Source organism: Nelumbo nucifera, chromosome 1 (assembly GCF_055504915.1).
Source record: "Nelumbo nucifera cultivar China Antique chromosome 1, China Antique-T2T, whole genome shotgun sequence".
Taxonomy (NCBI): Eukaryota; Viridiplantae; Streptophyta; class Magnoliopsida; order Proteales; family Nelumbonaceae; genus Nelumbo; species Nelumbo nucifera.
In genome coordinates, this window is record NC_142649.1 from 4,405,755 (window position 1) to 4,512,419 (window position 106,665).

Here is a 106,665-nt window from a genome sequence, read left to right on the forward strand (position 1 = left end):
TAATTTTTGTCAGAATGGGTCATCTGTTTGTTCAAACGGTCAGACCATTTGACCCGGGACCAGACCCCTGATGGGTTCGTTGTCCGGTTTGGTTTAAAAAACCTTACTTTTAACCCCACGTATCAGAATTGCTGCTCTCCATCCATTATTGAACAACCCACTCAGACCAAGAGGCCCATTGGTCAGTCCTTCCAAGTTCCAACCCAACCCGTGGGTCCAAACCCTTGCTCCTTTGGTCCAAACCCTTGCTCCTTTTGTCATTGATGGAGCATGGACCCCCTTTGCAGAGGAAGCAGAAAATGTAAGCAAGAAGACCAAAAAAAATACTCAACTTGGCCCAAAGTATGTGGCCATTTCAAAATCGAATGAAAACAAAAGGCATTCATGTTCTAAACAACCTCCAAATTGTACACAGTTCTACATCTACATCCTTATCTTCTTCTGTAAAAGCTCTGTATACGTACAACTGTACAACTGTGCTGAAAATGAAAAACAGAGAAGCTTCCACACAAAACCATTGAGCTCTTTCTTCTGCAAAAAGAACTGGAATTTGTTTGATTGGGTGATCATTCTCTGTCTACCTAACAGAAAGAAGAGAAGATGAAGAAGGGGTGGTGGAGAAAGAGAAAGCTAAAGATCGCTTTTATGGTGAGCCATTTTATACATATAACACTCTTTTATTTCCGGAAAGAACCCCATTCATCAACACAAAAAAAAAAAAGCATAATCAGCTAGGGCTCCTATATTCTTCTAGCAATAAAGGTTTTCACCTGGTGACGCACCAAATTTGCTACAGTATTCCTTGTGATGAAGGGGAATTTGGCCCAATCTCGCAATCACCCGACACGTGGCAAAAACAAGCAACTCGGGACAGTAGAGCGCCCGAAGCAAACACCGAAAGCAAGTCCAAGCTCACTACTGAGCCCGAACTCCAGACCGCCCTACTAGGAGCCCGAGCTCCCCACCAAGAGCCCGAGCTCCCTACTGGGAGTCCGAGCTCCCTACCAAGAGCCCGAGCTCCCTATTAAGAGCGAGCTCCCTATTAAGAGTCTGAGCTCCCTATTAAGAGCGAGCTCCCTATTAAGAACCCGAGCTCCCTACCGAGAACCCGAGCTCCCTGCAAGGAGCACAAACTATATTGGGCCCCAAGCCTCGCAAAGCTGTGACCCGAGCTGGCCCATGGCAGCTCGGAACACTCCCCAAACCGAACTCAAGACATTTCGCTCACTCCAACACTTCGCTTCCGAAACACCAGGCCGACCAAACGTACCTGACGCCAAGGACGTCCGTATCCAAGGGCGACGCACCTGACTGATTTGGAATCTGACGCCTGACAGCCGCACTTCAAACGGCCTCCTGCTACCGCCACCTGCCACCGTCGTTACTAGCCGCAAAGACGGCTCCGACAAAGGAGCAGTGGCAGTTCTGTCCGGCCAGAGGAAATGACATCCGAACTGGCAGGAGTTCAGAAGTAATCATGCCCGATCTGACGGAAGCCTAGAAGTGAATGCGCGAGGTGGTTATAAAAGGCTCCTACCCCCAAGAAACGAGGTATGCTAACTTTTGCGCTATCTAGTCTATCTTGCCTTTGAAAAACTCTAACTTGAGCTTCGGAGCCCTTACGCCGGGTTCTCCCCGGAGCTTCTCTTCTCGCCGGGTTCTCCCCGGAGCTTCGGAGCCCTCAGCCGGATAGTGCATCATCAATTGGCGCCGTCTGTGGGAACGCTTCAAAAGGCCTCCCTCCAAAACTCTCATACCCCTTTCTTCTTTGAAAAACTCAATACTCATGGCCTCATCCGGCAACGCCGGACGCGGCACAGAGACAAACACCACCGGGGAACAGCCTCAAGTTCTCGTGGTGTGTGTTGGGCATTTCACCATCCCCCTCTTGGTGGATGGAATTCCCAATCTGAATACGCCACAAACAGTGGCGCCTGTAAACCTACCTGCCGCAAACACCCCCTTTCCTCTCCCCATCGAGACTACCTTCACTGAACCAACCGTCGTTCCCCTGGCAGCTAGCCAAAATCGGTTGGACGACCTAATGCAGTGCATGCGGGCAATGCAAGCCCAAATGCAACAATTCCAGCAACACCAGCTTCACCAGCACCAAGTGTTGCACAACCTCTCCCAGTACCACTATCAATAGCAGTTCCCCCAACTGCCACCGAACCAACCACTACTTCCACCTCGCCACCCTGCTCCGAAGCCGGTCAAGGCCTCTCCGCAGGATGGGCGCCTCCACCAAGGAAAGGCCTCCAGGCCCCAGAACCCCCCAAACAGCCAAGCCTCGTCCCCAGGCCGAAGAGAAAGAAAAGTCATCCCCGCCTCGCAGCTCGCAGGCGGATCGGGAACCTCGCCCGCGAGATCGGCACCTCGGGGCTCCAAACCGGAGTCCCCACTGGTGGAAAATCGATTCGGCGCACTGGCAGCAGCGGGGGCCCATCGAGCTCGGCAACACGAAGGCCAGTAGCGCCAGTACAAGGCCCACTCAGCAGCAAAGGCGCCGCCGAGGTCGACGAACCGCCACCCGCGTCTTGTCAGAGCTCAGAGGCAAAGGCGAGACGAGCTCGGACGAGGTAGGAGTTGCCCCGATTCTCTCAGTTCCTTCCCCCCTCACGTCAGAACTCCTGGCAGTCCCCTTGCCCAGAGATTTCAATCTCCCGCCTCTAGACAAGTATGACGGGTCCTTCGACCCCAACGACCACGTGAACGCTTTCCAGTCCCAAATGCACCTCGCCAGAGCCAGCGAATCATGCATGTGCGTGGCTTTCACCACCACCCTTAAGGGGGTAGCCCGCACTTGGTACAGGAACCTGGCCCCCGGGTCGATAAAGTGTAGGGCTCAGTTCGTGCAGGTCTTCACTGCACACTTTGTCACCAGCAAACGGTGCCCCATAGCAGAGGAAAGCATCTTCGGGGTAGTCCAAAGGGAAGGAGAACCCATATGGGGCTACATCAAACGATTCAATGAAGCATGCTTACAGATACCGCGGTTAGACCCCGCGGTGCAGCTCGCCGTAGCAAAAAGAGGGGTGACGCACAAGGAGTTCAAATGGCACATGGTAGCCAACCAGCCCGCGACCGTGGCCAAGTTCCTCAAGCTCGCGAATAAGTTCATGAGGACTGAGGAGGAAATCAACCAACGAACCGAGGGCGGAAACGAGAAAAGAAAGAGGGACGGCGAGCCCTCTAACTCAGCCGACCGAAAAAAACCCAACCCAGGACCCAAAACCGAACCAGTCGTTCCGAGCTCCCCTGCCAGTTCGGACGGATTACACGCCACTGAACACGAGGTGGACCGAGATCCTAATGACGATTAAGGAGGCCCCGTACGTGAAATGGCCACCTCGCCTAAAGGGAAATCCGAACGAAAGAAACAAGAATTTGTATTGTAGTTTCCCTAGGGACCATGGTCACACTACCGAGCAGTGCAATAACCTCCGAGACGAAATAGAGGGACTCATCCGTCGCGGATACTTAAGAAACTTTGTACAGCACAACAATAATAGCAATAAAGCGGATCGGCCAGGCGAGCACGAAAAGGACGCCCCCGAAACTAGTAGCAGGCCTGCCGAACCGATGCAGCGACAGCCTCCGACAGAGAGGCCAATTCGGGGAACCATCCATGTAATTGTGGGAGGTTTGGTGGTAGCGGGGTGTACATCGGCGGCAGCCCGGACTTCAGTTCGCGAAGCGGTCCTCGAGGAGCGAAACCCTCCGAAAAGGCCAAAGACCGAGGAGCCAATCCTCTTCACAGAAGACGACACGCGAGGAGTTCGCTACCCTCACGATGACGCGCATGTCATTAAACTAAGGTTCAGCGACTTCGAGGTTAGGTGCATACCCGTAGATTCGGGCAGCTCGGCGGACATCCTCTTCAAATCGGCGTTTGATCGGCTACAGCAGCCGAGGAGCGAACAAAGGCCCGCAAGCACCCCCCCGGTGGGCTTCAGCGGAGAAGAAGTCAGGCCCATTGGAAAAATAACAGTGCCTGTGGAAGTCGGCACGTGGCCTTGTGCGGTCAGACTCAACCACGACTTCCTGGTGGTCGCGACCCCCAGCCCCATAAAATGCCATAATAGGGCGGCCAATCACGCATATCCTGCGGGCGATGGTCTCCACCTACTACTTGGCCATGAAGTTCCCTACGGACTTCGGTGTGGGGGTAGCGCGGGGTGACCAGCTCGAGTCCCGCAAGTGCTACGTTGCCGCCCCAAAGGGAAAGACCAAGGCGGCCGGTGACCTCGATCTGGAGCGGCCCGTGGAACAAGGCGAAGAACGAGCCTCGCCCACAGAAGAAACAGTCGCGATCCCAACCTCGCCTACGGACCCAGCTCGCGCACTCCAAATTGGTGCTTCCGTCAAAGAACCCCTATGGACCGAACTGGTAAGTTTTTTACTCCAAAATTTAGATATTTTTGCATGGTCCGCGGCCGATATGCCCGGTATTGACCCTGGTCTTATAACTCACAAACTTAACACTGACCCTTTAGTCAGACCCGTTAGACAGAAGAAACGGAACTTAGCCCCAGAGCGCAGGAAGGCGGTCGACGAGGAAGTCGAGAAGCTCCTCGCGGTAGACTTCATAAGGGAAGTCCATTACCCAAGCTGGGTGGCCAACCCTGTGCTGGTGAAAAAGGCGAACGGCAAGTGGCGCATGTGCGTCGACCACACCGACTTGAACCGAGCTTGCCCGAAACACTGCTTCCCCCTTCCTAGGATCAGCCGCCTAGTGGACGCGACCTCGGGACATGAATTGCTAAGCTTCCTGGATGCCTACTCAGGCTACAACCAAATCCGGATGGACCAGTCCGACGAGGAAATAACCAGCTTCATAACCGAGTTCGGTCTATACTGTTACAAGGTCATGCCCTTCGGGTTAAAAAATGCCGGGGCGACCTTCCAAAGACTTGTAAATAGGCTGTTTCGGCCCCTGATCGGCACAAAGATAGAGTGCAATGTAGACGACATGGTCGTCAAGAAATGGTTTTCATGAGAACTAATAAAAGACTTGGACTCTGTCTTCCAAATCCTGCGTCAGTTTAGCATGAAGTTGAACCCCAACAAATGTGTCTTTGGCGTCACCTCGGGCAAATTCCTAGGCTACGTTGTCAATCGGCGCAGTATCGAGGCCAACCCGGACAAGATAAAAGCCATCCTAGATATGAGACCGCCTCGGAAAGTAAAAGAAGTTCAAAGGCTAAACGGCCGCATAGCCGCTCTAAGCCGCTTCATGTCCAAGTCGGCAGATCGCTGCCTACCCTTCTTCAAAGCAATCAAAGGCAAAGGGTTCGAATGGACCCAAGACTGCCAGCTCGCGTTTGACGAGCTAAAAGGTTACCTCGCCAGTGTGCCAACCTTAGCTCGGCCCGAGGAAGGCAAAGTCTTAGAACTGTACCTCTCGGCTAGCGACGAGGTGGTCAGTTCGGTACTAGTAAAGGAGGCAGACCGGGTCCAACGACCCAAATATTATGTTAGTAAAATCTTGCAGGGAGCAGAGACAAGGTACCCGCAGATAGAAAAGCTAGCGTACGCACTGGTGATAGCAGCGCGGAAACTCCGCCCGTACTTCCAGGCTCACACCGTCATCGTCCTGACCGACAAGCCTCTGAGACAAGTTTTACACAAACCCGAGGTTTCCGGCCGACTGACGAAGTGGGCCATCGAACTCAGCGAATACGATCTCCAGTACAAGCCAAGAACTGCCATTAAGGCCCAAGCCTTGGCAGATTTTATCGCAGAATGCACGTTTAGCCTCGAAGCCCGTGAGCCAGTCAAGCCCGAGATCCCCAGTTCGGGCGAACTCGGAGCTCCCAAACCAAACGAGTCCGAACCCCGTGAAGTAGCAGCCAGTGTGGCATCCCTCCTGGTTAGACCAAGCGCGAACTGGGAGCAGGAGCCCTGGATCCTTCACGTAGATGGCCCCTCGAACCAACAAGGCAGCAGGGCTGGAATAGTGCTACGTAGCCCAAGCGGAACAAAACTAGAATACGCACTACGCTTTGAGTTCGCGGCATCCAACAACGAGGCGGAGTACGAGGCGCTGATAGCCGGGCTAAACCTGGCGCACAAGGTTGGAGCAAAGCACATGGTTATCAGCAGTGATTCCCAGCTCGTAGTCAACCAAGTTACAGGCGAATACGAAGCGCGCGAGCTCACAATGATTGCATATTTGGCAAAAGTAAAGGAGGCTCTGCTCAACTTCCAGTCACACTTCATCAAGAAAATCCCGAGGTCAGAGAACGCTGAAGCCGATGCCCTGTTCCGACTAGCTAGCACGAGCCACAACGCTAGGAGAACCGTGTACGTAGAGGACTACCTCGGCCCAGCATTCTCGGTGGGGCAGAAGAGATCGCTCCCGTCACTGAAGCAGAGCCGAGCTGAATTGACCCACTCGCGAGCTTCCTGCTAGACGGAACCCTCCCCACGGACCACAACGCAGCCAAGAGGGTGCAGCGCCAAGCAACCAAATACGTCATGATAGACGAACGGTTGTACCGACGATCTTACACGCTCCCCTACCTGCGATGCTTACGCCCAGCCGTAGCCGAGTTGGTACTCCGCGACACCCATGAAGGCTTGTGCGGCGCACACCTGGGGGGCAGAGCCCTCGCCAAAAAAGCACTTCGACAAGGATACTACTGGCCAACGATGAAGACAGAGGCAATCGAACTCGTCAGAAAATGCGACAAGTGTCAGAAGCATGCCAGCATCCACCATCAGCCCGTTGCCGACCTCAAATACCTCACCAGCCCATGGCCCTTCGCCCAATGGGGCATCGACCTCCTGGGGCTATTCCCACCAGCGACAGGTGGGAGAAAATTCCTAGTGGTGGCAGTAGATTACTTCACAAAGTGGATAGAAGCTGAACCCTTGGCAATAGTTACAGCCCGAAACATACAGAACTTCTTTTGGAAGAACATTGTATGTCGCTTCGGGCTACCTCGGGTACTGATCTCCGACAACGGCAAATAGTTCGAAGATATCAAGTTCCAAGAATAGTGCCAAAGTATGGGAATTAGTCAGAACTTCACGTCGGTCGCACACCCGCAGGCAAATGGCCAAACAGAAGTAATGAACAGAGCCATCCTCCGCGGACTGAAAGCACGATTGGACCGAGCCAAAGGTTTGTGGGCAGACGAACTACCAAGTGTTCTATGGGCTCACCGAACCACGGAAAAAACCGCCACAGGAGAGACCCCCTTTAACCTCACCTATGGCACCGAGGCGGTGATCCCGGCAGAAATCGAAGTGCCTACGTTGCGACTAGAAGCGTACGACGAACAGACAAACGAGGGCGAGTTACGCACCAACCTCGACCTACTGGACGAAGTGAGAGACCTCGCGCACATCCGAACTGCGGCCTACCAACAAAAGGTAGCTCGGTATTATAACGCGCGAGTAAAGAAGAGGAACTTCCGCGTCGGCGACCTGGTTCTCCGTAAGGTCATGGTTCCCGAACCCGGCGTAGGGAAACTTGGACCAAACTGGGAAAGACCCTATAGAGTAAAGAAAGCACTCGGTGGGGGAGCATACGAGCTCGGAACCCTAGAAGGAAAACAAGTACCCCAAGCATGGAACGTCGTCAACTTAAGAAGATACTACCTATAGACCACCAAGGCAAGTACCCCGAAGCCTAGGTAGAAAACGAATTGAAGGACCGAAATGGTCAGTTCGGCAAAAAACGCAGCTCGAAGACAGGACAACCAACACTTGAACAAAAAGCCATTTCATTTAAGATAGATGTGTACATTCAAAAAAAAAAAAGCCATTTCTATTTCAGATAGATGTGTACATTTCATTTTACAAGCCAGGAGCTACTTCATCATTATCAGAAGCCACTTCGACAACACCCGAAGGACCTGCCTCCCCCTCGGAGTCCGGTTCGGCATCCGCAGCATTAGCCATTTCTTGAGTAATGCGCGAAGTGGATATGGCGCTAGTATCGAGCTCGGGGTACGTATTCCGGATCATCCACCGGCTTAGCTTGAAACCCCTCCTGTAGGAGTCCACCATCAGATCATCGAAATCCGGCGAAGCAATATAATCACTGACAGCTTTCTTCTTCGCGTCTTCGATGCCTTGAGAGAAGATCTGAGTCCTCTCCCTGATATCCTCCTGAAGATACTCGACCTGGTGCTGCAGGTCCAGCTTCAATTCCGCCATATTCTTCACCACCACTCCCATGGCCTCGGCATCTCTCTGAGACCTCGCCTGCCTAGACCGCGCGAGGCGAGCAGCAGCCTCCTCGGCAGTTCGAGCAGCCTTCTCGGCAGCTCGCGCCTGCCTCGAGCATCTCTCCACCAGGTTCGCTAAGGCGTGAATAGAAGAGTTCACCTATCAAAGGAAAACGGGATCAAAGGAACGAATAAAAGAATAAAAGCCGAAGAACTCTAAAGAAGGGAGCACTTACCACCATAGCATGAGTAACGGCACGGCAGGCCACTTGGTGCAGAGGGAGCTCGGTCCACGCCGCAACTTCCTCGGGAAACATCGCCTCCTTACTCCGTTGAAGAGCATGAACAGGCGACAGCACGCTCTTGAAGCCCCCCGGGGCCTCCGAGCCCGACGGCCCAGCTCGCGTATGGGCAGACTCGGAGTAAGCGGGAGCCCCTATGTGTGTGGTTTCAGCATAAGGAGCCCCCGCCGGCTCCTGCATAGGAGGAACCATCTCTGGCTCCTCCGCCGAATAGTCCGGCACCTCGGGCTCTGCACCCTGGGGCGGTTCGGCGCGAGCTCGCTTAGCCACCCGTTTTCTCCTCTTCATGCCCTGGAACAAGTGCCCACCTCGGGTCCCTCGAGAGTCCATCGTACCTGCGAAAAGGAGTTCGGCATCAGTAAGACACGTAAAAGAAGAGCAAGACAGGATCGCTAGGGAAAGAACTTACCCGAACTTAGGCCCGCAGCAATAAGCTTGGCCTCCGTCAGATACCGTTGACACTCCAGCCCGAGCCGCGCCCATTGCCGGAGGCCCTTCGCCGTCTCCTTATCAAGTGTGACGCCGGAGTCGGGAGCGACCATCCCCCAGCCGGTCTGAAACGGCCACCCCAGTGCACTTCGCACCTCGAAATAGTCCCGCTTCCACGCCAGGACCTTATTAGGGAGTCCGTGTAAGAGCTTGAAGCCTGTGCGAGGGGACAGGTAGTATGCCCGCCTACGCCTAGGAAGGGGACCCGCTTGCTTTTTCAACATTAAAATGGAGGAGAAAATCTCCAGATCCAAAGGAAAGTTCTCGTCACAAAATAAAGAGATCGTCCCCACTAAATTCCTAATGGAGTTCGGGCGAAGCTGGCCGACCGTCACACCGAAGTGGTTTAGAACCTCGACGAGAAGAGGGTGAAAGGGCAGTCGCAGCCCCGCAGCGACCTGTTCCCGGAAAATCATGATCTCATCAGGACCGTGTTCCCAAGGGAAGCTACCCGTAGGGATGAAGTAGGCGTGCTCCCTGGGCAAGTCGTAGTAGTCTATGAAGGATTGAAGTCCCTCAGGCGTCATAGTCGAAGGACCGAACTGATCTAAAACCCGGCCGCGACGGGAGGTGGACGCCGACCTACCCGAAGCACCTCGGCCTGTAGGTTCAACCCATTCCTCAGGACCTACATCGGGCTCACTTGAACTACCAAGGGACGCAAATTGGTTGGTAGAACCTACACCAGACCCGCTTGAACAGTCTGAACCCTCCGAACTAGACATCAGAGAATAGAACGGGATTCCAAAAGCACTCACCCGGGAAGAAGACTGAAGAAGACCGCGAAAGCTCGAACAGGCAAGGAACCTGGGACGCGAGCTGAAGTGCCTGGACGCGAACTGAAACTTAGGCGCGAGCTCAAGAGGTACAACAGTAGCAAGGACACCCCCCCCCCCCCGCGCGCTATTTATATCCACTGCGGCCGGAAAGCGACGGCCCAGATCGAAGCCAATCCAACGGCCCACAACCGCGCTAAATCGCACGTCTTCCGAAGCCAATCAACGCATGTCTTTCCGAAACTAACGAGGTGTCAGCACACGTCTTCCCGAAACTGACGGGGTGTCGGCGCACGTCTCCTCGCAATAAAAGCGTCTGCAGCGCAACTCTCGAACGACTGCCGTCACATCTCCCAAACGCGCGCCCTTTTTTGAAAATCAAATTAAAGCGAGCGCGCTAAGCACGGACCAAAACCATCCTGCTACCTTACGAACTCCCCGCACAAAGACGGGACCCTTGTCGCAGGGAGTGGGGGGCAATTGATGAAGGGGAATTTGGCCCGACCTCGCAATCACCCGACACGTGGCAAAAACAAGCAACTCGGGACAGTAGAGCGCCCGAAGCAAACATCGAAAGCAAGTCCAAGCTCACTACTGAGCCCGAACTCTAGATCGCCCTACTAGGAGCCCGAGCTCCCTACTGGGAGTCCGAGCTCCCTACCAAGAGCCCGAGCTCCCTACTGGGAGTCCGAGCTCCCTATTAAGAGTCCGAGCTCCCTATTAAGAACCCGAGCTCCCTACCAAGAACCTGAGCTCCCTGCAAGGAGCACAAACTATATTGGGCCCCAAGCCTCGCAAAGCTGTGACCCAAGCTGGCCCATGGCAGCTCGGAACACTCCCCAAACCGAACTCAAGACATCTCGCTCACTCCAACACTTCGCTTCCGAAACACCAAGCTGACCAAACGTACCTGACACCAAGGACGTCCGTATCCAAGGGCGATGCACCTGACTGATTTGGGATCTGACGCCTGACAGCCACACTTCAAACGGCCTCCTGCTACCGCCACCTGCCACCGTCGTTACTAGCCGCAGAGACGGCTCCGACAAAGGAGCAGTGGCGGTTCTGTTCGGCCAGAGGAAATGACATCCGAACTGGCAAGAGTTCAGAAGTAATCATGCCCGATCTGACGGAAGCCTGGAAGTGAGTGCGCGAGGTGGTTATAAAAGGCTCCTACCCTAGAAACGAGGTATGCTAACTTTTGCGCTATCTGGTCTATCTTGCCTTTGAAAAACTCTAACTTGAGCTTCGGAGCCCTTATGCCGGGTTCTCCCCGGAGCTTCTCTTCTCCCTCCGTTTCAGGTCCCTGCCACCCGGTTCAGAGGCAAGATCGTTGACAGCTAAGATCGGCCGGATTGTGCATCATCACCTTGTAATATTGAACGCGTCTCTGAACAGCACTTGGGACTCCTTGACATTCACCGCTGTTGATGACTCGGATTGTTGCTCCAAATCCTTGGCCGGTAACGGGATGCACATTATTCATCCAAAACCAGAACGCTGTCTTGAAGGACACCACGGCATCTCTGGCGACAATCTCTGGATCCCTTAGACCGTCGAATCCGATGCTCCTGCCGGCAGCCCCATAGTTGTAATTCCACGTTATCTGAATCGGACCACGGCCGTAGTATGCTTTGCCTGGAGCACATGGGTACTGCGGGTAGTTCCTGTCATCACAGTAGATGGAGGTGCGCTTTATCTCTCCTATGTAGCACAAGTCTGCAAATCCAGAAACCAGAAATGATTCAGGCATATGATACAGATTAACCATGTTTAATTCAGAATGCAGGTCAACTTACGTCCAGTCTCATGCGTGACATGCGCAAAGAAAGCTGCTATCTCACGCTTGGAGTCGTCGGAAGTCCCGTCCCGGCCAAAGCGGGGATAGGAATTGAGGGCGTTGAGGAAGGCAGCGCGGGTGTAAAAGTTCTTGCCGGCGCAACTGGGCGCGGCCTGAGCGATTATCCCATTAAAGAATTCTGGTGTCACCAAAGAGGCAACAGAAACACCACTACTTCCGCCGCTGCAAGGGCCCTGTTGACATCCTGGGCCACAGTACTCCTTGCCTCTGCCACAATAGCCATACTGGCTGCAGCACAGGTCTGGGGCACAACCACAGTTTTGTCCCACAACGGACTCCGGCAGAAGTCCGGCCAAAGTTCCGGCTACAACAAGGGTAAGTGAAATGATATGGGGGTTTGCCATGGAGGAGAGAAGTAGATAGCAAAGATGAATTAATGCAGTGGACTGCAAAATAAATGCAGGGGAAGGGGAAGTATTTAAGAAGATACTTCACGCGTTCGCTCTGCTGAAAAGTAAGTCAATTGAGTCAACAGATGATACTCGTAATTGGAATTCGCATCGGCGCTGCACAGAGCGCGCCCTTCATCACATCCCAACCGTGTATTGGGGACATCTTCCGTCTCAAGTAACGGGAGGGAGATGTTCACAATGCACGTTGAGATGCATGTGTTGATGTTCACAATCAACGCCTGGCATGTCTTATCTGAGTTCGCATCAGCGCCCCACACAATCGAAAAGCGCCACCTGTCCTCCCCCACAAGCCGCTCCCTTAACGCGTGTGGAGCTAATCCGTCCCATTAGCTCCCAAACTCGCCCAGGCCAAAATCCTATACTTCGACCCCTGTTCCTTCCGTCTCCACCTCTCTCGTCCCAGAAGTCCAGAACCCCTGTTCCTTCCGTCTCCATCTCTCGTCCCAGAAATCCAAAACGAGCTCGGACTCCACATTTCTTCTCCGGCATCGACATTCTTTCCGGCGGTCACACCATCCAGCAACATTCAATGGGTAAAGAATATCAACAGACATTTGTCTGGGACCATTCTCAGACAAGTATAACATTCAGAAACATCCTCCATTGCACATGATATCGAATAAGTTCTTATCAGTCAAGAATATCAACAGGCAAAAATACACGGCAGATTTCTAACAAATATCTTTGAGCAGTATTCAACGAATGATAAGGATCTGATTACAATGATTTGGATGATTATACAAGACAACTTGGCCATTACGAGATACTGGAGTTCACTTTTACTCCATTGCTGAATGAGTTCAGGACCATCTGCTGGTGAAAAAGCACAGTCAAGTAACTTATGTTATCAAGTAAAATTTAAGATTCTGTCGAACAGGGCAATGTGGTTTTTCTTTATTCAGGGCTGTAAGGAGCCCTCCACTCCTTCAAAGCTTCAACAAAAGTTTTCTTTCCTAATATTTAGAAACCTTTTCGGATGATATGCACAACCTTTAGGAGTTCAGCTTCTCAGCCAGCTCTAGATAAGATGTATAAAAACTTCAAATTAACTGAGAAAAGAAAGAAATTTGTAATGTTTCATTGAATAATGACCGTCTCTTCTCCAAAATGAAAGTTGACGTAGGCGCACATGGCAGAGTCCGCGTTCTGACGCGTATACCTGGAATCAGATAAAGACACGTCGGTGGGGTTGGGAGATCCAAATGTTAACGGGACTTTTGGCCGTTACTTGGACGTATCCGCTCAAACCGGATGCCAAAATTCACCCCATTTCAAGTCCGTTCCTCTCTAGAATTCATTCGGCCTTCTATAATGTCCTCCGTTCCTCTCCAACTCCACCCTCTTCAGCCACCTCTGATCCTATCTCACGGGCTTCAAAATCCTCCAAAGCTCAAATTCACCTTGTTTCAAGTCCGCAAGTTCTCTTCACTCAGCCTCAAGGGGTTTCTAGTTTTTGCTTCTTCGTTGTCTTTAAATCCGTCAAATTGGGACAGAGAAGAAATAAGATGTCTTAGAGAAGAGCAACGGTGGCTCCGCCAAGAGCAATGATGGATTCGTGAAGAATCGCACTGGAATTCGGAACGGAAAGTGCTCCTTCGAGAAATCTCAGAGTTGAAACTGCAAATTCAAGCCCTAGAACGCCAGAATTCTCCACAAGGAGCTTCAATGTCTCCAAGAATGCTAGAATTCTCCGCAATGCATGTCTGCGATGAAGAACGAAAATGTATTTTGCACGCATTTAAGCTCTAGAAGAAATGCATTCAAGCCCTAGAAGGCTTCAATGTCTCTGACCAGCCTTCTTAGTGTTCCCAATGTTTCTTCCCCACTTCATTCATTAACCAGCAAGCTTTTTCATTTTTGCATGGCAGCTTCTCCGTCGCCTCCATTCGGCTTCGTTGATGAAGAAAGTTTTCTCTGGTCTCCTCTCTTAGTTCTGCGTTCGCTTCCTTGTCTGTTCCACGTTGAAGGCTGGTCAGATGCTCTCTTTTCTCGCTCCCTGAGATTGTGTTTGTCTCGGTTTGAAGTTTATTTGATGATTCAGTTCATTCAAGCAGGGAAGTGGGTTTTGATCTTCTTTTCCAATAATCATCTATTTTATTTTCTATTTTTTGTTGAACTACTTCGATTTCTGCTCATTTTCTTGTTTGTTTGTGCTTTATTTTTTGGTTTTAATCTTTATACTATGAGTTGAAGAGCTTGTGTTGGAACAATGGAAGTGTGGTGGTAAAAATCAAACGAAGAACCAAGAAAATCTATAGAAGAGAAGAGGAATATGGAATGAAGAGAAGAAGAGAGGAAGATGAAAAGCCCACGTAGAGTTCTGGGTTTACTTCTTCTTAGCTTCTTGAGATGTCCTACAAAATGTTCCAGGTTACAAGAAATATATAGGACTTTTACTTTTACACTCAAAACCTTTTAGCTTCCAACTCCCAAAACAATCCACTTAATACAAAAGACAAAACATGAAGGAAAACTACAAAATTACCATTCTAACTTTTCAGCACCCCTCTTAATTTGTAATTTTCATTAGAGATCTAAAATGTAGAAATTTTTCAGAAGCTAGGGATTTGGTGAAGATATCAGCAACTTGATCTTCAATCTTGATGAACTTCAATTCAATCTCTCCTTTCTCAATTGACTCTCTGATGAAGTGTTGTCTCAGCTCAATGTGCTTTGTCCTTCCATGAAAAACTGGATTTTTGGTCATTGCAATAACTGAAGTGTTGTCATAGTAGATTGTAGTTGGGCCATCTTGCACAAATTGAAGGTCTTTCAAAAGTCTTCTAAGCCAAATTGCTTCACAAGATGCACTAGTGGCTGAAATGTATTATACTTCAGCTGAAGAAAGTGCCACAATATTTTGCTTCTTAGATGACCAAGAAATCACTTTACTTCCCAAAGAGAAAATATATCCAATTGTGCTTTTTCGGTCATCTATGGAACTAGCCCAATCACTTTTTGAAAATCCAACCAGCTTGCAGTCATTTTCACTTTCATATTTCAGCCCAAAGTTTTTGGTTCCTTTCACATATCTGAGTATTCTCTTTGCTACACCAAAATGAACTTTACTTGGCTTGTTCATGTATCTTGAAACAATGCTCACAGCAAGAACAATATCTGGCCTTGTGTTGGTGAGATAAATCAAGGAATCAACAAGGCTTTTGTAGATTGATACATCTAGCAATTCTGCTCCATCCTCCTTTGACAACTTTTCATTGACAACCATAGGAGTAGCTAGGGTTTACATGTTAAAATATGAAACATTTTTAACAAATCATCGACATGATTTTCTTGGGACATAAAAATTTCACCTTTTCTTTGCTTCACTTGAATCCCAAGAAAGTATCTCATTAACCCCAAATCAATCATCTCATATTCCTTGGTCATTGCTAATTTAAACTCATTCAAAAATTTTGGGCAGTTACTTGTATAAATCAAATCATCAACATAAAGACAAACAAGGATAAAATCATGCATACCTTTCTTCTTGACATAGAGTGATGGCTCATTTGGACTTTTTTCAAATCCATTCTTAAGAAAATATTTATCAATCTTGCTATGCCATGCCCGAGGTGCTTGCTTTAGGCCATACAAAGCTTTTCAAAGCTTGTAAACCTTCTCCTCCTTTCCTTCTATCACATATGCTTATGGTTGTTCAACATAAACTTCTTCCAAATCTCTATTTAGGAAGACGATTTCACATCAAATTGAAACACTTGTAGTTGTAGTTGAACAACAAGTGCAAGCATAGTTCTGATTGTTTCCATTCTTACAACTGGTGCAAAAGTCTCATGGAAATCTACCCCCGGCTGTTGAGCATAACCTTTAGCCATTAACCTTGCTTTGTGCTTTTGGATTGACACATATTCATTGAACTTTGTTTTGTAAACCCATTTCAGTCCAATCACTTCTTTTTCTTTAGGTTTATTTACCAACTCCCATGTCTTGTTCTTCTTTATCATTTCGATTTCTTCATTCATAGCTTTCACCCAAACTTCTTCAAATTTCTGTGGTTCTAATGCAAGAAATGCAATATCACAAGAATCAAAGGTTTCTTGAAGTGAACGTACATTTCTTGGTGGAGTATCTGAATCTACATCACTTTGGCTTATTTGCCATGGATCTTGGTTTCTTGAACTTGAGGGATCCATTCTTAGACTGAAATTTGTTGAGTTTGAACTTCTTGAGTTTGCTGGCCTTGCATTTGATGTAGTTGTATCATGCTCATGGTCATTAGGCATCTCTTATTCTTCATCTTCTATAACATATTTCTTTGTTTGTGGGTATTTTTTTCAAAGTTCCATGACCCCTTTTCATCAAATATTACATCTCTTGAAATTAGCAACTCATTTGTAGTTAGATTCAGCAATCTGTAACCTTTGGACTCATCACTATAACCAAGGAAGGTACATTTCTCACCTTTGGCATCAAACTTCTCTCTCTTCTTTGAGGAAATGTGAGCATAAGAAATTCAGTTGATCCCACACTCTCCTCTAACGGGCATTGATATAACAGTTGATCCCACCCGAGACCTTTGGTTCTGCCTCTACACTCTGACAGAACCCGTGGCCAACATTAGCCTGCCAATCATACTCTTCTTTAAGGGCGGAGGATTTGCAACACTCCGCCCTGATTCATTCTTATACAATCCCACCTGCCACTGGTTCGCACGGGAGATCCCCATCATGGTTGTCTCCGTCAACTACCGCCTATCTCCGGAAAACCACTTCTTGTCATAGTACGATGATGGGTTCGACTTGCTTAAGTTCCACGATGATAGAGATGTCTCATCTGCGAGAGGAGAGGAGAGGAGAGGAGAGGAGCAAAACGCTCATTTTTCTTAAACTAAGGGAAAATTCCCGATTAGTATGTTGTACTTTGGTTCGAGTGACTATTTGGTCCCTAAACTTTAAAATGTGACAACACAGTACCCAAACTTTCAAAATGTGACAATCTAGTACCTACCGTTAACTAGTCCATTAATCAGCCATTAAGTGACATTTGAATAGTCAAAATTGCCCTTCAAATGCCACCGAATTCTCTTTATCAACCATCCAAATATTGACAATAAAATGAACAGTCCCAAATTCTAGATTCTTCTAAACAATCATCAACTTTTTTCAATAGAAGAGGCTAGAATTTGGGACTGTTCAGTTTTTTGTCAACGTTTGGATGGTTGATAAAGAGAATTAGATGGCATTTGAAGGGCATTTTTAACTTTTCAAATGTCACTTAATAGCTAATTAACGGATTGGTTAACGACAGATACTGGATTGTCATATTTTGAAAGTTCGGATACTGGATTGTTACATTTTAAAAGTTTGGGTACTGGATTGTCGCATTTTAAAGTTCGGGAACCAAATTGTCACTCAAGCCAAAGTACATGGTACTGATCGGGAATTTTCCCTTAAACTAACAGTGAGTCTCACTAACGGGGTGAAGTATCCTCGCATGCTTCGGCCCTTCACACGATTTGAAGGATGCGTGGTGCATCCTCCGAATGCACAAATGGTGCCCTGACTAAGGGTACCTGGAGTGAAGTCAAACTTTGTATGAGTTCAGCTTCAGTCAGGGCAAAGCCCATTCGAGCAGTTTTTATTTCTTTGCATTGAGAATATCTCTGTACTTGTATGCTTGATTTCATGGGGAGATGTTCCCAATACAAAATTACAAAAGGCTGTTAGAATAGCATGGGCACAGATTTGCCTTGATAGAAGCCGATCTAGAATCGTATATGCACAATCATCAACTATATTGCCTTGGTGGAGATCAACTCTCAACTCATCCAAATAGAAAGCAAACCGGAAACTATCGGGTTTCTATCCCCATAAGATATGGTGTGTGTAATCAGTATAAACTGCCTAAGAAATAAAGCACATAAGTACAGAAATCTTCCCAATACAAGGCAGTAAAATCTGCCTGAATGAAAATATTCCCAATACAAGGCAGTAAAATCTGCCTGAAAGGGCTTTACGATGAACCAATGATGGTGGTGGTGATGATGATTATAATGATAATACTTGGCATTGAACCACATAAAGTTCTAATGATACCAAAAGCAAAAGGACTCCTTTTTATTTCTTTATATGTTGTATTTATTTTGTTCCACATCATCACTAATTAGTATTTAGTGTCAAACATTAAAACAGACTACTGTATGTAAAAGTAAAACATGATTTCCATTCTAACAAGTAAGGTTGTCACCAGGTGACACACCCAACTGCCCACAATACTCCGTGTAATACCGAACACGAGACTGAACAGTTGCTGGGTTTCTTCCATCGCATTCAAGAGCTCCATTAATGGCTCTTATGGTCGGCCCAAACCCTTGGCCGGAAGTTATGAGCGAGTGGCAGTTATTCATCCAATACCACAATGCTGTCTTGAATGACACCACCACGTCGTTGGCCACCGTCTCCGGCGCATTCAGACCGTCGAATCCAATGCTGTTTCCGGCCGGCCCATAGTTAAAATTCCACGATAGCTGAATCGGCCCACGGCCGTAGTACCCCTTGCCTGCAACGCACGGATACTCTGTGTTGGTCTCGTCACAGTAGTCCTTGGAGGGTCCATCGATCTCTTCTATATAGCAAAAGTCTGTAAACCCAGAAACAATATATTGTTAGTTAATGAAAACTCAGTGATCGGAGCTACTGGTTCAACAGAATTCTGAGGGATCATGAAGAAATTTTACGTCCAGTCTCATGTGTCACATGTGCAAAGAAAGCTGCAATTTCACGCTTGGAGTCGTCGGCAGTCCCAACCTTGCCGAAGCGAGAGTAGGAGTTAAGGGCTTCGAGGAACGCATTCCGTGTGTAGAATTTCTTCCCGACACAGCTGTCCTCCGCCTGATTAATTATCCCGTTAAAGAACTCCGGCGTGACGATATCAGCAACGACGACGTCATTAGTGCTGGCCGGATCATTACATGGACCCTGTTGGCATCCTGCACCACAGTAGTCCTCACCTGTGCCACAGTACCCCCACTGGCTGCAGCAAAGGTCTGCAGCGCAGCCGCAGTTCTGACCCTGAACAGACTCCGGCAAAAGCCCGGCTAGAATTCCGGCCACAAGGGCAGTGAGAACTATCGCTTTGGGAGTAGCCATAACGAATACAGAAATGGATGATTAGAATGTGTTCGCAATGGAAGTGAGAATGGGTATTTATAATTTGGTTTCAATCACATCAGTCAACAACCAAAAGTCAAGAGGTTCGGCGGTGAATGCTCAATTATGACTTTTTGACATCTGAAATTGACTATGAAATTTTTGCTTGTGCTTCGCCAAAGTCAAGAGGTTGGGACGTTAAAATTAATTCCTCCGCTGACTTTTCTTGTGCATCGCCAAAGTCAAAGGAGATTATCGTTAGGGGTCCGTTAATTCGTCTGTTGACTTTTCTTGTGCTTATAGATGGGTGGATACATGCTTTCACACCGATGGAGGATGATTTGGCACGACCTCCAAAACGGTGACATTTGAACCTGATTCAGCACGAGTAATAGCTCAACATCGAGGTCTATTACGACCAAGTAATGAGCCCATAAAGTAGTTTGCCATTTCGTAGCTCGTAAAAAGGATGCGAGCTCCGGGTTCCCCGAGCTTCCCCGAAGGGGATTTCCAAGGCAACTTTAGCTCGCGAGATAGGGAAACCAGCTCGCCTGGGCCCCCAGCAGATAAGTCGTCCCAGGGACCAATTCTACTAAGGGTAACCCTGAGGTATTCCCAAGCTCGCTACAAAGTTGTTCGCAAGTGCACAACATGAGCGTTCCTTTGGAAGCTTCTATCTGACAGGCCGTACCGATCAGATTGCGCCACGTCCCTTAACTGACGGCGCAGTCTTTGTCCTTTCGACAGTCTGCGCCCATGTCTCTCAGCTGGCGGAGGCGCGCCTGCCCCTTGGAAACATGCCACTCACCCGGGTAAGGAGTACGTTGCAACGGCCACCTGCGTAGCCCTGGCAGGTAACGGCTGTGGCAGGGGTCCAGTGGCGGTTACGCCCGATCCAACAAGAACACCCCTATAAAAGCCCTCAAGGAAGAGGGGAAAAGAGATCTTCAGACTTTGGAACACATTAATATTCTCATACTCTAAACTGCATACACCTTTGCTCGCGAGCTAATCTCTCGAACACAGTGATAAAGCGCGACCTACACTCTTAGCTTTAGCACTCTTCTTTTCTCTTTCCCCTGTGTTCTGACTTAAGCATTGGAGTATTCCCACCGGGTAAGTCCCCGGGAATCCTTATTTTCCGTCTTCTCAGGTGTCGTCTGTCGCCAACAAGGAGCTAGTCAGCAAACAGCTAGGAGTGCCCGGATCGCGCCGCATCATTTGGCGTCGTCTGTGGGAACGCTTCTAAAAGCCTCCCTCTAAACTTTCACAGTTCCTTCTTTTCTGAAAACTTAGCACCCATGGCTTCTTCAAGCAATGTCGAACGTAGCATGGAGATGGACATCGCCAAAGAACAGCTCTAGGCCCCCGTGGTCTGCATTGGGCAGTTCACCATTCCCCTTTCAGTGGATGGAGTCCCTAGCCTGAACGTGCCACGAGCAGTGACGCCTGTGAGTGTTCCCCTTCCCCCCTCTGTTGAGACAACCTTTGTTGAACCAACTATTGTCCCTCCGACGACAAGCCAGAGCCAACTTGACAACCTGGTGCAGTCCATGCGGGCCATGCAAGCCCAGATGCAGCAGTTTCAGCAGTTCCAGCTCTACTAGCAGCAAGTGCTGCACCAAGTCTCTCAGTATCACTATTAGTAGCAATTCCCTCAACTGCCTCAGCTCCCTCCTCGGCACCCAGCCTCACAACAAGCTAGGTCCCGCCGCCAGGATGAACACCCTTCTCGCCAAGGAGAGGCTTCCCAGGACCCCCCTAAGAGCCAAGCCTCCTCTCAAGGCAGAAAGGAAAGACCAGCCACTCCGGTCTCGTCACGGGCAGTCAGGTCGGGAGGACCCCAGCTTGCCAGATCTACGTCACCTCAGCAATCGAAGTTCGAAGCCCCACTTCTGGAGAACCGGTTAGAGATTCTAACTGTAGACTCTAAGCAGAACCCCTCTGTCCGTAGCCATCACCAGCAACCCGAGTTGCTTCCTGTGCAAACTATGCCATACAGTACGGAGGTGAGCAGCACCAATGCGGAGCCCGCCAAGAAGCAAAGACGTCGCTGCAGAGCTCGCCGAACTACCACCCACAACCTGCCCGAGCTCAGAGATAGGGAAGAGGTAAGCTCGAGTGAAGTTAAAACTCCCCTCCTTTCTATTCCATCCCCCTGTCTCCCGAGCTCCAGGCTGTTCCAATGCCCAAGGACTTCAAGCTCCCCCCTCTCGACAAGTATGACGGGTCGTTTGACCCGAATGATCATGTAGATGCTTTCCAGTCACAGATGCACCTGGTAGGGCCATTGAGTCTTGCATGTGTGTTGCCTTCTCCACCACTTTCAGAGGAGCGACCTGCATGTGATATCGGAACCTTGCACCCAGATCTATAAGAAGTTGGGCACAGTTTGCGCAAGCCTTCACGTCCCACTTTGTCACCAGCAAGCGGTGCCCGCGAACTGAGGAAAGCCTTCTCAGCATAGTCCAGAAAGAGGGAGAGTCCATCCGGGGCTATATCAAGCGGTTCAACGATGCATGCATACAGATACCGCGCCTGGACCCCATAGTGCGCCTTGCAGCAGCCAAGAAGGGCGTGACACACAAAGAATTCAAGTGGCACATGGTTGTCAACCAGTCGGCGACCATAATTGAATTCCTCAAGCTTGCGGACAGGTTCATAGCCATGGAAGAAGAGATCAACCAGAAGGGGGAAAGCGTGCCCAAGAAAAGAAAAAGAGAAGGAGAACCTTCCAGCCAAGGAGACAGCCGAAAGAAGGACTCGGCGTGAGGAGCAAAGCAGGGTCAACCGTTCCGAGCCCCTGTTGCGGACCGAACTGATTACACCCCACTGAACGCGAAGCGGGCCGAAATCCTGATGGCAATCAATGATGCCCCGTACATGAAGTGGCCACCCCGCCTGAGGGGGAATCCCAATGAAAGAAATAAAATTTTGTATTGTAGTTTTCACAGAGACCACGGTCATAGTACTGAGAACTGCAAGAATCTCCGCGACGAGATAGAGGAACTCATTCGTCGTGGATATCAAAGAAATTTCTTACAGAATAACAACAATAATAATAATAAAGCAGGTCGGCAAGGGAAGCATGGTAAGGATGCTCCCGAGTCCAGGAGCAGGCCGATAGAGCAGTCGCAGAGGCAGCCTCCGAAAGAGAGGCCAGTTCGGGGCACCATCCACATGATAGTTGGAGGCTCAATCGTTGCAGGCTGTACCTCGGTGGCAGCTTGGACGTTAGTTCACAAAGCTGCCAGGGAAGAACAAAATCCTCCGAAACAGCCAAAGACAAAGGAACCGATCTTCTTCACGGAGGACGATGCGTGCGGGGTCCACTACCCCCACGATGACGCACTCGTCATAAAAGTAAGGATCAATGATTTTGAGGTCAGGCGCGTCCTCGTTGAATCAGGAAGCTCGACAGATATCCTCTTCAAAGTCGCATTCAACCAGTTTCAGTTGTAGGGAAGCGACTTGAGGCCCACTAATACTCCCTTGGTGGGCTTCAGCGGAGAAGAAGTCAGGTCCCTCGGGAAAATAATAGTATCTGTGGAACTCGGCACATGGCCCAACGTAGTCAGACTCAACCATGACTTTTTGGTGGTCGTGACCTCCTCCCTGTACAACGCCATAATAGGTCGGCCGATCACCCATGTCCTACGAGCGATGGTCTCCACTTATCATTTGGCAATGAAGTTCCCTACAGACTTCGGAGTAGGGGTAGCGCGGGGTGACCAACTTGAGTATCGCAAGTGCTATGTCACCGCCCTCAAGGGAAAGACCAAGGTGGCCGACAACCTCGAACTGGAGCGACCTACGGAGCAAGGCAAAGAACGAGCTACACCCATGAAAGAGACAGTTGTTATCCCAACTTCAGCAGAAGACCCAGGTCAAACACTTCAGATCGGTGCTTCAGTCCAAGAACCCCTGCGATCTGAACTATTAGGCCCGTTAGACAGAAGAAACGTAACCTAGCCCCGGAGCGAAGGAAAACAGTCGACGAGGAGGTCGCGAAGCTCCTCGCAGCGGACTTCATAAGAGAAGTCCATTACCCGAGCTGGGTAGCCAACCCCGTTCTGGTAAAGAAGGCTAACGGCAAGTGGCGCATGTGCGTCGACTACATCAACCTAAACCGAGTCTGCCCAAACGACTGCTTCCCACTCTCCAGAATCGACCGCTTAGTGGATGCGACCTCGAGGCACGAGTTGCTGAGTTTCTTAGATGCCTATTCGGGCTATAACCAGATCAGGATGCACCCGATCGATGAAGAAAAGACTACCTTCATCACAAAGTTCGGTCTATATTGTTACAAGGTTATGCCCTTCGGGTTGAAAAATGCTAGGGCAACCTTTCAAAGGCTTGTAAATAAATTATTTGAGTCATTGATTGGCAGAAAAATAGAGTGTTATGTAGACGACATGGTCGTCAAAACACAGTTCTCACACGAATTAATACAAGACTTGCATTCTGTCTTTCAAATTCTACGACAATTTAACATGAAGTTGAATCCAAACAAATGTGTCTTCGGTGTCACCTCGGGCAAATTCCTAGGATACATCGTTAATCAACGCGGCATTGAGGCCAACCCGGATAAGATTAAGGCCATCTTAGATATGAGACCACCCCGGAAGTTGAAGGAGGTTCAAAGGTTGAATGGCCACGTAGCCACCCTGAGCCACTTTATGTCCAAGTCAGCGGACCGCTGTCTGCCTTTCTTTTAAGGTAATTAAAAGCAAAGGGTTCGAATGGACCCAAGACTGCCAGCTCGCATTTGACAAGCTCAAGAAATACCTCGCTAGTGTGCCAATCTTAACCCGGCCCGAAGAGGGCGATATTTTAGAATTGTACCTCTCGACAAGTGACGAAGTGGTCAGCTTGGCACTGATAAAGGAAGTAAATCGGGTCCAACGACCCATCTATTATGTTAGTAAAGTATTGTAGAGAGCAGAGACGACATATCCAGAGATAGAGAAGCTAGCCTACGCACTGGTCATTACAGCTCGAAAGCTCCGTCCATACTTCCAGGCTCATACTGTTATCGTCCTCACCGACAAACCTCTAAGGCAAGTCTTACTTAAGCCCGAGGTCTCTGGTCGACTGACGAAGTGCGCCGTTGAGCTCAGCAAGTACGATCTCTGATACAAGCCGCAAACTGCTATTAAGGCCCAAGCCTTAGTAGATTTCATTGTTGAGTGCACTTTCAGCTCCGAAGTCCCCAAGCCGGTTGAGCACGAGGCCCCCAATCCGGGCGAGCCCGGAGCTCCCAGGCTAGTTGAGTCCAGGCCCGTGAGGTAGTAGCCAGTGTGGCATCTCTCCTAGTTAGGCCAAGCGCGAACTGGGATGAGGAGCCCTGGATCCTTCACATAGATGGCTCCTCAAACTAGCAGGGCAGTGGAGCCGGAATAGTTCTGCATGGCCCAAGTGGCACAAAATTGGAGTACGCATTACGCTTCGAGTTCGCGACATCCAACAATGAAGCGGAATATGAAGCGTTGATAGCTGGACTAGCTTTAGCCAGAGAAGTAAAAGCCAAGCACATCGTCATCTGCAACGATTCCCAACTCGTAGTCAACCAAGTCATAGGAGATTACTAAGCTCACGAACCAACCATGGTTGCTTACTTAGCCAAAGTAAGAGAGGCTCTACTCAACTTCCAATGACACTTCATCAGTCAAATCCCGAGGTCGGAGAACGCTGAGGCCGATGCCATGTCCCGGTTAGCCAGCACCAGCGATATCAACATGAGAATCATGTACATAGAGGACCTACCTCGGCCTGGCATCCTTGAGGGGGCAGAGGAGGTCGCTCCCATCATTCAAGCAGAGCCAAGCTTGATCGACCCGCTCGCAAGCTTCTTGCTACATGGGACCCTCCCTGCAGACCGCAATGCAGCCAGAAGGGTAGAGCGCCAGGTAGCCAAATACGTCATGATAGACGAACGGCTGTACCGGAGATCCTACACGCTCCCCTACCTGCGTTGCTTGCGACCTACCGAAGCCGAGCTCGTACTCAGTGACACTCATGAGGGTCTGTGTGGCGGACACTTGGGGGGCAGGGCCCTCGCCCAAAAAGAACTACGACAGGGGTATTATTGGCCAACAATGAAGGCATATGCCATCGAGCTCGTCAGAAAATGTGACAAATGCCAGAAGCATGCCAATATTCACCATCAGCCTGCTGCCGACCTCAAGTATCTCACCAGCCTGTGGCCTTTCGCACAATGGGGCATCGACATACTTGGACCATTCTCGCCAGCAGCAGGCCAGAGAAAGTTCTTAGAAGTAGTAGTGGATGATTTCACCAAGTGGGTAGAAGTTGAACCTCTTGTAACGATCACAGCCCGGAACGTCCAAAACTTCTTTTGGAAGAACATTGTGTGCCACTTCGGGCTACTTCAGGTACTAATTTCTAACAATGGCAAGCAGTTTGAGGACATCAAATTCCAAAACCGGTGCCAAGATATGGGGATACGACAGAATTTGACTTCGGTCACGCACCCTCAAGCAAACGGTCAAGCAGAAGTCACAAATAGAGTCATCCTCCGCGGACTGAAGGCACGTTTGGACCGAGCTAAAGGATTGTGGGAAGACGAGCTACCCAGTGTCCTATGGGCTTATCGAACCACGGAGAAAACTGCCACAGGAGAAACTCCCTCCAACCTCACCTACGACACCGAAGCAGTTATCCCAGCAGAGATCGAAGTGCCTACGCTACGACTGGAAGCATATAATGACAAGACAAATGAAGATGAACTACGTACCAACCTTAATCTACTCGACGAAGTAAGGGACCTCGCATACATCAGGACTGCAACTTACCAGCAAAGAGTATCTCGGTACTATAACGCCAAGGTCAAGAAGCGGAACCTCCGCGTCAGTGACCTGGTCCTTCGTAAAGTTATGGTACCTAAGCCCGGTGTTGGCAAGCTCGGGTCCAACTGGGAAGGACCTTACCGAGTGAAACGAGTGCTTGGGGAAGGAACATACGAGCTCAAAACCCTAGAAGGGAAACAAGTACTTTGGGCATGGAATATTGTCAACTTAAGACAGTATTACCTATAACAACTGAGTAGACTACGAGTCACTCCCAGAGCCTAAGGGCCAAAATGCCGAGCTAGCGTGACCTCGGCGTAATAAGACCCAGTCGCCTCCATGGCATGGGCAAACTCCAAGAGTGGATTATGAGTCACTCTCAGAGCCTAAGGGCCAAAATGCCGAGCTAACGTGACCTCGGTGTAATAAGACCCAGTCGTCTCCACAGCATGGACAAACTCCAAGGGCGGACTATAAGTCACCCCCCGGCTTACGGGCTAAAACACCAAGCTAACTCACACCTCGACATCAAGAAAGACTTAGCCATTCTGATGATGAAGGCAAAGTATGAAAAGCGTAAGCAGATCAGGTTTAAACCCCGCCAAGCATAGTTCGTTTCAGTACGTTGATTGAACTAAAGAATAACCGACAAGTGTATGGTTCGGGCACACATGGTAATCACTTCGCTGCGCACCATAGAGATGCCATAACAAAAAGAGGATCAGGGAACAACAAAAGGAAGCAAAACGAAAGAAGAAAGGAAAGAATCACTTACCACCATGCAGTGAGAGGAGGCAAACGCAGCGAGGTCCTCGGGCTCCATTTCCCCCCACTTGGTGACCTCGTCGTTACAGATTGCCCTCCGGATCTTCCGTCGAGCCACGACGCAATCATTCACCCCCTCCTAGTTCCCCACTAGGAACCGTGGATAAGGAAATGACTGGAGAGCATTACAGGGAGTCACCCCCTGTCATGGGAGCTCGCCCCCTTCGAAGCCAGCCCCACTAGCTCCTCCTTCGGGAGGAGGTGACAGGATTTCAGGTGGCGGAATCTCAGGTGGCGGAGAGGATAAGACCGGCTCGGCAGATCCGAACTTGGTGCCCCCCGAGGGGGGAGTCTGATTGAGGCGCGACCTCTTCTCTCTGCGCCTTTGGTTGCTTGAAAGGAGGCGGCGCGAGTCGATACCAGACATGATGGCTGCCAAGAAGAAACCGCAAAGTGTTAGTTTGGTAAGAACAAAGTATATGTATATGAACACAATGTTATGACAAGTACTACACGACCTAAAAAGGCAACCTACCCAGGCTCAGGCCGGCCTGCACGAGCTTCTCCTCGGTCAAGTAGTCTGAACAGAGGAAGCCTACTAATGCCCAGGACAGCATCATTTTTTGAGTATCGGGGTCCAGCTCGACCCCGGAGTCCTGGATGGCGCCCCTCCAAGAAGTAGGGAAGGGCCACCCATTGGGGTTGCAGACCAAAAAATAATCTCGCTTCCAAGTAGGAATTTTTTTCGGGAGCTCATGCAAGAGCTTGTAGCCACGGTGGGGAGAGAAGTAATAGAGACGCCTCTCCGTTGGAGCCTTGGGGGTAGCATTCTTTATACAAAGGATTGCGGAAAAAATATCAAGATTCAAGGGAAGACAGTATTCCCAACACAAGGATATAGTCCCAACCATGTTCCGAATGGCATTGGAATGAAGCTGATCGATGGTGACATTAAAGTGATTTAGCACCTCCACTATCAAGGGGTGTAGGAGAAGACGCAGGCCAGCCTCGAGCTGCTCCTGGTAAATGACTATCTCATTGGGACTATGCTCCCACGGAAAGTTACCAGTGGGAAGGTAGTAGAGGAGGTCCCCGGGAAGGTGGAAATAACTATTTAGAGACCTAAGCCTCCCCTTTGTCATGGAGGAAGGGCCGAAAGAATCGGGCTCCCTTCCCCGAGAAGTAGAGGCTCCGTCACCGGAGGTCTCCCGAACCCTCGTGACCTACTCCCAAGCTCCCCCCGAGCTCGAGGGAGCATCATCGCCCTAGTCACTGCCTTGATGACGAGTATGGTACGGGTACCCAGACATGACTGATAGTAAGTAAGACTCACCGAAAGGGACGGGATGAAGTGAGTTGAGGAACTCGAGTAGACTTGACAAATGCGTGACTTCAGAATCTAAAGACAGCAAGATGGCGTAAGGGAAAAAGAGACCAGAGGGCCCCCCTATTTATAGCCCCCACTCCGAATCAACGGCCCGGATTAATGCAAATCCAACGGCTCGCAGGCGTACTGACCGCACGCCTTCTGAAAACCGAAAGCGATTGGCTGCACATCTTCCATGATTAAGGTAGTGACGGCTGCACGACATCCAGAGTTAAGCGCCACTTCAGCACATTTTCAGAATCCAAAAAGTCAGAAAATCTCCTGATTCCCACGAATGCATTTAATGTGAGTAGTCAATAAAGTTTGAATTTCAGTCAAATCATTCTATCATACTTCCTGAACTCCTCGCGCTAAGGCGACACTCTTAGCCCAAGGAGTGGGGGGCAATTGATGGAGGATGATTTGGCCCGACCTCCAAAACGGTGACACGTGGACCTGACTCAGCGCGAGTAACAGCTCAACATCGTGGCCTATTACGACCAAGTAATGAGCCCATAAAGCAGCCCACTTCTTCGTAGCTCGTAAAGAAGGAGCTCGCCACAACGCGAGCTCCGGGTTCCCCAAGCTACCCCGAGGGGGATATTCCGAGGCAACTTTGGCTCACAAGATAGGGTAACCAGCTCGCCCGAGCCCCCAAGCAAATAAGCCATCCCAGGGACCAATTCTACTAAGGGTAACCCTGAGGTATTCCCAAGCTCACTACAAAGTGGTTCGCAAGTGCACAGCATGAGCATTCCTCAGGAAGCTTCTATCTGACAGGCCGTACCAATCAGACTGCGCCATGTCCCTTAACTGACGGCGCAGTCTCTGTCCTTTCAACAGTCTACGCCCACGTCTCTCAGCTGGCGGAGGCGCGCCTGACCCTTGGAAACGTGCCACTCACTCGGATAAGGAGTACGTTGCAACGGCCACTTGTGCAGCCCTGGCAGGTAACGGCTGTGATAGGGGTCCAATGGCGGTTACGCCCGATCCGACAAGAACACCCCTATAAAAGCCCTCAAGGCAGAGGGGAAAGGAGATCTTCAGACTTTGGAACACATTAATATTCTCATACTTTAAACCGCATACACCTTTGCTCGCGAGCTAATCTCTCGAGCACAGTGATAAAGCGTGCCGTACACTCTTAGCTTTAGCACTCTTCTTTTCTCTTTCCCCTGCGTTCTGACTTAAGCATCGGAGTATTCCCACCGGGTAAGTCCCCGGGAATCCTTATTTTCCGTCTTCTCAGGTGCCATCCGTCACCAACAACGAGCCAGTCAACAGACAGCTAGGAGTGCCCGGATCGCGTCGCATCACATAGTGTGCAGAGTTTATGTTCGGAGGGAAATGCATGTGATCTATTTGACAAATATCATTTTGTGGGTTATAACTAAGGTTTAAAGTATCCGAAACATAAAGTATATCAGACAGTTAATTTTAAGAGACATATCGAGATATGCTTTGGAAATGTATAGATACGGATGAAAAATTAAGATATGCATTGATACACTTGAAAATCCAAAACAAAAATCCTTAAAAATATGAACAATAATAAAAGAGTCTTATGTGAGTATAATTAATTTATTTAAACATAAAAACCATTCTTTAATGATTTATATAAAGTATTGGGATATAATTAATAACCATTGAAAAATAATAGAAGAACTAAAATGTGTGTATATATACTAATATTTATTAGTTAATATTTTTTTGAAGTCATTTATTAGTTAATATGTATTATATATAGATTTAGATAATATTTATTATGTATACAAGTTAATATACATCTTAATTTTAAATAAGTAAATATAACTTGTATTCATCTTATTATTATATAAATATTAATAATCATATTTATAGCATTTGTTGAGAAACATCCACCAAGGCAAGAAAGATTACTTAAAGTATAAAAAAGCATGTTCTAATAAGTAATTAAGATTGGCGTAATGGTTAAATAATCATTATTGTAACCAAATGACTTGGGTTATTAACTTGTTATCTTTGGTTTGTGACTTTTAACAAGCTATTTCACTTAAATAACATTTAATGACATATTAAATGATGTTATTTAAGGTAACTTAAACGAACATTTAATTAAATTAAATTAGTATTTATTGATGTCACAAACTTTAAGGCTTAATTAAAATTGATATTAATGAGAGAGAGAAGAGATAAAAAAAATTAAATTTAAAAGGGTGAGGGAAATTAAATTCGGCTGATACATAATGTGTATCTTTTCTATGCAAAATATGTTTGCGATTTTTATAGTTCAGTCCACCCCTAGGGTGGAGCTAGGATTTTTAGGGGTGAACTGAATTCTGATTGTGGATTGATGCCAAATTCATGGGCAGAATGCGATTTATAGAGATTAGGAGAGGACTGCAATTCAGATTTTTGAGGTGGATTCCAGTCCACTTATCCCAAATATTTTTAATGTGAGGCTGAATGGCATATGAACAGAGTTTTTGCTTTATAAGAGATTTCGACAGCATTTGGGGCTGCATTTTTTGTTTTTTTTTTTGAATTTTGAGTGTAAAGATTATATGTACATGTAAATGCAAACTTTTGGTCAAGGAATATGTGCTAATTTGTTTCCAAAAAGTTCCTGTGTTATTTATTTAGCTCATTGGTTGTGATGCTATTTATTTGATGATGACCAATTTTGAATGTCATTTTTACTTTTGTTTTCTTTTTTTTTTTTTGTTTTTGGGTATTTGATGTCACTCATCATTAATAGTAATAACCCTCTTCCTAAATCAATACTTACAGGAATTGATTTTGCATCAATGTTGAAACAAACTAATTAATATTTTCTCCTACTTGAATGCATAAATGATGAATAAAAATAAATTTATTAATTATTATTTTCAGTACAAAATTATATATTTTATTTTGTAGTAAATTGAGTTCTACTACTGGTAGATAGAAATGTTACCAGGCATTGCTGCTACAACCTGCAAGGATGACGTATATCCATAGAAAGGGCAATAAAAAGGGGAAAATCTATGCCAGAAAGACATTATACCCAGAAGGCTTTAACTAATCACAACCCCATGAGTGTTAGTGAAAACCCATTGATTGGCTCTACTTTTACGATGAGATATCGGTTATTGGTTGTAAATTTTTCCGATATGATATCTTCCCGGTATTGATCAGCTTGTTACCAGCCCAACTGATGCAACTATTCTATTGGGTATCAAATGGAAAGGCAGTCCTCCTTGACTAGTCCAAAATGTCATGCTAGAACCTCAAGGAAGAATCATGAAAAGTCAATATGAAATATGAAGCCAAAATATCTCTTTTTAAGTCTTTAACTATTTTCCTTTTTGGAAGTTAGAACATGGAGAGTTTATGTTTTTCTCCCCTCCATAGTTGGTTAATAGGCACCTTGGGCAGTCTCCCTTTTCAATTATATAATTCCCTACTTTACCAGAAAAGCCCTAAATTGTCAAATGGGGGATTCAAGACTCACTCTGAATGGTCATATGATCATTCAACCTTAGGCGTAAAGGAAGTATCGATATGCCCTTCTGTATCGGCAGGGGCGTATCGCTACTAAAAACTATATGCTTAATGTTTTTTTTTAGCTTTTTTTTTTCAAAACTTGATTTCTGGAAATGTTTCTTAAGTCCTTTTTTTATTGAAATAAATGGGTCCCGAAACACATGTAAATAAGTGTATCGAGACCGAAAGATACGATACGATACACCCGATAGGGGGTGTATCGTATTGATATTTTGAACCTTGCTTATCAGCCCCATCTCACCGATGAAAATTGTGGTCTATATTTGTTAGGAAGTGGGAAGAGACCTAGGCTGCGTTTGGTTGCAATGTAAACGCAAATATGTACACTACATATTTACCCATTTTTCGGTTCATGAATGCAAATACGGTTCACATTTTAAACCGTTTTTGCATTCATCTTGTTTGTTTGAATAAATGCAAAAGTGTGGGCCCGTCATTAAATGCTCCAACTATCTTATGCTCCAATGCATTAACTTTGGTCAAAAAGTTAATTATCAAAAGAACACAAACTTGTATCCAAAAAATAGGTACAGTAATGCTCTCTTCTACAATACAAAAGTGTCAAAAAATACATTTTTGCTCTGATAATCATTACTTTTTTACATTTCAAACAAATGCTCACAAATGCGAACCGGGGTACATAAATACCCCGGTTTGGCATTTGTATCGCAAACAAATGGAACCCTAACAACAAATTCACTTCTTGATTAGACCTGTTCATGGGCCAGGCTGGGCTAGGCTTTCACTCTTCATTAACAGATTTTTTAAGGCCTGAGCCCGAGCCCAGCCCAACAATCGGGCCTACAACTTGAGCCCAAGCCCGACCCTCATAAAAAGCCCGAAGTCCAGGCTTGGGCCCGAGCCCGAAGTCTAAAGCTCATGTCATTGCTAATGTTGAAATAGCTGAACAAAGAGAGAGAGAGAGAGAGAAAGAAATTATAAAGAAAAAAAAATGTATATTAAATTATTAATATGTATTATAATAAATATTATATAAATTAGTCGAGCCAGGCTGGGCTTGGGCCAGGCATTTTTGACAAATCCCAAGCCGGGCCTGAAACACAATTGAGCTTGGTGTTTTGGGCCCAAGGTCAAGCCCGCAAGCCTCTAACTACATGTCCAAGCCCGACCAAAGTACATCTAGGCCATCGGGGTATCCGACCCGTGAACAGGTCTATTCTCGATATATCAATAACCTAACATATGATTTCAGATTTTTATTTGAAACAAAATCCAACAAGGAGAAGAAGGCAGTCAGATTTGGTTACTCTGCTCATTTGCATCATCTTAGCGTTGGGAGGTCTGGAGGACTTTTAATTTGTTAGTATGAAAAAAGTCAATTGACCATTGCATATCTTATTTCCAACCCTCCATGGAATCTCCTATAGAGTCTAGCTAGAAAAGTCTTTCAATCACATCTATATATCCATAAGCTGCATGCAGAGAATTTCCCTAGTCAATATATGGTTCCATGAGATGATCGATTCAACCAACCTAATGAACATGGGCATTGTAGGCATAGCTAGTTTATACATAAAGCAACAAAAGAAATATGAATTAATTAAATAAATAGACTTGGGAACAAAAGAAATATGAAATAATTAAATAAATAGACTTGGGAGTTGGCCAAGCTCTAAAATTGCTCCAGTAGATTAATTGTGAAAGTGACAAATGGCCAACCCGGCCCCTTGTGGATAAGGATACCTCAACCCTATTAATTCAAGTTACACCAAACCGATAACTATTCTTGTTCTTCGGACCTTATTGGGTCTTCTACTTGTGTATTTTAAAATTTCAAGCCTGGGATCAAATCCCACTGCCACCAGGGGTTGGGGGGTGTTAAATGGACCTGGTCCAATCCAATCCAATAAATATTTTGGACCAGTCCAGAACAATCTGTTCAAATTCCTATTAATTTATATTGGTTTCAACTCAAATCTGGTCCATTGATACCTATATTCTTATCTCTATCAATGGACTAGATATTGGCTCAATCCAATATAAATTCATTATGGATGGAACAGGTCCAATCCAATATGTCATATTGGTCTGTTCAGTCCATCCAAATTCAATATGTCTTATTGGTCTGTCCAATCCGTCCATTGGATAGAGTCCAACCCAAAATCGGTCCATTTACACCCGTATGTGTAGGGTGTTAATATCCTCCTACAAACATACTTAGCCTCTTGGATTCCAAATCTTTGGTTCATATTTGGAGATTCTACAAAGAATTTTCTTTTTTATGGTAAAAAACTAGGTTTCTCTAAGCTCTAAATTCTAAAAGTTTAGGTCATAACTTCAAAATCTAAACAATTACCAAATTAATTTTGAAAAGCCAAAAGCAAATTTAGTCCCATCTCTCTCTCCCCAAAAGTAGAAGTGTAAATGGGGTTATGTCGCCCCAAATTTGGACTAGCCCGGCAAAACACGACATGATGGCATGCAGACCATGTTAGACCCAACACGATGGTCCAGGCCATGCTGGGCTTGGGGTTCTAGGTCCATAGGCCAATAAGACAGCCTACGGGCTACATTCGGTCCGCCCGATGAACTAGTTGTTGGGGGTCAGCTTTTTGGGGTTTTTACAGAAATACCCTCCCAACAACTATATAGGGGGTATTAATGTCTTTTGATTTTGGGGGAGAAAGAATGACACAAATGCCTCCAATAACTATATAATAGTTAGTTTGGGGGCATTTTGGGTAAAGTGATAAATAGCTTTAAAATAACCAAAATACCCCTCCCAACAACTAAAAAATGACTAGTTTTTAGGGTATTTTGGGCAATTGAATTATTTTCAATTCCTATAAATAGACCTATCCTCCACTATTCTCATCACACCAATTCAACAATTCTCTTAATCTCTTCTCTAGTTCTCATACTCTCTCAAGTCTCAATCTCTCAATATCTCATACATTCTTTGATTCTCTAACTTTATTGAAGTTTTAATAAGAAGAATTATTACTCAACAACTCAAGTATCTCAAGTTAGTAATTTGGAAGGCTTGGACTCTTGGAGTTGAAAGGCTTCAATTGTTGAAATCAAGTTGGAATTTCGAACCGGCAATTTGGGTAAGTGCAATTAAACTAATTTTTATTTTTTTTAGGATTTCAAAAAATGGATGGCTCCTCCTAAAACCAATTCTCCAACATGTTCAATGTCAAGGATATTCAATCACATCATCTCAAGTTAGTAATTTGGAAGGCTTGGACTCTTGGAGTTAAAAGGCTTCAATTGTTGAAATCAAGTTGGAATTTCGAACCGGCAATTTGGGTAAGTGCAATTAAATTAATTTTTATCTTTTTTAGGATTTCAGAAAATGGATGGCTCCTCCTAAAACCAATTCCCCAACATGTTCAATGTCGAGGATATTCAATCGCACCATGGTAGTGTTAGCACCAATATGGATGCTATTGATATTGACGGAACTTCCACCCCTAGTACTAATACTAGGGGAAAGAAAAAGAAGGTCACTAAGTTGATTAGCCTGGTTTGAAAAATATTTAAAATAGAAGATGTTCAGGGGAAGGGAAAAAGAGTTGTTTGCCAAAAATGTAGGAAAGACTTTAGCTATTGTAGCAAGGGTGGTACTGGCCATTTAGACAGACATTTGCTCACCCATGAAGAAGAAGGGAGAGAAACAAACATAAATACAAATCGGGCGGGGGGGTTTGGTACTTTTAAATATTTTTAAGAAAAAATGAGACAAGAATTATCAAAATATATTGTACATGCTGAACAACCATTTTTGTTAGTTGAAGATACTAAACTTGAAAAATGGTTACGTAATTCTATAAATCCACAATTTTAAAAAGTTTATAAGAATACTATTAGATCAAATGCTTTAAAAATTTATTATTCATATAAAAAAATTAATTTATATGTTATCAAATCTTAATTCTGAATTTGCAATTACTTCTGATATTTGGACTTCTAAATTTAACATAAGTTATATTTGTGTTACCAGTCATTTTATAGATGAAAATTGGCTTTTAAATAAAAAGAATGTTAAGTTTTACTAGGCTTGAATACATACTAGCCCAACTATTGCTTTAAGTATTTTAAATACTTTACATGCTTATACAATTGACAATAATTATTTTCTATTAGTTTTGATAATGCTAATAATAATGACTCAGTAGTAAATATTTTAAAACTTCAATTAAAATCATGTTTAAATGATAAATTATTTCATATCAGATGTGCTGATATTATTCAGTATGCTTTAAATATTATTTCTACTCATATTTCTAAAATTAGAAATTGTATTAATATATTAAAAGTTTTAAAGCAAGAAAACAAGAATTTAAATATTTATGTCAAAATTATGGTTTAAAATGTAAACATTTTATATTAGATGCTAATCATAGATGGAATTCTACCTATGCTATGTTAGAAAGTTGTATTTCTCACAAACAAATTCTTAGTGATTTTTATAATGCAAAAAATGCCTTAACCTATCAATTAATGATGATTAATGTTGTCAATCTCTTTAATTGATTGCAAAGCTTCTTTAAAAGAAATTGGGATTTTTAATTTCTTCTTCTGATTCAGTTTGGAAAGAGTATAAATACAAATGTGTGAGTGCAAATAGATACAAAATAATATAAAGTACAAGATTTTACACTCTACATATTTATATTTGTACTCATTCCAAACTAAGCCTCTGCAATTATGCAAGAGCAATTTGATTGTCTTTCCATCTGAATATCATTATAGAGTGACAACAAAAAATTGTTAGAAACATTGCCCAAATCTGAATAGGCAGAGAGACATTGGAGAAGGTTGCTATTGTATTCTGGTTCATATGGGATGTCAGAAACAAAGCAGACGGCTGAACTAATGACCTAGAAACCAGAAGTCAAAGACTCAAAGCGGTTCTCTTTCAGGTCAACCAACTGAGAGGTCGCTTGTTGGTGTATTAGCGGGTTTGTTCCAGCATTGATCTAATTTTGTAACCATCACCTTTGGGAAAAAAAAGGGGTAAGGGGAGATTAGAATACAAAAAATAAATAATAATAATAAATAAAAATAAAATAAAACAAAGGAAAATTGTCTAAAATTCACCATGAAACTAACTTGACGTTAAACTTTATAGAAAAATATAAAATATATACAAAATAAATTAACGTGTGTTAATATATTTCCATTTTAATATTTAGCCATAAAGAAAAGGAAAAAGTTCAAAAAATATTTTCAAATATAAATTACACAAAAACATAGAAATTACAAAAATATAAAAAAATATAGAAATTGTAAACAAAATAAAAAATTATTTCCAAATTATAGAAAAACACAAAAATTACAAATAAATGACAAAAAATACAGAAAAATTTATAGATTGTAGAAAATAGAAATTATAAAAAATATTAGAAATTATAACAAAACACTAAAAATGCAAAAAAGCAAGAAAATTGAAAACCAAAAAAGACTATTTTTCCTCTAACTCGCCATTCAAGGGTAATTTGATCATAAAAATTATTATTTATGCTGACATGGATACCTCTATTAAGAAGCATTAATAGTGCATTAACAGAAGGCGAGTTTTAAAAAGTAACGGTGAGTTTTAGACAAATTTCCAAAAACCAAAAAAAGCACCTTCAAAATGTGCACGTGTACTTGCCCGCACACGCGAGATGGGGGCCAAAAGGGTCATTTCATGAAGAAAATAGAAGCAAACCCCAAGACTATCGTCACATACATTGGAGCCTCTGTGCCTGGAGACCTTAGCCACTTACCAGTGCTCTTCCTCGATTCCACAGTTCCACTCTCAACAACGAAACTCTCACTTTTACCGGTAAGATTCAAACCATTTTTGCATCGTTTTTCTTGTTATTGTTTTTCCATAATTGGTTTTGTGCCAGTTCACCCGACCAATGGCGAAAACCCCTTGAGTTTTCTTTCTTCCCTAACTGATAGACGACCAACGGTGTACCGTGTTCGTTCTCAGGTGTTAACCGCAACCAAACAGCCACAAATACCATCATTCGACAATGAATAGCGTGGCAAACCTCATTATTTGTTTTTTTTTTTTTTTGATGAATTTTTGTGTTGTTTTTTGTGGATTGCTTTAAACTATATTGATCTCTCTTTTTGTTAAATATTACTTTTTTAATATGCTATATTGATCATGAACAAAAAATGCATGCGCACAAGCATATTGATCTCTGTTACTGTTATTTTTTATATTAGTTTTTGTGGGTTGCTTGCTGCTAAATTGTTTTTAGTACACCCGTTCTTGTGTTATTTGGAGGGTTCTGTTTAGCGCTTGCAGAATCCATGGTGATGCTAGTCTTGGAGGGTAGATCATAGTTTAGAGATTACATATCCAAATTGATCCTATTGGTCATGTTGGAGGTCGTGTGTTCTGTCAAATTTGTATTCATCTCTAGGTCAATAGGAAGGACTTAATAGAAATGAGGAAGGTAATGAGTGAAAACAGGAGTTACTATAACCCTGGTTGTAGCTGGATTGAGATTGGTGGGATTGTTCATGAATTCCATTTTGATGATCGGGTGCATCCTCAAATTTTGGAGATACATCAAAAGTTGGACGAAATTTTGAGAAGGGAATCAGATCATCCTCAAATTTTAGAGATGCATTTTCAAAGAAGGAAATAGGGAACACACCTAATGCATGAAACTACAATTGAATGCCATTGGTAGGATAGTAGATCATCTGTACACCTAATGCAAGTAATTGCAGATGAAGAGAACTAGAGAAGTTTGTCCAACTAAGAGATGACTTCTCTGAATTTTGGAGAATGGAATTTTTATCCAAGGTTTTTAAAACTGACTCGGAGAACAAACCAGTCAGGGGTCTGGTTCCCAGGTCGAACAGTCCGACCATTCGGTACGAATGGTCGGCCCGTTCTGACAAAAATAAAAAATAAAATAAACGGTCAAAACCGTTGAACGGTTTGAATGGTTCAACCGTCTGGGTCAGCGGTTTTCTGACCAAATCAATGTTTTTTGCAAATATCCGGTTTTGGGAAAAACAGAACTGGTCACCTGACCGGTTCTCGGTTTTCCGGTCTGACCATCCGGTCTGGTCCGGTTTTGAAAACCATGTTAGTCAAAGCTCTGAACATAACAGAAATTGGAAATAAAAGTAGGCATAGTCAAGAACAACTAGCATGTTTTAGCTGAAATCATCTGAACCTAGATGCATTTTACCGATTCAAAACTTGCATAAAGTAAATGCACTGGTGTAAGGTGTCAACGTTCATCTCATCAACAGAGGTGGGGGTATCAGCCAATTAAAAGAGGACATAGATTCACACAAGGCCAATTTGTTGTACCATGGAACAGTTTTAAGCCAACTACTTCTGCTATAAAATTGAGTGACCTGTGTGCATAGATACTACTTTATTCATTTATTGTTAAACAAATAGACTATTGTCTTCTAGTCGTTGTGGGGATTGTCCCTATTGTTGTGAGGACTCTCCCCCATTTACTTTAAGAGATGCATTTAAAAGTCATAACATTTCTTATAGTTGGAAATCTCACCTCTATGTCTTTCATTAAAGAATATAAATATCAAGATTAAAGATGTATTAACAAAGAGAAGGTCAATCAAACTGGTCCTCAGATTTTTGACCAAGAATAAACAGGCCCTGCCTCATTATAGTATAACTTCAAGGAAAGAAAAACCAAGAATTAAGGCTAAGAAATCATTAAGAAGCACATGAAAGAAAATAGAGAAATACACCACACAACCAATATAACAGCTTAGTTGCCCAAGTCAAATAGATGTTGTGCCTTCTGGTGTTGCTGAAACAATTCTGACTGAGCGTAGCTATTTGTGGAAGTAGTGTCCTTGCATTTCTGCTGAAAGTTAAATGAATATCAGCTTTGCTTAATACTAATTCATGTCCAGACCACCAAAAAGTGTTGGATCTTAACCCGAATGAAAGAAAAAGAAGGATTTCACTTACCTTACATTTATGATATTGCAGAATTCTATGATTCAATTAAACTATTGAAAGTTTTTTTTTTTTGAATGTGGAATGTTCATGATTCTTGCTGGGGGTTCTGGAAAAGCATTCAATGAGGGAAATTCCCTTGTCAACCCTTGAAGACTTCTTAGTGACTTCAACAAATATTTTAGCACCTGTCAAAGTAGTACTTTGCATAAAAGTAACTTGCTCATATGGATCTGGTATCAAAGTTGAGCATTGTCTTATTGTCAATAGAATGTGCAGGGTGATATTGGAATTATATAAATTTGGGATCTGAGCTTAGTGTATTGTCAAATTCGAAAAGAGAACTGAACTTTCAACTTAAGGATGAGCTCCTTTCAACTCACTGCTTGCGCGCCACTTGTGAATGCCACATATATTTCTGCAGCTCATTGCCTGACTGCTTCAGGGTTACGTACCTCTCCAACATATGCACTTCAGCTTCATATTAAATGTCCCAAGATAGCTTTTAATACATCTAGCTACCAGAGGTGCACAACTGTCTGCATGCTTGGTGGCAAAGGAAAATCAGGAAATGGCAATGAGGTACTAAAACTTTTGGGACTTGCTTATTCATCCTTTTTGTTTTTAATTTTTATTTTTTAATTTGATGTGGAATACGTCGTAGGGCTGTGATCAGATTGGATTCAACAAAATCTGAATCCGGTCCAATTATTGAAAACTTGCATCTGAATCTGATCAGATTTGAAGACCTCAGATTTGAATTTGAATTCTAATGAACTTGGATCAGATTTGGATTTAATCCAACTCCGCTTTAATTTTTTAAAATACAAAAAAATTAAAAAGTTAACTACTTTTCAACTTTATATATAATAAATTAATCTAAATATAACATACTGAATTTATATATATATATATATATATATAGTATATAAAAACGTATTTTTATAATTTTAAATATAATTATATAAAATTTATATATTTAAATCAATAAATATTATAATATAATTGGATTCGGATTTTAATCAGATCGGATGGTGTCAAATCTGAATCCAATCTGATTATTAAACAGATGTGGATTGCAAAATCCGAATCCGATCCAATTACATAAACACATCATCCAAATCTGAGATAATAGGATCGGATGTTGGATCAGGCCATGGACTTTCGGGTATCATTGACTGGCCTAGTGATGAGGGAAGATAGGGAAGAGGTGACACTCCTAATTTATTCTTGAACTCAGCTGAAACACATGAAAAAATGTTCTTATCATATTTCACCCTAATGGGGTATCTTTCCAGTCTTTTTTCTTTGGTTGGAAAACATGATGGGTGGAAACCCTCCCCCAAACCCCCCTCCAGACCTTGGTAAAGGTAAGATATCATCCCAAGTCTCTATTGCACTCAGTCAGAGACTTTTTCTGAAAGCTAGCTGATACCTTCTTCCAAGGCATACACACAAACATGTGAATATACAAACAAAATTACAAAAAATCAAGTTTTGTTTCCAACTTTTATAGGTTCCTCCATAAGGATGGAACCAATGTTTAAAATATTGACATGATATGCCCAATAGACGATGTATCGTATCTGTATTCAAAGGTGCAGATATGTGAAACAGGTGGAAAATGATATGTTCTACCCTAAAGGTTATAGTGGTGGTCTTGACTCTTGACCACTGCCATAGCTCCATGACTGCCGGCATAAGTCTAAAAAGCTGATCCATCTGATTTTTTTTTTTGACAATTTCTATAAGCTGTACCAACACCCTATAGAAAATTGTATAAAATTATTAATGATTTTTTATATGTTTTAAATGATTTTCCTTGCAGGAAAGAACTATAAATGGATCTATCAATGAATCTTTTAAACTCATTGATCTAACAATAATTTATGCCAAAAATGATGCTTTTCTTAGTTTTTAGGAAAAATTGAAAATAAAAAATCATTTATTTTCTATATTCTAAATGATTTTCTTGGTAAGTGAGAACTGTAAGATGGATGGCAATGATCTATCAAACTCATTGATCATGTCAACTATGGCTGGCTAGAAAATTTAGTTAGTGACTTAGGCACAAATCCTAGCTCGAGCCCAAGCCCATGCTATAGCCCTTATCATAGGTGCTAAGCCCATCCCACCAGTCACCCTTTAAGCCTTAACCAAGTACCCACCTTTTTTTCCCTCTCTATCTTAGCACCAACTCCTTTTGAGGTACCCTCATATTGTTTGGGATATAGTTCCTATTTTGTTGGCTAATAATCTATGTTACTTAGGCTTTAGAAGGGGACTAAGGGAAAATGAGTGTGAGTCTTTAATCTGTTTGTTGGACCTTTTAGGGCAAATCCACTTGGACTTGTTGCTGAAAGACTCTAGAATTTGGGTAAGCTCTTTAGGTGGACTCTTCTCTTGCTCTTCGTTCTTCAGAGTACTTGCATCCCCCAACCCTCTAGTTGGGGATGTCCCCATTAAGGAAATCTGGTTCAAGCCTATTCCCCTGAAAGTGAGTGACAAAGTAAGTCTGGAGTGGAAACCACCACAAGGAAATAAAGTGAAACTGAATTTTGATGGGAGCTCCCTTGGAAATCCGGGACTTTCAGGTATAGGAGGAGTAATCAGAAATTCTGAAAGGCAGATACTAGCTATATTCTCAGGACCGATTGGCACGGGGAATTCACTGAAGGCTGAACTTTTGGCATTACTACAAGGGCTGAAGCTAGCTAAACAGATGGGATACATGCATATTGAAGTGGAAGGTAGGAGTGAGCAAAAAAAAAAAAAAAAACGAAAAACTGAATCTACCAAAACTAAACCGAAAAATCAGTTTCGGTTTGGTGTTTTTAAAAAACCGAAGGTACCGGTTCGGTTTTGGTTAACCAATACTGAAAATCGGCGGTTAACCAAACCGATCGGTATATATATTTCTATATATTTATGTATATTATAGATATTTTATATTTTTTATATATTATAAATTAATAAATATGCATTATATATAAATATATATTTATAATATTTTATTATATATTTTTATATTATATTGTAAAAATTAAAAAATCGAAAAACCAATGAACCAAACCAATGATTAACCACTTTCGGTTACCGGTTTTTGGAAAACCGGTACTACTGGTTCGGTTACAAAAAACGCCCCATGGTTCGGTTAACCGAACCGTGAACACCCCTAGTGGAAGAGGAGTCAAAAGTGGTCATTCCCTGGGCTACAAACAGTAGCCATACCCCGTGGACGTTTAAACATGTGATTAGGGAAGTGGAAAAGATCGCAAAGGAGGTTGAGGCTGAATTTAAATGGGTTCGAAAGAGTGCAAATGGGCTAGATGATTATCTAGCAAAACAAGGGGCATTGAGACAACACTTATTTTGGGCTGCTTTGTAATGAGGGACAGAAAAGAGTGATTAAATGTGTTCATCACTCCCATCACCAAGTTATATAAACTATTTCCAACCTGAAATTTAAATAAAATTCATGCTTACTGATAAAAAAATCTATATGACTTAGATATGACAAGGACATGGCTGGATACAGTATCAAATACAAAATTTTTAGTAAAAGTTGAAGTATCTAATATGATTTGACACTCTTGTATGGGTATTTGGGTAACAGTTGATAATTAGTGGAGATATTAGTTATTTTTTAATGATCTGGTTTTGTGATTTTGGGGAACCAGTTAAAAGGTTAATTTAATACTTGAGAAATAATTGTTTAAGATTTTTCTTAAAATCAAACCAATCAAGAAGCACTATTTCAGTCAATAGCCCCAATTTGCAATGCCCAGTTAGATGGTATTTTCGGTTTCAATCTCCATTCAGTGGCCTTGAAGCTGAGTGGAGGTGGTAATCGAAGGTTACTCCTACTCAGTATGGCTGGTGAGCTCCATTGAAGTGCAGCTGTGGAGGCAGGGGAGAAGGGAGGAAGACGAAGAGACAAAGCTTGTAGCTTTACGTGGGGCGCAAGAGAAGATGTTTTACACCTTTTCGGCTAGACATGGTCAAACGGCCATTTTAGAAGCTTGGGAATAGAAGAGAGGAAGGCAGATGGCAGAACTTTTATGCAGGCTCTGACAAATGGTTTAATGAGCAATGAGGTGGCGGGCAACGGTCTTTATTCAAAAGAGACTGGAACCAGGCTAGGAGCTAAACAAGCCCATGCTCGGCTCATGGACCTAAACCGAATTGATACAGGTCTTAAGGACCCAACACATGAACCCTTAAGTGATCACATGGGAGGAAAAGGTGGACTGGCCTTTAAAAGCCCGAGCTAAGACTATTGGGGCGATGATGGATTGTAACACTGGTCTATCATCGTCCCCATCAATTGGCCCTAACCTTGTGAACTCTACACGACACAGCCAGGCGGAACTCTCGACTTAGGTTTGGATTCCAAGCAAAGGGAATCCGGTCTGCTCGGCTGAACGAAGAAATCCAAAGTTCAAAAAGCCTCCATCGAAGAGCTGTTGGTTGAAGCTTTGGAGGAGGAAAGTGAGGAAGAAAGTGATGTAGAGTCATATGAATCTTCCAACTTAGGCAGTGAGGTAGACAAAACCTTGCAACTGATTGAGAAGGAGAGATTCCATATGGAGCTCCTATTTATGGAAAGATGTGACAAACGTTAGTGTAGGTGAGGCCGAAGCTAGTATGACAGAGTGGGTGAAGATACCTTTAGCTGAAGTAGGGAAGTTTGCGTTTATCAACAAGATAGACTCAAAGCTGAAATTGCAGTCAGCTCTGGAACCTAGTAAAGAGGTTTCAACTCCATTCTCTGGAAGGAAATCTGATTTGCTAGATATGGAAGAGCATGGAGAAGGTCCACTCATTCACAGTCCGATTCCTGGCTCTACTTACCAACAAAAGGCTCTCCCTTCAGAACCTCCTATTGTGCGTTTTCTGCTTCAGAGAATCATCCTGAACCTCCCATGCCAGGTATTATTGTCAATTCTGGTTTTGGTACTAATAGTTTTCCGGTGCTTGGTACAGATACAGTAGCTCCCTCACCTGCTTCCCAACCAGATGATGAAGTCTTGAAGGGGATTAGTATGTTAGGGGTGGAGGAAGGAAGGGGAATGGAAAGAAAAACAATGCAAAATGGGGAGGCTGATAGAATCTGGAAGTTGATCTGGGATGAATTTGATGGTCTAAAGAAGAAAGAAATGGAAAGAGAAGATAGGGGTAAGTCAATTTTATCCAGACAAAGGGAAGAAGAAGAATTAGAGGTTCAGGGTGATGAGGAGTTAGAGCCAGGATTCGTCCAGGAGAATGGAACGGATAAGATAAAGGTCTATCGTAGGAAAAGTGAAGAAAAGAAGAAAATGAGGAGGAAGAAAAAGTCAGAAGTGGAAAGGTTAAGGTCGGATGTTGAAGCTGATATTGAGTTTAGTGGAAGGGGTGAAAGAAGGAGAAAACAAAACTTGAGGCTGATCAGGTTAATAGGGTCATTTCTTGAGCAGACATTATGAAAATAATCAGTTGGAATGTAAGAGGACTTGGGAGTGCGAGGAAAATAAGAGCTATCAAAGACTTATTGAGAAGGGAAAAGCCAAACATTGGTACAAGAAACAAAACTGATGGAGATGTATGGGAGGTGGATAAGAAGCATTTGGAGCTCAAGGGGTGTTAGGTGGTCCTTCAGCCCTTCTTGTGGGGTCTCAGGGGGAATGGTGATAATGTGGAAGGAAGATGTGGTAAGAGTCTATGGAGGAATTGATAGGGAGGTTCTTGATATAGATGAAACTTAAAAATATAAAGGTTGACTTTACTTGGGTTCTCACTAATGTCTATGGTCCAAATAGATATCGGGAAAGAAATGAAATGTGGGAGGAACCCTATGCTATTAGGGGTTTATGGGATGGTCCATGGTGTGTGGCAAGGGATTTTAATGTGGTGAGATTCTCAAATGAAACAAATAACCCCAACTAGTGGGTCACCATCAGTATGAGGAGATTCAATGAATTTATAGACTTGTCAACTAAAGGAAATTCCCTTGCTGCAAGCCCGCTTCACATGGTTGAACTTCCAAGAAGTGCCCCAATGCTCAAACTTAGACAGATTCCTCTTTAACGAACCTTGGGAGTCCCATGTAGGAAATCTGGTGTCTAGAGCATTACCTAGAGTCACCTCGGATCACTGTCCTATTAAGCTAGGTTCAGAAACCTTTGCAAGTGGCCCTACCCCATTTAGATTCGAGAGCATGTGGCTTACGCATCCAGAATTTGTGAGGAATGTGAAGGCTTGGTGGAATGAGGGGTTAAGAGAAGTGGAATGGAAAGGGGTCAGATTCCACAAAAAATTAAAGAGATTGAGAGAGAAAATATAGGAATGGAATAGGGAGCAATTTGGAAGAGAAGATCACTCTCTTGTGTAAATTAGAGGAGATAGATGAGAAAGAGGCCCAGGGGACTCTAGTTCCAGAGGAAAGAGCCTTAAGATGTAGGGTAAAGAAAGAATTGGAAGAAGTGCTCTTAAGAGAAGATATTTGTTGGAGATTGATCAAAAAAAAAAAAAAAGATATTTGTTGGAGACAAAAATCTAGGTGTAAATGGATTAAGGAAGGGGGTGGTAATACAAAATTCTTTCATGCCCTAGCAAATGGGAGGAGGAGGAAAAATCATGTAATCAGCTTAATGATAGGAGGGCAGGAGGTAACCAATCAGGAGGAAATTGCTAAGATTTTTGTGGACCATTTCAAATCAATTTTCAGAAATCCCTTGAATGAGAGAATGAATGTAATAGGAATTGAGTGGCCTTGTGTGGAGATTGAGTTAGCTAATTGGTTGGGAAGGGAGTTTGAAGAAGAGGAAATTTGGAATGCAGTATTCTCAATGGATAGGTCCAAAGCCCCCAGACCAAATGGATTTACAATAGCCTTTTATCAGGACTGCTAGGAAGTTGTGAGAGATTATTTGATTGAGGTTTTCAAGGAATTTGTAGAGAAGCATAGAAATAGCCTGGGGGTGAATGCAATCTTTCTAGCTCTTATACCAAAGAGAGCTGATGCTAGTCATCCAAAGGATTTCAGACCAATCAGTCTAGTAACCAACATCTATAAGATCTTAGCCAAGGTCCTCTCATTGAGATTAAAATTAGCTCTCCCAGTTGTATCCACTCAAAAACAAGGGGCTTTCATTTAGGGGATGCAGATAGTAGATCATATCCTAGTTGCTAACGAATGTGTGGAGGATTTGAAAAGATCACGAAGGAAAAGTTTTGTTTGTAAGTTGGACTTAGAGAAAACCTATGACATGGTGGACTAGACCTTCCGTATTAAGGTGATGAAATATTGTGGGTTTGGGGAGAGATGGTGCAAATGGATCTTTGGTTGCGTTAAATCATGCCACTACTCCATTTTGGTTAATGGGATTGTCAGAGATTTCTTTCCAGCTTATCGAGGCTTGAGGCAAGGTCATCCTCTCTCACCCTTTTTATTCACCCTAGTAGTGGATGTGTTTAGTAGAATGATCTTAAAGGCCGATAGGGAAACCTTGATAAAAGGGTGGAAGGTTGGAAGAAATAGGATCCCAATTATTCACTTGCAGTTTGCTGATGATATTATAATCTTCCGTGAGGGTGGAGAGCAAAGTTTGATAAGGAATCTGAAGGAGCTTGTGAAGAATTTTGAGCTCATCTCTAATGTGAAAGTCAACCTTTTGCTGATGATATTATAATCTTCCGTGAGGGTGGAGAGCAAAGTTTGATAAGGAATCTGAAGGAGCTTGTGAAGAATTTTGAGCTCATCTCTAATGTGAAAGTCAACCTTGATAAGAGTTGCATAGTAGGAATTAACTTAGAGACAAAGATAGCAACATGTTGTCTCTATTTTCAGGACCAGTGGGTGTTGGTGATTCTGTAAAGGCAGAGATACCAGCAGTGGTACAAGGTATACAGATGGCCAGTCAACTTGGAGTGAATAATTTGATAGTAGAAGGGGATTCTAAGGTAGTAGTGGGCTGGTTGACAAGTCTAGAGACAGCTTGTTGGGGCTACAGGGATCTGTTAAAGAAAGTTAAATGGCTGACAAGGAATATGTCAGTCAGGTTTCAATGGGTCAGCAGATCAGCAAATGTAATAGCTGATTCTTTGGCCAAGCAAGGGGTGTCAAGGGGAGATCTGTTTTGGGCCACTTTGTAATTGTGTTTCAGGCTTGTGTTTGTTTAGTGTTTATGACTCAGTCCCAGGGGGAGGTAACACCTCGTGCCTCTTCCTAGGCTGAATGTACTATCATTTTTTGAATTAATAAAACTACTCTCATTTATCAAAAAAAAAAAAAGAGGAACTGAACTTTGCTGCAAATATTTTGGAGTATTCTATTGCTGGTTGGCCCTTCACCTACCTAGGACTTCCTCTAGGTGCAAGCCCTAAGGAAAGTAGATTTTGGAACTCCATAGTGGAGAGATGTGCAAAGAAACTAATAGCTTGGAAGAGGAATTATGTATCTTTGGGAGGAAGGATTACTTTGATCAAATCCAAACTTGCTAACCTACCAGTCTATTTCCTATCAATGTTTAGAATTCCCTAAAAAGAAGCCAAGAGAATTGAGAAGATTGTGAGAGACTTCTTGTGGGAGCCAGGTGATGGAAGGAAGGATCATTTGGTTAAATGGGAGGTGGTGTGTAGGAATCTTCAACAAGGAGGATTGGGCTTTTTTTTTTTTTTGATCAATAACACTTTCATTAACTCATCAAAAGAAGATTTACAATAGGAAGACAAACACGCTTATCTTCCAAGAGCAACAAAGAACCTCAAGAAAAGAGAAAAAGAAAGAAAACACACTATAGTTATAGCTTAGCCCAAAAAAGTGAATCCCTTTCTGCCCCTTGTTTAGCTAAACTGTCAGCTAGGAAATTAGCCGATCTTTTAACCCAAAGTATCTTAACTTCCATCTCCCTCACCAACCACTTGAATTTCCTTCTCTCATTATCGTACTTCCATAAGCCATTGTGATCTTTAATCAGCCACCCTATCACCACCTCTGAATCCCCTTCAATTAAGAGTTTCCTGATGTTCAACTCCTTAGCTTTTTGTACTCCTTCCATAACTACAAAGATCTCAGCTCTAAGGGAGTCACCCACTCCAATTGGGCCTGAGACATAGCAGAAATGACCCCATTTTCATCCCTAAAAACACCCCCAATCCCCGATTGTCCCGGATTTCCCCTGCTACACCCATCAAAGTTTAGTTTCACGAATCCACTAGGTGGAGGGGTCCAAGCCACACTCATTACTGACTTGGTCTGTGTGCAATTTGCAATTTTACCCCACTTCCTCAACATGTCATCCACAGTGTAGTCTGTGAAAAGCTCCAAAGATTTTAGCCACTGTATCGCCCTAATATGAATGATAGCCCTCAGATCTGCTGCTCCTCTCTGAGCTTCTGAGAATATCCTGGAGTTTCTTTCTTCCCAAAGTGTCCAACATATTGCAACCCTTAGTCCTCTCCACATTGTCCTTCCCCTTTTTATCCACTACCTGAAAAGAGAAAGGGAAAAAAGGCCTTGCAAGTCTGATGGGGTATTCCAACTACATCCAAATAGGGACAAAGCCCATTCCCAAATTGACCTCGCAAAATGGCAAGACACCAGTAGGTGAAAACCAGTCTCCCCATCCGCTTTACAAAGAACACACCACTGAGGTGACAAACAAGTATTGGATCTCTTCTTTTGGAGTAGATCACCAGTGTTGATTCTTTCCAAATAGGCTTCCCAACAAAAACTACCAACCCTAGGAGGTATTGCTCTGCACCAAACCTCATCAACAGGAAAAGGAGGGAAGGTAGGACTGGTGGACTGACTTAAGACTTTGAAGAAAGAAGCACAAGAAAAAAAGTCGTTGGGAGAAGGTGTCCAAATTCTAGAATCCGCCCTAGTGGGGTCTAAGACAACGTTATCAAGAATTGCAATAAGGCTCAAAATATTGTCAAAGTCTAAGTCCCTCAAATCCCTTAGACCCAAGTTCCACCCAATCCCAGAAGTGGAAGAGGACGGGGTGGTAAAAGACAAGATTGGCTCATTTTTCAGATCAAAAAGAGCAAACAAGGAAGGAAACTGATCCTTTAGAGGGGCACTCCCCACCCAGGTTTGTTTCCAGAATTTTATGGAGTTATCGAAATTCAAATCATACCTGATATTAAGGGAGAAAACTGGTAGCAGGTCATGAATGGCTTTCCAAGGAGAATTGCTTGTGGTCCTAGCTCTGATTCCAGCGTCCCATCCATTATGCTCCAACACATGAATACTTGCCACTATTCTAGCCCATAGCTTCTCCTTCTCTAAGGGGAATCTCCACAACCACTTTCCCAACAGAGTCATATTCCTTCTCCTAATATTCCCAAGCCCCAAACCACCACATGTCTTACTCCTACAAACTATCTCCCAGCTAACTCTATGATCCCTCTTTTCCTCTCCCGGTTCCCACAGGAAATCTCTCATTAACTTCTCCAATCTATTAGCAACCTTCACTGGGATTTTACACACCGACAGGAAAAAGATAGGTAAATTAGCAAGCGTGGCCTTAATAAGAGTAATTCTCCCACCAAGAGAGAGGTAGTTCTTTTTCCAAGACACCGGTCTTTTTTCAAACCTTTCCACCACTGGGTTCCAAAAGCTCTCTCTCATAGGATTATCACCTAAAGGCAACCCTAAGTAGTTCAAAGGCCACCCTGAGACTTCACACCCCAGCACTTCAACACTCTCCCTGATCTCTCCCTCCTCCAAATTCACCCCCACAACACAGTTTTTCCCAATGTTAACCTTCAAGTTGGATATTTGCTCAAACAGTTGTATCATCGACTTCAAATTCCTGATAAAGCTCACATTACCGCCTTCACAAAACAGAATCGTGTCGTCAGCAAACTGCAAGTGAGTAAGGGGGGTTTCCACCCTCCCAACTCTCCAGCCTCTAATAAGCCCCCTAGAATCTACTCTGTGAATCAGTTTCCCCAAAACCTCCGCAATTAGAATGAACAAAAAAGGAGAAAGGGGGTCTCCTTGTCTTATACCCCTACTAGCTGGAAAGAAATCTACCATTGTCCCATTCACTAGCACTGAGTAATGACAATTCCGGACACAACCCATAATCCACTTACATCACCTATCCCTGAACCCAAATTTAGTCAAAACTTTCCTCAAAAATTCCCAGTCCACCAAGTCATAAGCCTTTTCCAAGTCCAACTTACAGACCACTCCCTTCTTCTTATCCCTCTTAAAGTTCTCCACTCTCATTAGCAATTAAAATCTGATCAGTAATTTGTCTCCATTCACAAAAGCTCCTTGGTAGTGTGCAATGATATCTGGAAAAACCTTCTTCAGCCTCAAAGACAACACTTTTGCAATGATCTTATACAAGCTATTAACCAAGCTAATTGGCCTAAAATCTTTCGGGTGGGAAGCATCTTGTTTTTTTGGAATCAAGGCTATAAATGTAGAGTTCACACCCGGATTGACAACTCATCTCCTGAAAAACTCCTCAAACACTTGCAAAAGATCATCTTTCAAAATATCCCAACAGTCCTGATAAAAAGCCATTGTGAACCCATCCGGCCCTGGGGCTTTTGTTCTATCCACAAAGAATATAGCCTCTTTGATCTCTTCTAAACTAAAGCTTCTCTCCAACCTTCTCCTGTTCTCCACCCCTACATCTGGCCAATCCAATCCTTCTACCCACACCCTTCTACACACAGGCCTTCTTAGAATAGATTTGAAGTGCTCCACACAAGCCCAACAATCTCCTCTTGATGTACTAGCTCAACTCCATCTACTACCAGTTTGGAGATCAGGTTATTCCTTCTCCTGCCATCTGCTAGAGAGTGGAAAAACCTAGTGTTTCTGTCCCCCTCTTGCACCCATTTACACCGAGATTTTTGCCTCCAGCTAACTTACTCCTTGTGCAGGCAGTCGTCTAACTGTCCTCTTAAATCTCTCCTGAGCTCATTGTCTTCCTCTCCAAGTTCTCCCCTTTCTTCTTTAGAGTCAAGGCTTTCAATCTTATCCAATAGATCTCCCTTTCTTTTTTCTATCTTCCCAAACTCCATCAGATTACACTCCTTGATTTTTACTTTCAAAAATTGAAGTTTCTTATGGAATTTCATCCCCTCCCATTCCATCAATGGGTTACACTCATACCACCACTCTCTCACTTTGTTAGTAAACCCTGGGTGGAGTAACCACATATTTTCAAATAAGGAGGATTGGGTATTGGTAGCATGGACAAAAAGAATAAGGCATTGTTAAGGAAATGGCTTTGGAGGTGGCCGGTGGAAAGGGATAGACTGTGGCATGAAGTAATAGCCAGCATACGTGGAAGGTTGGGAAATGGTTGGGATGTAGGTGTATCCAATAGAGCTACCCCAGCCTCGCCTTGGAAAGCTATTCACAATATCCTACCTCACTTTCTCTACTTTGTGAGGTATGATGTTTGCTCTGGGTTTTCTATTAAATTTTGGGAGGATATTTGGCTCAGTTCTTGTCCGGTAATGGAACTTTTTCCCTCATTATACTCTGTTTCTTTGTACAAAAATGAGCTTGTGTCAAGGTTTGTTGTTTCCCCTTCAAATCCTGTGGACCTCAGTTGGAACTTTGGATAACGTAGAGGTCTTAGGGACAATGAAATTTTGGCTTGTTCGGACCTTCTACAACTCCTTGAAAATGTTTTTTTGGAACCTGGTAAACCTGATAAGCGGATTTGGGCCCCCAACCCTAAGGGTTTGCTATCTCGTGCTTCTTTGTTCAAAACCTTTTGTGATTCCTCAGTTTTCCTTTCCCATCAAAGAGTTTTGGGTAGACCCATTCCAACCAAGGTAAGAGCCTTATGTTGGGAAGTAGTTCATGGGAAGATAAATACTATGGACTTGCTTCAGAAGAGAAGACCTAACTCCTGCCTCTCCCCAAACTGGTGTGTCTTATGCAAATCCACTAATGAGAGTTGTTGCCACTTACTGATTTCCTGCCCCTTTGTTGCAGATTTTTGGCTTTGGTTTTCTTCTTTGTTTGGGTGTAGGTGGATGTTGCCTACGGAGGTTACTATGTTATTTGACCCCTCCTGTTTTACTTGGCCAAAGAAGAGAGGGAGGATAATGTGGAGATGTGTCAAAGCAGCTTTGATTTGGACCATTTGAGAAGAAAGAAATGCAAGAATCTTCTTAGAGAAGGAGAGAAGCAAGGAAGAAATCAGGATTTGTGTGATGGTTAGAGTGATCCACTGGATAAAGACTCTGGAGTTGTTCTCCCAGTTCTCCTTTGACGACATTTGGAGGAATTGGGAGATAGTTGCTAAAAGCTCTAAGGGGAAGGATAGAGTGGAGATGGCCTGGACACCTCCGGTTGAAGGTTTTGTTAAACTGAATTTTGATGGGAGTTGCCGAGGTTATCCAGGCCCTTGTGGAATTGGAGGGGTGGTGAGAGATGGAGAAGGTAAACTTATAGCACTGTTTTCTGGTCCTGTGGGTATGGGGGACTCTGTTAAAGCTGAACTGCTTGCTGCAATTCAAGGGGTGCAGATAGTTAGTGAGCTAAACTTGACAAATGTGGTGATAGAAGGGGATTCAAAACTATTGGTAGAATGGCTAAGGAATCCTGAGTCTATAATTTGGTGTTACAGGGGTGAAATGAAAAAATTTACTTGGCTAACCAGGAATATGAATTTAAGCATATGGGTGAGAAGATCAGCAAATGGGGTGGTGGATGCTTTGGCTAAACAAGGGGTGAACAGGTCTAGTTTATTCAGGACACAGTTGTAATACGTTTTTTCTTTGTATGAGAGGTAGCAGCTCGTGCCTCTCTAAGGGATAATTGTAATGTCCTTACTTTAAGAATTTTAATAAAATTCTAATTATTCATAAAAAAAAAGATATCTGGTGGAATTTGCTTTGGTGCATGGGTATGTTTCATCTTCATGGATCATGATAGAATGGGTGATTTTCGTTTTGAGGAGTTCTAGTGCTTCTAGAAAAAAAATTGGAAGAAAAATGTCCATTGCCTTTGAGGTTAACTGATGTAGACTATTGATAAAAAAAGGTTAACTGATGCAGATCTATAATAAAACCACTTAGATTCTGAAGACGGTTGCAGTAGATAAGAGTTTATTTGGAAATGCAGGAGCTGCTATTGAAAAGGATGAAATATTGATTCTAGATAAGCTATTTGAGAAGAACACGGTTTTGGAATTGGAAAGGATTAATGATGAATTTATGGTTATCTTCGAGGTCAGGAAGGCTAATCTTGCAGTTAGAAGATTCATGAGTAAAAAAAAAAAATTGAAAAAATGTTTTGGTCTCAAATGTTTTCATGAGATTAAAAGGGGGTTTCTTTGGGCTTGGACCAAATAAGAAAGAGATGAAATCTAGAAAATTTTCAAAGTAGGGAGATACTGTTTTGATCTTTTTTTTCCAGGCTGTTGGTTTGCGGGCTTGTGTAAAGGTTGTGTGTTTTCTTTTCCTTTTTTTTTCTCTAAAGTTTGTTCGGGTGGGTTGGCTTTGTTAGGTCTTTTCTTTTATTGGAATGATGTATACGCTGGAGGGTGTGGGAGGTAAGTGTATTTTTCTTCTCTTGGGTGACTACTGGACCTTCCTTGTACTATTTCTTTGTGTGGAGTTGAATGTGGTAACTAACAATATTGATCATTTGAAGTAGTATGATAATGATTCATCAAAAAAGTAGTATGATAATGGCTATCATCACATGTTTGATTTTATTTTTAGGCTACAATGGCATTTTGTGCAGATTCCTCATCTTTGCATTCACATGGGTTACTTTGCTGACAACTTGGTTGTTAAAAAACATGAATGCAATAATATAACAAGTTAGTTTTTTTTGTACTCATCCTTTCCCTTACCTCAGTTGTCATAGCATCATGACTAGATTTAAAACATATTAATACAAATTAATGGTTCTCATGTTAGCTGAATTTACAAGGACACAGCCAAACATGGTGTCAGATTTGGAATTTAAACTAACACCAACATGATATGGCATCCTTGTATAGATATCCAGGTATTATGGTCTGGTTATTGATAAACCAGTTTGTATCTCAATTTGACAAGATGCAGAATCTTTTCCAATATTACAAACATCTTACTTGGAAAACTCTTCCAATTTGGCTGGAATGCAATCTTTAGGATTCTCCATGGAAAGCAATTGAGAATGCAATAAGAGGTTTCGGAAAGGAGCGGTCAGTACAAGATGTTTTGCGTAAGCAGATGCGAGAACAAGAATTTGGTGATACTGGAGGTGGTGCAGGGAGTCCTCCAAGTGGTGGTGGTGATGGTTCTGGTGGTTCAGAGGATGAAGGCTTCGGTGGGATTTTGGATGAACTATTGCAAGTGACCTTAGCAACTATTGGCTTTATTTTTCTGGTAACATTGTTGCTAATGATTCATCTTTTATTTCTCATGTTCTACAATTTACCTTTCTAAGTCTAAATTAGTATCTGATCACTGTGCTCTTTCAATGTTGTAGTGTATTCAACATATTCATTGCAGGGCTGCAAATGTTTTCATCAACTCTGAGATGATCTATACAAGCATTTACGGTTGGGGAAGTGAAGAATAATTTTAATTAGTTAAGAGTAATTAGGAGTTCATAAAAATTAACAATAAAAGATAAAAGTGGAGGGTCGAAAGGTCTGTAAGTCCATTGCATTCTACTAAGGGGGTGTTCTTTTTTCGGATTTTGAGAGGGGGGAAAGTTGGTCAATGGGATTTTGGTTACCATTGACCAAGAATCCCATGTTCTTTTTTCAGATTTATGTGGGGACCAGGGAAAGTTTATTTTCCTGGGTATTACTTACCTGGGTAAGTGATACCCATCTCCTAGGTGGGTAAATAACTTTCCCACCTAGGGGGAAAGTTTCCTACACTTGAATGGGACAAAATGCCCCTTTTAATAATGAATTTTTATGGCTAAAATGGTCATTGCCTTATTTACATGAGAAGGTAAATGCACTTATCTGGGTAAGTGTTTTCCAGGAAAAACTTAGCCAGGTAACTCCATTTACCTGGATAAACAACTTACCAAAAAGCGAACAGGACCTAAAAGGAAAAGTAGGGGCACAAAAAGATACTGTGAAGAAAGAAAGAAACGGAAATAACATAGGTTACAACCTGTTTTTTTCTTTCATTGTAGTTGCAGATCTTCAATTTTTGGTAGGAACGATAATTGGGTATCCAATTTGAATAATTTCCATCAGGATATTTTTTCAGATGTGTATCACCAATGTACAGTTCACAATATACGGGCCATATCTTTATATTTTTTAAATATCTTTTACCAATACATGGCTTGGTGCGGTAAATATTACTGGTATTTGCCACAAAACCTCAGGTCTCACCTCTTGTATTTGTCTTTGCAGTATATGTACATAATCAATGGTGAGGAGATGACTCGATTGGCAACTGACTACCTCAAGTATATATTTTGGCGAAAGAAGAGTGTTCGTCTAAGGCGTTCCATGTACAAGTGGCGGAGGTTCTATCGCCATCTGACAAGAAAGGATGTGCTGCAGGAGGATTGGTTGGAACGTGAAATCCTTAACACACCAACATGGTGGCACAACCCCGATCAATTAAGGCAGCTTCTCAGGGCTCGTCTTGCATCAACATCTTATCCGTAGTCCTGGTCTCTTCTCCTTTAATCTCCGCTGTTTTTTTTTTTTGTGGTTCATTTTCATTTTAGCTTTGAGGGATGGATGGAATTCTAAAAGATAAGAGAGTTGTGAATCGAGAATTTTATTATGTTAAAGGCTCAAAGAATCACTATGGCAATAAGTTTTTTGGAACGCAATTTTAAGAGATGCATCAGGTACGCTTGGGAAATGCCAGGTGTAATCAAGGATTTAAATATCGATACGTCCAATACGGGGCGTATCGTATTGATATCGGTTAGAGGGGATACGGGATATGGTATCCTCTGAATATTTTGTAAACTAATAGAATAAATAATTTTTTAAATCCACATTTATATCAAAAATTCGTTTAATCTCAAGAAATTTATACGAAAAAAGATATTAATAATAGAATAATTACTTTAGTACTTAATATTTATAAATTTGAACATGACATGTATCTTCAAATTTTATAAATTATTAATTAATATTTTAATTTGAACAAAATAAAAGAGTATATATTATTTATAAAAAAACATTATTTACAAAAAACTTAAGAATGTAATATAAATTGAATTTGTCAAATCCATTAATCTACATTTATATCAACAAATGATTTTTTATCTCAAAATTTATGGAAATAAAAATATTAATAATGAAATAATTATTTTAGCAGTTAAAAATTATGAATTTGCATATGATGTGCATCTTAGAAAATTTAATATATTTGATATATTTTAAGTTAATATTATATATTATTATAAAATTTTAATTACATTTTATAATAATGTGTTTATTGTTTACAAAAATAAAAACATTGTTAACTAAAAATTTGAGAATTAATTTTTAGTTGTCTTTCAGTTAATATTAAAAACTAAAAATAGTAAAATAAAAAATAATCGACATAATAATTCACATATAATAGTTGCGTATGTTTTGTGCCTTGAAATTCAATAGAAAATAACACAATAATAGCTTTGTGCATGTATTAAATTTTAAATATATATATATGTATATATATATATATAATGTTCCGGGATTCTTGATTGATACAATATCAATAAAATTTTATGATTTTTATGCATCCTTCTATATTAATTGTAATATATTTCTTCACATATACCTTTAAAATATACATTTTCTATGTATCTATACATTAATTATGGCTATTTTGATCTTAAAACTACTATTATTATATTTATAGAATTTATATGCATTTTTTGGTGTATCCATATTTTTTCATTCGTATACATGCATTTCCAAAGTGTATCTGTATCCATATTCAAGTGGTCCGATATGATACTCGATACCGCTACTTTAATCTTTGTGTGTAATAGACTAATAGTTAAGATGCATAAAAATGGTAAGTACAACTTAATTATCCATGTAAATATATAAAAGAAGCTATATAAAGAATAAGGTAAATTTCTTAAACTATCCTTATGGTTTAGTTAATTGATTAAGTGTACCCTTATGAAAATTGACTAGTGCTATCCTTGATGTTTCTAACAATTGTCTAAATATTACAAGGGTCGGCTATGTTTAACAAAAAATGTAAGATGATTGTTTTACCCTTAAATTCAACTGGATGGAGCCACTGGAGAGATCGACAATAGTGGAGATCTGAAAGAAAAAAATAAATGATTGTCTTGTATCTGAACCCAGATCTGAGATAACCCCAATGAGAGTCATTGAAGATATTAACGGTAGCAGAGATCTGAGAGAAAAGACTACTTTCTAATCTTAAACCCAGATTAGAAATGGTAGCAGAACAGAAAAACTACTTTCTAATCTTAAACCCAGATTAGAAATGGTAGCAGAACCTAGAAAAACTACTTTCTGATCTCAAACAAAGATTAGAAACGGTAGCAGAACCTCTTTGCCCTTCGTCAATGGTGTAAGGGGGAGCTTGTCCGTGAAGATGAGCAGAGAGAGACTGGGGGAGCATGCAAAAAAATGCCACTGCTACTTGAAGTTGCAGCAGTGATGGTGTTGAGACAGAGAAACAGGAGCCGGATAAAGATGGGGAGAGAGAGAGATTCCCCAGCTTGGTCCTCTTTCTTACGAAAGAAACGATCATTACTGGTTTCTTTAGAGCTGATCATTGGAAGGTTAGGGGTGCGGTGCTTCGTGAGTTTAGTCGGAGGCCACCGCTGTGCTTGTGGTTCTTACAACTGGACAGAGAGGATCTGCCCCAACTCTATGCCTGTGCTCAGATTAAACTAGAATTTCTCGTCACTACTTCAAGCATGAGCAACCTGATTTGTTGTTCTCGGTTTATCCCTTCTCTTCTCTTCCTTATATTCCTTCTCTCCACTTTTGCAACTTCAACACCTCAGAATTCCCTAAACAGAGGTTCCTCTCTACCAGTTGAAGATTATGCCTTGGATTTCCTTACCTCTCTAGACAAATGGTTCACCTGTGGATTTTACCCTATTGGCATAAACGCTTTCAGCTTCTCAATTTGGTTCACCTGTCCAGTCGTGAGAAGAGCCGTGGGCGCAATGGTGGCCTCCGGCTAATCTCACAAAGCAAGAGGGTTCGGAGTTTTATTTTATTTTGAAAATTCTTTTCAAGCCCAAACAATGTCGTCTCGATCAGTAGCCTCTGGCCCCTCCGTCAGCCATCAAAATCCAGATTTGCTCCTCTGAGCGATTACACCTATAAGACCTTAGGTAAGAGAGAAAAATAGAGAGAAGTAAGAGAGAAGAGACTGGAGGTTTGAGGAGAAAGGGGACGAGGGAGGGGGTAATATTGGGTTTTAAAAGAATTTTAAATGTTATGTAGTCTCACGTGTTTGATGGAATACCAAGGTAAGGGTAGAATTAGTCAATTGTCAGAAACAGTAGGAGTAGCATCAGTTAATTTTCAAACAGTAGGGGTACCCACTAAGGGTTTGGAATAGATATGGGTTGGGGGTTTAGTGAGGCGAATAGGGTTTAAAATTTACATAACCTCCCTGAACCCACACTATTACCCTCCGTAATTTTGTACGGATGTATAATACACATATTTGTATTTATACTCTTTTCAATAGAGCCTATGAGAAATCGTTTCCAAACAAATTTATACCAACCAACAAAAGGATGTTTATCCCTAACAAGATTCTAGGCAGAAAACATAGTAAAGGATCCATTACTGTTCTCTTTCAAGATTAGCCGATCCAAATCTTTCTCTAATATACGCACAAAGCTTAAGATGAATATAGATATAATTCCTGTCCTGAACGCTGTGTTTGGTTTGAGAGAAAAGGTATGGGGGGAGGAAGGTAGGGAAACCTGTATTCCCCACCTTTTCTTTCAAACCAAACACAGCGAGAACAGACCACAAATCATCTGCGCACAAAACTTTTCCTAAGCCATCAACTTCAGAGTTCTCTTTCTCATAAATCGAAGGACCAAGCTCCATTCCAATTATAGTGCCAAAATGACATTTCTCCCTCTCCGATAATCCATTCACCATGGTTAATCACTACATGCTTGAGCTCTAACATTTCCTTCCAGAATTCAAACATGATATTGTTCTAGTCACAAGAGAAATTGGTGTTGATGTAATGCATTTAGAGTGAATAAGCTTAGCCCATATACAACGACCCCATATAGTTGGTATAAGGCATCGATGATGATGATAAAGCTCAACCCATATACCTTGACCTTCAAGTAATCTAAGGCTGTGATAGGTCCCAGTCAGAAGCGCAAGAAGTAAATTGCTCTCTTAGGGTGAGAACAGACCTCAAGGTTTTGGGATAAATTTTCTCTGCCCTCTTTCATTCATCAAAGGGAAATATATACAAGGAATAACTGACAACTTCTTCCTAAAAATCAGACCACTACTACGAGTATTTACATCCTAGAATACCACCAAGTACATAACCAAAATAACTTGTTAGAAAATAGGAATCCATAAATCTAGTGGAAGTAGAGATAACCGACAACTAAAGACTGGTTGTTGCTGCCATGACTTAGTCCATGAACCGTGGATTTGGCCGAAGAATACGCTGGCTTCTTCGTGGCTTATCATTTTGGCATTCTTTGTTTTGAGGACTTATCTCCTTTTTGGTATTCATAGGAGCATTTTGACTGCAAAAAGGAGATAAATCCTTAAAATTTACTCTGTAAAACATACTTAATCAAAATTATTTCACCTCCACTATTTAACAATTCTGCCTTTCGACCTTCAATTTTGTTTTAAATTTTCTTCAAGAGAGGATATATCAAAAGTCCTTAATTTGTAACTTGCTTGATCAAATTACTTGGGAGACGCTCATTTTTCTGTGTGTGATAAAACAAGATTTCTCTTTGTTTAACTCAAAAAACTAACCACAATTCTGAAAAAAGTACCCAAACAAATTACAATATAATAATGGTAAAAATCAAATTAAGACAAATTCAATTGGACCTTTGCCACCCTATGGGGGGAAAACATGGGATCAATTTCTTCCATATGACCCATGAAAAGACACACTACGCAACAAAGCTGGACATCCTTGTCATGGGTAGGGCATTGAATTAGCCTTGTTTTTTCCTTTCTACTAACATAACGTATTCCTGATTAGTTTGACATTGTGCAAGGTTTCTTTCCAATCCCTGTGCTGCATTTTCTGCCCAAGAAAGAAAGCAATCCTGATTTGACAGGTACCAAGGTTTCCAGATTGGAGTCTATATCAGGATCTTTCATCCAAGACTTACAATTCAATCCACTCTCATTGATCCTGTTGTGCGTCAAGGTTTGGAGGAGGAAATTTCAAACCGGCCAGAAGGAGATCTTGTGGCCATAACTTGGTAATAACTGGTAGAGAGCATATGTGTTTTGATGAAAAGGCTCTAAATGTCAAAACAACATAGAAAAGGCTGACAGTTAGTTATATGTTGATGTCGTATTCCAATACCTCACATTTTGGCTGTCACATTGGTGTAAAAACTGAAATTTCTTCCTTCTTTTCCCTTTAAAGCTGAATGGCACAACTCTATCCCCATGAATTGTTGAAATTTGCTATGGTAAGCTGAGGTAGTATTGTGTGAAGCGTCGAGTATTTATAGAAGGAAAAAAAAAACAAAAAACAAAAAAGTGGTGCAGATATGTTATTTTCTGTCTTGTAGAGAAAAAGAGCAGTGTCTCAAGGGACACCAATCTCCATTTTTTTTATTGGTACAATTTTTTGCAGTGCAATTTCGTTTGCACTATTACAAATGCATGGGAGTGCAAATAAGGCTGTATTTGATATTGTTACGGGTTGAAGTCTCAATGTTTGTATTTGATTCATAGTACAAATATTCATACTTGAATTTACCCAACCAAAATGCCTACAACACACATGGATGCTAAAAGGAAACACCATACAACGATTGCAACACCACCTAAGAAGAATGAAAACTCTGTTTCACTTGCACTACAAACAAAAAAAAAAAAAAGTAAAATACAAAATACAAATAAACAAACAAACCAGAATTGCACTCAACCTTTTGCATGTTTATACTTTTGCACATGCAAATGAAATTACACTGTGCACAAACAAGGCCAAAATAATATTTGCACCTGGTTGTGACTGCTTTGATAAAAACACACAACCAAAATTTGAAATTCGTGCTCACCAAAATGTTCTAATGTGCTTCTGCTAGCATGTAACCTGCTAACGTTCTTTTTGCTATTGAAAGAAAACTACTTACATGATACAAAATACAAATTTTAACAAATTATTTATATAAATACAAAATACAGAGTAAAAAAGGCCCAAAAATAGCTCAAAACATGATTTGATGTTGGGCTTTGAAAGTGCAAAAGTGAAAACATATCCAAACACAACCAAAATTATAACTTGTTATAGACATAGGCGCCATGAAATTCATAAAAGAACATTATCAAAATCAATAATATATTTCCTTTGTAATGTAAAACCTATCAAATACATTATTTTGCCAAGCCACAAGCCTATATCATTTCCATGAATTACAGTACAAATGTGCAACAAAATAATTTACAAGAAGGCCAGACAGAACTGCTCAGCATAGACATGGCGATTACCGGTGGGATGGCAATGGGGAAGCACTAGGTGTGAGATTCATTGGTGAATGATGGTGTCTTAATGGAGACCTGCGGACAGAATTGGAGACTGTTTGCTGTACTGGTCGGGAATTTTTGTTGGTGTTGTGTGGGGTTTGGAGCTGCTCCAATGTTGCTAAAACCACAGACATGCGTGGCCGAACTTTAGCTTCTGTGCTGAGGCATTGTGAAGCAAGTGTGGCAGCTGTATAGGCTCCTTTCTGGGGATACTGGCCCTCTAACTTGGTGTCCATGATCCGGAACAATTTGCGCTTGTCTCCCAAATATGGCTTTGCCCAGTCCACAAGGTTCTGCTCCACACCAGATTTTGATTTATCAACGGCACGACGCCCAGTCAACAATTCCAACAGCACAACCCCAAAGCTGTAAACATCACTCTTTGCAGACAGCCGACCTGTTTGTGGTTCAAGTGTTACTCATCAGAATAATAAGATATACTGGTTTTCAGGAGATTGATTCACTGGTAAAGTTCCTATATACTCCATAGAAGGACTACAGAAATGAGAACATATCAGCTGCAACCATGGCCAGAGCACTCCCTTGCAACTCCAAATGGATAGATCAGTGGTGGAGATAATTCAAAATATTGCATAAATTGCATTTTAGTTCTATTGCCGGTGTGTCATGCTTCATTGGAGAGCCACAAGGGAGTTGATTGCAGCAGATGTGAAGTCTACAGAAACACCAAAGGGCAGGGAGTGGGGAAGGTCTTCTTTAATAGCTTCTTGTTATTCTTAATTTATTCTTGGAAAGATGGGACAAAATATTAAAACAGTTTATTTTAGAGAAACTGCCATCACATCCAGCTTGTAGGAGGCCTTATGTCCAAAACACATTTGTGTATCCAACTGATATTTTGTTTCCAAAACTTCCTGATACTTTCAGTCATAAAGACAATGATAGCTTAAGAAATTAAATCAGAGAAAAAAAAAACAGGAAACCTAAAAGAAGAGGCCTCTATCACTGTCAAAATCAATGTGAAGGCTTTAAATTAAATGCAAGGATAAGTTGTGAAAAAAAAGCATTTATTTTATGATTTCAAGAGTGATGAATGAACCTGTGGCAACATATTCCGGTGCTGCATAACCATGAGTGCCCATGACTTGGGTAGAAACATGAGTCCTGTCACCAGTAGGGCCTGCTTTTGCCAGGCCAAAGTCTGAAAGTTTTGCATTAAATTCCTGCACCAGTAAAAACATGATAAATTTTAGGAAATTTCAATGAAAAGGATACATCTTAAATGACACAACAGTAATTTGCATCCTACCGCATCTAAAAGTATATTGGAAGCCTTGAAATCCCTATATATAACTTGAGATTCAGCATCATGCAAGAAAGAAAGCCCTCTAGCAGCACTTATGGCGACCTTGATCCTTATTGCCCAAGATAAAGGCTGGGCTCCTCCTGCAATAAAAGAAAAGACATTTTTTTAGCTCAAAATCATAAATACAGCTCTTTTCAGGCATAAGCTAGAAAATGGTTATCTAAGAAGGATCTAATAAACAATTGAAAGAGACCATAGAACATCTTATAAAATAGAGTCAGCACCCTCTGATTCAATTAAACTTTAAAAACCTCCTCAGTGAAGATCAGAGAAGTGATTGTACATTTAAGGTTGATATCTTCTATGTCATTTACCAATTTTCTTGCGAAAATGAAAATGGATGGAATTATAATCAACATCTACAAAGCATGCAACTATGCCTGGAAATGAAGGGTAAATAGGATATGGAATCTAAATAAAAAAAATACAAACTGACCATAAATGACGCAAAAAATGTAAAGTGCAAGGAAGATGATGAGGAAACTGATGCAAATGAAATATGAGGAAATGTTAGGAATGCAACCCCATGCTCATAAAAGCATAAAAATGAGAGGGGAAAAACAGATTCTTACGTCTAAATAGATGATTTTCCAAGCTGCCTTTTGGCATGAACTCATAGACCAAAAGCCTGTTCTCCCCTTCCAAGCAGTAACCAATAAGCTTAACCAAATTAGGATGATGAAGTTGGCCAAGATAGTTAACTTCTGTCTGCAATCAATCAGCTATTAGTATAGACATAATGAAACAAGGAAGAGAAAACTAGATCAAAAATTACTTTCGATGAGGAAACCTACCAACCACTCCTTGTGGCCTTGGAAACCTTCTGGCTTAAGCTTCTTTACAGCAACAACCATTCCAGAACCAGGCCTTGCAGCAGCAAGGGTTTGCTCATCAATCCATCCTTTGTAAACATAACCAAATCCTCCTTCTCCAAGGAGACTATCAGGACGGAAGTTTCTAGTGGCATTCTTTAGCTCAGTAAAAGAGAAGGCTTTCAAATTTGGAGATGACAATATCTCGCCTTCAGATCTAGGAGTAGGAAGACTTTCAGTGGTACTCTTTTGACTGTGAGATGCAACTGTCAGAGTGGAAGTAGCTGAAGACAAGCTAGTTTTACTGGTAACTTTTGAAGTTGCTGAAAGTTAAAAGGGAGAAATAGGTAAAACTCAAAATAAAACAACAAAGTAGAAATCAATTAACAATTTTTTATGATAACAAAAGTTGATGACACATTAATAATAGATCAAACATGTGACAGTTCTTAATAGTACTGAGAAATGGAAAATCAGACTTTCCATACTTAATTACAAAAGGAACTAGAACTGTTGCATGGACTGACAATGAATAACAAAGAATAATAAACCAAATTAATAGGGTAGCAATTTATTAAGAAACTACTAAATGTACCATCCTTTGGAATGACAATGAGACTTCTGTAAGACAATTTTTTCATTAGCAATGGGAGGGGAGGCACGCTTCCCACAATATATGTAAACACTCAATTAAAAAATGGAAAAATTAAAAACGAAAAATTAATATTTAAAATTTTTACCAAAAGTATTTATAATTGAGAATTCATTAATGATATATCGAAAAATATATGGCAACCATCAATAATAACCATAACTGATAATTCATTAATTGGTTCTCTTAATATGTCCATAAGGCTCAGTTTGGAAGGAGTACAAATACAAATAGGGTAAATTAATGAAACCTCCCCTAAAGTTTCTGACCGTTGCTGAAACCTCCCCTGAAGTTTAGTAATTGCAATAAACTCCCCTGAACTTTCTAATACAATTGCAAGTAGACCCCCTCTAGTAGAATCTTCTAAAAAAAGGATGAAAATGTTCAAAATACCCATGCAGTTACTATTGAGACTGGTTTCCCGAATCTATATGAACAACAAAAACAAAGAGAATTTAAAGTTGCATCTTTACCTTTGAGTGTTTGATATGAAGGGCAAATTTGGAAAATAAATCAATTTCAGAAAAGAGATTGGAAGAGTTTGAGGTAGTGATTCATATGAAGAGAAAAATTGGAAAACAAACATTTTTGTTAAAAGTAGTCACATGGGTATTTTGGACATTTTCATGCCTTCTTTAGAAAATTCTACCAGAGGGGGTCTACTTGAAACTATGTCAAAAAGTTCAGGGGAGATGACTGCAATTACCAAACTTCAAGGGAAGTTTCGGCAACAACCAGAAACTTCAGGGGAGGTTTCAGCAATTTACCCATACAAATATGTAGAGTGCAAAACTTTGTATTTTGTATTATTTTGAATGTATTTGCATTGCACATATTTATATTTGTACTCTTTTCAAACTGAGCCTAAAGATAACCAATGGTGTACCAAATTTACATCAAGTCATCAACCAGCACAATTAATAAGACTAACCATATTTTATATGGTAGCAGTGACTTGGAGTTAAAAATGTGGGTAAATTACAGACTGCAACCCTGTACTTTGGGGGTAATGACGCTTAACCCCCCAGAACTTTCATTTGCAACAAAACCCCACCCTGAAATTTTAGATTCAAGCACTTTGCCCCTGCCATTAGCATTCCGTCAGTTAGCTTTAGAAAATATGTGATTGCCATGTCCATGTTTAAACATTTCTAAAGCCCCAAATTGCCCTTTAATCATTTTATGAGACCATTTTGTAGAAAACTGATAAAATTACAATGAAAAAATATGGAAAACAAAAGAAAATTACAAAAAACACAGGGCATACAAAAATAAATGAAGAAAAAGAGGAAAATAAAACAAAATACAAAAAAAATGCAGAAAATATAACAATGAGAAGGAGGAAAATATAGATAAAGCAGAACAATACAGAACACAATGAAAACTGCAAAAGAAAAAATACAGCAAAAAGGAAATTGAGAAATGCAACATAAATACAGAAATTTGCAGATAAAGTATTAGATAAATGTACAGAAAGAAAAAGACAAAAGAATAGATAACTGTGAAAGTGAAATTTCATAATTTTATCTTTACAGTGAAGGCCATTAACGGGGTGAGGGTGAAGTGCTGGAATCTGAAAGTTCAGGGTGGGTAGGTCTTTGTCACAAATGAAAGTTTGGGGAGATAAGTTTCACCAGCCACAAAGTACAGGGTGACAGTTCTGAGGATGATGATATGCCTGATCTGAAAAAGATTTCGGCTCACTATCAATTTGATTATACTTAATAAAGAAAAGCTTTTCAAGGAGCAAGAGGGAGAAAGTTTACCACTACAAATTAATCTAATTCATCAAAACTACCTTGTTCTTGTCAATGCAACACCAAGAAAACTAGGAAAACTACAAAATCTTCTTAAGGTTCATTTCTTAATCAAATAAACTGAATCCATAATGATGATTTACGAAGACCTGGATTCACAAACTCACATTTTCAACTAAATTTGAATAAGATCACATTTTGACATTAACGATATCATAACAACTTATGCATTTCAAAACTCCCAACCAAAGTTCTAAATTCAGGAAATTGAGAAAAAGGAAAAATGAATAATAAAATCGGAAAAGTACACTGCAGCCCACTGCAGAATTCTGATAAATAAGTCGGATGGTTAAAATTACACGTTTACTATTTTCAAAAATTCCAAACCGAAGTCCAAAACTAATTTTTTTTTTAAAGACTTAAAGAGTTGAAACCACGAAAATACTATGGCTAATCAGAAACGAAACCAAATTTATAAAGATCCCATAGAAGCTCAACAAAGTAACTCCTCTTCTAACGAAAGGTAAACCCAGAAGAATTTTAAGGAAGGAAAAAAAAGGAAAAAGTTTTTCTTCCTCCTAGCATTTCTGAACTTCTAGAAAGACTGCAAACCCGAAATCAACGTTCAAAAACAGCCAGAACCCAATTATTCTAACCAGTTCTTACGTCAGTTAACCCAGTAAGACACCCCTTCAAGGCTTCTGGACACAATTACCAGAACTGGAGCAGGGCCAAAAATCGAAAACAACCAAACTCACCAAAAATTCCGATTACTAAAACCAAGGAAAAAACTTCAAACTTCACACAATTGGGAAAACAAAGCAAGAAATGGAATAACCAGCCTAAGCTTACCATACGTGTTCTGAACGCTCTGGGAGTTCTCTACTTTGGCAGAAGAATTCAAGCAATTGCCCATGGATGCTCAAACCGCAATCACCTCAATATCAACCAATTAGCAGTTCATCAGCAAATCAAACCTCGAAACCAGAGAGAGCCAAAAACCAACAGACTATATGCTCTACACTTCTTCCTTTCTGTTCCCAAATGAGAAAAAGGAAAAATTTGAAGCAGAAATCTTGAAGAAGCAGAAAAGGAAGCAGACGCGAAGACGCTGAGAAGAAGCCGACGCCTTCGTCCCCGTAAAAACGACAAGCCTTTTTGTCTTGGTGGCAGTGGGACGCAAGACGCAACTCGTAAGAGCATCTTCAATAAATGCCGAAATTACATAAATACCCTTTCACTCGAATAAACCCGTCATTCACGTCTCTGACTCTGATGAAGTGACAACCAACAAGGCAAAGCGAAACCATCGTCTCAATCTCAAGGCTGGTCCTTAGCATCCGAGCCATCCAGATCCAGTCATGGCCCCACATGATGTCTTGGATGGTCTACATGCTTCGGACCACATATGACTTATGGTCCTATTCCTACCACAAACACTATCGCAGACGTAGAATCTGGGACACGTGTAGGACGGGCCCACATGAATTGCGCAGTGATTCCGTATGCGTGGTGTATGATGCAATTGTGCTTTGTTTCAAGAAACAAAAAAAAATATACCATCCCATGTATGATGTATCTATCTGTGTGAACGCGTGCTTGCTTTTTTGAAACATCAGAAACAGCACATACAGTTTCATTGACTTTTAATTAATCACGTTCAACTGCGAGTTTAAAGTTAAACTGTTTTTGGGTTAGGACGGAAGCTTGTTGGTTGCGACTTAAGGGAGAGCAGATTAGCTGAACATGTAGCTGTTACATGGGCTGTAACACCAAAATGCAAGTGACAAACAGATTGAGTGATTATTCCATCTTGATTTCTGTAATGTCCACGGGCTGTGTTCACATTAACCAACCCAACCTTATTAAAGCTCCGTTTAGGAGGGCTTCTGTATTGATTTAACTGTATTGAATGAATTTGTTTGGAAAAAATGACCTCTTAGCTTCTGTATTGATTTACCTGCTATAATCCCTTCATTTAAATTTCTTTTTAACTTTTTAGGGGATTTTTGAAGATTTTCAAGTCTCTCGACTCATGTAATGATAAAAGATGCTGCATGAAAACCCTTCCACCTGGTCAGATACTAAGGCCCCATTAGGTTCACAGGAATAGGGGTCTGGAATCAGAATCGGAATGGGCTATTCCGATTCCAATTATTTGGTTGAACAGAATCGAAATCCTATTTCCATTCCTGTTGGAATGGCATTCCCCCTATTAGACCTAATCCACTAACATCACTCTAGTCTAGCTATATTTTGCGTATGGAAAGGGTTGAGGTCTCATCATATGTATTAATGTATATGTATGATAGTGAGAGCATATGAATGCATTAATTTTAAAAAAGGGGAACATGATTAGATGACTTCTACTAATATAAATTTAATTATTTTATAATATAATAAGAACTTATCTATATTGAATGATGTTGCAATCAGAGTCTTTTATGCTTGTGGGCCTGTTGGGCTAAATATTCTTCTTTGTAGAGTCATTATACCATGGATATATTCATACTATGAGTAAGGGAAATTTTGTCATTTTGATACCCTGTGTTATTTTCTTCCAATTTTATCAGACTCAGACCAGTTTGGCCATAAGAATTGGGAGCCAAAATGATTCTTCGATTGCCCATTTTCAAATATTGCGTTGATATGTGTTCATGCTTTAGCCAAGTAACATATATTGCCCATTTTCAAACTAAAGCAGTCATGAGCAGGAAGAAAATGAATATTTGATTTTCTTCTCTGCTTAGGGCCTTGGCATGGCATGGTTAATTACGATGGGCCTTGGCCAAATCAATCTGTTATTTTCATTTGCCAATTCAAATTGCAAATCAATTCTTTGAGCTGATTTGGGGATCAATCAATCTTCAATGTGGGAGTATGTAATAAAGTCTTTGAAATGCAGACCTTTAGGTTGTTTTTGGTTTGATAATAAGACAGATAAAAAACGTTGAGGGAAAGTTCTTATGAAGTTCAAAATTTCTTAAGAAAGTTCAACTTTTTGTGCTCTCGTATTATCTTCTACCAAACTTATTGTTTGGTTACGTTATTTACTTGTGGTGTGGGATCAAGGTTCAAAGCATCGATACGTATCATGTCAGGAGCATTTCGATACATTTTTATAAGGGTTATATCGGATTAAACTGATCCTTCTAAATCAATTTTAAAACATAAAAAAGCATCGATACAGGACTATAATCTGAAAAGATGTTTGGAAATTAGCCATCTTCGAATAGAAACGATTAAATAATTTATGGTGGCTGATAAGGCTTCATATTTAATCGATTTTGGCACATTGATAAAATTTTGTAGCCATGAGAGAAGCTTCAAGCATGTAAATGGTTCTACATACAACATTTAACTGCACATTGGAAGGCAAATCTTTGTCTCAACCTGATAAGTAAATGTAGTGTGAACCAGTAATGAACCGTGATCGAGGATTATCAGGTCTGACCCGATATAAGACTAATATAATTGACAGCAATACTTTTAACTACAATATCCTACATATTTATTAAATTGGTGTATTTAGGCATCATAATATGATAGTAGCACAGTTTATCAATGGCAAATAGGTATCAGACTAGACTTTATTATAATCGACAACTATACTTTTAATTACAATTAACCAACATATTCGTTAAATTGATGAATTTAGACATCCTAATGTGATATTAGCACAGTGTATCATCGGAAAATTAGCTATTAGAAAATGCCAATATACATTAATTATATAATCTACACTAACTGTTGGTGACTCTAGTGGTGTCTCTGGCGAGTTGTAGTGGAGACTTGGATTAAATCCCATTACCACCGGAGTTTAGAGATTATGGGTATACGGATGGGCAGCCATGATATTTGGACATGGTTTTCATATGATCGATGAATGTGAGGAACAGGGCCCATGGGTGACTGATGATGAGTAAGAAGAGGGTTGGAGTAGTGGGATGAAGGCCATAGTCTTCTGTGGTGGAAGGTATGCTGCCACTGCTGGTAGGGACGAGGGTATCAGCAGTGTGGGATGAGAAATTGTGGAGGAATTTGTTATGGGTCAGACATCACTCACCTCTCTGCAGGAATACTAGACACAGATGGGCCTGACCTGAATGGTGACCAAAACTGCTTTTGACTCAGTTGAGCCACAGATACTGTGGGTGGGACTGTGGGAGTAGGAGTTGTAAACTGATCAAATTTGAATAGGACCAAGCAATATCTGAATTCGAATCTGATTGGAAAATTCGATATTTAACAGACTTTGAAAATTAATATATGAATTCAAATTTGATTAAATATTCGAATTTGACTAATTAATTATTTTTATATAATTAATAAATATTTTATTTATATAAAGTATATAAATATATAAATTATTCAGAAAAGTACAGACAGACCTAATGCAGATTTCTGATTCTCACTGTAAAGCTATAATCATTCAGAAGGTCTAAAAATCACACTCTATGCACCCATACCCACCCGTGAATTGGCATCAATTCCGAGCTGGCACCTACCCCAAATGTACTTTGAGCCTACAAATTCTGACCCTGAGGTTATCGGTCATTCTCCCTAAATTATTCATATAATTTAATTATTATATATAAGACATTTAAATATTTTATATATTATATATAAGAATTAAATAATCGGTCGAATTCGGATATTTATTGAATCAAATCAAGTCATATCCGAATTTAAATCCGATTAATTATTCGATATGAATAGGATATTCAAATTCGACCAATTAGATATTTGAATTATTTGAATCTGATTCAATTATATTGAATTTTGAATTTGAAATCAGATTTTCGAATACTATTGACACCATGAAGTGGGAGCAAGTCCAGCAGTTAAAGAAATTGGCCACTTTTATTGTTGAAGACATAGCCTGTTATTTGATAGTTAAGTGAGTCTGAATTGGTTGGAACAAAAAATCACAACTCATCCTGTTAGCCAAAGGTAACACTTGTAGATGAAACTTTGGTCATAAAAGCGGATGTTTACTTAGTTTTGGTAGTCATCATAAAAATTAGATCCAAATATGCTAGTCATCATGACAAAACTATTACCTTGAATTTAATGCAAAATTAAGTTAAATGAGAGTAATCATATCATATAAGATTAACTCATATCTTTTTCCTTTTTTTTTTATCTTTAATTATTTGAACTTATGTATAGCATGTGGCTATACAGGGAATCTGAATCTGCCATGTTTTAAAAGATAATCTAGAGTTAGAACAGTTTTTTTTTTTTTTTCTAACATTATTTTTTATTTAATTGTGTAAAACGATCAAATCAGAGCGAAGATTGTTCGCCCCGTGACTCACACCAAAACATACAATTTTGTATCCACTCTAAGTCTTAACCATATTGCCTATTTCTAAACAAAAACCAATTTCCCATCATAAATAGAGTAGAGTTTTTGCTTTAATTGGTTCATCTTCTTTAAAACTTGTATACGCACTTGTGAAAACAAAATGAGGAATTACCACAACAAGAGTTGATGTGGCCAATTTGAACTGTCATTCAGATCAATAGACAGCTAAGCTAGCCTTTTAGCCTTTGAATTTACACATATGTATATGTTCAAAACCACACATCACATAGAGAGAGAAAGAGGGAAACTACGTAGAGAGTTCATATAATATTATATATAGTATAGTATAGTATTATTTTCTCTGGCTGCTAGGCCTTTGAATTCCCTTTAATTTCATTTCATGCATCTTTTCTGGAGTCCGGATTTCCTGAAGACTTTTCTGTGCATCCAATAAAAGAGTGTCATATAAGTACTCTTTTGTGTTACAATTTCACATGTGATTGTTTTCAAACGTCCTCCCTATTTTTAATATATTAAAATTTTAAAACAATTCAAAAATACGGCTAAAGTTTCTTTTTCCTATATTTAATAAAATAAGAAATTTAAATAATCAGAATTAAACCATTGGAATTAAATGCGTGAAAGGAGAATAAGAGTTCTGCCTGATAAACCATCGGAATTAAATTTTTATTCTCCGACTGATAAACCATCGGAATTAAACGCGTGAACACTGAGACAATTCTCCGACTGATAAATCAACTGGAATCAACAATCAAACAATGGAGAATAAGAGTTCCGCCTTTACTTCCGATTTTAAGGAATTAAATGCGTAAATGCTGAGATGATTCTCTAACTGATAAACCATCGGAATTAAGTGCATGAATGCTGAGACAATTCTCCGACTGATAAACCAACTGGAATCAACAATCGAAGTAAAGTAATTAATTGACCTTTCTCTGTCAATTTTAATATTAATAGATAGACAATAAAAGATTAAAAAGAACAGAGAATCTATCACCACTCAGCTCGTCATTTAGAATTCATGCATCTTTATAATGTTTCGATGTCGAATTTCTGTTTAAGCAACATCTCCACCGGGAAGTTTTTCTTTTTAGACCATGGTTTTTGAATCGTCGTTGATTTGGACAGTCGGACTGTTCGGCCCGGGAACCATCTATGCAACCGGTTCCAATTTACCGCAAACCCAGTCCCTGGCAAAAAACTGTTGAATCGGTCAATGACTCATTGATCCGGGCAGTCAAACCATCGACCCTGATTAGGGGTGATTTTCTTTGCATATTTGTCTTTGTTGTCTATATTTTGCTTTAATATTTGTACACTTTGGTTATCCACCAGAACAATTACACATATACGTAATCATGCACCTTAATTCAATCACTTCCACAAGAGGCTGAAGCGGGATCTGCTCCTCACAAATGGGTGCCTCATAGGCACATCCACCATGCATTGGTAACATCTCCCGTGAATAATAACTAATAAGTATGGGAGATGTTTCCAATGCATGGTAGGATGTGTGTGTGAGGCGCCAGGTGTGAGGAGCAGATCCGATCTCCAAGAGGCTAGCAAAAAAATGCATAAAGTCTCTTGTAAAAGTAAGGCTTTCTCTTTAGGCTGTGTTTGGAAACGATGCAAATAAGTGAAAATGCAAATATGTAGAGTGTAAAATAATCCACATAAAATTGTAAAGTTGGGTTAGTTTTGCACTCACAAATTTACCATCTTACCAAATAAACTTTTAGCTATAATGGATGCAAACACAAATTCCAATAAAGTAAATGCCCTTTTTATCAAAATTTCACTTAAATGCAAATTTACTTTTTTTTATTGATGTATTTTTACATCTTATTATCAATGTAAATATGCATTGAAAAATGTGTTTTCTGTCATTTGTCAATGCATAAATATAATGTTGCCAAACACAATAAAATTGAACCAGAATGCAAATTTACCCTAAATTGGGATTTATACTCCATTTGCATCGTTTCCAAATGCAGCCTTAAACTCAGCTTGAAAAGAGTACAAATATAAGGGTTCCACTATGATAGCATATCCGGAAAACTTGTAACCAATCAATTGGTATCACAATGTGTTAATGGTATTTATTAAAATTCATGGATGGATTTTGATTAATATAAATTCTTTTGTAATTATGCTTTTCCTACATTATAGATTTTCTTAAAATATAAATATGTATAATATAAATACATACAAAATAATATAAAATACATCTCCCGTGCACCTTAATTGATATCACAATGTGTTAATATAGATTTTCCAATAAAGTATATGCACTTTTTATCAAAATCCCACTTAAATGCAATTTACTTATTTTTTATTGATGTGCTTTTACATCTTATAATCAATGTAAATATGCATTGAAAAATGTGTTTTCTATCATTTATCAATGCATAAATATAATGTTGCCAAGCACAGGCAAAAGTGAACCAGAATGCAAATTTACCCTAAATTGGGATTTTCACTCCATTTACATCGTTTCCAAATGCAGCCTTAAACTCAACTTGAAAAGAGTACAAATATAAGGGTTCCACTATGATATCAGAAAGTGAATGATATCTGGAAAACTTGTAATCAATCAATTGATATCACAATGTGTTAATGGTATTTATTAAAATTCATGGGTGGATTTTGATTAATATAAATTCTTTTGGTATCATGCTTTTCCAACACTATAGATTTTCCTAAAATATAAATATGTATAATATAAATACATACAAAATAATATAAAATACAAAGTTTTGCACTCATATAATTATATTTATATTCTTTTCAAACTGTGCCTTAATATATTATTAATACCATGCATAACACAAAAGTGTTGCATATGCACACACACCAACCACTGTATATATGTCGGTGACTCAATAGTTGAGAATTCAAAAAAAAAAAAAAAAAAACATAGTATAAATACGCACATACATATTACTTTAAATACTATTAAAATTTTTTAGATATTTTGATGTAATTTTCTTTCTTTTATTCTATTTTAATTGTTTTTTCTTTTACTATAATAATCTAAATAAGGTCGGGGCATTGACAGCACCCCATTATTGATATAAAAAATAGTTACAAAAAACTAGTATGTGAAATTCCATAAAAACTTTTCACATCAAACCAAACACAGCATAAGAGTCAAACTGAAAAAGTACTTTGGCCATTACCACATTATAAAAAGAGGAAAATAAGAAGAAGAAGAAGAAGAAGAAGAGCAGTCTTAAATGGTTCGATTCTCACCATCCCCTCCATATAAACACATGAATGGGATTGTGAGGGTCAAATTCCGGATAGAGAAGTCTGAGTATAATAATGGTTGCATTCTCACTACACCTTTCTCAGATTCCCTGAAAACGAAGTCCTACCAACTTTCAACCCAACAACACAAGCTCTTGACCGAATTCCCTGCTTCTTTTTTGCACTCTTTTCACCATGCTCACATTGATCCATATATATCTACATCGATCCAGAAAACAGCTGGCTTGATAAGGTTGGCTCTTGGCTGCATATGAATGTGAAGAAGTACTATATATACAAAAATATATAGAATGGACCCCACAATACTCTGATTGTGTTGGAACATCAGAACCGTTCATTTTATGAATACCATCAAAATCAAAATTGGAAAGCTTAAACCATGGGATGTGCTCCTTGTCGATCGCTACTGATCTACTGTGGATGAGTTGAGGAAAGCTTAAACCGAAAGTTTCATCTTTTTTTCATGTTCAAACAATATCAAATTGTTGGTTAGGCAAACCCCACGGAACCAGTTGTTTATTAATCAATCGTTAAATAGGACAACTGATTAATGCTTTTTGACTATCTGCACCGCCTCGTGAAGAACTTCCAATTTTAAATCTCAATTGTTTTTTGTATCACATAATCTGAAGTCTACTTACTTACCCAGAAAAAAATATTAGAGAGAGAATAAAAAATCTGATGTATGTTTATCAATGGGAATGGCCCCACTTAAATCTTCTTCTTTCAAACCAATGTTTTCAATCCACAATCAAACTGGTTGATTAGGCCAGTTGATCCGTCACTTTACTTGTTTTCATCTGGGTCTGCTTCATGCCCAAATTAATCTCTCACTTGCAAAACAAACCATTGATCCGATCTACAATTTAATTAGTGGCCTGGCCAATAATTGATGAACTGCTGAACCATTCGATCCAGTCAGCGGGTCACTGGTTTGGTTTTTTTTTTTTTTCTCTTTTTTGCTATTTTCAGCCATTTTTAACCTAAAAACAATAATTCTCATCTGAGCCTTAATAGCAACTGGTTGAATTTCTAACCCTCCACCCAGATAGAAAAACAATTCTGTTTTTTCAGATCAATTTTTAAAACATTGCTTTCAAGAGTTGGATTGGCGCAGAAGAGAGAGTTCAATGTGTGACTTGAAGAGTTGTCTCCCACTTGACCAACCTTAATCATGTTTGAAGCAAACATTTTCCTTCATCTAGGCTCCTACTGTTTGTCAAAGCATAATTCACATTCTTTCTTAGTTTCTAGCTTTTTTTTTGGTAAGAGTGGCCCTTCAATCACCATCTTCTTTATATGTAGATTATCCAATTTCTTTCAAGTGCTATTTGAAACGATTGTTCTAGAAACACTCAAGAAGCAACTATAATGGGCATAATTTTTTTTTTCTTTTTTTTTGTATCAAGTTGGCATCCTTAGGTCAAGGGAATGCACAAGTGAGCAACCCTTTTGCTTGTATCCCCTTCTTGTTCCATTTGACTTCTTTTTTTATCTAAGTTTCACTACATCATATCACTTGATAGCAAAAAATTAATGGTGGGGTCAAATCAAGATAAGATTAAGTTTTGGTTCTCAATCAACATGAATGGTTAAACCAATGGAGAATTCCATTAGATATTAATCAATAGTTATACTTGCAACAAACATGACCAAACTGACCAATATCTTGTATATATTTCTTCTATGTTCCCTTTGGAAAATGGCAAGAAGGATGTCTAAGGAAATCTCTACAATAGTTCATTTCTAAAATCATCATAAGCCCATTGTCTCTTTTCAGAACTTTCCAACTTGCCCATTTTTCAACTTTATTAATTATTAATTATATGGAAAATTATAGAGCAGGACTCTGTACTTTGGGGGTACTGAAATTTAGCCCCCTGAACTTTCAATTGACAGTAGAAGTGAAATTACTAAAATGTCCTTATGAAGTTCAATGAGTTTGACATATTAAAGCATGGTTTCTCTTGTATTTTTCTTTTTTCATATTTCCTCTTTCTCTTTGTTGTATGAAGATAGATATGAAAATATTCTATAATTTGTCCTTATTTTGTTCTGCCTCAAAAAATACATTTTTTTCTGACAAGCTCCATTTGTTTCAATGCAAATGGCTGGACCATACAACGAAGGAGAAGAACAAAATGTACTGAGAGGGCCAGAGGGCTAAGCATATATACATTTAGAAAGGAAGATTACTTGGTCAAAAAGTTCCCAAAGTTGCTTGCTCAACACTGAATAATATCCAGTGAAGATCTTTGAGGAGAACATTAGTCGTCATTTGAAAAAGCAAAAGATGAAAGGACAGATGAATAGGTAGCTTCAAAGGCTTAAGAATAATGATAGACTGGACTGCTGTGAATCTGTGATGCCCTCTTCTATACGACTATACCTGGCCCTTGAACCAGTGTTTACAGACTCCAATCACACCGGATGGTTAGACTGCTTGAACTGCCACCCGGTCCCATAAAACAGTTCCCAAGATGTGCTTCAAAATGTTGATTTGGTCAAAATTCCTTCTAATATTCATTATTTTAAGCATGGTTTTCATAATCCGATTGGACCAGAAAAATTGGGAATCAATCAGGTGATCGGTTTTAGTTTTTCCTAAAATCAGATTTTCTTTGAAAATCGTTGGTTTTGGTCAATAAACCATTGATTCAGATGGTTAATCGTTTGAACGGTTTTGATCATTTTTTATTTTTTATTTTTTTTTTATCAAAATGGGCCAATTGTTCGATTCGAATGGTCGAACCATTCGACCTAATAATCAGACCCCCAATCGATTCGGTCTTTGAATCGGTTTTAAAAACCATGATTTAAAATATGTATAAAATGTTTTAAAATATTTAATAATTTGAAACATTTTCATTTCTTTAATTTGAATAAATCAGACAATTGGGTCGAACCTTGAACGAGCAGACTGTTGGGTCTTTGACCCATGTGGTAAAACGACTGAAATCTTGCCAGGTTTTGACAACACTGATTTGAGCCCTCACCATGTGCCAATTAAATGCTAATGCAACAAGAGGGTACGAGGAATCAGACCTCAAGTTGAGCCATCAGCTGTGATCGTTAGGTGGACATTTGAATGAGCAGAAGCCCACTGCGTTTCTGATAAATGGGGAATACTCCCCGAAAAAGGACAAGCTGCTTTTTATTATATCTTAATAGTAAGGGATTTTTCTTAAATTCATCATAATTTTTTAAAATATCTAAAATTCATCATGTTAGTAACTTTTTATTTTTCAAAACTCAACTTTCGTTAGTGCACCGTTAATACTTCTTAATAGAGGTGTCCATATCAGTATAAATAACAATTTTTATGATCAAATTACCCTTGAATGGTGAGTTAGAGGAAAAAATGGTCTTTTTCAGTTTTCATTTTTCTTGTTTCTTTTTTTTTTGCATTTTTAGTGTTTTTTTATAATTTTCAATGTTTTTTATATTTTTATATTTTCTACAATCTATAAATTTTCCTGTATTTTTTGTTATTTATTTGCAATTTCTGTGTTTTTCTATAATTTTTGGTGTTTTTTTACAATTTTTATTTTCTGATTTTGTTTTTCAATTTCTATAGTTTCTATAATTTGAAAATAATATTTTATTTTATTTGCAATTTTTATAATTTTTTATATTTCTTTGTAATTTATATGTTTTTATGCATTTTGTATTTGAAAATACTTTTTTAAACTTTTTCCTTTTATCATGTCTAAATATTAAAATGGCAATATGCTAACACCCATTAGTCTGTTTAACGTCAAGTTAGTGACATGGTGAGTTTTAGACATTTTGAAAATTTGTGAATTTAAGAGAAATGCTGAAAACTCATAGTGAGTTTTAGACAATTTTCCTAATAGTAATTAAAAAGTTATGAAAAGGGTAATTTTGACAATTAATAAGGGGCTTGTCTCCTTATCAAAAGAGTGGTCATAGCCTGGTCCATTGTTTGGGCTGAAAATAGACTGTTTTATTTTGGGTTCAACAACAGCTGAAATGGCTGAACTGAATGCTGTCTTTTATTGAATCAAATAATTAAAAAGTAAAATATAAGAGGGCATACTAATCAACCCCCACCCCACTCCAATTAAGGATCATGCAACCTCTTGAATAACTTCTTCACTAAAGTTATAAATGATTCAGTTCAGCTACCCTTGTGTGTGGGTTGATCAATACAAGTTTATAAGAGATATGTATTGTCATCATATATTAATGTTATTTCAATTAAGAAAAATGTTTATATCTTAAAAACATCAATTTGACATTTTAGGCAGAAATAGATATTTGTATTGATCAATTCAAAATGTTTAAGTTAAAAAATAAAAACAAAAAAAAAATCTCATAGAAATTTGTATTAATCAACACAAAATATAACACCACTGTACCAAACACCCCCTTAAATGACCCCTAATATTAGGGATTAATAGAAGCCCCCATTTAACTTGAGCTAAAACCTCTCCACGATTACTAGTAGCACCTTTTTTTTGAACCCCAAACATTACTCCAGGTGAGGGGCGATCACCTTAAATTTTATTAACCATTTTCAAAAGGAAAATTTGTAATAACAGTGGAAGATTTAGCCCACTGTGCCCCATAACCCAAGCATACATAGCTCTCCCTCACCATCCAGGCCCACCCAAAGAAAAAAAAGTCTAACAAAACCTAATTAATTCTAAGGATAGGCAAACCCAAGTTATCTTCATGAATAAAACAAGCCAAATCTCTAGGAATTTGGGAATTACCATTGATCACTTTAAGCGTGCATCTTTCATCAATTCCTTTGTTAGCTAGGAGATCATCACAGTGATTTCTCTCTCATAAGATATGGGCCCACCTAATATTCATTCTCTGCACTAAGTTATTAATCCTGTGCAAGATGTAAACAGAATTCCAAGGATTATCCGATTTACCCATTAGAATGTCAATAATTATCATGTTATCACTTTCAACCTCAATCTCTTTATAGCTTCTTTGCAAACAAAGGCTTAGACCATTGTACAAAGCTGAAAATTCTGCTTTAGTAGAGGTAGACTGACCATAGTAACAGTGAAAAGAAAATAAGAGAATTCCAAAAGAGTTTCTAAGTAAACCCCCACCTCCTCCTTCACCAGGATTGCCACGACAAGCCCCATCCACATTCATCTTGTAAGCAAAATTACTTGGAAATTTCCAGCTAACAAAAACAAAACCAACCATATTGTCAAACACTCCCTTACTCTCACATAAAAAAACTCTATATAATTTCATTGTTAATTTGTGTGGACACGCCTATCAATGCCATGCACTGATGCTCATGTTGGGATGCCAAGATTCAGGAATGTGAAATCTTTTCAACAAAGCATCTTACACTGCCAATATACCCTAGGCCTAGGATTACATCTCTTTGACTATCCAAAAATAAAGAAGTAAATAAATAAAAAGGTCTCTCACGCAAAGCAACGGCCAATGGTAGGGGTGCAAGTGTGCAACTTTTCTGGGTTAAGGTTGGGATTTTGTCAAATTCCAATGGGCCCAACAAGAAACCCGAGCCTAAAACAGTGTAAACTGTTAAATCGGACCAACCCAACTTGCACTCCTAGCCAAGAGGAATATCCCAAGTTGGCTATCACCATGCGTCCATGCATTTGCATGTGAATTTATCATATCAGTGTCTATCCATCTGATCCAATCAAATCTTTAAGGCCAGTCCTAGGAGATCCAGGGCTTCCAATTGGGCTTTAGTTGAACCAAGGCCCATGGTATGTTGTAGGAATCTGAATACCTACAACTAAGGCTTATCGGGGTCAAATCTATCCAAACATTAGGTCTGTTTAGTTATCTTGCCTTTTGTTGATGTTGCTCTTTGCTTGTTTGTTCGCTTGATTGTTTTATGTTTAAACTAGAACCCAAGCACCCTAAAATGAATCTCATCCGAAGGGGTTGAGGGTGGGATAATGGCAAGTCTGTCCTTACTAGATAATCCCTTCAATCAGCCAGCTGGTTAAATTCTTTGGGCATATTTGGTATCATTGCATTGTCTGTTCATTTCTCCACCACATTAGATTTTACTGAATCATAATCTTTTTTGGTTGGGTTTCAGGTGCAAACTCTTTACAGAGATTTTATAGAGATTTGCTCCAATACCTAATGGCACTCGTGTGTAATAAACAGCTATATCTCACTTGTGCCCAACCCGATTTTTCATGCTTATATCAAGTACAAACGTTATATCTATGCAATGCTATGTTACCAAATACACTTTAAAATCCACTACATCATCGGATCATTGCTGAGAACTAATAGATTTAACAAAACCGAATTCAAATCTCCGCCACACAACGTCCCACAACACATTACATTCCCGCTGTGTATTGGGAATATCGCCCGATGATAATATCACTCTCGATGATGTCATCATCAGGTTGTGATGTTTTCAATACACATCGGGGATGTACTGTGATGTTGTGGGGTGACACTTTGTGCGACGGCAATGTGAACTCAACAAAACCCTCCCAATGAATAATACAGTAGGCAAAGATATCAGTTTCAATTGGTATGCAATGATATAACAAGCATTGATCAACGTCATTACTAATGCAAGGGGTTGAAAAACTCAACGCCACTATTCTACTTTTCTTAAATAACTTGAACCTGGCTTTCTTTCACATACCATTACGGATATGGAAAGTTGGGAAAGACTGCCTTCAATTGTCAACTGCTGATTGACTATAGATTATATAGCAGATGGTTTCATAAAACGGACAGCATGCAAGGATCAATGATGAATTCGTAAATTGGCTTCAAGTTCTTTAATCAGAGGTTCCTCAGGCTTCTCAAGACTCGAGATCCGTATCATACACATTAAGCACTTCTTAAGGAATACACGAGGGACATGTAATATGGATTTAGATAATATGGAAAGTTTTTAATCTTTAAAAATCTACGATGCCAGAAAGACATGATACTAGAAAGGACTTGACCAATCAAACCGCCCAGGTGAATTTAGATGGAAATCCACCTAATTTGTTACCACTTTTATGATGCCAGTTGATTGATTATAAATTTTTATAGAGACTTTTAGGTCACATTCGCTTTTCAGTAAGTTACTTACCCAGGTAAATGCAATTACTTGGGTAAATTTTCCGAGGAAACACTTATCCAGGTAAGTGCATTTACCCATGTTATTTTATTTCTCATGTAAATAAGGCGATAACCATATTAGCCATTAAAATCCATTATTAAAAAGGGTATTTTTGTCCCATTCAAGTATTGTCAATTTTCCCCTTACCTGGGAAAGTTATTTACCCACCTAGGAGATGGGTAAGTGATACACAAGAAAATAAACTTTCACTAGTCTCCACATAAATCTGAAAAAAGAATATGGGATTTCTTGGTCAATGGAAACCAAAATCCCATTGACCAACTTTCCCCCCTCTCAAAATCCAAAAAAATAACACCCCCTTAGTTTTGACAACCCTTTGTTGGAGCAAGGCACCTTCAGCGCCGTGAAAATTGGAACCATAGAACTTGAAAAGTTAAATAAAATCGATATAAAGATCACCCTAATCAGACAGTAGAGCACAAAATTATGGTTTCCAGAAATTAAGAATACACTTTAGTGTGTGTGACCTATGAACCTTGGAGTTTAACCATGAACTACCTAGAAGCAAGAAATTTTTTGTTTTAGGGTGTATTCTAATATCCTGTAAAAAGAAAAGATTATAAAAGAAGAAAGAGAGTTCTGATTTTCTTCCTAATTTTTCTATGTTACAATATGCAACATGCTCTTGGGATTGACATACTAAAATTCTTGTCCAAGCTCAGTTGGCCTAGGCTTGATTCCTAGCTGGACCAACCAGGTCAGACAAATTTGCCAGCAAATGGTTGCCTGGATTTTCTTATTTCGTTGCAGAATCTAAACTTGAAGTTATTCAGGGGTAATTTATAAGATGGCAATCCATATTCCATGCAAGAAAAGAAATATATATTCATATGTCTCAATCAAATAGAAAGTCATTTACAAGTTCCTTTTGTTTTCTCTTCCTCACCATTCAAACCAGTCATAAAAGGAAAAAAGACAAAATAATAATTATGTTTGTCCCATTTCATGGATAGTAGGTTAGAACCTCTGAAGAAAGAAATCCCAATGAGGTCTAAGGGGTGGAGAATGAATAAACCTGGGTTAACTGGAAGACTTTTTGGGAGGCTTCTTCAAATCTTCTTGTTTCGTTTGCCCATCGCCTGCCTTTTTCTTGTCCCTCCTCTCCCTCTTCTTTAGTGCACTCATGTGTGCCTTCAGAATTGTAGCATATGAAGCTTGAAAGCGGAGATGGTCCTTTGCTGATAGCTTATACTCAAAGGATAACAAAACCAATTTAGATTGGCATTCCATCTAGACATACAAAAACTATTATAGGAAGAGGAAAAAGATATGATACACATATAAAGCTAAATATACATATGACAGTACTCTGAATTTCTAATTAGGAAGCACATGTTTTAAAATATTACCATTGAATATTCTTATACAGTATATTAAAATGTTATTAACTAAATAAGTATCAATATCAATTCATTCACAGATGGCTTAGCCAGGCAAGGGGTGAAAGGAGTCCCCCTTTTTTGGGCTTAGTTGTAATTGTTGTTATTTTGTATTGGGTGTATGTTGCCATTTTTGGGGAGTTAAGATATTTCAGCTCCCCTACTGTGTAACCTTTTTCTTGATTAATTAATGAATATTACTGTTATTGATCAAAAAAATATAAGTATCAATACAGATAATGGTAGATCAAACAATAAGCAGAACTTGAAATAGTTCAGAACACCATGATAGATAATGAGGCTTAACCCAACTAGTAGAAATTGCTAATGCATCCCAACCATGGACCAGATGGAGCCTACAAAAATAGCCAGGAAAGAAAAATTAGGAAGACAAATGCAACTGTGTAAGATCATCATAACCAAAGCCAATTATCAGGGTAGATATAATGTATGCTGGTTTGCCTTCTAAATATGCTCCAATTTAAGAGTATAATATATAAAATATAAATGAAAAGACAAAATACAGCTGAAATTGAGAAAAAGAATTCTGATCAAGATGGGAGAGGGAATCATCAAGGACCTTTTCCATGTTTTTTATCATTTTCCCTTTTTATGAATGGTTTAAATCCAATGTACCACTTTGACCATGGCACTCCACCAATGGGAGCTTGTCTTACATCACCAGTCCCAAGCCCAGATAAAGGAGGGTTACATCAGGTTGGCAGCCAATACTAAAGCTTTTGTCAAATTCTCATGATCATGGATCCTAACTTGTCTTTTTGTGCTCATGCTAGGGCGTAGATATGGCATCAAACAGAACATAATGGCAAAACAGGATTCATGTAGCCAACCCCTTGATTCCATAAGTTGGGATAAGACTTGGATGATGATGATGATATACCACTTTGACCATGAAGATCTTTATGATATACCACTTTCCTCTGAAAAATCCTTGCATTCCCTTACCTCCCAAATTTTCTAGATAACTGCCATCTTTGTGCACCACCACATTATTTTCCCCCTTCTTCTAGGCGAAGTGAAGAAAGGTTGAATAAACTTACCACATCCGTTGGAGAGCTCCACCTGCATCAAAAAAGAGAAGAGAACCATTCCCAAACGCAAATAGCTAACGGGTAGGCGATTAGTAAATGAAAAGTAGACTGCCCACTTTCCCTAAAAAGGAAATACACATGTGGAGAGAGGCACCACTTAGGTCTGAGTCTTCGTAAAACATTGCAAATGTTAATTTTCTGAAGATAAACTTCCCAACACAAAGCCCTGATCTTTGGAGGTACCAGTTTGATCCAAATTTCTGCTGCTAGAAAAGGATGTCAGAAGGGCAGAAAAGAGGTGAGGGACTGAAAAACGGATGAACTAGAGAAAGCACCTGAAGGATTAATTTGTCCAAAATCTATTATCTATTTTTCTAGATTTTTCTAAGCCAGACAGTCAGATTTGGACTCCCCACCCTAAGGGAGTTTTCTCCTGTGCCTCTTTTTTCTCTTCCTTGTGTTCATCCCCCACCCCTCAACCTTGTCCTGTGATTGGTCCAAACCTATTCCTCCCAAGGTTGGGGCATTGTGTTGGGAAGTCTTTCATGAAAAAATTAACACTATGGATGTCCCGCAAAAAAATACCTCATCTATGTATCTCCCCACATTGGTGTATCCTTTGCAAATCAAACGGAGAAAGTAGTTACCACCTTCTAGTCTCCTGCCCTTTTGTTGTAGGTATTGGGGAAAAGATTTTTGGTCTTTTTGGTAACAGGTGGAGTGTGCCCCCACAGATTGGTAGTCTTTTTGGCCTATGGCCTTCAGCCAGCCAAAGAGAAGGGGTAGAGTTATGTGGGAGTGTACTCAGGCTGCATTAATTTGGACAGTATGGGAGGAAAGGAACAAAAGAATTTTCAATGGGACAGAAAGGAATGAGGAGATAGTGTGGGAATGTGTTGTAAATAGGACTATACATTGGACTAAATCGTTAGACGTTTTCTCAGACTTCTCTCTTGATGATATTTGGTGAAATTGGGAAGCTGTAGCAAGAAGTTCCATTATGAAGAATAAACCAGTTGCAGTCCAGATTCCCCTGGAAGGTTTTATCATGTGAAATTTTGATGGCAGTAGTCTTGAAAACCCAAGGCCGGCTGGCATAGGAGGAGCTTTTAAAAATACTGAAGGGGCACATTCTTGCTGTATTTTCAGGCCTGTTGGAGAAGGGGTTCAATGTATGCTGAGTTCAAAGCAGTCCTGCAAGGGGCACAATTTGCTAGAGACTTCAATTATGACAGATTGATAATTGAGCGTGACTCTAAATTGGTAGAAGGGTGGCTGAAGGAACCAAAAACAATGTTTTGGAAATATAGGAATTCAATGAAAATATTTCAATGGTTAATTAGAGATATGGCAATTATTCTAAAACGGGAAAGGTCGTCAGGAAATGGGTTATAAAGCCCATTTTATTTATATAAAAATACCTTTTTCAACTCCTAAACTAGGCTATAAAGCCCAATAAAAAGTGGATGTTTATTGATAAAAAAATAAAAAACAGATATCAAAACATATTAAAAAATGCTTTCAAATCCAACTAATTTGCCCAAGCCTGACCAAGGCCAACCCCTAGTTGTGTTGAGTTAGCTCAATTTAGGCCTCAGTTTATAAACTGAGGCTTGACTTCAACTTGGACCAAGACTGAACCTACGGTCTAAATCTTAGGGTTGGACTTGGGTTGACCCTCAACCCAACCCAACCCACCCAAGTTGCATCCTTACCCACTTCACCACATGCTCTCTTTTGGTCTTCCGTAGTTCCCAAAGAAAATCCCTCATAATCTTTTCTAAGCTCTTCACTCAGTGTTCTAAAAGGCAGACCTAGGCGCAAAGGTGAGGCACATTTTAGTGTGACTAGCCCAGGTCCAGGCACATGTATGTATGAAATGCACTTTCCTTTGTGCCTATCCGTGCACTTCATGCTAGTAAGTAGTAACAGATTATGAAGTGAAGATTCACAAATAGAGGAATGAGATGCAGCCTCAATTACAAATAAGATCGACAATTGAACCCAAGAAAGATAATCTTTATGCATCCCTTGTTTAGCTAAGTAGTTTGCCACCCTATTAGCTGATCTCCTTTCCCACTGAATTCTTACAGTCATAGTCATAGTCATCCATTTAAATCTTTTCACTGCCTCTCTATAATTCCATATTACAGTATCCAATTCCTTCAACCACACAACCATCAGCTTAGAATCCCCTTCATTAGCAATCTGTCAAAGTTCAGCTCTCTTGCAAGTTGTGCTCCCTGCAACATTGCTTGAAATTAAGCATGGATGGAATCCCCCATTCCTGCAAGACCTGAATAAATGACCAATAGATGGCCTTCTGCATTCCTAAAAACACCCCCTATTTGTGAAGGCCCTGGATTACCCAAGTTACTACAATCAAATTTGAGTTTCATAATCTGAGCTTTTTGTTACAACTTCCCAATCCCGTCACATATCATCAAAGGAAAAAAGGAAAACAAATCCAAGGTTTTGCCTAATGTATCATTAAAATAGCATCTTCATTTCTTTCCATATCATTAAAAATTCTAGCATTTCTCTCCTCCCATACTGTCCAAAACAAAGCAGGCAGCTCTAGTACATCTCTACAAGATTCTGCCCCTTTTCTAAGGCCATTCAAAGGTGGTAGGGTCAAATAAGCTTCTAACCTGCAAAGGCAAATTCCACCTACATCCAAACAAAACAAAAAGCCTTTCTCAAAGGCCTACAACAGGGTAAGAGATTAGTAAATGGTCACAGCTCTCACCATTGGCTTTACAAAGAATACAACAGTTGGGGGAAATGCAAAGAAAGGATCTTCCTTTTTGCAAATTGTCCAGAGCATTTAATTTTCTATGAAAGACTTCCCAACAAAGAGCTCCAACCTTGGGTGGGATGGGGCCTAGAACAAATGGTTTTAGAAGGGAAGGGCAGAGAGGTGCAATTAGAGCACACCAAAGAGAAAAAGGAAGCACAAGAGAATAAGCCCTTAGGGTGAGGAGTCCAAACCCAATTATCTAGTTTAGCGGGATCTTAAAAAAAAAAAAGAAAAAAAAAAACATAATCAAGGTTTTTTAAAAGTAAGGCAACTTGATCAAACTCATGGTCTCTCAAATCTCCTCTCAAACCAAAGTTCCAACGGAGAGAAGGAAGCAAATCTTTGGATAGGTTCCTTTTTGAACAAGGAGAGGAAAAACAAAGAGGGAAAGAAATCCTTAAGAATAGGGTTACCAACCCAAAGGCTTCACTCTATATTTCCTTCTCCCTTGGTAGACCTTTGCTTTGTTAACCTCATTCCCTTCACTTTCTTCCCTTCCTCTTCTTTACCAAAACCATCCTCTTCCTTCTCTTTCCCCAAGCAATCCTCATCACCACTTGTACCTTCTTTGATCTCCTCCTTTCCTCTTCCCCTCCCTCTCCTTCCAACCCCTTCGTAACTCCCTCCCTTTCACCTGTGAGGATCAAATCAGATCCTTCCTTGATATTTCACCAAACTGTTGCAAATCGTTGCCTACACGCAAAGCCTATGTCTCGCTGGACCCTTCAACAAATCCCCCTTTGTTCTCCTTTTCCTTCACTTCCTGAAGATCCTCTATCAAATTGTTATTGACATCCAGACCCACGACCTCCCATCAAGTTCTAATCGTAGGAGAACATGATGGACCAGAAAAATCATCTATCATTGCCCCTTCCTTATTGATCATGTGCTCCCTTAAGAACCCATGTGCCTCAATTCTTCACTTACAAATTTTGCGGCAAAGTGAAAAATGGAAGGATTTTTAAAGCAAAGAAGCATATAGATATAATTAGTGGTAGGAGAAATGTGAAAGGCTACAATAAGTGCCCAAAAGAGGTAAAAGAGATATTATCCGATTATCATACATACAAAGAAAAGAGTCAATGAAAGATGACATGGATAGAGATCAAGAAGGGGGCAGAATTTCAGATTTTGATTGTGTTTAAAATATAATTAAAGATGAAGATGAAATGGGAGATGAGGTGAAAGTGATTGGTGGTGATTGCATTTCCAATGCTAGTGGAAATGCAAGCTTAGCTTCAGGTTCAAAATGCGGATCAAGTTTTAAACAACCCTCCATAAAAAAGGCAAAATGGGCCTGTGGATAATTTTTTTCCTATTCCTAGCCCAGAATAAGTTGTCAATATGAGAAAAGAGCAAAGAAAAATGAAGCAAATCATCATCAGTGATACGCATAACAAAGAAGGGATAAAGTAGGTATATGCATATGTATTGTTGCCCTAGTGAAATCAATCTTGTTTTATGGTGATTCTCTTCTTTCCGAGAATAGATGATTCTCTGATGGACCTTTCCAAGGTTGGTATTTTTGGAGGTTCTCAGTTTTTGTGGACTTGAATTGGTGTGTTATTGAGATCAACCTGGTTTAGAGGTCTATTGGACTGATTTTAGAGATCGATTGTCGGGTTTTGTCCTTCCTGCTTCTCCAGATTAATGGTGTTAGAATGTTAGAGTGATGTTCGGCTGATAAGAGTTCTTATTAGCCCAGTCTTATGTTTAACTTATCTTGTAACTGGGCCTGTGTTAATGGGCCTAATCCTGTTTAGTGATTTAAGTCATTTGGGTGACCCATCACTAATCAGGGGCATCCCAGTAATTTCTTGTACCTTGTACTATATTCATCTATAAATAAAAGACTAGTCGACTGCCTAGTACAGTTCGACATTCTCTTCAGTTCTGCGGTTCTCTTCTCTTCTTTGCTACTTCGAGTATAGCTCTTCAGATTACATGGTATCAGAGCATTAGCTCCTTCCTGGTTTCAGTAGGCGCACTCTCTTCTCTTGCTGTCTTTTCATCTTCTCTCCTCCTTTTCTGGGTTGCTGTAGTGAAGACCTAGGAGTGTAAGAGAGTAAAGCAAGTTCGAACCTAGGGTTTCTCTTGGTTGTAGGACTCAAGGGAAGTAAGACCCAGAAGTAGATGTCCTACTAGATTATCTCCAGCAAATAGTAGCTATTGGGCTACTAAGAGAGGTCTGTATAGGACAGACCTAGTTAAGGACTGATTTTAGCAGTCCTAGCACTAGCCGAAAGGGGGAGAGCTTCCTCTACAGTTGCAGCTTCGTGCTCCAGCAAGACTTGCGCAGAACAAGTGGTAAAGACTTAGCCTTCTCTACAGTTGCAGCTTCGTGCCCCAGCAAGACTTGCGCAGAACTGTGGTAACTTCAGTTACAGATTTTCTTCAGGTCGGTTATCAGTCCTACTTTGTGAACTTCAGTTACTGCACTGCACAGTTACTTCAGGTCGCAGAACAAGCCCTAACTGAAGTAACTTCAGTTACTAGCACTGTGAACTGGTTCAGTTACAGCCCCTTACTTGCTACTTCGACCAGTCCTAAACAGCACTGCACAGTACCCGAACTGTGGACACTTCTACCAGCACTGTGACCACTTCAGCTAGTCCTAAACAGAACCACCTACAGCACTGTGAACAACTCTTGGACTGAAGTCAGGATGTCCTCACTATCCGGTGAAGTTTCCTCTAGAGATAACAGACCTGTTACAAGGTCCTCAAACCTGGAAAACCCTAATCTGCACAGCTTGCAGATTACAAGTGTGCTGCTAGACGAGTATAACTTCAGAGAGTGGTCTGTCTCAGCAATGCTGTTCATTACCTCTCGTGAGCTCACAGGCTATTTGGATGGAGACAAGAAACAACCAGAAATTGGCAGTCCTGAATACACCGTGTGGCGCAAGGAAAATGCCACTGTCATGTCTTGGTTGCTGGCCTCTATGACTCCTAGGGTGGCCAGAACTGTTCATCACTTCCCCACAGCTGCTAAAATTTAGGAGAAAGTATCTAAGACATATGGCCAGAAAAAGAACAATGCTAGAATCTACAGGCTGAACCAAGACATTGCAGCCCTAAGGCAAGGAGACATGTCCGTGGCAACCTACTTTGCAACACTTGAAGGCCTCTGGGAAGAGCTTGACCACCATTTGATTTTGGATTGGGAAAATGCTAATGATAAGGGGAGGCATGACAAGCAGATTGAGGAGGGCAGAGCCTTCAAGTTTCTGGCGGGACTTGACCCTGTATATGAAGGTATAAGGTCACAGATTCTAGGGAGAGATGAATTACCTGAATTTCACCATGTCTACTACCTGGTGAGGAATGAAGAAGTAAGGAGAAAGGAGATGCAAGTTGACTCCCAAACACAGTCAACAGAACTACTTGGAGAACATTCAGCCTTAGTCTCCACTAAGGGGAATAGATTTTCAGACAAGAAGTCTCTCAAGTGTACACATTGTAGTGGTGAGAAACACACAAACGAGAAATGTTGGGTCTTGTACCCTCATCTGAAGCCAGCTGCTCTGAGAAAGGACAAAAGGCAACATAAGGGCCACACAGCAAGTGGGAATCTTGCCACCAACAACAGTAGTGACAACTCACAGAGTATTCAGACAGTGTCATCTTCCACCGCAATGCAGGCTGCCGACTCCTCTGGACCAAGTACTTCGGGCTTCACAGCTAGTGAGGTCGAGGTTCTCAGCCGAGCATTAGCCCATCTGAAGAACAATTCTTTAGCTTCCACCTCTCTTGCCAAATCAGGTACAGCCTCCGCATTTAGTGCATCTAGTTCCATTAATTCTACCTCTTGGGTGATTGATTCCGGAGCCACTAACCATATGACACATATGTCCTCCTTATTCTCTACATATCAATTGTTGTCTGGCCAGAATAAGATGAGAGTAGCTGATGGGTCCCTCTCCACCATCTCTGAAAAGGGAGTGGTTGACCTAAGCAAGGATCTCTCTCTTAAATCAGTCCTACATGTTCCTAGTCTAATCTCAAATCTGTTGTCTGTTTCAAAGCTTACGAAAAATTTGAACTGTAGTATAACTTTCTTTCCTTCTCATTGTGTCTTCCAGGACAGTATAACTGCAATATGGGGGCCTCTACTATTTTGATGAAGATGTCAACTCAGCCTTGCAAGCTTCTACTAATAGTCCGGAAAGTGTGGAGTCAATAGCTAGGCTGCACTTGTGGCATGCTAGGCTAGGTCATTTGTCTTTTTCTTCCTTAGCAATGTTGTTTCCCGAATTATGTAAGGGCATTCCGAGTCAGAGTTTAATTTGTGATGTGTGTCAAATGTCAAAACAATGTAAATCAATGTATCCAATTTCTAGTAATGAAATTCAAGCCCATTTTGATTTGGTTCATTCTGATGTTTGGGGTCCTTCACCCATTGTTTCCATTGATGGCTTCCGTTACTTTATCAGTTTTATTGACCATTATTCTCGGTGCACTTGGATTTATCTGTTGAAAGGACGTGATGAAGTTCCCCGGATAACTATGATGTTTTGCAAGATGGTTGAAACACAATTTGATAAAAAGATCAAGCAATTCCGTTCAGACAATGCAGCTGAATACTTTGAAAGATCCCTGAACTCATTCATGGAAGATGCAGACATGTTACATCAATCATCATGTGCTTACACCCCTCAGCAAAATAGGGTTGCTGAGCGCAAGAACAGGCATCTATTGGAGACAGCTCGAGCCCTTCTTTTCCAGCACAATGTGCCCAAGCAATATTGGTCTCAAGTTGTTCTCACTGCATCATACCTGATAAATCGGATGCCATCCAAGGTACTGGGTATGAAGACCCCTTTCTCTGTTTTGTGTCCCACTCTTCCAGAATTTCCTCTTCCCCTGCGGGTTTTTGGCTGTACATGCTTCATACATGTGAAGGATCCAAAGAAGACAAAACTGGATCCTAAGGCTACAAAGGGAATATTTTTGGGGTACTCTCCTACGCAGAAGGGGTATAAGTGTTATGATCCTGTCTCCAAGAAAAAATATGTCACCAGGGATGTAGTCTTTTTTGAGTCTCAACCCTATTTCCAATCTTCTCAGAATCCTCTTCAGGGAGAGAGTAGTGGGTTGGAAGAGGATTCTCATTCTCCCTTCTTTTTTGTTCCCATCTCATCACCTTCCACTACTACTAGCTGTAACATTCCGAGTCAACCTAGTGAGACTTCCACTGTGCCAGTTGCTTCTCCAGATTCGGCTGATACTTCTGAAGGTTCCAGTAAACAAGAGAAAGAGATACTTACATATAGTAGAAGGAAGAAAGCCCCTTAACCTCATGATTGCAACCAGTTGAACTCAGATCAATCTGTCTCTGCAATCCAAGGTAATTCTGACTCACTCAATTCAGATTTGGATCTTCCTATTGCTCTCCGTAAGCCTGTTCGTTCTTGTACCACTCGGCATTCCATAGCTGATTAGGTTTCTTACTCACACTTATCCCCTACCTATCATTCCTTTGTGTCTGCTCTTTCCTCTGTATGTGTCCCTTCCAGTTATTCAGAGGCGGCATCTGATCCAAGGTGGAAAGAAGCCATGAATGAGGAGATGAAAGCCCTAATGAAAGCAAGGACGTGAGAATTGGTGGACCTGCCAGAAGGGAAAGGCACTATTGGGTGCAAGTGGGTATTCACAGTAAAGCACAGGGAAGATGGGTCAATTGAGAGGTACAAGGCCAGACTTGTGGCAAAGGGATTTACACAAAATGAAAGAATTGACTACAAGGAAACATTTGCCCCAGTAGTAAAGCTCAACACAATCAGGGTTCTACTGTCACTAGCAGCAAAATTCTCTTGGGAACTTCATCAGCTGGATGTGAAGAATGCCTTCCTAAATGGTGATCTTCATGAAGAGGTATTCATGGAACCCCCACCTGGATATGATGTTGGAAAGAAGGTATGTAAACTAAGGAAAGCATTATATGGTTTGAAGCAATCTCCCCGAGCATGGTTTGAAAGACTTTGTTTGGCCATGAAGAAAGTAGGGTACACTTAGAGCAGTGCAGATCATACATTGTTTACAAGGAGACAGGATGACAAACTTACAGCACTCATTGTGTATGTGGATGATATGGTGATTACTGAAAATGATGTGAAAGAGATGAAGAGGCTGAAGGAGTTCTTGGCTTTAGAATTTGAGATCAAAGACCTGGGAAATCTGAGATACTTTCTTGGAATTGAAGTTGCTAGATCAAGAGAAGGAATCTACATATGTCAAAGAAAGTATGTGCTAGATCTCCTAGAGGAAACAAGCATGATGGGGTGCAAGCCAGCAGACACTCCAATAAAACCAAGCCATGGATTACAAGAATCAATGGGTGAGGAATACTGTGATAAGGAAAGGTACCAAAAGTTGGTAGGAAAACTGATATACTTATCCCTTACTCGGCCAGACATTGCCTATGCAGTGCATGTTGTCAGTCAATTCATGCACTCACCAAAGACCCCTCATATGAGAGCAGTGGAAAGAATCCTCAGATACTTGAAGACTTGCCCAAGGAAAGGAATTCTATTCAGAAAAAACAGCAGACTTGAAATTGAAGCCTACACTGATGCTGATTGGGCTGGGTCTGTTGGAGACAGAAAATCAACCTCAGGTTACTATACATTCTTGGGAGGAAACCTAGTCACATGGCACAGTAAGAAGCAGAATGTTGTGGCTAGATCAAGTGCAGAAGCAGAATACCGGGCTATGGCACACGGGGTTGCTGAACTCTTATGGCTCAGGACTCTCCTTAATGAGCTTGGTATCAAGACTGAGGGTCCTCTCAAGCTGTATTGTGATAATAAAACTGCTATCAACGTTGCCAACAATCCCGTACAGCATGATAGGACAAAACATATTGAAATTGATCGACGCTTTGTCAGAGAGAGAATTATTTCTGGAAAACTCTGTGTACCTTATACTCCATCAGAGATGCAGATTGCAGATGTATTAACAAAAGGGTTGGCATCAACAAAGTTCAGGGACATACTTGGCAAGCTAAACATGATTGATATCCATGCTTAGCTTGAGGGGGAGTGTTAGAATGTTAGAGTGATGTTCGGCTAATAAAAGTTCTTATTAGCCCAGTCTTATGTTTAACTTATCTTGTAACTGGGCTTGTGTTAATGGGCCTAATCCTGTTTAGTGATTTAAGTCATCTGGGTGTCCCATCACACTAATCAGGGGCATCCCAGTAATTTCTTGTACCTTGTACTATATTCATCTATAAATAAAAGACTGGTCGACTGCCTAGTACAGTTCGACATTCTCTTCAGTTCTGTGGTTCTCTTCTCTTCTTTGCTACTTCGAGTATAGCTCTTCAGATTACAAATGGTACATTCACTGGAGCACTACAATGACAGTATTGGAGGTGCTATTGACTCTAGGTGTATTTCTATTGGCATTTTTTGGTGTTTGAAATACTTTGAAAAGATATGGAAGCTGTTGGAAGTGATCAGAAGAGTGGTATGGATCTCGAGTTTTGCAAGTGAGTCAGCCATTGAGTTTGCTGATCTGCCTACCCTCAGAACTCTAATTGTCATATTCCTTGTTAGCCATTTAACTTCTTTGAAAAGATCTCTATAGTCCCAGATCACAGAATCTGGATCCCGCAACCAACCCACTATCACCTGGGAGTCCCTTCAATAAGCAGATGCTCTATTCCTATCTAGTTTGCGAGCTGGATTCCTTGTACAGTAGCAAGTAATTCGGCCCTTAAAGAATCCTCCACACCCACAGGACCTGAATACAAAGATATAATGCTATTGTCTTTATTTCTCAGAACTCCTATACCTGAAGGTCCAGGGTTACCTCGGCTACTCCCATCAAAGTTCAGCTTAATAAACACCTCCCCAAGTGGCATCCATTCAACCACATCTGTTCTTAACCAGCTTCTCCATAACCAAACCAAACCGAAATTTTATGTACATATATATAATATGAATATATGATATATAAACATTATATATAATATATCTAAATGGAATTCGCAAAATTATAAATATATAATGAACTCTTTATTTTATAATAAAATAATAAATATAAGTTTTTTGTTTTAATTTTTAGGGGAGCTATTTGGGCTTTCTAATTGGGTTAAGCCCAAAAGAACCATAGAATGGTCCAAAGTCCCCAAACCGTATTAGAAACCGCACTAAACCATAATAAAACGGTTTGGTTTGATTTGGTTTGGTTTCCATACCAAAACAGTTTGGTTCGATTTAGAAATTTCTCAAACCATAATTTACTGGTTTGGTCTCAGATCTTCTCCATACCGCACCGAACCAGACCGTGAACACCCCTATTGACCATAGGTCATCGAAAGAGTATGCATCAAAGAGATTTAAAGTTTTCAGCCACTGAATTGCCCTTGTCAAAATACATTATTTAACTTCCAAAAAACTCGTTTCTTTTTCACAAAAAAAAATGGTGTTCCTTTCTTCCCAAACAGTCCACAACAAAACTGCTCTTATGCACTCCCACACAATTCTCCCTCTCTTTGTGTGCCATTCAAAAGTAGACGGACTAAACAGCAGGCTAATATCATATGGCAGGTTCCACCTACACTCAAACAACATAAAAATCCAATTACATAAAGCTGCAGCAAAGGAGAAAGAGATCTGTAAGTGGTGACAGTCCCCATTCTGAGCTTTACAAAGAACACACCAATTAGAGGATAAGCACCATTTTGGTCTCCACTTTTGCAGGTTTTCAAAGGTATTAATCTTACCATAATAAACTTCCCATCAAAAAACAGCAATCTTTGGGGGAATGGGTCTAGTCCAGAATTCTTCAACTGGGAAGTTCTGGGGTGCAGAAGTGGAGTAGAGGGATTTGAAGAAAGAAGAGCAAGTGAAAATGCCTTTGGGTTAGGGGTCCAAATTCTTGTGTCAGGTTTGAGAGGATCTAGGCTAACAAACTCAAGTAAAGACAACAGCTCTGAAACACAAGCACTTTCATCATCACGTAACCCTCTTTGGAAACCAAAATCCCAGTTTAAGGCCAAAGAAGAAGCTAGGGAGGAAATAACATTGCAAACCGGCTCTTTCTTATAAAGGGAAAGAGAGTAAAAAGAGGGAAAAAGGTCTTTAAGAGGTTGGTTGCCTACCCAAATGTCTTCCCAAAAAAGAACACTATTTCCAAAATTAACATCATACCTGACCATATTGAGGAATTGGGGAAGGATTCATTATATAGCCTTCCAAAGTGTTGCAAGAGTCGCTCGTCGAGATACCCCAACATCCCAACCATTCTGCGAACATCCATGAATACTAGTCACCACCTTGTGCCACAACCTCTCTCTCTCTCCAACGGCCATCCCCAAAGCCACTTCCCTAGTAGAGCTTCATTCCTAAGAACTAGGTTACCTAATCCTAATCCCCCTTCTTCCTTAGTTTTGTTGACTACCTCCCACTTAATTAGATGATCCTTCTTCGCTTCCCCTGGCTCCCACAAGAAATCCCTCATCACCTTTTCTAGCTTCTTCCCTTGAGGGTATCTTGAACACTAAGAGAAAATAAACCAAAACACTAGCAAGTGCCGCCCTAATCAAGGTCACTCTACCCCCTAATGAAATGTAACTTTTCTTCCAAGTTGCCAACCTCTTTTGGGTTAGCTCCTAATAGAAGACCCAAGTAGGTTAAAGGCCAATCAGACAAAACACTCTAGACAACCTGCTACAGACTCTATCTCCCAAACCTCCAAATTGATTCCAACCACACAACTTTTGTCAAAGTTAATTGTCAAGTTTGAAGCAAACTCAAAGGATTTAGTAAGTCTTGATAGTGTGGCCGACCAGAAATAAGAGAAAGAGAAGAGAAGAGAAGAGAAGAAGAAGAGAGAAGGGAGAAGAGAAGAGAAGAGATTGGCAATAGAACAGTGTTGGCGGTGCCAGCTTTTATTTTATTATATAGGGCGGCAGAAATAAGAAGGGAAAAGACCCTTGTGCCCCTGTTGTAAGTGAATACAATAACAAACATAACAGAAATAAAAAAAATAGAAATAAAAAACGCTTTACCTAGCCAAACAGACCCTAACACAAATAACTAAATTATTTCAACAGTAAGATCTTTTAGGTTTCTCACTCTCCCTAAAGTCTCTCCCTTCACAAAAAAAAAATGATAATATCATCGGCAAACCGAAGATAAGTCACAGGGACATTATTCATGTCTATCTTCCAACCACTTATCAATCCTTCCTTGACTGCTTTAAAAATCATTCTACTGAACACATCTACCACAAGTGTGAACAAGAAAGGTGAAAGAGGATCTCCTTGCCTTGGCCCTCCACATGCTAGAAAAAAAAAACCATTGACCCCTCTATTAACTAGAACTGAAAAATGACAAGTTATGTATCCATTCACCCACCTGCACCATCTATCCCCAAATCCACATTTTCTTAACACTTCTAATAGAAAATTCCAATCCACCAAGTCGTAGGCCTTCTCAATATCCAACTTACAAATGAAACCTTGATTGCCTGATCTCCTCGTTTCCTCCACACATTCATTTGCTATAAGGATTTGATCTATAATATGCCTATCTTGTACAAAGGCTCCTTGGGCTTGAGCAATGAGAGAGGAAAGGACCTTTTTAATCCTCAATGAAAGCACTTTTGCCACAATCTTGTAGATGCTAGTCAATATCCAACTTACAAATGAAACCTTGATTGCCTAATCTCCTCATTTCCTCCACACATTTTGCTATAAGGATCTTATCTATTATCTGCCTATCTTTGTACAAAGGCTCCTTGGGCTTGAGCAATGGGAGAGGAAAGGACCTTTTTAATCCTTAATGAAAGCACTTTTGCGGTTTTGCCATAATCTTATAGATGCTAGTCACCAAACCAATCAGCCGGAAATCTTTAGGGTGTTTGGCATCCAATCTCTTCGGGATGAGAGCCAAGAGTGTGGCATTAACTCGACGACTAATCACATGGTTGTTTTCAAACTCCCTAAACACCTCAAACAAGTCTTCTTTAATAGTGTCCCAACACTCTTGATAGAAAGCCATAGTAAAACCATTTGGTCCAAGAGCCTTTGATCTGTCCATAGAGAAGACAACTTGTCTTATCTCCTCCTCCTCCTCCTCTTCAAAATTTCTTTCCAACCAACCCGCCTCAATGGCTGATAGACTTGGCCAATCCAGATCTTCCACTCTCACCCACCTCTCCAAGGGCCTGCTCAAAATGGATTTGAAGTGAGTTGCAAAGCATATATCCTCTTAGGACTCGATTTCCACTCCTCCAACCTTAACTTTGGTAACGAAATTTTTTCTCCTTCTCCCATTGGTCATAGCATGAAAGAACTTGGTATTCCCATCCCCTTATTTGATCCATTTGTGCCTAGGTTTTTTACCTCCAAGATATCTCCCCCCTCAACAGGACCTCTTCCAAATCTTTCTTCAACTTCCATCTCAATTCTCTTTCTTGTGCACTCATGGTCCTTTGATGCTCCTTTGAATCTAAATCCTCAATTTGGAATGACAACCTGGCTTTTAGCTCTTCCAATCTACCAAATCCCTCCCTATTCCAATCTTTTATTTTGGATCTCAAACTTTTTAATTTCTTATGAAATCTAACCCCTTTCCACTTCACTCCCCTAATCTCTTCTCTCAACCATTCCTCAAATTTATGCACAAAGTTCAAGTGTGTCAACCACATGTTCTCAAACCTAAAAGGTTTAGTTCCAAGCCAAAGGGTCTCTTGGCCTAGCTCTATGGGATAGTGATCTGAGGTAACTCTATGCAGAGCTTTAGCCACCAAACCCCTCCAGTGTGCTTCCCAACTTTCATTGAAAAGGAATCCATCTAGTTTTAAACAAGATGGATTCTCCTAGAAATTGGACCAAGTAAAGTTGGCTTGTAGAATAGGGAACTCTTTCGAATTACAACTATTGATAAATTCATTGAACTTCCACATACTAGTTGTGATAGATTGTTGGGCATTGTTTGACTCATTTAGAAACCTTGTTACATTGAAGTCTCCACCCAAGCACCAAGGGCCTTTCCATAATCCTTGAATTCCATAGAGCTCTTCCCACAATTCATTTCGCGCTCTGTAATTATCCGGCCCATACACATTGGTTAACACCCATGTGAAGCCATCCTCCACCATCCTGAACTTAAGGATACAGAAAAGTTACCTATCATCTCCTCTAATGTTCTACCACATCCTCTCTCCAAAAGTAATTATACCCCTAGAAGCTCCCCAAGAGGGAGTTGACACCAACTCACTCTTGCTTTCCACATGCTTCTAACTCATCTTCAATCTAGATCTATTAGTTTGGTTTCCTGTATCAATACAATGTCAGGCCTTTCCTTCCTCAACAAATCCTTTATCAACCTTCTTTCCTTGCACTTCCTAGACCCCTCACATTCCAGCTAATGATCTTCATCAACTCGGTTATAAAATGAGACCCTCCACAACCCTCTTTCCTTCACATTGGAGTCTTCCTCCTCTCCCCTCTTTCCACTAAATTCTAAGTCCCCTTCTATGTCTGAAATTAGTCTTTCCACTTCGGACCTTTTCTTTTTCTTTTTGCTTTTGTTAATTGTCTCTTTTCCTGGCATCTTAGATTTACCTCTTCCTTTCTTCTCACAACAATTGCTCCCTAGGGGTTCTGGTTTTTTGGTGTTTCCTCCAACAATTCTTCTATCTGTTTATATTCTTCCAACAAAACATAGATTTGCTCCCAAATTCTCTCCACTTCCTCCACCTGTCTTTTTTTCTAACAATGAAACTTCTTCCTCTGTTTATATTCTTCCAACAAAACATAGATTTGCTCCCAAATTCTCTCCACTTCCTCCACCTGTCTTTTTTTCTAACAATGAAACTTCTTCCTCTGTTTCAAACCTCACCCTTTCAACTTCTACTCCTTCACCTCCGGCTGTTCTCTCTAGTTATGATGCCAGGATACCTGTTTCAAGCACAAAACCTAGACTAGTAACAAAACCCGAATGGACAAACATACTTGGCCTAGCAAGAGATGAATGGTCAACAAGTTGTGTTGGGATATCATTAACAGAATTTTGACTAGAGATCCTTCCCTCTTTCTGATTTGGTTGTTGAGATAAACTTGGTTCAATCAAAACCTTTTCAATCCCTACAGATGAAGAAAGCTTTGGTGCATTTTCCTTTCTGAGTGTTTTCTTGTTAACCTTTAGAGTATAATCCTGCCCTTCCAAACCGAACATCGTTAAATGCCAGTTTTCTAGAAAGGATTTGTTTGCAAGAAGAGTTGTACCCTGACCATTCTCTATAGCTGCTGCTAAATTCCCATCATCCTTGTGTGGTGCATCGGTTGTTCGAGTTTTAACTTTTCAGCCTTATCTTCCGCTTTATTCCGCTCCTCCCCTTTTCCACATCCTTCCGAAACACATATTTCCTCATTTGGGAACAGAACAACAATGTTTAAACTTTCTTCCTCCCACAAATCCTTCGAATCTTGCAGATTTAAGCTTCCTATACTGATCGTGCTGTCTATATCTGAATCTGAGTCACTTTCAGCTTCAGTTGGCAGATCTTCTCCACAGTTTTCAAGGTCGCTTCATCGAACTGATCTTGGATTGTGCCAGTCTTTGGAGAGTCACGACAGTGTCTTCGAGGGAACCCACTATAACAACCCTAATTTCTGGTTGAATTTCTTCGTAGAGATGGAAGAGCACAATGGAGACGATTAGATTTGTCTAACATCGATCCTTCCTCGGTCACATCTTCTTAAAGATGCATGTGATAACTTAAAATATGGGCCAGCTTCCTTCATCCCATTAAGAGACTTTCCTGTTTGAGAGGGCTCAATTGAAATAATAGGCCCAGCCCCACTTAATTGCTCAGTCACGTGATTTTTTAAGGAACCACCCCCCTCAGCTTGACCCAACGGCTCAACTCTCTCAAGAGCCAGTTTGGTTTCCTTATCCAATCTGGTTTTTTCTTTTAAAACTAACTGGTCTAGCTCATTCATAATTTTGGCACCAGAGACTAGCACCTGAGTAAAAGATCTTTTTACTGTCAGGCCCTTGCCTTGTGTCCCACGTATTTGACCTTCCTTACTGCCCATATCTTTTGAGTAGCCGATGTTTTGCTTGCCTATTATAGTGCAACTTTCCATCTTATGATTCTCCAATCCTAGCCATCCATGTAGGGCTTGTTCTTCCACCGTACATATTCTTCCTATCTAGCCTCTGACCATAGAGAAGCTTCAATGGAAGAAGCTAATCACACCTGTAATGGCAGTCCTTCAACCTGAAGAGCGACCTTCCTACGTATCTCCTCTAGTTTGACTCCATCTAACAGCAAAGCAGCAAATCTCAAATCTCCCCAAAATTCCCCCACCAGACGAGCTCCACACAACAAAGCAAAGGAGATTGGAGACTGCTACTTCATGTTTCCAAAGATGGAACGGCAACCCAATCACCCTGACTATCACTTCATCTTCAATGGAAAAAGTTTTTGAATTAGAAGAGGAAGACTGGAAGACCATCTGTACACAGTGAAGATCTCCTTGCCCTCTTGAATGCTTAGAGCCTCAACATCCAACATGTTTTCAAGAGGATCTAGCACTGCCTTACATTTTTTCGAAGGGGGTAAATATGACTGTTTTCCTTAGTCCCAACTTACAAATCAACATGTCTGCAATCCTCCTCCAATCTATAATCAGATTCTTTGCTTCAACCACTAACATATTGTTCCAGTGATTTTTGCTGAAATGTGTTTTCAGTATTGGATTACTCTTACTGTTTGCCATGGCTAGAAAACCCCGGTTGGGAGTCTCCCCCTCCATCACTGATGACTTCACCCATAAAGACCCTTATCTACTTCTGCAGCTTCCACCATCTCCTTCATCTCTGGGTTCCTTTGATCTATAAAGCCAGTCAAGATCTCAGTCACTCCTCGCCATCCTTGACTATTTTCCCCTGCAGGGAAACAGACCATTTGTTTCCTTCCTTTGTCAAAGAACTCTGAAAGAGATACGAATGAACCTTTAGCATTCTGTTTACTTTCCACAACATATCTTCTGCCCGATTTTGTGTTATTTTCCTTCCAGCATATCTGTTTTCCTTTTGTTGCTGCTTCGTGCAAAAAATCCTTCAACCATTCTATTTACTCTAAGCCTTCCACTAGAACTGTGGCCTTCTTCACCTCCCTTATCTTCAAGCTGTAGTGCCCCTTGATTCTTAGTTCTTTGAAGATAAAGTCTTTAGCCTCCACATTCAAGGATTTCCTCCACCTTGTTGCCTCCACAAAACCCTCCATCTCTCCAGCAAGTGATCTGTTTCTTTTACCACCAGTTTTAGCCCTTTAACTACCACATTACACCAGTTCCCAAAATACTCCTGATGCATATACTACTTTGATGGGTTTGTGCAATGCTCTTGGAGTGGCTATTCTCCCTCAGGAAAACCATTCATAGCATTGTTAGTGCTGCATTTAAACTTGCTTCTGTATGATATCCATAGAGAATGTAGCCTGAAAAGAATGTCAAAGAATTGATCCCTTTTCTGGGAATGCAGTCCCCCCCCCAACACCCAACCTCAGCAGTTTTTCACAAAAGAAAAGAAAACTCAGCAATTGACACACTATCTGCTATCTTAGCAGGAGAAACTTTCAGTTTTACAAAATATTTAGATCCATTTTTCTCTTATAAGAAGACTGCAACTAATGGTGGAATGATGGAAAGGTAATCCTACCAAAAAAAGATGGGGGAGTTTTAGTAATTGCAGAATTATTAGAGATGTAACTTTTCCAAACAAAAGTCTTATGAACTTGTATTTTTTTTTATTTTCTTTCATTAGTGTTTGACAATTTTTTGGTGAAATAAGCCAAAACTTCATTGAAGTTCATTAATTTTGAATAAAAGTTGAAAAGACCAAAAATTTAGGATTTCAATTGTACTTGGCCAAAAAGCAACCAAAATGTCCTGAAGTTTCGGTAAAATTAAAAACCATAATTCTTCTCATGGAAAACCCTATATATACTACATAGCCTTTAGCTTGCTCCAAAAGAAATTACTAACCTGCTCAAAATGCAAACCAAAATCTAATTTTAAAATAAGCCTTAGAATTTTGCTTAAATGACCATTCAACCCTCCAATTTAGATTAGCAAGTTTCAATCTCCCCGAACTCTCCAATAACTTGTGACAAGTGACAACAATTTTTTGAAAGTGCTCAGCTGGACCATGGTAAAATATATGGTTTGTGCACATGGTTCTTTGCAATATTAACAAATTATTAAATGCTAAATATAGTTTATTTAATCATTGAATGGTAAACATGAGAATAGGAGTGTGCTCAACGTTAAAACAAAATAACTGCAGACAAAGTGATAAAAGAAATAAAAGAAAATAGAAAAAGGAACAGACAGAAACTATACCACAGTGGAGATGGTCTTTTTGCCATCAGTAGCTCGAACAAGGCATCGATATTCAATTGTTTCACCCGCACTTGTCATTTTATTCCTCTTTGCCTTAGACTTCATGGATGCTAATAGACACAAATACGAGTTGGAATTAAACAACAAAAGATAAGTGCATTTCGTTTATCTAACATAAGGGGAAAATTCACAAAAGGATGAGGAATACAAACATCGTGTAGAATATACTTACAGCGTTTCAAGGTGACCCAGACAGAGCCACGCTCTGTGGTACGCTCATACATGCTTGTGAGCTCATTAAGAAACGGGTCCGGCTGCAGAAGCACCTAACAAAATCAACAGAAAAAACATGCAAAATACACTAAAGTTCAGTGATCCTAAAAATATTCAAGCTCAACCAAATATAATCGAATAAATTCTTAGAGGGAAAAAGAAGATGGTTACTGTGCTTATATAGACTTGATTAAGAGAAATAATAACTATAGAAGGAAATCGAAGGCCTCCACTCCCAAAAGCGAAGCAAAAAAGGGAGGAAGAAGGGGATCATTTGTTTGCTTCAACTTTGATTGGGTTGCAAGTTCTCTTCCAAATCAAACTATGGAACATTAAAAGCACAAAAAAAAATAAGCTGACCAAAAGAATGACACAAATTTCTCCACATAAAAGCACAAACGAAATACTGGCATCAATTTGATGCGCTAAAACATGAACAATACAAAAAACAGCAAGAACTCATTATCACAGCAATCTTCAAATTCTTAAAGCTTGAGAGCAAGTAACAATGACGAAACCCTGAGCATATTTTCCAGATAAATCTCGGATTGGAATTCAAAACAAATAAACTCCAATGATCGACCATGGGTAAAATCGAAAATCACGAATACCCTACGAAAATAGAAACCCAAAACAATACGACCGGACTCGACTGGTAGCTTAGGAAAAAGGGAAACGGAAACAAGAGATTTTTCAGATAGGAGCATGGAAATTTACCATGGCGAAGGCGAACAGTGAAGGCTCTCTCTCTCTCTCTCGTGCTGACTTGCTTGAGACCTTACGGAGCTTAAAGTAGGGTGGCAAATGGGTGGGTTGGGCTAGGGAACCCACCATATTGACCCGCTAATCCATTTGCCACTCTGACCCTCACTCATCTTCATTTGACCCTCTAATTTAAAGTAGGTTTTTTTTTCTATTTTAATTGCATAAAAACATAGAATAAACGAATATAAAAAGTTTCAATTTTTCAAATAAAAAGTAAAAACCTATAAAAACACAGAAAATGGTAAATAATATATATTTCATGTAAAACACTAGAAATTGTAAAAAATACAAGAAATTATAAAAATTTGCAAAAAAAAATTACAGAAAAATGTAAATACACATATATATTTCAACTAAAAGGATATGAAAAAACATAAAATTTTCAAAAATATTTTCAAATATAAAATACATAAAAACACAAGAAATGATGAACATTATTAGAAATTACAACAAAAAAAATACAAGTAAATTGGAAAAGACAAAAAACTCAAAAAAATATAAATTTTGGATAAAACAGAAACTACAAAATACATAAAATGATAGAATATTCAAAAATCTATATATTATAGCAAAAAAGTAAAAGAAATGCAAAAAACAAGAAAATGATAAATTTTTCAAAAGGAATATTTTGGAAAAAATCAGAAACTGCAAAAAAAAATCATATTAGAAAAAAATCAAAAGTTTTTTCATGGCATTTTGTCATTTGATAATATTCATATTAGATCGCACCAATGTAAAAAAATAAAAAACTTTTTCATGTAAAATGGAAATTTTACATTTTTTTAGCTTCAGTAATTGATTTTTTTTATCATAATACCCTAAAACAATGACAATATCAGGTTGAAACACAATGTATTACTCCGACAGATGGGCTCCAAGATTTGAATCTTCATCCTAGAGATCTAAGTGAGGAAGAGAGTGTAGTTGTGTGTTTGCCAATTCAAATCAAGAGAGAGGGTGGTGGTGGTGATGTAGCGACCAACTTCAATATCTAAGAGAGAGAGAGAGGGGTGATGCCTGGGGCAATATCTACCTTCTATAGATCTGAGGAGTCAATGCAACAGCCATCTTCGATATCAAAGAGAGTGCGATGGTGCAACATCCACCTTTGATAGATCTAAGAAATCGGTGCACCAACCGTCTTTAATTGTAGATCTAGGCGAATAGATATGAGAAATCGGTGCAACCAACTTCAATATCTGAGACAGGGAAAGGGGTGATGCCTGGTGCAATGCCTACCTTCCATAGATCTAAGGAGTCGATGCAATAGCCATCTTCAATATCAAAGAGAGTGTGATGGTGCAGCGTTCACCTTCCATAGATCTAAGAAATCGGTGCAACAATCGTCTTTAATCAAAGATCTAGGCAAATAGATATGAGAAATCGGTGCGGTAATTGGCTTTAATCGAAGATCTGGGTGAGAGAAGCAAAGAAGGGTAATTGACAACATGAGAGAGAGAGAGAGTGCGGTGGTCGGCTTCACACAAAGATCTGGGCAAGAGAGAGGCAGGAGCCAAGGAGGGGTGATCAGCAACATGAGAGAGAGGAAGAGAGGGATGATTGGTGGCG

At 40.5% G+C, this 106,665-nt stretch overlaps 5 protein-coding genes and 1 long non-coding RNA gene across 10 annotated transcripts; 2 read left to right on the forward strand and 4 right to left on the reverse strand.

Moving 5' to 3' along the window:
- Positions 1 to 7,690: 7,690 nt before the first annotated feature.
- On the reverse strand, positions 7,691 to 12,010 carry LOC104605245 (uncharacterized). 2 transcript variants are annotated; one of them, XM_088896356.1, is made up of 3 exons: positions 8,892 to 11,059; positions 8,417 to 8,817; positions 7,691 to 8,340 (listed from the first exon to the last, which is right to left on the reverse strand). In XM_088896356.1, the coding sequence occupies exons 1-3, from the start codon at positions 9,694 to 9,696 to the stop codon at positions 7,807 to 7,809; spliced, it is 1,740 nt and encodes a 579-aa protein (XP_088752482.1). In that variant the 5' UTR covers positions 9,697 to 11,059; the 3' UTR covers positions 7,691 to 7,806. The 2 variants fall into 2 exon arrangements, 1 of the variants encoding a protein (XP_088752482.1); XR_016081229.1 differs by lacking the exon at positions 7,691 to 8,340 and adding an exon at positions 11,547 to 12,010 and having other exon boundaries at positions 8,351 to 8,817; positions 8,892 to 11,466.
- Positions 12,011 to 13,279: 1,269 nt separating this feature from the next.
- On the forward strand, positions 13,280 to 14,928 carry LOC109115258 (uncharacterized). The gene is made up of 2 exons (XR_016081245.1): positions 13,280 to 13,722; positions 13,765 to 14,928. It is a non-coding gene; the product is annotated as an uncharacterized LOC109115258 (long non-coding RNA).
- A 3,140-nt stretch (positions 14,929 to 18,068) lies between these two features.
- Positions 18,069 to 19,163, reverse strand: LOC104605244 (endochitinase EP3-like). The gene is made up of 2 exons (XM_019199077.2): positions 18,716 to 19,163; positions 18,069 to 18,618 (listed from the first exon to the last, which is right to left on the reverse strand). The coding sequence occupies exons 1-2, from the start codon at positions 19,125 to 19,127 to the stop codon at positions 18,206 to 18,208; spliced, it is 825 nt and encodes a 274-aa protein (XP_019054622.1). The 5' UTR covers positions 19,128 to 19,163; the 3' UTR covers positions 18,069 to 18,205.
- An 18,104-nt stretch (positions 19,164 to 37,267) lies between these two features.
- Positions 37,268 to 56,269, forward strand: LOC104605243 (nucleusenvelope protein). 2 transcript variants are annotated; one of them, XM_010269928.3, is made up of 4 exons: positions 37,268 to 37,389; positions 39,796 to 40,098; positions 54,628 to 54,864; positions 55,860 to 56,269. In XM_010269928.3, the coding sequence occupies exons 2-4, from the start codon at positions 39,880 to 39,882 to the stop codon at positions 56,118 to 56,120; spliced, it is 717 nt and encodes a 238-aa protein (XP_010268230.1). In that variant the 5' UTR covers positions 37,268 to 37,389; positions 39,796 to 39,879; the 3' UTR covers positions 56,121 to 56,269. The 2 variants fall into 2 exon arrangements, with proteins under 2 accessions (XP_010268230.1, XP_010268231.1); XM_010269929.3 differs by having other exon boundaries at positions 37,273 to 37,389; positions 39,787 to 40,098.
- A 5,697-nt stretch (positions 56,270 to 61,966) lies between these two features.
- Positions 61,967 to 67,881, reverse strand: LOC104605242 (putative serine/threonine-protein kinase PBL3). The gene is made up of 6 exons (XM_010269925.3): positions 67,569 to 67,881; positions 64,290 to 64,630; positions 64,068 to 64,203; positions 63,439 to 63,575; positions 63,229 to 63,352; positions 61,967 to 62,565 (listed from the first exon to the last, which is right to left on the reverse strand). Exons 1-6 carry the CDS (start codon positions 67,630 to 67,632, stop codon positions 62,129 to 62,131), a joined length of 1,239 nt encoding a protein of 412 aa, XP_010268227.1. The 5' UTR covers positions 67,633 to 67,881; the 3' UTR covers positions 61,967 to 62,128.
- A 15,375-nt stretch (positions 67,882 to 83,256) lies between these two features.
- Positions 83,257 to 105,201, reverse strand: LOC104605240 (Signal recognition particle, SRP9/SRP14 subunit). Of its 3 annotated transcripts, XM_088896500.1 has the most exons (5): positions 105,049 to 105,201; positions 104,291 to 104,384; positions 104,059 to 104,168; positions 84,148 to 84,191; positions 83,257 to 83,634 (listed from the first exon to the last, which is right to left on the reverse strand). In XM_088896500.1, exons 1-5 carry the CDS (start codon positions 105,163 to 105,165, stop codon positions 83,448 to 83,450), a joined length of 552 nt encoding a protein of 183 aa, XP_088752626.1. In that variant the 5' UTR covers positions 105,166 to 105,201; the 3' UTR covers positions 83,257 to 83,447. The 3 variants fall into 3 exon arrangements, with proteins under 3 accessions (XP_088752626.1, XP_010268223.1, XP_010268224.1); XM_010269921.3 differs by lacking the exon at positions 84,148 to 84,191 and having other exon boundaries at positions 83,257 to 83,686; positions 105,049 to 105,200; XM_010269922.3 differs by lacking the exon at positions 84,148 to 84,191 and having other exon boundaries at positions 83,257 to 83,641; positions 105,049 to 105,194.
- Positions 105,202 to 106,665: the final 1,464 nt, after the last annotated feature.

What these genes read in the sequence shown, in the direction of transcription:
- LOC104605244 (XM_019199077.2), bottom strand. Translation starts at nt 19,127, where the DNA reads ATGGCTACTCCCAAAGCGATAGTTCTCACTGCCCTTGTGGCCGGAATT. An exon ending in TGTGACACATGAGACTGGAC is followed by an intron (nt 18,619 to 18,715) that starts GTAAAATTTCTT and finishes CTGGGTTTACAG; the next exon opens with ACTTTTGCTATATAGAAGAG.
- LOC104605242 (XM_010269925.3), bottom strand. Translation starts at nt 67,632, where the DNA reads ATGGGCAATTGCTTGAATTCTTCTGCCAAAGTAGAGAACTCCCAGAGC. An exon ending in CCAATATACTTTTAGATGCG is followed by an intron (nt 63,353 to 63,438) that starts GTAGGATGCAAA and finishes TTACTGGTGCAG; the next exon opens with GAATTTAATGCAAAACTTTC. An exon ending in ACCGGAATATGTTGCCACAG is followed by an intron (nt 62,566 to 63,228) that starts GTTCATTCATCA and finishes AACCACAAACAG; the next exon opens with GTCGGCTGTCTGCAAAGAGT.
- LOC104605245 (XM_088896356.1), bottom strand. Translation starts at nt 9,696, where the DNA reads ATGTCTAGTTCGGAGGGTTCAGACTGTTCAAGCGGGTCTGGTGTAGGT. An exon ending in TGCTGCGGGCCTAAGTTCGG is followed by an intron (nt 8,818 to 8,891) that starts GTAAGTTCTTTC and finishes TCCTTTTCGCAG; the next exon opens with GTACGATGGACTCTCGAGGG. An exon ending in CCGTTACTCATGCTATGGTG is followed by an intron (nt 8,341 to 8,416) that starts GTAAGTGCTCCC and finishes TTCCTTTGATAG; the next exon opens with GTGAACTCTTCTATTCACGC.
- LOC104605240 (XM_088896500.1), bottom strand. Translation starts at nt 105,165, where the DNA reads ATGGTGGGTTCCCTAGCCCAACCCACCCATTTGCCACCCTACTTTAAG. An exon ending in CACTGTTCGCCTTCGCCATG is followed by an intron (nt 104,385 to 105,048) that starts GTAAATTTCCAT and finishes TGATTTTGTTAG; the next exon opens with GTGCTTCTGCAGCCGGACCC. An exon ending in AAAAGACCATCTCCACTGTG is followed by an intron (nt 84,192 to 104,058) that starts GTATAGTTTCTG and finishes CTATTTTTGTAG; the next exon opens with GCTCCATCTGGTCCATGGTT.
- LOC104605243 (XM_010269928.3), top strand. Translation starts at nt 39,880, where the DNA reads ATGAGCTCCTTTCAACTCACTGCTTGCGCGCCACTTGTGAATGCCACA. An exon ending in AATCAGGAAATGGCAATGAG is followed by an intron (nt 40,099 to 54,627) that starts GTACTAAAACTT and finishes TGCAATCTTTAG; the next exon opens with GATTCTCCATGGAAAGCAAT. An exon ending in CTATTGGCTTTATTTTTCTG is followed by an intron (nt 54,865 to 55,859) that starts GTAACATTGTTG and finishes TTGTCTTTGCAG; the next exon opens with TATATGTACATAATCAATGG.